Here is a 123,898-nt window from a genome sequence, read left to right on the forward strand (position 1 = left end):
CGTGTCTCGCGCGCTTCCACAACAATGGTTGGCGGTACTTGTAAAAACGCTTCTATCAAGGGGCTTTAGTGCCCACGGGTCGACGAGTCATCTGCCGGCGCCGCTTGAAACCATAGTGAGAGAGAGAAAGAGAGAGAGTGAAAGGCGAACCTTATCTGCACTGCGCGAGGAGCGCGCTGTCCTTACCTGAAGAGTATTATCTTACACCGTGGTCCAGACTCCACAGTTTCTTTCGTATCACTTGCATAAAAGATGTGTTAATCACTTCTCGTATAGGGCACTGCTAAGTGTAGGGTTTGGAAAAGGACCCTACTTTGGGTACTTATGTCTTCTTTCTCAATCGAATAATGCAACATGTTTAAAGGGGTATTCACACGAGGGAGAAATCCCGGGGATTTCTCCCCGACACGCGCGCATCACGAGATGAAAACGCGAGGCTTTTGCACATCGCAAAGCCTGACGCTTTCGTCGTGGGATGCGCGTGCCGGGGAGAAATCCCGGGGATTTCTCCCTCGTGTGAATACCGGGGCTAGCCATGTCCGTATGTCCGTCCGCCGTCCTGCGTGCCCCTGCTCGTGAGCTCACGAGCAGGAGCTCACGAGCTCCTGCTTGTGAGTTCAGCAGCGAAAGCAAAAAACAAAATGAAAAAAAGATGGAAAAAAAAGAAAAAAAAGAAAAAAAAATAGGTGGCTCTGAGATGCCATCCCATCTGTCTTCTAAAAAAAAAGAAAAAGAAGAAAACCACAGATTCTTCTACTGACATGAATGAAAACGGCACCATCAGCACTACCTATGACCAAAATCAGTATCAATAAAAAGAACAAAAAAAAAAAGAGTAGCGGGTTTTGAGTTGCCACCCCATCTGTCTTCTTACAAAAAGAGAAAGAAGAAAACCACACATTCTTCTACTGACATGAATGAAAACGGCACCATCAGCACTACCTATGACCAAAATCAGTATCGTCAGCACCACCCGAGCTTCGCCCCAATCAACATCATTCACCCCGTGGAGATCCGGTAATTTGTTAACAGAAATGAACGCCGAAATAATGTATGACAGGGCACCAATATTTAAAAAAAAAAAATCGAAGGTGATGTTTTCTTTTTTTTTTTTATTTGCATTGGAAATTTTTGTTGTTTGATTTTTTCCCATGTTTCCCTAAACATATCACGACTACCGTATCACTGAGATATCTAATATATACATATATATTCAATATTATCCATATATAGGTAGAATACTATCTGAAAAGGATATGATGATTTAACTTTTCATGAGATACAGGCCTCCAAATTTTGCCATTTGTCGTTCGAGAAGGCGTTTGGCAATTTTTACAAAAATAAATAGAATATAAATAAATATTATTTCTATATATTACAAGAAAACTGTACCAATTGTTTGTTTTTATTTTTAAAGGTATTAGAATTCTCCTAATTTCATGGCTTTAGTTATTCCCTTTCAAACGAGCCCCTCCATCAGTGCGCGTTAATGCAACTGTTTACCTCTTCATGCCTTACGACTTTTCATGTCCCCAATTTTTTTTCTGGTCAAAACTAAGTGCTGATTTATTTATACCAGACACTAGACAATGGCATATAAAAACATCAGTTGATTTGAAAATGTCGACCACCCACCCTTTGGTCGATCGTTTATGAAATCACCCAGATGAGCTTTTTATGTAATTTATCAGTGCTTAAGGTTTGTTTTTCGGGCGACACCGGTGCAACACAAAGGGGCTTTTACCTTAATTTATAAAGGCAGTGACAGTTAAGCGGATGCCGCCTTCACTTTATGTTTCTTAATATCTGCAAGCCCAATCGACTTGCACTTATTAAGTTTTTAGATAGGTGAATAACCGTCACAAATTTATAAAAAGCTAACAAAACTCTGCAAACTAACTTTTAAATCAATGGTTTTGTGGGCTACGTTGCAATTTCAGGTTCAAGGGGAGCTCTTATTAAGGGCTAACCCACTTTATAGGTGCTATTCACATGACGTCACATCGCAAGGGGCGCTAGCATCGGCCGCCGCGGGAACTATGTTTGCAGACTCGTTTCCACCCGCGTAGCGTGTTGCCTGCCGTCTGCCCGCGTTCCTAAGCTTGGTTTGTCAGGGTTTTTCTCATCTATAGGGTTTCTTTAGCAGTATGCAGTGCTATTTTTCTACTTCCGCACAGCGAGGTCATCTTTTGTTTTGTCAATAGAGAGTTTTAGAATAGGGGGCCCCAACGCTTTGGGGAACCCAACGCTTTGGGGTACCCAATGCAACGACACCTCACGCAGCGTGCTTATAGAATAGGGTTTGTGACGACGCAACGCGGCACGCTCGCCTTTTTCGCGTGCAGCGCCATTGTGGACAACGAACGAACTTCTTAACAGTGAAAAATTATTAAAACGCAAAACATTTGCGCTGAAACGACACTTTATCCTGGCTTGCGGTTCAAACAATAGGGAGGGTAACACCAGTTGGAACGGCACAGCAAGACCTATCTGCCGACCGTCTCTGAATCAGAAGATTTACTTCTCTGGTCACAAGAGAGTGCGCGTCCCCAAATACCAGGCTATCATGTGCGCCAATAGAATTATCTGCGAACTCGACGGGCCATTCCCCGGTCACAGGCACGACGCTGTTGGTGTAGCTTGCTGTTAGCTCATCCTGTAGCTGAAGCAGCACGACAGTTACAGAGAGTTTTATAATAGGGGGTCCCAAAGCTTTGGGGCCCCAAAGAAAAAGGGGCCCAGCACTGCGCATGCGCAGAACCCAAACTGCGTTTGGGGTTTTGGGTTGGCGCGTGCCCCCAACGTGAAATTCAAGAAATAGCGTGGGACCCCCAATTGCTTGGGGCCGGGTTCTGTCGGCAAACATGGCGGCGCCCTTTCCGCTCGCTTCGGAGCAAATTCGTCATGGTCGCTGCTGTATTAGCCAATTTCATTGCCAATGAATAGTGCAACCGGCTTTCGCTTTGGTTTATCTCGCTCAAGTCACAAAGAATGAGGGCTGGGCTCACCCCGTTTTAAAGATCGTACCTGATTCTGGCCGTTCCTAAGCCTAAACATACGTCGTAACTGTTGACATGGTAACGTATTGCTACTGCGTGGCTAAAAACTCGTTCACACAGACCCATTTTTTTTCCATCTCTTGGAATCCTCGAATGGGTTAGTGGCGTACACCTCGCGTAGCACATAAATGTCATCGTCGATCGAGAAGCGAACACGCGCGGGAGCCTTCTCTTCCGCCATTTTCTTCTGGCCTTGGATCGGCCTCGACTCGTTCGGCCATCCCGCTTCGGGTGTAGCCGAAGCAATCCAATACGTAGCGCTCTAATTTGACGCTTGTTCTCGTAGTAGCATAGAGAGTTGAGCTAGCTGGTACTTAATTTAAGACATACCTAAAACAGCGCACAAGCACAGGAGGAAGATAACAAAACACAGGAAGGGGCGTTGACTACCAACTTATGTATTGTGAAAGAAAGAAAAAGAGGAACCTTCAGATATGAAGCCCACGTTGTTGTTCTGTCTTCTTCTTCTTGTTTTTTTTTTTTTTTTTTGTCGTGACCTTACAATGTTAGTTTTCTCATTTTCTACTGTAACTTAGTAATGTATATGTTTTTATTCTTTCTTTCTTTTTTTTACATTGTGGGTGCGCGTGGGGCTTCATGTCTGAAGCTTCCTTTTTCTCTTTCTTTCACAATGCATAAGTTCAGATTCAGCGTTCTTTCCTGTGTTCTATTTTCTTCCTCCTGTGCTCGTTCTCGAATTTTTTTGGGGTATGTTTTGTTATCAAATTTTTTGGGCGTTCGTGTGCGCTTTGACCATCTGCAGCCGAAGATTTAGGCCTTCAACTATGCCGAGACTGAGACGAACGCGAGCGCGCATACTCTGCGAGCAGCTGTACTATTTAGATCTGAGCTGGAGCGACTTTGAAGCCTTGAAATACTTGTTTTCAAGATGCAGGTATCGTGCTACGAACAAAATCTACTCGGAGCCACGGAGTAGCAATAGGTTGCCATGTCAACGGTTACCGCGTATGTTTAAGGCTTAGAAACGGCCAGAATCGGGGACGATCTTTAAAATGGGGCGAGCCCACCGCTCATTCTTTGTGATTCAAGCGAGATAAAGCGAAGCGAAAGGCGGTTGTACTATTCATTGGCAATGAAATTGGCTAATACTGTAGCGACCATGAAGAATTTGCTCTGAAGCGAGCGGAAAGGCCGCCGCCATGTTGGCCGACGCAACCCGGCCCCAAGCGCCAACCCAAAACCCCAAACGGAGTTTGGGTTCTGCGCATGCGCAGTGGTGAGCCCCTATTTCTTTGGGGCCCCCAAGCTTTGGGGCCCCCTATTCTAAAACTCTCTAATAGCGCGCGTATTTCGTTACGGTTGTTCGGCTAGCTGTGCGCTCCGTGTCGCGCAGCTTGCCCTGCTTCAAAATGCGACTAGAATGTTCATGTGGCTAAGTAAATATGCGGCTCAACTTTTTGGGCGCGAGAGTGATCGCTATTTAATAGAGAGTTTTAGAATAGGGGGCCCCAACGCTTTGGGGAACCCAACGCTTTGGGGTACCCAACGCAACGACACCTCACGCAGCGTGCTTATAGAATAGGGTTTCTCACGACGCAACGCGGCACGCTCGCCTTTTTCGCATGCAGCGCCGTTGTGGACAACGAACGAACTTCTTAAAAGTAAAAAAAAATATGAAAACGCAAAACACTTGCGCTGAAACGACACTTTATTGTGGCTTGCGGTTCAAATAATAGGGAGGGTAACACCAGTTGGAACGGCACAGCAAGACCCTTCTGCCGACCGTCTCTGAATCAGAAGATTTACTTCTCTGGTCACAAGTAGGGTGCCTCAATGACCTTCTGTTTAAAGTGATGCCACCCTTTGTAGTACCCAATGCCGACAGCACGCGCTCACGGGGAAAACACAAAGAAATCGACGAAAACAAAATGTCGCCATAGCACAGTCAGCGCCGCAGACGCGTGCAGGGACACGCTCTTTCACGCGCTTTTGAACAAAAAATAAGTGTAAAAGTGGGAACAAAATGGCCAGATGTCTCCACCCTAAGCAAAGCGCACATGAAGGCACCCTAGTCACAAGAGAGTGCGCGCCCTCAAATACCAGGCTATCATATGCCCCAATGGAATTTTCTGCGAACTTGACGGGGCCATTCCCCGGTCACAGGCACGACGGTGGTAGGTGTAGCTTGCTTTTAGCCCATCCTAGTTGAAGCAGCACGACAGTTATAGAGAGTATTATAATAGGGTGTCCCAAAGCTTTAAACCCCAAAGAAATAGGGGCTCAGCACTGCGCATGCGTAGAACCCAAACTCCTTTTGGGGTTTGGGGTTTGCTCGCGCCCCCAACGTGAAATTCGAAAAATAGCGTGGGGCCCCCCAAGTGCTTGGGGCCGGGTTGTGTCGGCAAACATGGCGGCGCCCTTTCCGCTCGCTTCGGTGCAAATTCGTCATGGTCGCTGCAGTATTAGCCAATTTCATTGCCAATGAATAGTGCAACCGGCTTTCGCTTTGCTTAATCTCGCTCAAGTCACAAAGAATGAGCGGTGGGCTCACCCCATTTTAAAGATCGTACCCGATTCTGGCCGTTCCTAAGCCTAAACATACGTCGTAATTGTTGACAAGGTGACGTATTGCTACGCCGTGGAAAAAGGCTCGTTCACACAAACCCGTTTTTTTTTTTTGTTTTTTTTTTTTTTGTTTTTTTACGTTACGAAAGTCACCGGAAAATCTGTGCTTCGTATTAAACTGTGCCAGCAGCAGGTCGACCCGGTCGCGGATGGCCCGCGTGGAGAAATTTCTTCCGATTGCTTCGGAGACCCTTTCGGCAATTGAAGTCCATCTCCTGGAATCCTGAAATGGGTTAGTGGCGTACACTTCGCGTAGCACGTAAATGCCATCGTCGATCAAGAAGCGAATGCGCGCGGAAACCTTCTCTTCCGCCATTTTCTTCTTGCCTTGGATCGGCCTCGACTCGTTCGGCCATCCCGCTTCGGGTGTAGCCGAAACAATCCAATCCGCAGCGCTCTAATCTGGCGCTTGTTCTCGCAGTAACATAGAGAGTTGAGCTAGCTGGTACTTAGAAGACATACCTAAAACAGCGCACAAGCACAGGAGGAAGATAACAAAACACAGGAAGGGGCGCTGACTCCCAACTTATGTATTGTGAAAGAAAGAGAAAGAGGAAGCTTTAGATATGAAGCCCACGTTGTTGTTTTTCTTTCTTCTTTTTTCGCATCTTTTTTTTCGTCGTGACCTTATAATGTCAGTTTTCTCCTTTTCTACTGCAACTTAGTAATTTATATGTTTTTATTCTTTCTTCTTTATACTTTGTGGGTGCGCGCGGGCTTCATGTCTGAAGCTTCCTCTTTCTCTTTCTTTCACAATACATAAGTTGGGAGTCAGCGCTCTTTCCTGTGTTCTATTTTCCTTCTCCTTTGCTTGCGCGCTGTTTTAGGTATGGCTCGTACTCAAATTTTTTGGGCGTTCGTGTGCGCTTTGAACATATGCAGCCGAAGATTTTGTTCTTCAACTATGCCGAGACTGAGACGAACGCGAGCGCGCATACTCTGCGAGCAGCTGCACTATTTAAATCTGAGCTGGAGCAACTTTGAAGCCTTCAAATACTTGTTTTCAAGATGCAGGTATCGTGCCACGAACAAAATCTACTCGGAGCCACGGAGTAGCAATACGTTGCCATGTCAACGGTTACCGCGTATGTTTAGGCTTAGAAACGGCCAGAATCGGGGACGGTCTTTTTAACATGGGGTTAGCCCACCGCTCATTCTTTGTGAATTGAGCCAGATAAAGCGAAGCGAAAGCGGTTGCATAATTCATTGGCATTGAAATGGGCTAATACTGCAGCGACCATGACGAATTTTCTCCGAAACGAGCAGAAAGGGCGCCGCCATGTTTGCCGACGCAACCCAGCCCCAAGCGCCAACCCAAAGCCCCAAACAGATTTTGGCTTCTGCGCATGCGCAGTCGTGAGCCCCTATTTCTTTGGGGCCCCCAAGCTTTGGGGACCCCTACTCTAGTAAAGCGGTGCTGTGGCACGACCCAGCACGTTCACAACGTGCTTGGTAAAAAGTGGGGGATCGCTCTCGCGGGCTGAGCAAGGGTTACGTCTAACGCAACGCTAGGCTCTTCGTAAATATTTTCTCATTGTTAGTTCGTGACAGCAAGCGATTTCCGAACAAGTTTATCAACATTAAGGAGTACCTTGGTTGCTCAGCAAGCTACCTGACACGGGATGAACTGAAAGCGTACAAGCAAAGCGCACAACTTCTTGACAACTCCACCCCTCCCGAGTTCGTGCGGCACTAGTGCAGAGAGGTCCTCGGTCCTCTTCAGACTTGTACCATACGGATTACAAGTAATCAAATCACTCGTAATCGATTACTTTTCGTAGTAATTTTGTAATCATTCGAATACCTTTTTAAGGAAGTAATCGCAGAAGCGATCTGATTACTTCTTCAAGCAATAAAAAATACTTCTAGCCATTGCTATTTTTCCACAAGTCTCCCCCCCCCCCCCCCCCTCGGGCACTTTTTTTTTTAGAGCGCAGCTCTTAGGCGTTCATTCCGGCTTAAGCGGCGTCGGCGTCGCCGTCATCGTAACCGCGCGGTGCATTATGGGACGCGTGACGTCACTGATGACGTCGTTGTCACGTGACTTCTAGGGGTCACGTGACCCCCGCGAGGTCACGTGACTCTGGTGACGCCACATGACCCCCGTGGGGTCACGTGACCCTCGTGAGGCGATGGTGACGCCGCTCGGAGGGAGGAGTAACAAACAGGATGAGGACGTGAGGACGAGGGGTATACCTTCCCCTCAGTACCCTTCCCTCCTCCTCCTCAAGAGCTGCGCTCTAATTCGGCGTTACAGGGAGTTGTAAACGGCTTTCATTTTTTTTCTAAAATGACAAAGATAAAATTTTATTCTTAAAAAAAAAATGCGGAGCTGTTGGAAATGAGAGTAACCCCTTTGTATGGACAGGAGCTGGTGAATGTCCATTCTCGAGCTGGCACTGGGATTGGGAAGCCCCAGGAAAGCCCCAGAGCGTAGCAAAGGCCATTCAGGGCGAAGTTTGAGGGAGGAGAATGTAGGTGTGTATAAATTACTGAGTTTGTTTCTAGTATTCCGATTACACTTTTCTAATATTCCGATTACACGTTTCTCTAGAGCGCACTTTTTCCAAATGTTTTTTTTTTTTTTTTTTTTTGCTGCAGGTACAGTGTCTCGAATTTCTGGGAACGTTGGCATCCAGTGAACGAGGAGCATTCCAGCGTCTAGACGATCTCGTCGTTGCACAGTCTTCCGGACCCCATAGACGATTCCCCGCTGATTGCAACGTCACTGAAGGTGGCAAGACCTCTGCAACTAGCCAAGACGCATCGTCAACATCTCGGGTTCGAATTCAGCTTCCAGATGTACCTTCTCATCCAGATGTTCAACTCATCCGTCCTCGAATAGTCGCACACCCTGGGCCCGTTTTCTCGAACGCGAACCGTGGTTTAAAGTTAACTATTGTCCCTAGAAGGGGGAATTCCAGGTCACGTGACTGGGAGAGCAGGGGCGCCGAGGGAGGAGCAGTACCTAGAAGCAAAATGGCCGCGGCGTCGCTTAATGAGGGCTAATAGTTCTGCTCGGTTCTGCTGAACATTCATTTCGATCTGGCTGTTATATTAATGACTCTCCATCAACCTATTAGCACGTCAAGCAAAGCGATAGTTCAGAGAGACTACCAAACTAACCGACGGCAGCATTCCGCAAACGCATCACTCTTCAGCAGTCCGGGATCCAAGACATATGACGGTACGTAAGCCTTGCAAGTGTTTTTATGGTGGGTAAAAAAAAATGTTTTGCGAACGAGTGTTGGTACATATTTATACTAAGACGTTTAATTTGTTACACTATGCACGCCAACTCGTGAGCAGCGATTTCTTTGCGGAGAAATGGGGTTATCCTCAATAAAGTCTTCGTTCGGGGTGAACAGCTGAGACATTGTACTGTATTTTTGTTCACAGTGCGCCGACAGTATGCCGACATCATTGAGGTTTCTAGATATCCCCGGTGGCCAACAATAGACCCTTTTCAAAAGTCAGAGTCCTCTTGTGGCAGTCCAAAAAGCTCCAATATTGCCGCTCTAATGGCGGTGATAGGAGATCAAGCGCGACTAAATCAAGCACCCTCGATTTCGTGTATCGAAGATGACGTGAAACGGCCAACATCTTTTCCTTTTGCTGCTCTATGCTTTCGAAGACGTTCGATTTTTCTGGTGTGGAGAAACGGTGTAGTTCCGCCATTAGAGCGTCGGGTCTGGCTCTGCACAAGGTGGGTAGACTGACTTTTAGAAAGGGTCTATTCAACGGTGACGAGAAGCTTAGCTTCTCGTCACCGGTGGATCGGTTGGGCAAACGGAAGAGAGCGCAAACTGTTGAGATCAGCAGGAATCGTAGAAACGTGCGTCGCAAGTAACGAAAACGAGATTACAGCACCGGCGTTGCCAGACTGGAAGAAACGCGGGAAAGTTATGCGTTGTTTATGGCGAAACATATTGAAGGAAATGTTTCTTACATTTTCGAATATTCGTCGACAAACTCTAGCATAGTAGCTAAAATTTCTTCGTACCATCAGAAGCAAATAAATTGGTCTTCAAGCACAACATTACTATATTTTGACTTAAAATACCACACTAGATCGATGACAACCAGCGGAAAAAGAGGATAAACAAAATGACTGGCTTGTTTCACCGATAGATGGCGCATCTTATTGCCCAATCAAAAATAATTATTGTTCTATATCCAGCCGTTTATTACAGTACCTAGGTACTTTTCCCTTCCTAGGCACCGTGGTTTACCAAAATGGGTTTACCAAAATCGGTGGTTTACCAAAATGTGAGGCACAAAATGCCTCACATTTCAAAGTAGCTGGTTTTTCACATGTTCGTGGTTCCACTACGCTACCGAAGTTTCAGGGGTCGTCTGCTACTACAGTGCAGCAACTAAGCTTCGTTTCAGCTTCGGTCCAGACGCAGCCGATGCTACAAGCGCGAGCATGTGGCCCAGAACAGTGCTTGCACTGCACGAGCGTGCGCGCTTGGCAGGGATGCCGAAAGCCCGGAGCTCGCGCTTGTAGCTTTGATTGCGTCTGGACCGAAGCTGAAACGAAGTATAGTCAATAGGAATTATTGAAGCCGCCAAGGCAGCCAGTTCCAGACATATTCACTGTTGCTGGGTTCCCAAACTGGAAAAAGGCACAAGACAAATTTGCAAAAATGTTCCAAAAGCCGGGATTCATGATTAAAAACAAATACCTCCGACTTGCATAACAATACCAACATTTATCAGACGTTTCGTCTGATAAATAAACTTACCATCCAGGACGGACGTAAAAAGAAGTTGAAGTGAGGGCAGACGATGATAATGTCTCCCGTATGCCATGGACGAAGAAGTCGGCGGAACCAGCGCTACGGATGAAGAGAAGGAAGAAGAAGCGTTGGATTTCTGGTAGCTAGTCGGGTGTTCCTAGAGCCACTAAATGAGCTGCGCTTAGAGTATCGGCACTCCGTTCCCCGGCATTGTTGTGGGCGCCGCCATTTTGGCTCGTATGCAGAGCAGACGCAACTGCCGATCGTCATGATTCAAAAGTGAAACTTCTTCAGCATTAGATTCGGTTGTGGAAAGGTCAGGCAATATTGCTTTGCTCTGTCACGAACTATTTAAACATTTGTGGACGGCGGAAAGGCGTTTCCTGTCATTTCAGATGAAGCTTCAGATAACTGGCAACCATGATTTTACGACACAATATGGCCAAGTGTCGTTACTCTGAAGCGTAGCTTATTTAGTGGCACTAGGTGTTCCCAGGCCGCACTGATGATGTCTCCCGTATAGGAGACGAAACGTCTGATAAATGTTGGTATTGTTATGCAAGTCGGAGGTATTTGTTTTTAATCAAGACAGATTTGCCAAACATGAAAATTCAGAAGGGCATAAGAACGCCGTTTACCAGCACAGCAGCCTTCTGTCGACGTCGGTCCGTCACCAAATCAGCACCCAGACTGGAAAGCAGCAGGAAGTGGCGAAGCGCTGTCTGAAGATTATTTTTCAGGCGTCTAAGAATTCTGCGCCAGGGTTTGCCATTTCGAGGTCATTCAGACAAAGAAGGAAACTTCTACCAGTATTTCATGTCACGCGAAGAAGACAATGAAGAGTTCACCACCAGGATGAAGCGAAATACAAAGTACACGTCTCCACTGCTTCAAAACGAAATAATTGGTCGCTTTGGGAAGGCAGTCCAAAAAACACTCAGCAGCGTCATTCTAACAACAAACTACGCCATCATCGTAGATGGCACACGGGATGTGGCTGGTGTTGAGCAGGAGTGCATATGCGTGCGCTATGTGGACGAGAACCCCAGACCAGTTGAAGTTTTTCTATGGCTTTGTACCCTGCCGAATACAAAGGGAGCCTAGATTGCAGAAGCCGTGGTGGATTTCTTGACTATTGTTGAACTTCCACACTCTGGTTGCCTGGCGCAGACTTACGACGGGGCTGCCAACATGAGGCGGGGAGTTTAATGAATGCCAAGCGATTATAAAATCGCAAAACCCACTTGCTATTCTCTTTCACTGCGGGGCCCACAGTTCAATCAATCAATCAATCAAATCTTTATTCAACATCGCACAGATGTTGAATAAAGACGTCTCAAACTGTCGTCCAGAACTTCGAGATGCGCTCATGACCGTTCTGGGATGTTCAAGCAGATTTTTTGCGAAAGAAAGCTGGGTAAAAACATCAAACCTCTATGCCCAACGCGCTTCTTATGCAGAAGATCAGCGATATATGCCGCGCTGGACGAGCAAGAGGCCATAATTGCTTCCCTAGAAGAAATGATGAAAGAAGCACCGACCGAGCAATCTGCTAAGATTGGTACCCTACGCGCCATGGAATCGGGAAACACGCGCCTTCTGTTGGAAATTGCTCTGAGGGTGTTCTCAGTACTTGAGGACCTAAACACATGCCTACAAGGACGTTCGTCGATAGTTCAGGGAATGCATCAAGTGGTGGAGTCTGCCAAGCGCGAGTTGCGCCATCTGCGGTTTGAAGAAATCTTCGATGAACTGCTTGAACAGGTTGCCAAAGCTGCTGAGGATGGCAGCTACATGCAGTGGAACCACCGAGATCCAGACGGTGCCCCGCTAGGTACGAGAAAGCGGGTACCAGTGACCTTCCAGTTGAGGCGAAAGCCCATTTTTTCGGCGTTTCTTTTTACAGCGGAGCTGTTAAGGGCTACGTTCCCCAGGATCGTGTCCGTGTATGTCGACACAAACCTACCTGGACAGCTACCGCCATCTATAAGCGACGGCGGCAAGCACACAACCAGTATGGTTTCCGTCGTCGCTCGTGGATGGCGGCAACCTTTTCAGCTATAATAGAATGATGAATAGTTGGGCGCGTTTGTGGGAATTCATCGTAGGAAACAGCGCGAAAAACAGACGACGACGAAGAAGAAGCACACAGTGTATCGAGTGCAGCTCCGCTGGTCTTCCTTCTTCACGAGAGCGGAAAGGCAGTTTGAAGTAGACTTCTCTCATTGACATACACACAAGAAAACTTACCCGAAAATTAAAGCGTTTCTTTTCAATCTAAAACAAAATTAAAAAGAAACTTTTTTTGAGTGTTTCACTGATGAGATAGGGCGTCGCGGACCCCTAGAATGCCTTCGCTGACCTCAAAGGGTTCACGGACCCCAATTTGAGAACCAGTTTTCTAGGAGACTAACATTTCGCTGTCTAAACTAGGTTGCCGTCATGTGCGCTTTGCTAAGGGGGATGATATTTGAACATTTCGTTCCGGACGCTTTTTTCAATAGTTGATGCAGCCCTGTCGGGCATTGAGAGACGCTTTAATCCCGACTCGGAAGGAATCGCGACCTATAAGGCGCTGGAAAGTGTTCTTTTGAACACGCAATCGGAAGCAGGTGTGGACGTAATCTGACGATACTAAGACATTGATCCAATAAAGTCATGCCTCGCGTGCGCCTGTTGCACGAAGAGCACTCCGATCTAAGATCTATCAACGATGCGGCAACGGCAATTCGGAATATGCATGAGTCCACACGCCAGTACTTCAAAGATATCCTCAGGGCCATGCTGGCAGTGGCGTACCAACTTGTTTTTGAGTCGGGGGTGGGGGCACACCAGACCATTCGGCGCACCTCTTGCCGAACTTTTCTAAAGATTCGGTAATGATTCAGCAAAAAATGCACTGTTACCAGACTTAACATTGATATCTAGTTTTTTCTGACGAAAAAAAGGTTGTTTTTTTTCTTAGTTTTATACAACATGTAGTGCCTATTGACACAGTTATGACTAAATAAGGTGATATCTTACAAGATAGTATCGATGTCGCTTTTGTGTGTTTACTGGCAATTTTAGTGTTTTCTCGCAGAAAGTGGAGTGACAACGAGGTTGGGTAGTAGCCGGCGCAGTCACGAATCACCCTACGAGAGTTTTGATTTTGAGGCTTCATCACCGCACGCCTGTAAGTTTGATTACATTGTAATCAAACTCGCAGTTTGATTACTCAAGTGTATACACAGAGGATCTACCGACGATCATGGATCAGATTCTGCATTTGTTATACCATCTTTAGACATACATCGTTCATTCCGGCTATCACATCGATCATCCTCTACTGCGGCTGAGTTACATGCTATAGTGTCAGCATTACAATATATTCTGCAGGCAAGCATGATAAAGAAATGGGTCATATGCAGTGACTTTCCGGTGACTCTCCCATCCATACAATCAATGAACTATAAAAGTAACAACTGCGGATACATTTACAAAATTCTCACTGAAATAACGGCGGCAATGAGGGCAGGCCACGACATTGCACTTCAGTGGATCCCAGGACACTGTGGTCTCACGGGCAATGAAGCGGTAGACTGCCTCGCCAAAAAGGCACACTGGGACGGGCAATATCAACGAGTCCCCCTTTCCCGTGGAGACACTCGGGAAATATTAAGGACAATAATACACACAAAGTGTAGTTGTACGTGGTTTGACGAACACTAAACGCTACATTCTTCACGAAATCGACCCTCAGATAAACTTCCGCCTGCCCGTTTCTCTCACACGCAGCATAGAAACACTACTACATAGACTTCGGCTCAGTGTCGCTTATACCGCTAGTTTTTTATACCGTACCCGTCGCGCAGAATCTCCAGAATGATCATGTGGAGAGTCGGTCGAAGATGAAACTCATCTCCTACTAGAATGCTAGAGATACGTAACGTGTCAAAAAGAGCTAAATTTACGGCTCATGGTACTTGGCGACCACCCCTTGTCGCTAGAGAAGACGCTAGGACCTTGGCCAACCTAATTCTACAAAAGGGGGTTCTGTTTGCCTTACGCGATTTCATCTTGGAAAATAAAATAGCGGACAGTTATTGAGAGTTACATATCTTCATCAAAAACAACGGAAACGAGGCACCAATGTAGAAACATCATTATGTGACCAATTTACATTACATGCATCCTTCAACTGTGAAATTATGTATATTATACTCATATACCTTGGTTTTTATATTATCGCGCTAAAATTAGCTTTTAATGTAAAAACTGTTTGAATACTTTAATGTGCATACCGGCCCCTTTAGTGTATATTGTACAGCACACCACGTACGTTTGAGTGTAGGAATTATATACAAATAGCATGACAAATCATTGCACCCTCATGTGAATAGTGTGCTTTTACAACTTGTAGTGTATTTCAGGGTGTTCTGTGCAGTGTTTAATTTATGTGACAACTGCGAACTCTCAAGGAAATGGACACTAATCACTCAAGTTCAAAGGAGTAGCCGGCGCTGCTATAGTAGCAGACAATGTCTCCTTTTTAGTTATTTTTGTATCAGTTATTAAAGAAAAGGTATAGATGCCAATTTCATCACAGCCGATCGTGTTCAGAACAAGTTACCACCAGCGCGCTTCTCATTTTATGAGAGGCTATGTACGTTCTTAGACACCAACACTATTAAACGCACACACGCAATGCGATGGTAAAGGTTAGGAGCTTTAATTTCGCGTCTTTTTAACCATGATTCTCATATACACAACTTGACACAGTGACAACCATTGCAGAACGCTTAACGCTTTTCAACGTGTACACCAAACAGCTAGGATTCAACTACTGCGGTTTTGTTTTGTTTTTATTACGACACCTTGGTAATCTTTTGCAAATTCTCAGTACTTCAGCGTCCTAAAAATGGCATCGCAAGAATTCCTTCAAGTTTCAAGGAGTCTATATCCCATCCACGCGGTTGCTGTCAACGCCGGCACTACTGTAGCTGGGGTAAAATAAAGATGTTCAAGCAAAAGCGCACTGACGAACGTTCGCAAAAGCCAGATGGGGTATGCTTGCACTCTATCCAGCTTCTCGGACTACCTAATGAGCTTCCCGCCAGAGAACGCACTTATTGAGAGGATTCATGTTGGAACCAACAGGACAACGAAAAGTCTCCTGAAACAGTCGGTTATTCCAGAGTGGCACGTTGGTCAGATAACTAGCCACCTCGGTGGCGTTGTCCGATTTTGACTCCTGACAGAAAGAAAGGGCGTAGTAGACAAAAAACAGGTGCACGGCAGTGTAAGCTGGAAGCTTCTCGAAGCGAATATCGGTGCGCTTGTCCTGCTGGTACAAATCCATGGCGGGCTTGATGGCGGCCGTGTACTGGAGCAACTCTAGGGAGCTGACATGTGGCAGGCCGTACTGTTGGAAGCAGAGCTGGGAGACGGCTAGGAACGAGCTCGCCATATCGGGCCACCAGAGGCGTCCACCGGCGGCAGTCGCACCCTGAGACATGTTCGCCAGGAGCAGCTGCAGCAAGCAACGAGTAAGGCGCACGCCGGCGTGTGGCAACTCTAGGTTCTGGTTAGCGCCACGGTGGAACGAAGAAAAGTTAAAAAGGAGGACAGGCACAAACACCACCTTTCCGTCATAGCTGCAGTCGTGGTCAAAAGCTGAACCCTGCCACCGGTCAGACTCATCGCGACGAAGCCTCTGGGCGAAACTGTGACTGTGAAGCGCGTGAAAGGACCGCAGGTTCTCACCTCGCACGACTCGAGGCAATGCGCTCACGTAGCTTTCCAATTTTTCCTTGTCAGTCAGCCATGATGGCCAAAACAGTCGAAACTGCGTAACATTTAGCAGTGACAGAGCCTGGGCGCGCGATTCTCGATCAAGCACGGCCAGTTTGGCCAAGTCACCGGCAAGCGACTGCCTGATGGAATCCAGCAGCCTCTGCACAGAGTCCATGGTGAACTGGGTCTTGTAGGCGAGCCGCACTGCGTGCAAAAACAACTCGGGAATCGCCCTTTCTACTGCACGGATGCACAGTTTCCAACGGGGCAGTAAGGGTCGTGCTTTGCCATAATGGTGTTTCACCATAGTCTGTACGAGAAGACGGCCTGAGGAAGGCGCGAAAGGAGCCACCGCTATCATTAACCTAACTCCGATATAGTTCAAGGAGATGTACGGTTCAGTAGAGTGTACCAGGCTAATCAGGGTGTCGAGGAAGGCCGGTGAGCGGACCATGACTTCTGTGAGGCTACCAGTGTATAGCGCCGAGCCGCTGCTAGGAAAAATCTCGCCAAGAAAACTAGAAACTTCGGGTTGCGTCTTGAGAGGCTCGATACGGCACTTCGGCAGTCCAGACATTACAATGTGCGTATCGACGAGCTGCTCGAGACGCCATGCAAGAGAGGCCACTTCGAGAGAATAGATAGACGGGGTGCGCTGTTTTTTGAGCGCCGTCATGCAGACGAAGGCTGTATTGTTGTAGAACACCGTTGCCTGCTGCTGAGAGCTGCCTTTAGGCGCCAACATATCGGGCGGACCAACGCTGATGATGCTCGTGTTCGCCTTCGACGGATGTGCCAAGGTGGACACGCTCAATAGCGGTTCGGCTCCTGTCATTTTCAGCACTTTGGCGGCCACCGTCCAGATTGAGGTACTGTTTCGGGGTATGGAAGAGCTAAATGGAAAACCTTCCAGGCCGACTAGCCATAGTAGTTCGACCATCGGTGCCCAGTCATCAGTGTCCAATTGGCGCGTATTCATGCACTGATAGAAGAGTCGTTTGAGTGGTGTTAGGCCATCCACAGTGCTGCTTCTTTGCAAAAGTGTATGCACGCTGTATTCCATGTGATAGCTACGATCGTCCCAAACTGTGGCTGAGACATCAAGTTTCAGGTCAGTGTTGGTGGCCCTAGCGACGCTTTTCCAGCGACTGCAGACGAACCGATAAAAGTTGTCACAAGGGTCTAGATGCCAGGACAGCAGGCCATACAGATAGGCTCCATTCCGCTTACAAGGAATCGTGGAGCACGTATCATAGTCATCTTTGGAAGCGTTGTGATATCCCGTGGACAATATTCTGGATGTATGCTCAGAATGATTGCGTAGAGGCTCAGTAAGTTTTGAGTTCTGAAAGAACGTGGATGTGCCTGCATATATTAATGCCAAACCCAGTAGCGCAATGAATGGGTACATCAGCAACTTTCGCTTGAACAGTATGATGCGTTTGAACGGCTGCTGTGACCCTACAGTCGGAGGTTCTTCAAGTGTCCTAGTGCTGTCGCTTTTCTTAAAAATGACGCTAGGAGGATCCATAGCCCCTACCTGAGGAGCTGATTGCGGGCGTTTTGCATTATCTGCCTTGTACAGTGGAAGGGAGCCGCTGATTCCTGTTGGTCTGAGCACCTTAATCAGAAGCTTTCCGTCTTGATTTATGTTGACCATCGTGCAAGAGGAAGATCGTTCAAGTAGGGGAGACTGCGAATCATTCGGCCCTTTCGAAGATCTACAGACTGTGTCAAAGCTGAAAGAGGTCTTAGTTTCTTGGCGCACATCGGCCGGCACCTCACACCGGGTGGCGTGTGCTTGCCCAGCTTTTTGGGGGAAGCCACCCTTTCGCACACTGTGGCTGTGGAATGTGTAGGCCTGGACAGGAGGAAGTTCTATACCACACTCTCCGTGTCCAGGAGATGTTCGTTCGTGCATCGGTTGCAATGATTTGCCCGATTGGGAAAGAACGTGCGAGTAGTCACCGACACCTTGATATGTTTCCTTGCTAATGTCGGGAGCATGAGCGCAGTCTTGTAGAGTTGAAACTGTTTCAGCTTTATCACTTTTACGCGGTAAACTCGCGGGGGTATCTAAAACAGTTTCAGGGTTGATAGATTTTGTTTTGGCGCCTTCTGTTGTTGTGGCACCACTAACTGAAGATAGCGTAATAAGAGCAATGTCCTCATCAATATTCCTAGGAGGATAGAACCCCGAACCCGAGAGTTGCGACATACCATCAGCTGAAGACGCGGAAAGACTCGTGTCGCTGTCTAATTCAAGCCACGATGGTAAAGTTTGTCCCGGACCGCTGTTCGATTTAATGAAAGCCTTGATCGCTTTCTCCATCCTGAATTCCAAGCTATCCGACCATACTGGTGAAACACATCTCGAGGTGCCAGTGCAATCATTTGGCGTGCTTGTCCATATTATATCTGAAGTCAGCTGTCGATGGTCGATGTCGAAGAGATCTGACACTGACAGCTGACTTCTCGTTTCTTTTCGATCATTAGGAAGTTCATGATAGTAGTGTCTTGATTCCACACACTTTCGAGGTTGAGACGTGGACGCTGCTTGACTGTTGCTTTGAACGGAATCCACCTGGACTAGTTGAATTCCTTGAACGCTTAAAGTTGAATATTGGACATTGTCCTTTCTGGAGTGGGAGGTACTGACGTTGCCACATTGGATTGCTCGGGGCAACAAAGACGGCTCCGCCAGGGTCTGTCTTCGGCGAATGCCTGTTAAGCGTAATCTTGCGTCGCTCCTCTCTTCATGCTCAGTGGCTGCGGACAGAGTAGTCATGTCTGAAAACGCAGTGGCCTCCAGGCTTCGACAACGTCTACGCTTTCTCAGGCTATGCTCGACGGTGTCCAGGCTTTGCGACTTATCACATCTAGCTCTTTGGTGCTTTGGATCGGTACGCTCACGCCGTGACCACGTACTCTCGTTGCTGGCTGATCTGGCACGATGGAGCGTGTTGGGTGATCGAGAACGAAGCAGCTGCGCCTCTTCCTCGGGAGCTTGGTCGGATTGACAGTGCAGTCGACCACAAGATTTGCGGCGACTGGACGGAGGTCGCGTTTTCGCCTTCTGCAGCTTCTTGCTGGGCAGCGGCTCCACGAAGTCCTCGTCGACTGCTGCCCCGTTGTCCACCTCTCTGCCACTAGCTTCCGAGCTGGTCAGCAGCCTCGAAGAGTTGTGAAGGCGGCTGCGGTGTCCGCCTGAGGCCCCACGTTGTCCACGCCTCCGGAACGGTGATAGCGATCGGAACCGCCTCAAATCTTCCCTCGGACTCCTGTCGGTCACGACCCTAGCGAGACTCATTATACCAGCCTCCAGACACACGGATGCGTCCTACTGATTCCAAGGGCCCTTTTCTTCCTCTTTTTTGGGGATTAGGCACACACTGTAGTAAACCTTGTCGTTTTATTGCAGCAGGTTTCATTCTGTCAGGTTTCATTGCCTTTCCCCTAAATATACTTGTAATTTTTAGTGTTCAGTAATACGAAATAAAATAGTATCTTGGCTCCTGATTTTTGTTAGACATCGACCGATCTTTGTCTTCCTCTGTAAATTTGCGCTTGTGTCCGGTGGAGTAAAACTATATGTCTTTTAACGCGATAGCGTTAAGAAAAGCCGGCGTGACGCGAAAACGCGATAGCAGCAGGTGTCGCGTCAGCCTCGGTGCCGTGCCAGAAAAGCCCGTGCGACGCGAAAATCTTGATTGGTCGATAGGGTCATGACGTCACAGCCACATCACCTAGGCTCGTCAATCTGGAGCACGGTGTAAGAAAGAAGGTTAGGTGAAGACACTCCTCGGCGAGGGCGACCAAAGAATGTTCACTCCTTCTCTCGCCTCCAGTACTCTTCAATGTAGGTCGCGCTTTACCGAGGAAGGGGGGGGGGGGGGGGGAGGGGAGAGATTCGTATTTTTGAAAATTGCGCCAGGAATGCTGCTGGAAGCTGCCGTATGTGCGATTCGGTCGGAAAGAATAGCAGGTTTTCAACTCTTTTGAAGTACCCCCGTTCTGCAACGAGAAGAAAACATCGTCGGCGGAGATTCGAGTGCAAATTCAGTGTTGAAGGTGCCTCTGTCCACTATCAAGTGCTCTGTTACCGACAGGGGAGGGCCTTCAGCTTCCGAGAGGGTCTTGCAACGCTCGCTTTCCGTGCACACCGTGCTCGCGAAGATGTTCTCTTCCTCCGCGGCAGTGGGTCACTGGTGGTTCTGCTTCCTTATTTTTCCCCACACCTTCCTTCGCGCTACTTGTTTTATTGCCGGGAAAGGAAACTGGAGGCACGCCTGCTTGGGTGGTGTCGACGTGTCGACTACCGCCGCCACGCTAGACTCAATTTGCGAAAAACGTCACTTTGCAGTTTCACGAAAAACGAGCGTCCGCCTCTTCGGCGCCTTGGCGGCTTAAAAGACGCCCACAGGACAAGTACTTTGGACAGTTAAAAAAAATCGATGGCACCGCCTGCCGAGAGTACTGACCTTTTCGGTGAGTTCAGCAGTACATTTCCTTCGTGTTCCACGTAATAGGTCTTGGAAATCAGGAATGGACTAGAATGGTTTTCGCAAACGCAATCGCCGGGCTGGAGCTCGCGGTCGAAGCGGGGGTTTGCACGATCCCATATCACGAGGCGATTGGGGTCCGCAAGCGCTTTAAATAAGGAGACTTGCTCCTTGCTCGAACGGTACCCAGAGCTACAGTTTGGTACAAACATTTCTTGCTCATTTCGAGGCACTCGACAAATGGAGATCAAGATATCCTGGCATGCAAGCATGCGAGTTCCGAGAAAGTCGAAACTGGCGGTTTACGGGTTTATCCTTGGTTTATCGCGAAACTTTCTCCATTTCCCGCCAATTTCTCATTGGCGAGAAAGCGGTCACACGCGCAAAATTTGTCCAAAAGTACTTCGTGGAGGGGCCTTGCGCAACACCGTGTTTTGGGCGGTCCCATAGTGGGAGGCATGCACTTTTCGATAAGCATCCGTGAAATATCAATATTACACCCAACTCTGACAAGCTACAAGCTTGTTCAACCTCCGAACGTTGTATGACAGCAAGGTGGTGAGTGATTGCGTTCTTTGTATAACGTGAGCGATGTTTAGAAGCATCGTACAACGTTCCATCAAGTAGACGACGTGGACGTCGTCCGCTCACCGTGCCTGCCCCCCCCCCCCCCCCCCCTTTTTTTTTTTTTTTTTCTTTTTTTTTTTGGCAACAGCGCCACTGCGGCCGTTCGAGGAGAACAACACAATCTGGTCGCGCGCCTGCTGGTGCGCGTAGGAGAGGTGTCTTCACCTGACCTCCTTTCTTACACCGTGGTCTGGAGGAGTGTATATAGAGTCTTTGTATGGGTTCCCAGAGTAACGCATTCCTTTTCTTTTTGCGTTTTGCCGACAACATACTCACTCTAGCCGATCATGTTTTGACTTGGTGAGTACCATTGGACGGTAGCGATCACGTGACACAAGCACCGCTCAACTCACCTCCATCAGCGCTTCAAGCGGCTCTAATCGGCACCATCTTGGGTCCAGCAAACAACTGTTCATCGAACGCGCGTTTACGCGCCGTCTTTTCCGAGGAAATTGTGTACTTAGTGGCACAATGCCTGCTTGTTACGCTTTTGGGTGCAGGAGCAAGTCGGAGGATGGAAAGAGACTCTTCCGGATCCCGTTTGGAAAGAACGCAACTGCAAGACGGAGGAAGAAGGCTTGGCTGGCCATAGTAAAACGGAAAGATTTCAAGCCCACTGCAACAAGCAAGGTTTGTGAGGTGAGTACCAATTACAGCTGGTTCATTCCGCGTATCGCAGAATGAACCAGCTCCTTCAACACACTCCAGTGCATGTCACTATTGCCTTCATACCTCCGTCGACGCGTGGACCCAAGATGGCGGCGCCATGGTTTCGGTTTCAGCGCCGCGCCGCGGTTCTAAAACGAACCTTCGGAGTTTCGTTACTCTGGGAACCCATACAGTGACTCTAAGCGTACAGTTTCCATCCAGTTTCCGTCCGTCGCAGAGTCCGCCCAGTAGCGCTGCGATCCTGCCGTCATCAGCCCGTCATCGTTCGTCTGTGGAGAATGCATACCCCGCCGCGGGGCCGGCACTAGGACGCCAGGAGAGAACACGTGTGTGATGGATACGCTGCCTTCTACCAGTGCGGGCCGCTCTACTGAGTCGTCGTCTTCTGCAAGTGCGGAGGCAGCGTCTACGTCTGCTCCTGCTCGGCGACGGGATCGGCCACGTAAGACTGAAGCCGCGAAGACGGAGACGAAGGCTAGGCGTGCAGAAGCGATGCGCCACAAGCGGGCCGAGGATTCGATCTATTGCGTTCCACTCTTAAAGGCGAAGCTTAAGCGTCCTCAGACTTTTAATAAAAAATCATTAACTGTCCCATGGAGCGAACCGGCGTTCTCAATTATTTTTGCACTTAAACTCCCCTGCCCTAATGGAGCGAAGCCTATCGTCTATAGCAACAATTTAATGGATAGGCTCCCATTGGCTGGCGCGCGTCATAGCTTCGAGGAACGAGACTCCCATTGGCTGCAGCGCGGCCTAATACCAAGGAACGCCGCCCCACAGAGAAGGCCTCTCCATGGCGGCGCAGCGCTGCGCTAATTCGCGAGAAAATTTCCCTGCTCATTTTAGCGGAAACGTCCCCCTAAATTTAGTGGAAAAACTTCACCGCTAAGCTCCCCGCTAAATTTAGTGGGAAAATTTCCCCGCTACCCTCTCCGTACCTTCCCCCCTCCCCCTCAAGAGTTGCGCTCTAGGCGTTACAGGGGATTGTAAATGTCTTTCAATTTTTTTAACACGATCATAGTTTTTATTGCTTTCGAGAAAACACACAGTTCGGTGAAACTTTTACGCTGATAGTATTCATAGTATAACATGGTAAGGGGTTCTTCCACACGTTCTGTATGCTTACTTAGTAAACTACAGAAATTGAAGCTGTTTTGAATGTTTAAGCATTGTCATATCAAATTAACAATCAGTGATGGAAGTGGCAATTAACCTTTTGTAGCAGGTTCTGTAGCAGGCAAAATATTGGTTTGGAGCAGCCACTCACACTTTTGGAGCATCTGCCAACATATATTAGCACATCACTTGAGCCCTTGAGAATGAAAAAGTGATTGCATCTCTAAATGAGTTCATTTGTGATAGTGATCAAGGGTTCCTTTTTGATACTCGAGCATATTACGTATTACCGTTTGTGATAAGGATAGATAGGGCATAAAAGGAACACAGTCTTCTTACATAAGGCTCTAGTCAGAGTAGGTTCTAATTTACAATGGGTATTAAAAATGGTTGAAAGGTGAATCATAGCGGAACACTTCATTGAAAGGAGTCCTCTCTCCCCTCCCTATTTTACATTCGGTAGTTTGTTTAGCTTGTAAATACATATTCTGTAAAATGCAAGCAAGAACCAGTATATTTGCTAACCTATTTAAAAATAAAAGGGCGTCCCGTAAGTTTAATGAACCTACCAAAATCAAGACTCTTAGATATCATAAACTAGAAAAACAATCACCCAAAAATATTATAAATGCCTACACTGAGAAATCCGGGGGATTTCTCCCCGGCCCGCGCGCATCACGAGACGAAAACTCGAGACTTTTGCACATCGCAAAGCCTGACGTTTTCGTCGCGGGATGCGCGTGCCGTGCAGAAATCCCCGGCATTTATCCCTCGTGTGAATGACAGCGAAGGAACCAGAATTACGTTGAAGTTCGCTGCTCTTTCGATCGACAGCTGCACGGGAACTACCGCGACTACCGTATTTATTCAATAAACATAGACCCGTGTTGTTGTTCTTTCTCTCTTTCTCTGCTCCTTTTTTTTTAACTTAGAGATTAACTTGCAATTTGGACAAAGAAGGTCGACCTGTAATAATCCTGAGCATAATTTGCGCTGAGCCAGGCGCACCCCAGGTCAGTCGCTGCCCCTAACACTCCGGTGCAAAGCAGTGAAACTCGACGCGCGCACGCTGATGAGAGGCGGTGAAGGATGACGCGAGAGGCGCAAGTGCCTCAAACTCCGCGATACTCGCCAAGAGTTTGATCAGATGTTAAACCTTGGCATCATCCGGCCCTCGTCTAGCAGCTGGGCGTCTCCATTACGCATGGTGTCGAAGAAAAATAGACTGGCGGCCATGTGGCGATTATCGTGCCCTAAATAAAAACACTGTATCGGACTGGTACCCTCTAACCAACATTCAGGAATTCACTGTGAACCTACAAGGCGCGAATATCTTCTCAGAGATTGATTTAATACGGCCTATTACCAATTTCTCGTGGCAAAAGAACACATTCCGAAAACGGGGATCACAACACCGTTTGGACTTAATTTCTCCGCATGCCCTTTGGCCTCAGAAATGCGGCTCAGCTAGCCATTCCAACGGTTCATCAACGCTGTCACGCGAGGGTTACCTTTCGTCTTCGCATGCGTAGACGATTTTCTCATAACCAGCAAGTCACCTAGACCTCCTCTTCGAACGACTGCGCAGCCACGGCATTGTCATCAACGCCGCGAAAAGTGTGTTCGGAGTTCCGGAATGAAAATCCCTTGGTCATTGGCTTGACTTCTCGGGCATTCGTCCATTGTACTCAAAGGTAGAAGCCATCGAAGATTTTCCGAGGCTGACTTCGACCACCAAGCTTCGCCAGTTTTTTGGTTTGTTAAATTTTTACCGACGCTTCGTTCCGAACTGCGCAAAAACTGCTCGAGCATCTTGAGATCCTCCTAACAAAACAAGAGCGACAAACGTCGTCCCTTCCCTGAAACGAAGATGCAGAACGCGCTTTCAGCTAGGTGAATAACTCACTTGCAGAAGCAGCAATGCAAGTACATCCAAATCATGACTCCCCAACATAACTGATGACTGACACATTTGCCACAGCCGTTGGAGCGGTGCTATAACAAAAAAGTCGACGGTGAGTGGCGGCCGACTGGTTTCTTTTCTAAGAAGCTCAAGCCCGCGCAAACGCACTACAGCGTTTTCGGATGTGAGCTATTGGCTGCCTACTTTGCTGTACGACACTTTGGGCATTTCGTCGAAGGTCGGCCATTTAGCATATGGACTGACCACAAGCCTCTAACTTACGCCATCTGCAATTCGGGGTCTTGTTACACACCACGTGAGATTCGCCAGCTAGCCTTCCTGGCTGAATTCGCAACGGACATTCGTCACGTTAAAGGAGTTGACAACGTCCCCGCTGATGTCCTCAGCCAGATTGACGCCGTCAACACCCCACCTTCATCTGCTCTAAACTTGGAATCGCTAGCCCGTCTAGATTGCATGCCCTACATAATTCATTCACGTCACTGCAACTGCGAGATGTAAGCTTTCCAGAAGGCACCACCGTGGTTTGCGACCTGTCAATGGGAACGCCTTGGCCTTTTGTACCACGTGAGCTGTGACGGCAATTTTTCGAAGCGGCTCATCGCTTGTCGCACCCGGGTGTACGAGCATCCCAGAAGATGACCGCTAAGGATGAAGCCTGGGCGAGTTTGTGTGACATACTTAAAAGGTTAAAACAGCGCAAACGACAACGGACAGGGTAAAGGACACAGACAGAGCGCTGTCTGTGTCCTTCTTTACCCTGTCCGTTGTCTTTTGCGCTGTTTTAACCTTTTAAGTATGACCGCCACGCTTGGCCCCGATAAAATCCGACGTTCCCGACTGGGTGCGTTCGTGCATCGTATGCCAGTGCACGAAAGTCCAGCGGCATCCGGTACCACCAAGTCGACAATTTCTCCAATCAGACAGCCGTTTCAACAAGATACATCTGGACCTGGTGGGACCCCTACCAATTTCTCAGGGACAGTGCTACATTATAACGTGCGTCGACAGATTTACACGATGGCCAGAGGCAACCCCACTGCCCGATATGACCGCCGCCACCGTCGCGCAGGCGTTTGTTGTTTACATGGGCATCCCGTTGTGGCTCCCCCTAAAAGTTTTTTACCGACAGGGGTCGACAATTTGAATCGACACTCTTTGCCGAGCTCACTTGATTGCTGGGAATCAACCACTTGAGAACGACTGTCTGCAACCCACAGTCGAACGGGATGGTCGAACCATTTCATCGACATTTGAAATCGGCCCTTGCAGCTCACGGTGGTCCCTCAAATTGGGTTCGTCATCTTCCCCTTGCGCTTCTTCGAATCCGAACAGTCTTGAAGGTGGACATCGGATGCCCCACCGCCGAACTTGTGTACCGCACTGCACTTCGCTTGCCATCGGATTTTTTTTTTTCAATGCCACTGCTTCTACAATAAAGGCAGTTGGACTATGTAGAAGAACTCAAGCAAATTTTTTTATCAATTTGCGACCGGTGCCCACACGGTAAGTAACTTTGAGGTCTCCCTACGTGACTCAAGACCTCCAAGATGCCACTTATGTTTTCGTGCAACAGGCACAAAAGAAGCCACTGTGCCTAGATTACATTGATCCTTTTTTAGTGATTAAAAAGAGAAGCGACACGTTTTTTTTTTTTTTTTTTTTTTGCGTGTCAACGGCGAGAACTGCCCCTTGGCATTGGAAAGACTAAACCCGGCACATACTGAGCAAGCACATGTGCAAGAAATACCGTTGCCTGACATCGATCAGACGACACAGAAAAGCCACTTTCGTTGGCACCCCGGATGCTTATATGCTTTGATCGTTCGTCCTACCTCCTCTCTAAAAAAAAATAAAGGGGGGGGGGGGGCATATCTGTATGGAGAAGCATCGCTAAACGCGTCCAGCCTCGAAACAAGAAAGAAAAAAAACACACACACACACACGTGAGCTATACGTTTACGAGGATCAGTTCCTTTATAGACGCCACCGAAATACAACGCCTTGGATAGCCCGTCTCCTACCTGCTCCTTTCACCACAACAGGTTTCAACTCTACGAGATGGCGAAGAGATAAGAGGTGAGCAAATTGATTTTTTGAGCTACTGCGCACGGCAAAAGTGCGTGTTAGGCGTGGGGGCAGTCCTCGAGCACCAAGCCTCCTTGCACAACCTCAGGTCGTCAGAACTGGAAACCATTGGAAGCGCTGATGATTTTGCTCGTGCAGTGGCCCTAAAAGTGCCTGGAATTGTCTTCTCAAAAGTGAAGCAGCATGCCTCGCCCAATGCGGTGACACAAATAAAAGGGAATGGAATCGTAAATATATCAGTTTGAACTTTAGAATTAAACTAGAACACAAAGAAAGAAAGGATAGGATAGGACATCCAGATGACTACCAACGATGTTTTAGTGTAAACTTCTTCCTTGTGCGTTTGATCCTTCATTTATAGTCCCAAGTACAGCACGATGACCCATTATATAAATTAGCCTATTCCACTAATAAAGATCACTCCCGATATTTACACTTATACAAAAATATACAAAGCATTTACACAGAATTCCTAGAAAATTATTGTTTTTTAAACTAACCCGCCACAAGCTCGTGCTGTTGTTGCTTGGGGAGTGACATTACGTAGCTATTGTCTTTCTTTTTTGTGTACGGTGATTGACGGGGTGCTGACGCAATCCTTCGCGTGCTCCTCAATGGCGAGCGCCTCGAGCATTTCGCGTGCATGAAGATTGTTGTTTCTGGCAAGAATGGTATTGCCGGTTAAAAGCTACACTGCACTGGCATGTCCTCCAATGAGCTGCCAGATGTCCTGCCGCTGTTCCCCTTAGAGACGCTGCATGCTCGCGGGCTCTGTCGTTGATACATCCGCCCGTTTGGCCGATGTAGCATTTCCCACAAGAAAGTGGAATGTGGTCCACCACTCCTCTTGTGCATGGGAGATACTGCGTGGCCGTGTTGCAGGATTTTGTCTTTCTTCTTCGGTTCACTTCACTGCACATAGAGTAGGCTTTGTTGGGCGCGGAGCATACTACTTCAACGTCATTTCTTGCTGCAATCTTTTTCAATTTGTGCGTAATTCCATGGATGTAAGGTACCACCACGATCTTCCCTCGAGTTTTGTCTGCGTTTCCGTTCTCCTGCCTTGTATGCTTCAAGTTTTTAAAGATGTTTTCACACACAGGTACCATGAGACAAGTTGGATATCCTGAATCTCGTGGCCGGCACATCTGTTTTTCAGAACTTTGCCCTATTTGATGATCACACGATTTGTGCAGGGCAGAGGTTAGAGCCGTGCTTGCGACACTTCTCTTGATGGTTCTTGAGTGTCCAGATGTGAACGGCAGACATCCTTTTGCTGACCGGGGTTCGTACCTCCAGCACACGTGTCCTTGATTGAAAGTCAGATTGAGATCTAGAAATAGTATATTTTTGTCGACAGGTGATTCGTAAGTGAAAACCAAGTCGGGGCAACTTTCTTGGAAGCATCTAAGTACTGTATTTCTGGATCCGTTTATCCGGTCGTCTACCTCCGTGGCACTTAGTATTAAGAAGTCGTCCACGTAACGGAAAATCGCCTTGACGCTTGAATGTTTCAGGTTGTTTTTGATGATCTTGCCGCATGCCGCCAGGTACAAATCACATAGCTGCGGCGCCACCCGAGATCCAATGCATACTCCGCTTTTTTGCATTATTTGTTGGTCTCCGTATACTAGCACAGTCGCGTTTAGATATACGCCTAATAGTTCTAAAAAGGTGTCTACATTTATTCCTGCGGCGTTCTGAAATGCTGTGGTGCCTTGCTTCTTAATGGTAGAGCGGAGAATTGCGATAAGGTTTGTGTGCGGAATCGAATAGTACATATCTTGAATACCTATTGAAAATCCAGATGTGACACCGGCTCCATTTTCTTGAAGATATGTAATTAATCGTTCCGAATTCTTGATTTTGTAAGGATCATCCGATTTTATCAAGGATAGGCGATTGGATAGGAACGCCGACAGATGGATTTGCCAGGTTTCTTTTTCCGACACAATGGCCCTAAACGGCATGCCCTCATTGTGGGTTTTCGCAGAGAAAAAAACTTGCAGTTGTCCTTTCTTTGTCTTATTTTTCTGCAGAGAATCAAGAATTCAGGACAATTGATTACATATCTTCAAGAAAATGGAGCCGGTGTCACATCTGGATTTTTAATAGATATTCAAGATATGTACTATTCGATTCCGCACACAAACCTTATGGCAATTCTCCGCTCTACCATTGAGAAGCAAGGCACCACAGCATTTCAGAACGCCGCAGGAATAAATGTAGACACCTTTTTAGAACTATTAGGCCTATATCTAAACGCGACTGTGCTAGTATACGGAGACCAACAAATGGTGCAAAAAAGCGGAGTATGTATTGGATCTCGGGTGGCGCCGCAGCTATGTGATTTGTACCTGGCGGCATGCGGCAAGATCATCAAAAACAACCTGAAACATAGAAGCGTCAAGGCGATTTTTCGTTACGTGGACGACTTCTTAATACTAAGTAGCACGGAGGTAGACTACCAGATACACGGATCCAGAAATACAGTACTTAGATGCTTCGAAGAAAGTTGCAACGACTTGGTTTTCACTTATGAATCACCTGTCGACAAAAACATAAAATTTCTAGATCTCAATCTGACTTTCAATCAAGGACACGTGTGCTGGAGGTACGAACCCCGGTCAGCAAAAGGATTTCTGCCGTTCACATCTGGACACTCAAGAACCATCAAGAGTAGTGTCGCAAGCACGGCTCTAATCTCTGATCTACACAAATCGTGTGGTCATCAAATAGGTCAAAGTTTTGAAAAACAGACGTGCCGCCTACGAGATTCGGGATATCCAACGAGTCTCATGGTACCAGTGTGTGAAAACATCCGCAAAAACTTGAAGCATAGAAGGCAGGAGAGCGGAAACGCAGACAAAACTCGAAGGAAGATCGTGGTGCTACCTTACATTCATGGAATTACGCACAAATTGAAAAAGATTGCAGCAAGAAATGACGTTTAAGTAGTATGCTCCGCGCCCAACAAAGCCTACTCTATGTGCAGTGAAGCGAACCGAAGCCCCACCCCTGCCCGTTTCGATCTGGATGAGCATCGTACCGGCGTGCGGTCGTGTATCACTACTGCGTGACGCACGTTAAAGACCCCAGGCTAGCGGTTTGTACCGCACTGGCTAAATTTCTCATCTACAGCTGGGAGACTCGTCGCCCCTGTGAGGCAGACCAAGTTCTAGGCTGTATAAACACACACACAACCCAATTTTTTTTTTTTGAAGCGAACCGAAGAAGAAAGACAAACTCCTGCAACACGGCCCTTAGAACGCAGTATCTCCCATGCACAACAGGAGTGGTGTACCACATTCCACTTTCTTGTGGGAAATGCTACATCGGCCAAACGGGTCGATGTATCAACGACAGAACCCGCGGGCATGTAGCGTCTCTAAAGGGAACAGCGGCCGGACATCTGGCAGCTCATTTGGGGACATGCCAGTGCAGTGTAGCTTTTAACAGCACCACCATTCTTGCCAGAAACAACAATCCTCACGCGCGCGAAATGCTCGAGGCGCTCGCCATCGAGGAGCACGCGAAGGATTGCGTCAGCACGCCATCAATCACCGTGCACAAAAAAGAAAGACAATGCCTACGAAATGTCACGCCCCAAGCAACAACAGCACGAGCTTGTGGCGGGTTAGTTTAAAAAACAATAATTTTCTAGGAATTATGAGTAAATCTTTGTATATTTTTGTATAAGTGTAAATTTCGGGAGTGATCTTTATTAGTGTAATAGGGTAATTTATATAATAGGTTTATCGTGCTCTACTTGGGACTATAAATGAAGGAGCAAACGCGTAAAGAAGAAGTTTACACTAAAACATCGTTGGTAGTCAGCTGTGTGTCCTTTCCTGTCCTTTCTTTGTGTTCTAGTTTAATTCTAAAGTTCAAGCTGATATATTTACAAGTATGTACCAACAAGCTAAACTCTTAACCGGAATGGAAATCTTTGAGTCTTGTGAAAAAAAATATTCAATCCTGCCACTTGTGGATGAAGGCTGAATATAAAGGCGGTTTTTTGAGGATTAAAATGTACATATATGATAAAAAAAAGGCAAATCCTCAAGAGTAATATTAACGTCACTTAAAATCACTTTTTTTTTTATCACAATAAACATTACTGTGAGCTTATAATACTAAAGGTGCTGTGTAATATTATACATTTCCCCCGTTTATCTGTATTTTTGTTATTGTCTCAAATAAAAAGAAAGTAAAGATGTTTTGAACGAGCCTCGCCAGTGTGAGTGAAAATGCGGCCGAATGAAAGCAAAATTTCGCACTGGGCCCGCTGGGTTTCTGAAAATAATTTATCCAGCCCCTTCACTGCCTAACATCAAGCATTGTGAAACTTCATTTTACAGCGAAGCTGTTTATGGCTAGGGTTCCGTGGATTTTTCATCATGTGCGTCAACGAACACTCGCACCGCGCCCTCTCTTTGCCATCGTTCCAAGCCGCGCATGCGTGCCTAGTTTCCTTTCCTTCCGCTCTCCCGGGGTGGTGGTCCTGTCGCGCGTGTGTACTTTCCGCCGAGTGGCGATCCCGTCGCGCGTGTCTAGTTTCCTCCGGCTCCTCGGGGCGGCGACAGTCGTCCACGTGAATGCATATAAAAAACCAGAAAGACAAGTTGCCGTTCTCCGTTTTCAATTTTACTTCTCTTCTCTCGTCGTAATGGGGAGGCCGCATATAGTCCCGACTCCCGAAGAGCAACGCGCCTACGAAGAGCAACAGCGGGAACGGCAACAAGAATGTCAGCGGCGGCGGCGGGCGGCAAACACCACCGATGAAGATCGTGCACAAAACGCCAAGCACATGCGGCAAACCAGACAAGACGATGAACGTCGCGGGGCAGAGAACGCATCACAAAGACGCAGGTCCCATGCTGCTAAATTGGACATCTTTAATGGAGCATATTCTAAATTCAAAAGGGACTTTCTGGAAAGACAGTTTGGGTGTAGTTGTAGGGTGTGTGATCGGCTATGGTTCGACAACGACTTGACCAACATCGGCAACGTGCGGGATCCCGCAAAGCGGACTCGTGCGCTGCAAGTGTTGTCGATGACCACTTGCACTTGACCGATGACCACCGATCAAGACAATAAATGTGTTCGTACCTTTGTTCAAAATTCTGTGTCACGTCTGTGTCGTGTGCTAAATAGCTTCGCTGGTAATCCACCTTCACAGTGTAGAATGGCTCATGATGTTTTATTGAAAAAAACGTTTAGTAACTTTATTTAAATTAGAGTTAATTGTTTTTAGATTTTATAAGTAAACTGGACATGTGCATGAACTTTTTTTATCATAACATACCAGTCACGCCTAATTTTTTAAGAAATGGTACACGACCTTAAATATCATAAATACTGTTCTTCTTCGTCAAGCAGATAGATAAGGTTCTAAATTTAACGCTATTTGCCAGTTATCACACCAGTCGGCTACCTTCATTAAAGAATCATTTAGTAAATGTTGATCAGGTTGGCCTCTAATCTCGCGATAAATAAAACAATCATCAGCAAATAGTTTTAAATTTGCTTCGATGCCACCTGCGATATCATTTATAAACAGCAGGAATAGAAGTGGCGCCAAACCAGAGCCTTGCGGGACACCAGAAAGTACTTCAACTGGTCGCGAGATGTGCCCTTCGTAATAAACAAACTTAAAGCGTTTTTCTAAATAATTTTCGATCCAGGATACTATCTGACCTTCTCCTAATATGCATGTCAGTTTTTTTTTTTTTTTTTGGGGGGGGGGGGGGGGGGGCGGGGGAAGGGAGGAGTTTGGTATGAGAAACGTGATCAAACGCTTTTGAAAAGTCTAAAATGAGTACATCTACCTTACTTCTGTTATTTATGCCCGGCGCGAAGTCACGGCGAGTTTCAGCTAGCTGCGTAACTATGATCCGCGCCTAAATACATGCTGATCTGTACATAATATTTTTTTTTCAATAAATGCTCCCATAAATTAAAGAACAATGTGCTCCCATGCAACCAATTGAAGAAGCCACAACAGCGGCTTGTCTCGAGTCTTTCCCAACACTTTCCATGGTTGTTCCACTTGTTCAATGTGTGAAGATGTTGCTTTTTGAGGGCGCAAGTGGAACAAGGTGATGTGTTTTCCCAGAATTTTCTCAGATCAGTGAAAACAATGTTCCTGGACGTAATCACACAGGCACATCACGCCCTTGCCACCTTCCTTGATACTTGATTTAAGGACATCTGCTACAAGGGATAAAAGGAGAATGTAGAGTTTTTACTCAGTACAATGCTTCACGATGTGCCAGGCTCAAGCGAACTGTGATTTTACGTTCATCCGCGTGGACCGTGATATTATGTTCAGCAGTCTAATATTTTAGTAGCTTTTGTCTCTATTTAATTATATATCGTTGAACTCTAGTCATTATCGTCTAGTCGCTTTTTTACAATAATTTAAAAAAACATTTTTGAACAATAAAAATAATTTTATAATTTCTTTGCTCTTCTTGAGTAGCTCTATACTTACTATTCGAAAATTATTCGATTCGTATTCGATTCGGTTTCAAAAATCACTATTCGCACACCCCTAATTTTAAAAGCAGTGCAATCACAAAGCTCGCACAAATTTCAGAACTTATTAGCAAGGTAAGTTTGTACAGAGACGTCATCAGCATAATTGAAATCAAGCACGAAAGTGACGTATAGCCGTAGAGGGCACAGAGGTGCGTATAGCTATTGTTGCAACGACTGTTTTATGATCGGAGACGCCCTCTAGCACTTCTACATACTTGGGGGAAATGATCACTAAGAAATATTAAGTCTAGCAAACTAGAAAAAGAGCCTTGCACCAGTGTTAGCTCCCTGTTGATTTGTGTAAGGTTAAATGTAAATAAAATGTATATAAGAACGTCAGCGGTAACTGATGTTCTTATACCAGTTTATGTCCGGTTGCAGCAAATTCCAGTTTATCGCCATAACATTAAAATCACACATCATAATATTTCTCTCGCCCTGAATATGTTGGTGCATATAATAATACAAGTTGTTTAGATATTTAACATCTGAGAGGAGGCCAGTAAGCCATGCCCACAAGGACTGAACAGTTTTCGAAAGACACTTTGCACCAAAGAGATTCAACATCTCTTACATCAGGCAAATGTCAATAGGGGGTGCCTCGTTTTAAAGGATTGCTACAACACTGCCCCTTGATATTCTGTCTTTTCTAAGGATAACGTAATTTGAGGACACATATTCGCTGTCAAGTATGAGAGGATGTAACCACGTCTTTGCAATTGCAACTATATGCGGTTCAAATTCTAAGATAATTGATTCTAGTGCCTCTGTTTTATTATAAAGACTCCTTGCACTGTTGATAATCGTAATTTTACTTGGTGGCGGATGGCAAATTGCCTTACTCTGTAACCACATTTTCTTCGACAACCGCGTTTCTTTTTAACCAGTACTTTATCACTTTTTTTCCTCGTCCACGCATACAAACGCCCGTTTATTCTGACCTTATCGTAAGTATATAAGAAAAACGTTTTCTTCCTTATCTCGGTTAACATTTGTGTTGGTCCAGACTCCACAGTTTCTTTCGTATCTCTTGCATAAAAGATGTGTTAGTCACTTCTCGAATAGGGCACTGCTAAGTGTAGGGTTTGAAAAAGCACCCTACTTTGGGGACTTATGTCCTCTTTCTCAATCGAATAATGCAACATGTTTTAATAGAAATGAATGCCGAAATAATGTCTGAGAGGGTACCCAAATTTAAAAAAAAAAATCGAAGGTGGTGTTTTTTTTTTATTTGCATCGGAAATTTTTGTTGTGATTTTTCCCATGTTTCCCTAAACATATCACGACTACCGTATCACTGAGATATCTAATATATACATATATATATTAAATAATATCCATATATAAGTAGAATACTATCTGAAAAGTATATGATGATTTAAGTTTTCATGAGATAGAGGCCTCCAAATTTTGCCATTTGTCGTTCGAGAAGGCATGTTTGGGAATTTTTAGAAAACGAAATAGAATGTAAATAAATATTATTTCTATATATTAGAAGAAAACTGTACCCATTGTTTGTTTTTATTTCCAAAAAGGTATTAGAATTCTCCTAATTTCATCGCTTTAGTTATTCCCTTTCAAACGAGCCCCACCATCAGTGCGCGTTAATGCAACTGTCCACCTCTTCATGCCTTACGACTTTTCATGTCCCCAATTGTTTTTTTCTGGTCAAAACTAAGTGCTGATTTATTTATACCAGACACTAGACAATGGCATATAAAAACATCAGTTGATTTAAAAATGTCGACCAGCCACCTTTTGGTCGATCTTTTATGAAATCACCCAGGTGAGCTTTTTATGTAATTTATCAGTGGTTAAGGTTTGTTTTTTGGGCGACAACCTTGCAGCACACAGGGGCTTTTAACTTAATTTATAAAGGCAGTGACAGTTAAGCGGATGCCGCCTTCACTTTATGTTTCTTAATATCTGCAAGCCCAATCGACTTGCACTTATTAAGTTTTTAGATAGGTGAATAACCGCCACAAAATTATGAAAAGCTAACAAAAATCTGCAAACTAACTTTTAAATCAATGGTTTTGTGGGCTACGTTGCAATTTCAGGTTCAATGGGAGCCCTTATTGACGTCACATCGCAAGGGGCGCTAGCATCGGCCGCCGCGGGAACTATTAGCGAGTTCGTTTCACGGCACTCGTGCCCACGCGTGCCCACTCGCAGCGTGGAACCGGTTCGTTTCGGCCGGCACTCCACTAGTGGTTGCACTCTCCGAGTTCGTTTCAGCGCTGACACCCCACGCGTGCATGCACTCACTGCACCGGGAAAATCGGGAGTGCGCCAAAATGCAATCCCATCATGCCTCGCTACGGTGGGGCCGGCGAGGAGCGGGAGCAGACGACGAGCGTTCGTCTGCTACGATTTGTCGCGGAACCGAACGGAAAAAAAAGATTTTCTGATAGAAATCGCGTCCCGCAAGCAAAGAAATCAAACGCGAGCTTGAATTGTGAGCGTCTGCTATTTCACGAAGGAAGCAATTGACAACCCGTGATTTATTTGCAGGTTTTAAATCGCTCTGTTGCCGTACAAACGCTGAAATATACCAGTGTGTAAAGAAACGCTCAGAACAAACGCAACAGCGGCCCCCGAGGTGTCTATCAACATCCGTGTGCGGGTTAAAAATTTAACATTTGTCGACAAAACTCCCCCAGCAGAAACCTCTGACTGCCGAATAAGCATAAGAGAAAGCTAAAGATGGAGACTTTACCGGAGGATTGGGCAACATGATCATGTTTAACATTTACCTACGTCAGCTAACTTGCGCCGTCGTATTTTGTTCGAGAAAGCTCTCGTTCTCGACGCCCTCACCAAGGCTAATATCTAATCCACGTATAATGACGATCCGAATCGAAAGTCCCAGTTTTGCTGGATATTCCAACAGGCTAGTTTTAAGCCGTACCCTTTAAGTGGTTCACGCATAATACCCTGCTCAAACGGACCAAGCTTCTGCTCGGACAGCATCATCAGTTTTCTTCAGTGTAAACGGTTATTCACGATTGCAAGCTGGGCGACTGGCCGCCGCCATGTCTCTGCTCGAGCAGGCACGCCCGTGCGATTACAAACTTGCCAAAGCTACGTTCACCCGCGCGTTGCACGCGCTTGCACGCTTGGGGCACCACTTGTGGCGCCATGCTTGCAATTGTCTATAAGAATTGAAAGATCGCAACCAGCTGCTCTGTAGACAGCTGGTTGCGGAAATTTACGACGTCTGTAATTATCTCTACGGCAGCCTAGAAGTCATCGCAACTATAAACTACAGGTTGCAGCGACCAACGTTTGTAGATAAACGTTGGTAGCGACAGCATTCTCGCATTCCCACGCATCACTCCGAACAGAAAGGCGCTAGTTTCGGTTTGAAGTCGGTACCTTTTCTACAACATAGATGACAGCAGCATCAGTCTTCTGCACCCGGTGCATTTGGCGGGTTCGTTTGGGTCTAGTTTTCCGTGCAACACTCTGTGAGTGCGATACATTCTGGGAGAGAACTCGAACGGTGCCAGTGCGTGTGAAACGAACTCGCTATGTTTGCAGACTCGTTTCCACCCGCGTAGCGTGTTGCCTGCCGTCTGCCCGCGTTCCTAAGCTTGGTTTGTCAAGGTTTTTCTCATTTATTGGGTTTCTTTAGCAGTATGCAGTGCTATTTTTCTACTTCCGCACAGCGATGTCATCTTCTGTTATGTGTTTTGTCGTTAGCGCGCGTATTTCGTTACGGTTGTTCGGCTAGCTGTGCGCTCCGTGTCGCGCAGCTTGCCCTGCTTCAAAATGCGACTACAATGTTCATGTGGCTAAGTAAATATGCGACTCAACTTTTTGGGCGCGAGAGTGATCGCTATTTAAGTAAAGCGGTGCCGTGGCAAGACCCAGCACGTTCACAACGTGCTTGGTAAAAAGTGGGGGATTGTTCTCGCGCGCTGAGCAAGGGTTACGTCTAACGCAACGCTAGGCTCTTCGTAAATATTTTCTCATTGTTAGTTCATGATAGCAAGCAGTTTCCGAACAAGTTTATAAACATTAAGGAGTACCTTGTTCGCTCAGCAAGCTACCTGACGCGGGATGAACTGAAAGCGTACAAGCAAAGCGCACAACTTCTTGACAACTCCACCCCTCCCGTGTTCGTGCGGCACTGGTGCAGAGAGGTCCTCGGTCCTCTTCAGACTTGTACCATACGCATCACAAGTAATCAAATCACTTGTAATCGATTACTTTTCGTAGGAATTTTGTAATCATTCGAATACCTTTATAAGGAAGTAATCGCAGAAGTAATCTGATTACTTCTTGAAGTAATAAAAAATACTTCTAGCCATTACTATTCTTCCACCAGTCTCCTTCCTTCCCCCCCACTCCCCCCCCCCCCCCCCCGGCCACTTTTTTTTCTAGCATGACAAATACAAAAATGTAATATTACAAAAAATTGCGGAGCTGTTGGAAATGGGGGTATAACCCCTTTGTATGGAGGACAGTGTCTGGTGAATGTCCATTCTCGAGCTGGGACTGGGATTGGGAAGCCCCAGTGCGTAACAAAGGCCATTCAGGGCGAAGTTTGAGGTTGGAGAATGTAGGTGTGCATAAATTACTGAGTTTGTTCCTAGTATTCCAATTACACTTTTCTAGCATTCCGATTACACGTACCTCTAGAGTGCACTTTTTTAAAATAGGTTTTTTTGCTGCAGGTGGAGCATTCCAGCGTTTAGACGATCTCGTCGTTGCACAGTCTTCCGGACCCATAGACGATTCCCCGCTGATTGCAACGTCACTGAAGATGGCAAGACTTCTGCAACTAGTCAAGACGTACCGCCAACATCTCGGGTTCGAATTCAGCCTCCAGATGTACCTTCTCATCCAGATGTTCAACTCATCCCTCCTCAAATAGTCACACATCCTGGAGGCGGACAGAACACAAACAAAACGAAATGCCTCACATTTCAAAAGAGCTGGTTCGGCACATGTTCGTGGTTCCACTACGCTACCGAAGTTTCAGAGGTTGTCTGCTACTACAGTGCAGCTGCTAGACAACAGGAATTATTGAAGCCATCAAGACAGCCAGTTCCAGACATATTCACTGTTGCTGGGTTCACAAACTGGAAAAAGACACAAGACAAATTTGCCAAACATGAAAATTCAGAAGGGCATAAGAACGCCATTTACATGCACCAAATCAGTACCCAGACTGGAAAGCAGCAGGAAGTGGCGAAGCGCTGTCTGAAGATTATTTTTCAGGCGTCTAAGAATTCTGCGCCAGGGTTTGCCATTTCGAGGTCATTCAGACAAAGAAGGAAACTTCTACCAGTACCTCATGTCACGCGAAGAAGACAATAAAGAGTTCACCACCTGGATGAAGCGAAATACAAATTACACGTCTCCACTGCTTCAAAACGAAATAATTGGTAGCTTTAGGAAGGCAGTCCAAAAAACACTCAGCAGCGCCATTCCAACAACAAACAACGCCATCATCGTAGATGGCACGCGGGATATGGCAGGTGTTGAGCAGGAGAGCATATGCGTGCGCTATGTGGACGAGAACCTCAGACCAGTTGAAGTTTTTCTAAGGCTTTGTACCCCGCCGAATACAAAGGGAACCACGATTGCAGAAGCCGTGGTGGATTTCTTGACTATTGTTGGACTTCCACTCTCTGGTTGCCTGGCGCAGACTTACGACGGGGCTGCCAACATGAGGCGGGGAGTTTAATGAATGCCAAGCGATTATAAAATCGCAAAACCCACTTGCTATTTTCTTTCACTGCGGGGCCCAGAGTTCAATCAATCAATCAATCAATCAAATCTTTATTCAACATCGCACAGATGTTGAATAAAGACGTCTCAAACTGCCGTCCAGAACTTCGAGATGCGCTCATGACCGTTCTGGGATGTACAAGCAGATTTTTTGCGAAAGAAAGCTGGGTAAAAACATCAAACCTCTATGCCCAACGCGCTTCTTATGCAGAAGATCAGCGATATATGGAGCGCTGGACGAGCAAGAGGCCATAACTGCTTCCCTAGAAGAAATGATGAAAGAAGCACCGACCGAGCAATCCTACGCGCCATGGAATCGGGAAACACGCGCCTTCTGTTGGAAATTGCTCTGAGGGTGTTCTCAGTGCTTGAGGACCTAAACACATGCCTACAAGGACGTTCGTCGATAGTTCAGGGAATGCATCAGGTGGTGGAGTCTGCCAAGCGCGAGTTGCGCCATCTGCGGTTTGAAGAAATCTTCGATGAACTGTTTGAACAGGTCGCCAAAGCTGCTGAGGATGGCAGCTACATGCAGTGGAACCACCGAGATCCAGACGGTGCCCCGCTAGGTACGAGAAAGCGGGTACCAGTGACCTTCCAGTTGAGGCGAGAGCCTATTTTTTCGGCGTATCTTTTTTTCAATAGTTAATGCGGCGCTGTCAGGCATAAGAGACGCTTTAATCCCGACTCGGAAGGAATCGTGACATATAAGGCGCTGGAAAATGTTCTTTTGAACATGCAATCGGTAGCAGATGTGGACGTAATCCGACGATACTAAGACATTGATCCAATAAAGTCATGCCTCGCGTGCGCCTGTTGTGCGAAGAGCACTCCGATCTAAGATCTATCAACGATGCGGCAGCGGCAATTCGGAATATGCGCGAGTCCACACGGCCAGTACTTCAAAGATGCCCTCACGGTCGTGCTGGTAATGCCAGTCTCCTCCTGTGAGGCGGAACGATTGTTCTGTGCCCCGAGAAGGTTAAAGACATGGCTGTCGAGTACCATGGGGGAGACACGCCTAAGCTGCATGGCACTGCCTATGTTCATCAAGACGTTCTAGACCGCATGGAGTTGTCGCAACTGATGGGCTGCAGTTTTGTCACAGCATGCAAGAACCGCGCTCTCCTTTTAGGGGCGATAGCCATGTCCGTATGTCCGTCCGCCGTCCGGGTGCCCCTGCTCGCAAGCTCACGAGCAGGAGCTCACGAGCTCCTGCTCGTGAGTTCAGCAGCGAGAGCAAGAAAAAAAAAAAAGAAGAAAAAAAAAATTAGGGGGCTCTGAGAAAGCGGGTACCAGTGACCTTATCTGTCTTCTTAAAAAAGAAAAAGAAAACCACACGTTCTTCTACTGACATGAATGAAAACGGCACCATCAGCGCTACCTATGACCAAAATCAGTATCAAGAAAAAGAAGGAAAAAAAAAGAGTAGGGGGTTCTGAGTTGCCATCCCATCTGTCTTCTTAAAAAAAGAAAACCACACATTCTCCTACTGACATGAATGAAAACGGCACCATCAGCGCTACCTATGACCAAAATCAGTATCAAGAAAAAGAAGGAAAAAAAAAAAAAGAGTAGGGGGTTCTGAGTTGCCATCCCATCTGTCTTCTTAAAAAAAGAAAACCACACATTCTCCTACTGACATGAATGAAAACGGCACCATCAGCGCTACCTATGACCAAAATCAGTATCATCAGCACCACCCGAGCTTCGCCCCAATCAACATCATTCACCACGTGGAGATGCGGCAATTTTTTTGGACCCTCTCTAAGGTTCTAAACCGGGAAGCTTAAGGACCTATTACGATTCAATATTTCAGAGTCCTGGGTTGCCATTACGCGTGTTACTCGCAAGCAATAATAAATAGAAACTTTCTGTTCACGCATTGCTGTTTTGTGATGGTGTTTTGTTTTGTATATATTTTTATTTCGGAGTGAAATTGTGTCACTCTTGTGTCTTTTTACACTGCTTTTTCTAGTTTGTCTTGTTTCTGGTGTGTACAGGGTGTCACAAAAGAAAATTTACACGGTCTTTTTTACCGTAAAAATAAACTAGGCATCGCCGAACGCTCATTCTCCGCCCAAAGGTAGAGCTAGAGGTCACAACCCGATGCCAAGGTTTCAGCCCGATCTGATAACTTAATCAAAAGTTATAAATGATTTTCTGAAAATTTCAATGGGAAAATGGCGGCCGACGGAGTTTTTAAATACACGGGGCTCTATGGCACCAGAAACCGAAAACGGGCGAAAATGGGCTCCGTTTTCCCATTGAGATTTTCAGAAAATCACGAATAACTTTTGATTAACTTATCGGATGGGGCTGAAACTTTGGCATCTGGTTGGACCTCTAGCTCTACCTTTGGGCAGAGAATGAGCGTCCGGCGATGCCTAGTTTATTTTTGCCGTAAAAAGACTGTGTAAATTTTCTTTTGTGACACCCTGTAGATCTCATGTTTTTTTTTTTTTTTTTCACATAATTTGAGTTCGAAAAGTTGTTCGAGCAAATCAATTCGTTGTGCACTGTAAATCGTTAAAAATATTATAATAACGCTGGATGTGAACATGTGTGCATTTTTGTTTTTTTTTTGTTTTAGTGTACAGTTTTGATTTGTGTGTAAAATAAAATTCATATTTTCAATAATTAAGATGGGTGCCATGGCAAAGTTTGTGACCCCCCTGATATTTTCCTGGATTTACGCCACGGACAGACACCAAGAGCACCTTCGAACTCGGAGCACTTCCAAGAAGCGGCCTCAGGTGGGCTACATCTTGACCCCCTGGGTGCAGTCGCACGTGCTTCATCTCGTAGTTTGTAGCCGGCAATAAGGCCAAAAGGGCGGCGGGGCTGCAAGTATAAACAGGCAGAGAGGCCTGGTTATACTTACCGACGAGACGTAGGAATAAACAAAAACAGAATTTAATACCAGTGATACACGCGTGACGAAATGTTCCTGGTGTCGATGAAACGTTTGTGTCGACGAAACGTGTGTCAATGAAAAGTTATCCACGAAACGAGTTTCGACGAAACGATAGGGACCCGTTGTCCCTATCGTTTCGTCGAAACTCATTTCGTGGACAACTTTTCATAGACACATGTTTCGTCGACACGAACATTTAATCGACACTCGTTATGCGAATTACACGCTGTAGGGACATTTCGTCACGCATGTATCACTGGGGTGTGCGTTAACCCACCGCTTCGCCGGCGACAGACTGCGGCGGCTCGTTACACAAATGTTAAACGACCTGACCGATCCGAAGACGCTGCTACGCGGTGACAGTCTCATGCAGCTTATTACAGAAAAAGACTAATCTGAGCTGTCGATAAAATGATTTTTCAATGAAAAAATGTCGAAGAAACATCACGTCTTGATGAAACGATCTGTCGATGGAATGTCGTTCGATGAACTGATTGCCACTGTCTGGGCACCATGAGCCGGAAGCCGACGTGGCAAATGACGGCTGGAAGCTTTAAAGGTAACTGCCACAAGGTTTCTGTTAGAATCGCTGAATGTTCTCTAGCTTCTATGTAGTCTTAATACAAAAGTAGCCCTTATGATTTCATATATTATTACAAAAAAAATAAAGTTTGTTCACGAATTATTGAAATAAAGCAGCCTTTGATCTAGCAAAAAGTATGACATGGCTTGTATAAAATTAAAAAGTTCTTAAATTTATTTTTCTTCCCCCAGATTTTTATCTATTGCTTTCATTGAAACGCAAATCTTGGGAAACGCTAATGTTGACCCCTTCACTTTGCTGTTTTTGCTTTCTCTATTTTTTTTTTTTTTTTGCTGCATCGTTATGGGGTCAGTGTTAGCGTTTCCAAAATGGGGACGTGTGTAGCATTTCCCAGGGGTCAAGCTACAGCACTTCCTAAGGATCCACCAATGAATCTTCCTTTATTTTTTTTTTTTTTTTTTTTGCCGGCTACTTGGACCAGCACTAGTACTTGGTTCACAATACATTTTATAGCATAAACCAAGGCATTCGTGCTCCGCACACCGGCAAGTTTAGACTTGTCCCAGCATCCGCGCGCGCATTGGCTTCTTTCTGCCCTGCGACGTCGCCTACCTCTCGCCTCGCCGGGCCGAGCTGGCTTCTGCCCCATGACGTCGCCTCCCTCTCGCCTTTGCCCTTCACCACTCTCCTCCTCTCTACCGGCGCGCTTCCCTTTCCACTGTTTTGTCCACAAACGGATGCCATCAGCTTTTCCTTGTCACGTGGGTACTAATGCTAACACATTAATAATCCTGATTTAACCCTGAGCAGTTCAGCTGCAAAACTAAGCCCACATAGAAATCTTCCCGGTTCATGAGAAAATGTGAAATCTCGAATTTTAAAAGGAAGCCACTACCAATTAAGCACGTAACTCGTCGGGATATCACAATCATTTGTATACAACAGACACAGCTTTACTTTGGAAAGTTTGTATAGTGATGCAAAGTTGTTGCATTCACTTTTTTTTTTTAAGTTTTCTAAGCATGCACTGCCTGTACCATTCGAGATCCCGCATTCGAGGAGTGCTTCGCTGTACTGTAGCAAAGCAAGATACACAATACGCACTGCCTACCTAGCAGATCTGTGGCTGTTGCTTCTCTGCAGTGCACCTGTGTGCAATGAGAAGTGCCCTCAAAGGACCTAGATAACCCACCTGAACTCGCCACAAATGAGAAATGTTGCGGCACTTCTGAGTGCTGCTAGTGTTTGATATGAAGATAAAATTTAATAGTGAGTAATTCAACGCAATAATCAAGTTTTAGAAATCCGTACGATCCTACCACAACGATCAGCAATTACATCACTAACATACTTCATAAAAACAAATCAGAAAGACAAGGGACAAGAAGAGGATGCACTCTTGCATCTGCTATTCATTCTTTGCCTTTACTGTGGAGCTATAACTGAGTCTTTTTTGCAATTTTAACTATGAATCTTTCCATGAAAGTAAAATTTATGAGCTTCTGCACAAAAATATAACTATTTCTCTTATGCAGAGTACAGAGACATTTTGAAATTCTGGGCACATGTGTCAAACTACTGAAGGGTATCTGGGAGACTTAGCGAAAGACAGATTAATTCAGACTGCCTAGGGGGATGCTTAGCATGCAACCAAAATTTTAGTTACATGGCCCCTTTAAGAGGGAGCGCACCTCAGAGCCCCATAGAGAATACATGAGGTTTTTCACCAAATTAAAAAAATTCTCACATAATAACGGCTGCGCGGATCTTCTTGAAAATTTCGGCTTTAAAGACATTGAGTCATTATCGAGACACTAAACGCAACAGATGTTTCGTCATAAATTTAATTATATTCTTTAAAAAAATCATGAAAATGGTCCAAATCGGCTAATTCGGCACTCTTGCGTTCGGAGCGAATTTACAAAATTATCTAAATTCAAACATAAGAAGAATTGCGTTTAATGTCTTCTAAATTTATTACGGAATCGAATAATATTCAAATTATTCATGTAAGTCGATTTGTTCCGTAACTACAGCAAATATAAAGAACCAAGGTGTCGGTGCTTGTTTTCGTCGTTTTTAAGGTACCTCTCTCTCCCGTGCGGTGGCGCTCGCTGTCCACGAAATGCGAAATCGTCCGTTCGGAGATCGGCCGGATCGGCACTGTGCGAGGTGTTCTTCCGCGGCCGTGTTCCGCGCCCGTATCCTGTTTCATTCTGCACGCCGAGGCGTCAGTGTGCGTGTCTTGCTTTCCTGGTTCTCGCTGGGTAGGTCTCCGTGTTTTCGCAAGTGGCAAATTCACCTCGGAGCTATGGGTCGAAGACAACCGTCCTGTGGCAAGCGGACCGCGAGGTGTTCCACAACCTCGCGGTCCGTCAACGCGTTGTGCTTGTTTCTACTTTTTTTTTTCTTTTAAAAACGGGCTTTTTTTTTTTTTTTTTTTTTTTGACGCAAAGTTTTATTTTATCGTTATCCTTCACACAAACGTCCTTCGGCCTTGGGGTCGTGGAAATTGGGGATGAAGCGTGCACAGAGTAGATCGTTGTTTGCCTCCTTTTTATTTTTCACGGACGTCCTGTGACCTCCGTACGGTTCGTGGTCACCACAATCTAACGCGGGGAAAAACGGGTCGCCTGCTCTGTAGTCAGGGTATTCCTAGGGGAGGGTGATAACTCGCTGTTCTTCTGGAAATTCACATATCACCCAAAAAGGTGACATGGGTAATGATTACGGTATGTTTTTTTCCGGTGTTTATTTTTGAGCGAAAATCGGTGCATGTTTTTCGGTGCTTATTTTTTAATCACGAGTGTATTATGGGTTGAACGTCTTGTGATGACGCTAAAAAGCGTTGATAACCAGAGAAAAATGCGATTGGACAAGAACATTTCAAATTTCCAATTCTATTCACATATCCATTACGCTCTTCTCGTGGGAGCATCTATCCTGACGAAAAATGCCAAAGTCATTGAGCTGTGAACGCATACTCAGTGTGCAATCTTTCGGCCTAGAGAGGTATTGCGCACGCTCGAACGCGCTTCACAGCCCAGTAGACGAAGTTGGTGGCACCCAGAAGGCGAGTTCTTGAATGGTCTGTAGTAGGCAAAAGAAACAAATAACAATCAACGCATATCAGCTCTTCAAGCGAAGAAGCGCGTTTCTAAGGTCAATGGTTCCGGACGGCACTAATGTTGTTGGCGTTGTCGTAAGATGACGTCAGTTCATACGAACTGACGTCATCTTACGTGATGACGTGACACAAACACGTCATCTTACATGATCTCGTTACACGAAATGACGTCATCTTACGTGATCACGCTGCACGAAATGACGCCATCTTACGTGACCACGTAACACGTCATCTTGTAAGTCAACCTCTCCACACAGCAGCGCTTTCCGGGCCCGTGCAGTGCTGTAGTCGAAAGCAAGCTCCCTATGGCAAGCGAAAGCTTCTGAAGTCTCACATTGAGAATACTCGCTAGCGACCGTCTGTGGAAGCTTCGCACGTTGAGGTTTTTGTCGAGATCGAGCCATCGTGTTCCATTAACTATAGTTGAAGTTATCGTTCAATAAAGCCCTAAAAAATATGAATGTAGTTGGTGTAGACATCAAGATCTAATCAAAAATGCGGTTTGACGTCAATTAACGTGCATATACAAGTGTAGAAAAAAATGAGTTATTTGTGCATAGATGTTTAAAAAAGTGTTTATTATTCGACATAGGACTTTGGGAGAAGGATGTGTTCAGATTTTTCTTCATGAGCGCAAATATACCTGACGCAATAAATAGTGACGATTTCATCGTCCCAGTGGTGAGCAGGTGATTTCTTGCTCGAAACAATGATGCCATTTCATAAACCAAGTTCTGTGACATATGCTTTTCCAATGTCTGGTCACTATTTTGTAAACCTTTCAGTCCAAACGAGTATACTTCTGTTTGTTTTTGTTAGCTTAGGAGGGGGTCACAGAGCCTATCTCTTTGTCTTCCTCTAGGACAGACGTACAGAGTTATACCGCAACACGCATCTGTGGAACACACAGAGCTATCGCTCTCCTGTTGGCGGTACAGTAGCAGACGACACAACGCAGCTCCGTATAGTCTATCGAGGGCACGGCTAGCCGCGGCCCGTAGCGCGACCGTTCAGACTTGGGAAATGGTTTTGAAGAACCGAGAAATGGTATCTTGTGTACAATAATCACATGTCGTTAGTATACTAGTATTCTACTTGCTAAGCCAAATAAATATTTGCAGCTTGTGAGAATATGTTTGCGTGACGATTTACCGTTCACACTCCTGACGGATGTTAGCGAGTCCTTCATGTTCGTGGCTCGCAGTTATCGCTACCCCCTCGGAGTGACTTCACCATATATATTTTTTTCTTGCTTGCAGGACATCATAAAAATCACAAACACGCGAGAAAAAAAAATCTTATGAGTACGCGTGATTTTGAGCTTCGCAGCTCTAAAGATGCCCGGTAAATGTCGTCCAGTCTGTTTTGTCTATACTCCGTTTCACCGTAATTTGGCAACCCTCAGTCGCGGAGCAAAGCACGTGACAGCTACTTTTACGAGCAGTACTATGGCACCTGCAGCGCGTCTCCGACTGGTGTGGTTAGCGTCTTATGCTGGCCATACATCAAAAGTTGTCCCGAAGTGCAACAAATGACGTCACAGAAGACGGAGTGTCACGCTGTTGCATCTCGCGATCCTGGCAATTCATCTTAGAAATGCTGGCGAAAACCACGAGGGAACACGAGTGTCGCTGTCGTCATGGCGTCCCAACGAAAAGCAATTATACAATTTCGACGTTTTTGTAATTCGGTAATTTAAATTACTGTATATAATTTTTAAGAAAGTAAAGACATCATAACCAAATAGGAACTTCCGTGCCAAAACATGCAGTGCGAAGTGAAGACAACTACTATCTTTTTTTTTTTTCTTGATGTCCACAAAAAAAAAAAAAAGGCTATGCAGCATCGATCCTACCGTTTTTTTTTTTTGTTGTTTTTTTCGCACATTATGTGATGTCCTCTAACACGAAAGTACCGACGTAAAAGCGCTGTAGAGACGATATAAAAACAAAAATTTAAGGGAATCGAGCTTTGTAGTAAACGGAAAAAAATAAATAATTAACGACTTTTTACGGTAAACACTTCACCTCTAAGTAGAACTTCAAAAAAGTGAGGGTTACGCGCTTTCATGCCCATTTCAACAAAGTTGGGAGAACGATGTATTGCATCTTGTGAATAGACATGTGGAGCAGCATGTTTATGTTAGAGGCATTGTGTGTAATCGCTGCGCAGTACCTGCCAAAAGAAGATACTATTTGGGCAGTCTCAACCGTTTCCGTCTGTGTGTGCTACGAATACAGCAACTCTTTTCGTAGAAGAAGTGATGAGGAAATGGCGTGCCCTTGATGATACGATTGTGATTATGAAATAAAATTTTTAATCAGCCAATAATTGCGACCTGTCCGGTCGCCTGGAACCCCGACAACAACTCTCGTTCTCTGGAAAGTTCATTCTAATATTTACACGTTTTGTGGAGTTCATCGAGCGAATAAGAATGTTCCAACGATGAGCTAAACCTACACGAGTTCCCCAATCCAACTCGGCGCTTTTGAATTTTAGCGCCGTAGATAGTTCTGCGAACAGAGTATACTTCTGTGCAAATATTCGTCTAACACTTTTGCAACGTTGGAAAGCATCGGAATGATTCAGAATCACTGCGGAGTTGATACTCGGGAAGATAAGACGGGCACTTGGGAGAAACGGACCGTGGCATTTGAGACAGGGGCACAACCGGGGGACAAACGTGCTACTATCGCAAACCCTTCCAAGGTCATCGCTTGGGCGACCGCGCGCGCGCCCAAGAAACCTTTCTTTTCTTCTTTTTAGGGGTGGGGGGGGGGGGGGGGGGGGGGCGAGTGGAGGGGAGTGGTGTAGGCGCTGATTGTCTTCCTCCTTTGTGGCTTTTGACAGACGCACAACGAGACTGGCAGAACAAGCGCATGATTCATTTCTTTCGATGGAGGCGTTCTGTCTGTGTATGCGAACATGATTTTTTTTCCCCTTTTAGTAGTTAGTTGTTCTTGCCGTGACTCGGGTCCCAGTGGATGCGTTGTCGTTGTATGCCCACTATTTTTTTTTTTTTTAGTTTATGGTAGTTTTTGCGCTGATGGGGTATCAAGGTAGACAAAAAGTAAAAAAAATAAAATAGCGCCTCGACAAAAAAAAAAAAAAAAAGTTGTTGCGATCAGGAACGTTTTCAAAGCCATTTTAGGAGCCTGCGGTGTTACCACAGGTGCAGGATTGAGAGCGTAACCCACGCACTTGAAGAGAAGGGGAAGCTCTCGTCTTATTGGAACTCTCTTTTATGGGTTTCCACGTCGCGATTGTCCTTCAAAATCAACTGTCATTTATTTCTCGCTCGTGGCTTTCAAGTACTGGAAGCCACGACTCGAGCCACAATAGTTTTGCGAAATCAAGGTTTCGCTGAAATGGATAACTCTCACGTACAGTTCGACGCGCAATACCTTTGCCGTATTGACTCGCGAGAGATGCCCCCAACACGGCTGAGTATGGCGGTGCCACAGACCTAACATCTAAATTTTGTTGCCTTACCTGTTACTCTTTCGCGCCCATTTTGAGCCATATCAAAATGAAAGCGCATGATGAAATAAAAGTCACACTCGTTTTCCGCTCGATGGAAATTTCACGCCAGCTCGCTGTCTTTGCTGGTACCTTGAGCGTTTCCCAGCAATGCGGAGAGTTAAAAAAACAAAAAAAGAAAAAAAAAAACGTACGATGGCATCCTTTGCGGGATGAGGACGATTCGTCACATGCGCATTCGTCACAGGACGATTGGTCACAGGAGGATTCGTCACATAGGAACATTTGTCACAGGATGACTCGTCATGCGGGCAACTGGTCTCATTGATCGAGCAGGGGACGATAGTAAATTGTAAATTTCAACATCTGCCTACATACCCTGATGAGGAGTTTCACAATTTTCCACTGTCACGTAAACCAATGGTTATATAAACTAATATTACAATACTCATCCGCTTTTCCTTTCATTATATTACGGGTCTTCAGCAGGTTGATCTCAGTTGCAGGCTTGAACGAGCAATAATCCGACTGGCAGCCAAATTAGTTTTTAGTTTTGCCTTGCATACACCTATTCGACAAAACCAACAAGTATCGGAATTCCTTCTGCCGAATGTGTACGAGTACCCCTCGTGCAGCATCATGGCTCTCTCTGTTGCGATCACCTCCATCCTTTTGAATGTAGTTCAAAAATAGTCGCTCTTCTATGGCCTCCGCATTCACCGTTCAGGACGGACCCAGATAGCTAGAACGTCTGTTACAAATTCTTTGACCTCGAGAAGCGAAAGACATGCTAAGATAAGAGGTGACCGACTTTCTGAGGCCCAACCAACATTCAATGTTCGGGACCGAATCAGAAGCTAAAACGTTCCTTACAAATTCTTCGCCTTTGTCCGCCCGAACCAAATTGAACAATACATTTTTGGGGGGACGAACTATTGTGAGACCGGTTGGCCGCGTGACGAGTCATCCTATGACGAATGTTCCTGTGTGACGAATCGTCCTGTGACCAATCGTCCTGTGACGAGTGTGCATGTGACGAATGGACCGTATCCCATCCTTTGCACACTCATTACTTCTATAACACTGAGCCACCTCGTATCCTTTTGTTTTTCTTTCATGGTACTAATTTCTTTCTGCGCATTACGGCTGTTACGACGCTAAGTCTGTCTGCCCTTCGAATTTAAACTTAGGCTCAGATCAGGGACGAACCAGTTTAAATCAGGAAAATATAATTAACACTGTAGCAAAGTAAATCTATCATATCGATCGGAAATACGATTTGGCACATTCCATCTGAACACATATTGTGCACAGCGAATGCAATAGCGAGTCAGCGTGCAAAACGCCGCCACACTGAGCTACCATAACATCTCAGCGATTTTTGCATAGCACCGAGCACGGAAAAGAGAAAACAGTTCTTCATTCACATAAACGAAGCAAATTTATTTAAAGCCCGGACACTCCGTACGTCCAATCTAGCTAAGGTTATCAATAGACTCGACCATGTCATTTGTCGAAACAGATAAAAGACGTTGGCAAAAATGATTAGACTGAATAAGTCAGTCTAACGCACGTATTTTACCAACCGACGGTCGCGCGCCTTCAATACCCTTTCCAATTGTCATTGCGCACCTTGGACACACTTTGGGAAGCAATGCATATTTACATCGCCGCCCGAGGTCTCCATTAAACGTGTAGTGCTGACCCAAATAAAATGCTAACCTGACTCTCAATCGCTCACCGCAAAGGACGATTTCGAACAGGCGGTACTGTAGGTCACTTGAGATAAAAAAAAAAAGAAAAACAAGCTATAGAAACGAGCGTCGTAAAAAAGGGGACCGGCATTTTTATTCCTACCTCCGAACAGAAACGAGCGCCACCCACTGCATCACACAGCGCAGAGGCCGGACTCGGTCACCGCGCGTACATACCAAGCGCCCGCGAGGGATGCAGAAACTTCCTCCGCCGGGAGAACACGGCAGATTTCGGGATCTATTTCACGCAGCGGATAACGCGGGCCTTTTCACACCTCGATACTGGCGCCATCTAGAAGTTGCGCGTTCAACCACGTTTCGAGCCGCGCGCCATCTGGTGGCTGAAACGGACGAATAAATAGAGGTACCGCGCCCTCTTAACGCAACTACTCTCAGTCAGATTACACGCATCTCAACCAGGATTGGAGCCCACCACATGGACATTTGTAAGGCGACACTTTACCTCGGGCAACCGAGCCACCAAGGCAGCTAATGCATAGATTAAACTCAATGTAAAGCTATAAGCAACCCTCTTGGAACAATACATGTGGGTATGCATGGATAAAACAGTAATAGTATTACTCACTCCAGGAAAGAGTAATCTCCAGACCAGGTGTGTAGCCAGGGAAAGATAGGTCCTCCTCGAAATTCCCGTTTTGCTGGATCATCCTCATCCTCCTCCTCCTACTCCTCCCCCCCTCCCCCGCCCATATAAAATCCTGGCTACAGCTTGCTCAGGACAGAGTGTGTATGCACATGCAACCATTCACAATAAAATCAAAACAATGGCTTTAAAGAATGTCGGTGTCCCTTAGCAGTTTCATGCGAGATGCCGAGGAAACGTCGCTCAAGCTTTTCTGTAGATGCATGCAGCACAATTACCATTGAGACAGTTTGAAACGGTCATTTGTGCTACATCACCTGTGACAGCCAGAGTGGCCATGTTGCAACAGACTCTAGGCCATACAATAACTTTGACACAACAAAAACCAAAAAATTGCAGCAACGCAAAAATGATGGCAGTGCATACAAAAAAAAGTAATGCTTCTATAATTGCTTACAAGCATACATTACTTTATTCTGTAGATCAAACCCTGAAGAGATTTATACTCATGTACACTTTACGAAGTGAAGAATGCTGTTTCTGATGAGCAAGCTGTAACTTGAAAAACAGTAGATATAGCTGGTTCAGGTCATATTGATCAGCTGCTGAACATATACAGGACATTTTAAAACAGTTGCCTGAAAGAAAAAAACAAAAGGAAACAGTCAAGTTAGTCTCTGGGGCATTAGCAAACTAAAGAGAAATAAAACAGAAAAGAATAGTGCTGTTGTTTCTGACTCTTCACCCCTATTACGTACCTTAGGAACAAGCCTCAGTGTATTTTGAGGCAATTCTTTTAAAACTGGTAGTAGTCGAGCTGACGCAGAGATGACTGTACTGGTGCCTTCAACCTGAAAGATGACAAAATGCATGAAAGCAAAACAAGTACTCAAGAAATTGCTCCAGGCAACATAAAGCTCAATGTGACCAAACAAACGATCCAAAGGGGTAGAATTATAAGCAAGAAACACCTGACGAGAGCAAATAAGGGTGTGATTACCTGAAGGCACTTGCTAATATGTCATCCTACTGACATGGGTGAATTATTAAAACTGTAGTGAAGTCAACAGGCCAGTCAAAGAATATGGTTATAGTTCTGCCTGATAGCAGTGCCTTGCACTGTTAAAATTATAATGTAATTAGGGGATGGAAGCAACACAGCTGGACTGAATTTGAGAACCTTGGTAGCATATATGTAATCCTCATTGGAACTCATTCAAACTACATATCCACACACCCATCGCTGCTATTTCTTTTTTATGTGAAATGTCAGAAAACCTAATTTCTGTAGTCTTTTCCTACAGTAGAGTTCATAATGAATGTCACTGCACCCTACCTGCAACATTGCTGGAACATGTGGAGAGCAGAGGAGGTCTTCATTTGTCTTGTAGATCTTTGCCATGATCGAAAGTGTGGTATTGATGCAACAGCTGTTCCTGGCTTCATGGTGCTCAAGCACATCAACTAAAAGTCTGGATGCAAGAAAACTGGTTTTAGGTCACCTGCTAGTTCACACTTCCATCTTGCACAAATTTCATGATTTCGTTGTATGTCCTACTAAGAAGCTCCACAATATACAACCTACAAATGACAATGCTCCATGCCTTTGTCACACTCAATTCATTACCCACCTGAAAGAAGCCAGCACGCATAAAAAGGCTTCCAATGGGGCCAAGAGCTTGTTAAGCAGTGTTCCTTCAAAGTTGGCAGGGTCCAGAGATGAGCAAAGTCTGGGGTTTGCTTGGAGAAGCTGAATGAGGAGCTTTTGCAAGTCATTGTCTAAACTCTAAAATTAGAAAACAAAAAAAAATTGTTTAGAAGCACAAGAGCTTTCTATACACTCCGTGCGACGAGGCTGGCGTGCCGCCGCGCGGCCGGCACCGAAGGTAGGCAGTGAGAACCCCAGAGAAAACGAAACCGAAACCACACCGCGTACGTTGGTACGCATTGAAGTCGGAGCGGTGCGGTTGCCTGTGCTGCATCATTAAGTGCTTCAATAGTTATACGTCGTATCTCGTGGGGACAAAGTTTCACATTTTTTCACCTCGCCAATGTTTTGCGGGACAGCGACAACGATGGACCCGTGTGCCGTACGACGCGAGAAATTTGGTTTCCCGATCATGTCTGCCACTGTGTCGGCACGGCTGACATATTCTACACTGCCGCTTTGCGCTCTGCGTTAGTTTTCGTACCAGTAACACCTACATGTGTTAGCGCCGATGGGACGAACTGAAATGCCATCCCACACTCGCGGGTATGCAGTGCCAATTTCGTTGGAGGAATGCCCTCCAAAGAAGTTTTGTCCCCATCGTAGGTGTCGATGATATTTCCGGACAAGTGTGGCATGCAATCTGTACTTCATAAAGAAAGATTCAAACTGTAAAAAAAGTGACAAATATGAATCTAAAGAAAACAACAACGAAACTCGGAATCACTGGAGAATCGACGTTTGAGTATGGAAGTTTATGTTGTGTGCTTTCTTTCTTGACCAGCCTCCTTTAGGATGTGGAAACACTGACACCCCGATTTCTGTAGACAACAATGTTTTTTTCTCAGCTTTAGAGCCACCTATCACAAAGTGGTTCGAACTGGAAATACCGTCCACTGGTCCCTTCCTACCTGTAAAATGTGCACCTCCCACAATGAGTAGTATTATCTTAACAGCCCTTGATGGTCAAAACCAGTTCCCATTTAGTTACGCCACCCAAACTAAATTTCCACCTGGTTTCGCTATGCCAACTCTTTTTGGTATAATAAGTGTTGTGTCTAGTTATGGTCATGTCAAAGTACAATCAGCACCTCACACAACAGGTTATTACACAACCGCTGACCGCGAAAGCCCTCGACGGCCAAACCGTGCGTTGGCTGACAACTTTGTTTTCTCGGCTTTGGAACCACCTTTCGTAAAGTTGTTTCAATTCGAAGTACAGTCTACTAGTCTCTTCCTACCTGTAAAGTCTCCACCTCCCACGACCAGTGGTATTCTCTTGACAGCCCTTTCATGGTCAAAACCAGTTCCCATTTAGTTACGCCACCCAAACTAAATTTCCACCTGGTTTCGCTATGCCAACTCTTTTTGGTATAATAAGTGTTGTGTCAAGTTATGGTCATGTCAAAGTACAATCAGCACCTCGCACAACAGGTTATTACACAACCGCTGACCGCGAAAGCCCTTGACGGCCAAACCGTGCGTTGGCTGACAACTTTGTTTTCTCGGCTTTGGAACCACCTTTCGTAAAGTTGTTTCAATTGGAAGTACAGTCTACCAGTCTCTTCCTACCTGTAAAGTCTCCACCTCCCACGACCAGTGGTATTCTCTTGACAGCCCTTTCATGGTCAAAACCGGTTCCCATTGAGTTATGCCGCCCAAACCAAATTTCCACCTGGTTTTCCTATGCCACCTACTTTTGGTATGATAAGTGCTGTGTCACGTTACTGTCAAGTCCAAGCACCTGTGAGCCCAAATCTACACTTTGCACAGCCCGCTATAACAGAAACATTTTAGATCCAATATTGGATATCTTGTACAGCTTTATTTCTTTATTCGTTAGAAACATAACTTTCACACCTGCTGTTTTAATGAAACTCGGCACACTTTGTGCACAAACTTAGTGAACACCTCACTCACCTCGAAATATCATTGTTCCAGCAGTCCTACGTTTACAGCGACGAGCGAAATAAATTTCCCACTCGGAGCAATTATGGTGGCAGCCGTCTTGCTTTTCGAAAAATTGCTCCAACACCTTTTTCGGCCGCAACTAGAGAAATTACCCCTAATACAGTGAAACCTGTTTAGAACGAACCCACTTACAACGAATTATTGTCGATATCGAACTCGTGGAAAATTTAAATAAAAATGGATGTAAAAAGTATGTTTTATAACGAACAACATATTGGTTATATCGAACTTTTTCCCCCCGGAAGGCTTCCAAAAACGCGCAAACAATCGTCTTCTAGCCTGTCCCTTTTCTACAAAAAAAAAGTAAGAAAGAAAGAAAATTCCTAAAGCTCAAGTCGCGAACAAAATTGAGCGAAGAGAGGCGATTCAGAAGGAGAGAAAGCTAAGAAATACACTCCGCACGCACGCATAAAAAAAAAAAAACTTTTCATTCCAAAACCATTGCCCACGAAGAGAAGCGATTCAGAATGGGAGATAAGCTAAAGGCAAAAAAAAAAAGAAAATTTTTCGGCACATTGTTACAAGGCGGAGGCGAAGAGATGAGAAAGAAAGAGAAGCTCTTGCCTACAACGAACGCATCGTGGAAGTTCGTTATAAATAGTTTTTGCTATATCGAATTACTTGCTATATCGAACTCATCGTAGCGTTTCCTGCGGTTCGTTATAAACGGGTTTGACTGTAACGACTCAAACTCAATAGATAAGAAGTGGAGAACAGCTAAATGCCCTTCTGCCCCAGCACTCATGCAACGTCACCCTCAACGTACCTGCTCAAAAAGCAAAAGTTCCGACCGTGCACGCTTCCGCCGCCACAGCTTGGCATGCAAAAAGGCGCCGCAGGCTGCTGAACGCGCCTCACTGTCGAACGCCAGCTCCTCCACTAGCGGCACTGCGCGCATTTTTCAAAACGCCCCCTACATTTCCCGCACGGAGCATATATATCAGTGCACACATGCTTACAAAAAGAAAACAGCATTAAGGGTGTCTGAGCATTCACTGCTAGCTTCGGTTCTGCTGAATCTAGATGCAGCATGGCTAAAGAAAATTACTGCCCCACAGGTTTTCACTTACAGAAGAACACAGATACTCAACTACTCTTACTAGGGTATATATAGATTCAAACAATTGCACCTGACCAAAAAAAAAAAAGCTTACCGTAGAATATTGTGCATCCGCCCATTCCACACTAAGCGCCTACCCCTAAAATTTGAAATATCTGAAAAAATATGCACAGTACAAAGCTAGATCGAAAAGTTTTCGGAATGAAAATGAAACTAATATATATCTGATTTAAGTTATACTTTAGTTTTCAACATAATTCCCCCGAAGCTTGAGACATTTGGTCTAGCGTTTCTCTAGCTTTCCAATTCCCTTCTGGAAGTGACTTTCTTCAAGATCCCCAAAACAACTGTTCACAAGCTCCATCACCTCTTCATTTCACAGAAATTTCTTTCCAGCCAGGAAGGTCTTGAGCTTCGGGGATAGGTGAAAGTCCGAGGAAGCCAAATCAGGTGAATATGGTGGATGAGGAAGGATTTGGAACTTCAGTTCTGTCAGTTTTTCCTGAGCGACTGCACCTGAATGGGCGGGTGCTTTGTCGCGGTGAAACAAGATCTGTTTCTTGACCATTCCTAGGAGTTTTTTTTTTTTTTAATTACTTGTTTTAGCTTGTCCTGAAGTGTTATGTAGTATTGGCCAGTAAGAGATTTTCCTTTTTCAAAATAATTAATGAGCAAGATTCCTTTGTCGTCCCAAAAACTGATGCCATCACCTTGCCTGTCGACTGAAGGGTCTTTGCCTTCTTCGGAGCAGATTCACCGGGCCCAGTGCTTGTTTCGATTTAATTTTTGTTTCTGGCATGTAATAGTGGACCCAGTTCTCGTCCATAGTTACTAATCGTTGCTTTAAATCCGTTGGATTTGCCTGTAACACTTGCAAACTGTCGACTGCCGTTCGGGCTCGAATTGCTTTATGCTCCAGATTGAAAGAGTATGGCACCCATTTAGCAGAAAGTTTATTTCTTTAATCCCAATTTATTGTGTAAAGTATGAACAAACTCATTCAGAAGAGATTCCTGCTGCTTCCTGAATTCTTCTTCCAAAACCAATTGATGGATTTTATTCCCAATTTCTGATGTGGCAGCTGTTTCTGGACAACTTGAATGCGGTTCATCACTTGTGTCCGTACGACCACGCTTGAATTCGGAAACCCAAAAACTCCCAGTGAAAAACGAAGGTGATAATTCCCCAGAACAGCATTCAACCTGTATTTGACATCGGTTGCAGTTTAAATTTTTTCCTCCAAATAAAAATATTTGATAACCGCTCGTATTTCGTTTTGATTTATCATTAAAAATGTTCATGGTTGTTCGACTAGAATGCTTGTCAGAGCTAGACGTTTTGAGATATCAATCTGACATTTGTGGTAATTTTGTATGAAAGGGTTGCCAACACAATGACATAAAATATTTTGGAACAAAAAGCCTCCTAGCAGCAATTTTCGAAACTTTTCAATGTAACCTCGTACATATATATAGGTATGTAAAATGGATTACCACATGCGCCCATCCCCTATTTTTTTCGAGATTATTTTTATCAAACGTTTAGTGCACGCTTGCTCGGTATTTTACGGTAGGTCAAACTTAAAACATTGCCCACCCTGAAATTGTACACAGTAAGCCAGTTCCTTGTTATTTGTTATTACATCAATCAAACATAGCACTGATTTGTACACTACAAAATCAACTTTTTGCGACATAAAAATTCACAAAAAAAGCTTTATGGCACAATTTCCGCTGGTATTGCTCCTGTTAAAGTATGATTCAAACTTACCATATTTTTTCGAAACTAGGTCGACACCTTTATGAACAATGCCTGCGCGTCTATTTCTCTGCAACGCTCAAGATGAGCCAATCAGTGTGATTTACGGTAGATGCCCGGCGAATGACAAGGCACTGATAATGCTGGAATGCAGAAATGAGATCTTTGTGGATCACCCTTTTTAGTCTAAAAGTTATCTCTACTTCGCCATTCGTTGGCTCCTTTCGCAAGTCTTAATGATTGGTCAGTGGGTTCTGCAGGAAAGTAGACACACAGGTCTGCTCATAAAAAGGTCAACCTATTTTCGAACAAATATGGTATGTCCTGTCTCAAATACCGTCATAGATAGCAAAGATAATACTACATTCTAAGCTCATTACAACAGACCTGATTACAACAGACATGTGAATATAACATACCGATTTGTGAAGTTGGGTTGGTTTTCCTCTACATACCATTGACTCAGCTCCATATCTGCATACAACATACTCCTTTTACAAGAGACCAAAATCTTGGTCAAAATCAAGGTCTGTTATAACGAGCTTAGACTGTATTTAGTACAACTTGCATTCATATTTACCGCTGCTTGCTTCTGGCAGAGGACCAGGAGAAACTGCACTGTTGCCTCCTGGGTCTGGCGAGAAATCGTTGATTTAGTTGTCAGTAACATTGCATCACCACGGCGAGATAAATGCAAAAAAGAGAAAAAGGTTTTCACCGCTGGTTTCAAGGACGAATAGTGTAACGGCACACTTTTAAGCGAGTTGATGGATTGAGCCAGAACAGAGCCTTGGAGCCAGGATTTGCTGGTGGCACAGAGCTTCTTTCCAGCTTCCACTGATCCCTTCAAGAACCTAAATTAAAGACATATTCAATGATGACACGCATAAAGTAATTTGAGCACACCCAGTGCGTCCACCCGATTACATTAAAAACTCTTGGCCTTTTCCAGGCTTGCCAATACTATTTAACCCAAAGCCCCCGATTAACTTTAAAAAAGTATAAAACCACCAAATGACAACAGTTGTGTATCACTATATCAGGGGTGGCCCCGTGGACCCATTCAGAGAGCTATAAAACATAACAATTTTAATTGAAAAGCTGCAATAAAAATATGGCATGGCAGTTTTTTAAACTTCATTTTTTTTTGGCACACCAAATTACACTCATGAAGCACTCGCTCATTATGTTTCTTTGTTGTACGTCTCTATTTGTAAAATAAGCCATTCAAAATTCGGCTCAAATGACATTGTTGCAGTCCTGAGCAGCTGAGCAAACTGTTTGTTCGTGAGGGTTTTGATGTTATCACCTTTATTCTTGAGACAAATACCTTGCACTACTAGTACGTATGGTGGCACGGCTGCCGAAATGCAAGCCATCTTTAATTTTATCACTTTTTCCTTCTGATCTTACAGGGGGGAAGGGGGTGCAGCTTACCAGGGGACCATGAGCTGCACGTGAACCCGCAAAGAGCTGTATACAGCTCACGAGCTGCAGTTTTGCCACCCCTAAACTATATAAACAACAATGTCTTGTGAGCTCAAAATAAATTTTGTTACATTGGTTGGGTAATTAAGTAATATTTCATAGAAAATGTTGCCAAAACATTTTGCCCAAGCTCCCCAATAGCTAACTAAATTAATTGAGAATTCCACGTTTTCCCAATTGGAAAACATCCAAACACTAGGCGAATCAGAGAGTGGTCATTATTTTCCCCTTAGCAAGTAAACAACCCAAGCAGAGAAAACTGCAAATATAGTTATTTCCAAAATACACCCGGAGACCCCATACTACTTCAGACCCCACAGCAAACACCCAGAGGTGAGCCAGTCCTGAATTTGGTGCAGAGAACTATAATTAAAAACATACACATTGCTTCACCTGCCTCCATTGCAATGACTGCCTTTACTAGTACTTTACAAAAGAATGGCATTATTTTTACAGTAATATGGATAGAATCATAAAGACAGTGCGCCAACTGGAAAAGTCGGAGCTGATGAAGGAGTTTTATTGAGCGACCAAAATCAGTGCATTAATAAGATAGCTTCAATAAGTCGAATGTCAATCAATATTATAAAGGCAAGTTCTACATCTAGGTAATACTCCCAATGTTGCATATGTTAAAGTAAATTTTTCAAGAATGGTCTACAGGTAGACCGGAATTGCGTCATTGGTTGTTAACTTCTATAATTTGCGACAAGTCACAAAATGCATACTATCTTTTGGTGTGAAAAGCAGCAAAAACTTCTCTAGGCACTGGAAATCAACTCGATCAGCTGCAGACACACCACACTCACTTTCTGCATAGTAAGCTTGATGTGTATGCACCATTTAGTATACTACAAGTCATTGTACTAAATAGAGCATTGAACAACTTTCTATGCATCTCGAATAGGCAGACTTACGAAAAAGCAAAAATGGAATTTTGGGAACCCGCTCATGGCAACTTTTGTTTTTCTCTCCAGAAATGTTTATCATAATGCTACAATCACGAGTACAGCAATACCCCAGCACATCCCTCCACTTCTTTCCTCAAGATATTTGGGAATAAAAACAGGGTAAGTAATCTTTCAGAGCTTGGCATTAGTTCAGGATTTCAGATAGTAACAAAAAGAGGTGGAATACAGAATATAACTATTCGATATGTAAATAAAATCCTTACTTTTCTGCCTCAGAGAAGACCTTTCCCATGAGTGCAAGCCACCTGAAAACCTCTTCACACTTTTTTGACTCAAGAGCCAACACCGACGAAAGACTTTTCCAATGAGGAATGAGACGTTGGGTAAGCAATGGACACTCTTCCAGTATGCTAATTGCATGGGCTCGGGAAAGGTTGCTCTGTAGCAGGCACTGAAACAAGACATACATGTGTGATGTCGACCTGAAGTCTTTAAAGGCTTTTCTAAATTCCTTTATAAACAGCTATGATGTTTCTTGGGTTATGAGACCTATCACTGAGTCATGCAAATACTACTAGGGGCACTGAAGTCCTACAAGGGGAATGTACGGCACACAGTAAAAGTAACAGGGTTGAAGGATCTGGCAGCATGGTACAGCACACTTAAAAAGTGGTTAACAAGTACACAACCCTTTCAGGTTTTTAATACGGCACAAAAGCAAAATGGAACATGCTAGCAGCCATTGTTCCCCAAGCCTGCTTGCGTGATATCGTTTTGGTAATATACAGGGTATTTCATCAACTGAGAATACTTTTTTTTAAAGAAGGGCACTTAAAGGAATAATTTCTTTGGGAAATGTTATCCACTGTGGTGGACATTAGGTAGAAAGTGTAGTGATTATTAGTAAATTAATTACCTAAAATTCACTAATTACCTTTTGAAATATTTGCCTTAGCTGGTACATTCCAGTTAGAAAATGTGTTAGATCTAGTCAAGTATGTTGCTGGGCTAGTTGGTGCATTTCAATACAAATAAAATAGCACCTGTCCTGTCTTGCTTGTATTTCTCTTATACAGTATAAACTCGTTACAACAGACCTGGTTAAAACAGATATTTGGATATATCATACTACTTTCTGAAGTTTGTTTAGTTTTCCTCTGCTTTCTGAAGTTCGGTCAGTTTTCTATCTGTACCATTGGTTCAACTTCGTACCTGCATACAGCATACATACTCCTTTTACAACAGACTGAAATCTCTGTCGTAACAGACACAAAAGTCTGTTATAACGAATTTAGACTGTATATACAGAAATTTGTTGTCCATCATCAAATAACAACTAAATTACTAAATTCTGGTCCGTGCTACTTTCTGGCGAAGTTAAGCTGTCTAGAGTTTGCCATACCAAAAATAATGGCAGAAAAGTGCCAAAAGCTGCATGCCCGCCCAAGACAGCACAGTGTGGCTAGCTTTTTCTATAGCCACATAAGCTGATCAACCTCGTGATGACGCAGCCCCCACTGTTGCAGAGGCTGATGCCACTTCCATGTGGGACTTCCATCACTCTTTTTGCATCTCGATTCAATATCTCAGTTTACTCACAGCTTAAATTTGCCAGAGACTACCGTAAAGCAGAATTCACAAACTTGTAGTGTTGTGCGACTATTTGAAGAAATAGTAGTTTTGAATAATATGCTATTCAATATTCACTTCGAGATGAACTCTGATATTCGTTTTTTCAAAGTTTTGACTGCAACAGGTTAGCCCCATTGAGCACGCTTCTTACCGAGCACCGGAGCACTGAAAAGAAACAACATCCGCAGAGCTCGCTTCCGCGGGTGTCGCTTCTCCTCAGTGCACCAGTGCTCGATAAAAGGTGCGCTCAACGGGGCTAACGCGCCGCAACCAACACTTTGAAAAGTACAAACACTGCAATTGCGTGTTCAGGAGTAAAGCCCACTTTCAAAGCAGGATGGTGCATGCACACGCCTGGCGTACTGTAAAATACAGGGGGAGTGCACACTCCACTTTCACTGAAAACTGAGTTAATGTAGACATGGGGGCTTGTCCGGCCAAATTGGGCGCTTAGCATATAATTTGCAAAGGTTTGAAGTTTTGGAAATGTGAAAAATGGGCGCTTGAACGAAGCGCGCGCTTCCGCGTATCTTATGGAATGTAAAAAGAAACGAAAACTGTGAATTTTGATATATAGACTATAGCAAAAGTTCCAAACTTAAACTGTGGCTATTACGCAAGGGTATATGCTAGGCAGGGATGTCCCGACAACCTATGTTCATAATTCATGATTGCCTTCTTTTTCATTTTCTCAAATTCTAGATTAAAGGAAGGATATTTGTACATAGCAAGATTTATAAATCCCTTCAATTAGGTATAGCTGGGCATCTTTATAGGCTTAATTTCTTGTTAAATGCTTTGTTTACTTGCCATTCCAATGTAGGCAATGGACTCTCTAAGGTCACACGCCATAAATATAGCTAGATTATAATTAACTTCGCTTAGAAACAAACAAGTGGAACCTTGGGAACAACCTTTGCGAGTTTAGATGGGTTTTCGTTTAATTAAGCGTAGTGCAGCAGCGAAAGGCTTGGAAAAATTATCCGATATTCAATTAAAAAATATTTGGCCAAAACCACTATTTGCTTCGAATCCACTTCAAACTCAATATTCGCACACGCCTAGAATTTGGTTGTCTGAATTCTCAAATTTGGGGATTTTATATGCCAAACCAACGAAGGGCATCTGGCACGCCCCAGCGGAAGAGTGAGGATTAATTTGAACAACCTGGGAATTTTTATACGTGCGACCTAAGGCTCGTTACACGGTTCCTTCTCTGCAATAATGTGCGTTTCACGTGCTGCGATTTTTACTCTTAGAGTGGCGCGATTCCCGCCGCCGCGTTGCTCTGGCCAGCCGCAGCGGCAGAGCGGCGCGGTTCCAGAAGATTGGAAATTTTTCGTGGCGGCAGAGCGGCAGCATCTGCACTGGCAACTCACAGCATGGTAAAGAACCACGTGACAGAAGAAGCTTGGCGGGAAAGCTTGCACATGGGATGGCGTTTTAACATTTTGCAAGCAGACGATATGGAGAGAAAGTATGCAAGCGACTGGTTTGTGGTTTTCTTTTTCAATTTCCATTGGCGGGTTCAGCTTTTTTTGGTTCAGTGGTCGCGTCGGAACTGTTCGGGAAATCGGGGAGGGGATTGTTTTCCCCTTCCTCCCAATATTTTGCAAGGAATGTCTGAAATGTTTGGGCATATCCTAGTTTTAGGCCAATTGCCTCCCCTGTTCCAACACTGCTTGCCATGGAACTGTGCTTGCAACGTAAAGTTCCCTTTTCCTCTTTCCCTTTGTGTCCGAACCTGTCCATATTGCCATTCTTGGAATTTTGGTGTTAAGTGTTTGAGAGTTTCTTGTGTCGTCGTGTTTCGCCTCCTCGTGAACACATATCTCCATATATATTTTGACTTCGAAAGCGGCCACATCTGTTGGTGTCTTTCCAACCGAGGTTTCACTCTCCGCGACAGCAAACTTTGAAAAGTAGATGAACAAATAAAACTAAATTCGTTTTGTGCTTTGAATGGATATTTAGTTTTAATAAAGTAAAAAGAAAAAGAAAACTGAAATCTAAGGCATTCAGGTTGTTATTCACATCCGCTTGCTGCAAGCAGCGTTGGGCATTGCAGCGGCAGAAAACGCTCATGGATGACACATGTGACATGAAACCTTGTGATTTGTGCCGCACCACTGCTAGCAGGAGTGATTTTGGCCGCAGAACCGTTACACGTGAAACACACATAAGCCTCCATCAGGTCGCAGGCACCTCAGCCGGAATTGTTGTTAGAATTCTAACAGATATGAAATATTCTCACAACTAACACAGCTCTATGTGAAACGTGCCAACTGAGGTGAATATTTCAAAAGATAATTAGTGGATTTTAGGTAATTACTAATTTGATAATTATCACACTGCACTGGCAGCATGACATCTGCCGCTGTCGATAATGTTATCCCGAAGGAATAATTTCTTTATTTCAAGTGCCTTTTTTTTTTATTACTCTCATTTGTTGGTAAAGCACCCTGCATACTTCTCGTATAAAAATTTTGCAACACAATTAATAACATTACAAAATTCCCAGAGTCAAGTTCTGTCTCAACCAATAGAGAAAGAAAAAGAATGTTAAAACAAATATGCCCGAGGAACTTTAATATAAAAGAGACTGTATTCTAATTTACAGTCGTCATCAACAGTACTTAATGCTCAAAACAAACATTACTCCTCATGCTTGAAGAGGAACCTCTTAAAAGCTTCTCTAACAGTAGTTGATACTATTTTGCAAACAAGCTTATTAGCTTGCTACGGCTATAGTCACTGACAGAACGACAAGGAGGAACCTTCGGTTGTCCAGCATGAGCTTCCTACCTTCTACAATGCTTCGGCACCTCGTGCCATCTCGAGCGCATGCGCGGACAAAGCAGAGGCGGATTTGGGCGGCGGGGACGTGACCGTTCCCTTCTTCTAAGGACCCAGAGGTCAACTTTTTTTTATGAAAAAATTTATATACACCAGCCAAAAGTTTACATGTTGGTGACATAGGAAATATTATTGAGTCAACAAAATAGATCTGGGCAAAGTTTCGGTCGTAATGTCATAGATCTGGGCAACGTTTCGGCCGTAACGTCAGATCTCAGCAGACCCATAAATCTGCCCCTGGCACAAAGCACGCCGGAAGGCATGGAGCGCGCACTGGAGGCCGGGCGTCCCAAAGACGCACACTGCCGTTCTCACTCTGTCAGTGACTACAAGTCCAACAATGGGTCAGCTGGGAGAGATGAGAGAGGATGCCCTGCAGTGGCAAACAATAGGAACAGTATCTCATTGATGAACCATGATGAGCCAAGAAACTTGCACACCTTTTTCCAATAACTCAGACTATTATATACTATGTGTCATGTCTATAGTTATGTGATAGTTTCATTCAGCAAGCCAAATGCATGATACTCAAAGTGTACACTTTGCAATCAGTGTTTTGAGACAGGAACCTACTATGTTATACCTCTCAGTGGCATGAGTGCTTTTGTGTAACCCTCTGAGCATATTGTTCTTCTTCTTACAGCTGTCCTCCATTTTCATTTCTTCGTCATTATTACTGGTCGATAGAAACTGCGCTCGTGCTGCGCCCCTCGAGGTCGGACATCACACTGAGGTAGTGCGATTGTGCAATAAATGGCGAGCAGTCGATTAATTAAGGGCTCAACAAAACCATGACATAGACAGTACCTCTTTAGTGGGATGTTACAAACTACACGCAGGAAAGCATGCTGGCAACAAGCTCCACCAGCCACTAGGTGGCTACTTGGCCAGTCAATGCCTGGATGAACCACATCTCCTAATTGACAATTTTAAAATCACAGATAAATTAATACTAATGGAACGTAGCTCTCTTTTCTTTTTTTTTATACTTTGCAGCTGCAAAGTGGCCCCTAAAAGGTATAATGTGTGCAAGCAGTAAAGGATAAGGTTACCCTGAACAGATGAAGTATAAGGCCCGGACTTTCCTCCTCAGTGCACAGGACCTGTAATACAATTTTGAGAAATCAACAACTGAAAAATGGACTACTATGAGATATACCCAATATGTGACAATTCAAAGATAGACATTTAGAACTACCATCTTATAGATTATCTATGCATGGCAGAACCTATAAGCAGGATACGCAGAAGAAAGCTGATATTACAGCCATGCATCAGGTTAAATCTCCAAGATGGCATCACAGCATGATATGCCTGGCTCCAGCATCAGCCTGACACATGCCACACCAGATGGCATCCTATTGCTAAATTTAAGCACTCTGAGCCAAGGCTACTCTATGATTTCTTTGGTTCAAAATGAGAACAAACTTGAAGTGGACTTGGAAGAGAACGACGAGAAAAGAGAAAAAGTAAGATCAGAAAAAGAGGCACCACCAAATAGCGAGACATACTAAACAGATGTTTAAAAGTAACCAGTGAGTTCGTAGAGAAATTTTAGAGAACATTACAAAACTAATGGCAAAAAAATTCAAACATACCATCTGAAAAATATATGAATTTGTTTGTTGACAGCTTTGGCGTTATCTAGCAAGCTGAAAGCAAAACACTCTGTGTACTACCATCCACTTTTTTTTTTTCAAAGAATGAAGTCTAAGGGCAGAAAGAATTGCTATTCCTGCTCGTCTTTTCACTGAGGTAGCAGCAAGCTATACAACCTGCGTAAGCTCATTTTCACAATGAATGGCAGCAGCCTTAAATGAAGCATTCTAATTCAAGATGACAACATCAATCTTCATTGTGGTACTACTACAATATGAAACTACAAAGTGCATCAATAAAAACAATCAACAATAAGCCCGAATGAAAACTTGAACAATGTGAAACCTTATGGGTTTCTACAGATTAGTGACTTAATAGCTTTTTGAAAGATTTCTATAGTTCTTAGTAGAACATTTGAGTTATATCGCAAATTGAAATTAGAGATGAAACTTACAAGAAACTTGTTTATAAGAGACGTAAAGAGTGCCACCGATTCGGATGATGGACAATGATCAGCCCTGTTCACGAGCAGACAGTATGGAGGCAAGTGGCAGTAAATCCTGTAAAGAATTGAGCATACTACCATTATGACTAATTCCAACCAATCGCAGGCAAACTGAGGGACACACAACAGACAGCCCGACAAATTTAAATATGATTTATACTCTATATCATGGTTGCTATAAAGGGTCCACTACTCTGCATAGCATGGTGGTAAGAAGGAAGTGTTAAGATTGGCTGGTTAAACAAGCAGTTCACTTTCTAATTATTCAACCTAATTGTAACGGATTTATGAACTAATTGATTGATCGGAGTTTTATAATGTTCTCTAAAGCAGAGGAAAGGCTACATGAAGCTTTCTTTTCCTTTCATTCGCTCTTCTACTGCCAAGGTTCTTATGTTGTTTGCAGTAATTCACTTCACTTTCACAAGGTCCTAATAAAAACAAATACCTGTCCTTACTGCCCACAAGAATGAGGTAGGTTAAGCTTGTTAGGACTAAAGAAATTGCCTCAATTAAGGTTTCTCTGTGTATGCTACCAAATGCTACTCTTTGTAGTACAGTGAACTCTCATTAATTCAAACTTGCGGATAATTCAAACTAAAATACAGGTCCCATCCTATGCGTATCTATAGGAGGAAACTCCCCATCATTCAAACTCTGCTTTATTCAAACAAATTTTCGGCCCCCTTCGAGTTTGAATTAACAAGATTCGACTGTACATATTTTTTACTATGACATAAGGGCTGAACCTTTGACTCTTCCCTGATGCACAAAGCAGACAATATAAAAGATGCTTTCAAGATAATGCATGTGCCAGCTACATTAGCTCTTTGCAAGCGCTTGTTTAGTTTGGCAAGAATGATTACCAAAAGACAGAAACTACCATCTTGCAGAGAACACCAGGACGCTTTTGTGTGCGCAACTAGATCAAAAGGTTGCAAGCTCGCTGCATTGGAAACAGGCACTATCTGGGTTTAAGTTAATTCTATGCCCCTATGCTTGTGTATCGCTAAATTGTAACGAGTGAAAATCGTTTGTACACCTCACCGTTATGCTGTAAATAAATGATGTCAGAAACAGTCATTTTGAGATATACTTGCAAAGCGATAATATAATTGACTAATCAGATAAAAATAAAAATAACTTGTTTGATATTTTTAATAGTTAATATTTCTTGATAAAATCTAGCAAGGGATGAACAATTTGGTTCACACTGTAGATTAATAATATAGCCAGTGCAGTATCACTAGGGTCTTTAGTGTGCATCATGTGGTAGTAATAACAAAACAGTACACTAATACATTGCTCATCCAGATCGAAATAGGCAGGTGCTGGGATTGAACTTAGGGAATGACTCCTGGGTTCTGCAGCGGGAATTTTCCTGCTACTGACCTGAAAAACCTCAGTGACTCTTCTGCCTGGTCCGCTGAACCTTTGGATAATTCAAACCCTTGGGTCAGTGTCCTGGTTGCAATGGGCACAGTTTCATCTTCTAAGGCTGAAGCTGAACTCAAGAAAAGGTTCTGCAAAACGTTCGATGACAAATTTAAAGGTAATGCAAAAAAAACATTGCATAGTTACATAAATCATATGCAATATTATGCAACACGTAGTAGAAGGAAAGAGAAGCATTCTCCAGAGTGCTTCACTTTCCTTTCGTGTACAAGGTGCCCTTTACACATTGTTGCAAAAACCAGGGGTTCTCAAATTGGGTTCCGCGAGTTGGTCTCATGGGTTCTGCAAATACCCAAACCTACAACCCCCCCCCCAACCCCCTAGTTTAACCTTCTACGGACACAGCCCTGGATTGAGTTGGTGTTGCGGGCCAAGCAACCTCACCCTCCACACTAATATGTATATATATTTTACATGCGAAAATTTCTAACTGGGACCAGTTGGCACCTCAACTGGTTTCAACTGGGACTAACTGGTACCAACTGGGAATCAACTGGGACCAATAGGAGTCCAACTGGGACCAGCTGAGGGCTCAACTGGTTTGAAACATTTTCAGTTGGGAGTCAACTGGTTTGAACCATTCCCAGTTGGGAGTCAACTGGTTTGAACCATTCCCAGTTGGGAGTCAGCTGGTTTGACTCCCAGTTGGGAATGGAGTGAACTGGGACCAGTTAGGAAAGTAACTGGTTGGAGCGATTCCCAGTTGGACTTCAAATGCCTTTCCCGTTCCCAGTTCACACGGGGCAACAATTTTGACAAGTTGGGGTTGAATTGACCTTTGCTAATAAAGAAAACTAAAAACACATACATTTTTAGATTTATATAAACAGGGAATTTTTTAATTACTGGGTACATTTATATATTTATAAAAATAATATAAAAATTTTAATTAACAAAATATTTTTTAATTGGAAAATATAATTAGTGACAAAATGTGTTCACCTAAATGTACATTTAGTGCATCATTAAAATATATTAAAACATTTATTTAAACACCTACAGTATTTTTTTTCTTTTTTCTTTTAATAAATAAATTTATCTTTTGGCCAATCAGAGCTAGCCGGCCGCCGTGGCACGCGGGTGCGGATTAGTGGTAAGCGCTGTCGACAGATGGCGCTGCCTATGCTGACGCCGGAGTTGCCGGAGTCGGACGGACGCGGTAGAGAAGGGTCGCCATCGCCCAAGTTGGCATCGTTATGAAAATGTCAAAACTACAGCTGCGCTTCTTTGGACCTAACAGTACCACACACCATGGTGGCGGCGGTGAACTTCGAGGATGGAAATAGATGCAGTTCAGCGATCGGAGGGCACCCAGGAAAGACCGGACGGAAGAAAACGCCGCGGACAGCACAATGGCGAAAATGGCGGGAGGTCTACCTCGAAAATGTTCGACTGTTGTGACAGAGATTGCAAGGTGGGAGCGCGCTACCGCATCTTATCAGGACTTCACCTGCGCAACGCGGGATCACGGGTGAGCACCTTTCTTCACGCGATGGGGAGAGAAGCTGAGGACGTCTTCACTAACAGACGCCAGCGGCCGATCTTCCTTCATCTCGCGAATACTAGCTACCTCTGAAAAAGCGATTCAACCGTCGCAAGCAAGTGGCTAAACCCGGAGCGTGTACGTCACCGAACCTATTATTTAGTTTCATTCTTCAAGTTTTTGACAATAAAGTCTTGTCATCCTTCCATTTTGTGCCGTGTTTCATTGCTGCTGGAGTTGGTACCAGCGGTAACTGGGACCAACCTCAACTGGGACCAGTTGTCACTGGGACCAATTCCAACTGGGACCAGTTGGACAACTCCAACTGGGACCAGTTGCAACTGGGAATTGTTCCATAAACCAGTTGCAACTGGGACCAATTGGTCCCAGTTGAAAATTTTTGCCTGGGAGGTTAATCCCTCTGCCTTCTTATTTTCTTATTCTGTCTGTAGTCCTCCATTTTGTCTTGTTCTGTCAGTGCAATAAACTTTTGTTCACTATCTAAATGCCTTTATTGCCCTGTATGATCGATTGGCAACAAGGGAGGGGGGGGTGTTCTTTGGGACTTTTTGAGGCTTGCTGGGGATCCCTGGGACGAACAAGTTTGAAAACCTCTGACATGAACTATGCTCAAGATAAGCTCAGCATCTCTAATAAAATCAAGGTCAATGAATGTTTTATACTAGGTACTACAACTACTCAAAACCTTCCCAAATTTATGTGGAAAACTTATAAAACTTTTATAAGAAACTATTTAATCTTCTACTAGATTATTCCCCGTATGCTTGAAATGGACTCCACGACATCGCTGTCGGCAACTAAACAAAGTACTACGGGAAAAGCTTGCAGTTCTAGTGGTATCACTGGCGAGTTTTTGTTTGCTGCCAAAGGGCCATACCTGCAACAAGATTTGCAGCTGAGCGCTGTTAGGAACCACTGGGTGCCGGTGAACCAACACCTGTAGAATGCTGAAGCACATGTCTCTCACACCAGCACTGTCGCTCACAAGCTCGAGGTAGTCCCTTCTGAAATTAAATTTATCGCAGCCAATCCAGAAGAGATACAATACAGTTGCCATAGATACAAGAGATAAAAACACTTGCCATAGATGTAAAGCCAAACAGCTGGCTGGAATTGTCTTTTTACCAAAATATTTAGCATACTCACTACAGTCCAATAAAAAAAAACAAAAAAAAACACTGACACATGCTAGTTAGCACACGAGTAAGACATTTTTTATAACATTGAAAAAAGAGAAACGAAGGTATGTATTGTTGGACTTAGTATGTATGCACTGAATCCTAGACAAAGGAGTGTTACAATGTATATTAAAAGGATAAAAAAGGGCCCTAAACCTGGTTTGACATTGAGGAACATTGAACAAAATCTTACTAAGTGGAAAAGGAGTCAATTGCAGTGTTAATCAATTTGTAAAGAAACACCATGTCACAAACTAATTGCCTTAAGGAAAGTGGCAAGAGTCTAAAAGTTTCCAACAAACGTGAATAATCATAATACATTGTTGTCTGATATGGCGATCATACACATGAATGCACATAAAATTCATGCAACAAAAACAAATCTTGTATTGAAATCAAATAGGATTGAACTATAGGCCATTCACACGATCATACAATATCAGATAGAGAACATCAAGAGAAGGCTATTGAAGATTAAGGGGACATGCACCAAGAGAAAACATTTTCTTCATTATCTACGATAACTGAATGAAAGTTTCAAAGTTTGTAGTGTTTGATCTACTAATTATATATTTGATGTTCATTTTGATATACCGTATTTACTCGCACAATGAACGCACTCGCGTAATGAACGCACCTCCCAAGTCGGCTGTCGAAATTTCGACTTTTTTTTTCACTCGCGTAATAAACGCACCCCCAACTCGGAGGTCAAAATTTTGACCCTCTCCTCCCACGCGCGCGAAATGAACGCACTTTTCTATCCTGGTGCAGCGAGGTCAGCGAGGTCGCGAATGCATGGGCAGCGTGGTCGAACAAAACGCCTTGCAAAAGACGTTAAAAAAATTCGCAAAGATCCAACGGAAGCAAGAAAAAAAACATGCGAGATGAGCTTTCTTTTTTTTTTTTTTTTTTTTTGAACAGCGCAGTCTGGACTTTGGGTTCGCGCGCGGCCCCACGCAAGGAGGTAAGAAAGAGAAGCGGAGAAGCGCTCTAAGCGAACGAAACAGCTTGCGAAAGGCGGAAAAAGAAAGAAAAGAAATCCACGGAACTAAAAGAAAACAAAAATAAACGAGCTTTTCTTTTTCTTTTTTTGCACACCGCAGTTTGCTTATGGGGGGGGGGGGGGGGGTCGTGCGCCGCGCGCAAGGAGGTAACAAAGAGGAGCGGAGAAGCCCTCTAAGCAAACGAAACAGCTTGCGAAAGGCGGCAAAAAGAAACAAAAAAAACAACCCACGGAACTGAGAAAAAAAACAAGAAAAAGATGAGCTTATTTTTTTTCTTCTTTTCTTTGCATGGCCCAGTTTGGTTACTGGGGGGTCCTGCGTCGCGCGCCGCGCGCATGGAGATAAGAAAGATAAGCCGAGAGCCCTCGCCTAAGCAACACCTAAGCAAACAAAACAGCTTGCAAAGGCGGCAAAAAAAAAAAACCCAAGGAACTGAGAAAAAAATAAAAAGAGGATTTTTTTTTTGCACGGCTTAGTTTGGTTATGGGGTAGGGCGCCGCGCGCAGAGAGATAAGAAGTTACTTCGATTTTTCAGGATAAAAGGTCCGTTCATTATGCGAGTAAATAACCGATGCAAAAATTTTACTTCGCGTAATGAACGCCCCCCCCTAACTTTGCATCGATTTTTCGGAAAAAAAAGTGCGTTCATTCTGCGAGTAAATACGGTAGCTTGTTTTTTATGTTCTGGATGCAATGCACACGCAGAAAAAAAACATGTTTCTGGAGACATGTGGGGCATGACAACACACTTAAAAGAGTCCAGTAATATAAGCTAATTTGCTCCTTTTAAACTATCAAGTGCAATTAACAAAAACAATGTATGCAACACCTATTTTATTTTAAAATTGAAAATCGCAAAAACACTCTTTTCAAAAAGCTAACAAAGGTTTCCCTACATTTTTCATAAATATAAAAATATACATTCTAACCAAACCTTGATAGTTGCATTCTACATATTCTAAAGTTTAGGCATGACAACTTTGGTTGTGATAGAACAATATTAAGAACAAAAATCATTGTGCACAAACTGTGAAGATGCCCCAAGATTACATAGAGAAAATATGTTTGAATAGATGTGTAGCGATGCTCTTTCGCAACGGGAAAAATAATATTTTGTTAATCATTTTCGGTGAGAAATTGAAGCTACAGAAGACTGCAAATGGATAGGAGACAGGTAGGCCTACTTCTCAATGATGGCGAGCGACGTCACATTTTGAAAAACTGCACTCAGAAAAATGGCTTAAATTTATGCCATTCTGGGTTGCCGGGAGGTCTTCAAATGTGTATTTGACTAATTGTGTGATCATAAACTACTTATTACTTTTATACATAAAATATAGATTCAGAGATAATCCCCAAAATCATATTTTTTTTTATATTTGTCGACCCACATCTCTCCTTGAATGCATTTTATTCTCATAGGTATGTTTATTCTCCCTGATGTCTCACTCATTTGACAATGTTTTTATAGCACAATCATAGCACATATCCAGACGTAGAATCAGTGCCTTACCGGAGAGCAATTGGTGAAAGACTGTTCTGGTTGTCAGAGATCCCAGATTCCAGCTCTACCCACTCCAGGGTGGTAGGCTGGAACAATGTAATCATGTGGATTGCTCAAAGACAAGCAATTTACCATGCCTTGAATACGAAGGAAGAGCATATACCTTTGCAGATTGTAGCCAGTCTTTTATGGGAGAGAGCTTGCACTGCTGGAAGGTGGCACAACATTCTTGATATTCGAAAAGCCCACTCTCGCTTCTTCGTAGAAGAAATTGAAGCTGAAAAAAGTTATGTATGCACTACAGTTAAACATACGTAGACAGTACCAGAACATTGTTGTTCCAGCCAAGAAAACAAGATTTTAAAAACAAATGCCCAAAATAGAAGCTTCAAAAGTTCTGACTACATGTGTCAAACCATGGTTCTGAGAGTGGCTGCTGAATAGAGGACTTTTGAAAACTCCCATTTCCTTGTATTGAATAAAGACGCACACTAAAGGATCTGTCTTACGCATTAGGCATCTATCAACCCAATACCTTTTTCAGCAAAGTCAAAGGTATGTAAGCTGGAGCCAATGTCACTCCTGCAAGCTTGCCAGCCAGGTTCAGGTACATGACTGCAATCCTATAAGAAACAAGACACAATTTATAAAATAAAAAACCTCATGTGAAAATGCTACACACCTACCACCAAAGACTGATACTTGCACTAACCAAGTAATACTGACGAGGACAAAACTTTCACCTTGTCTGATGTATTTTGTCTCTGGTACAGATGTCTCACATACCATATTTTTATGACTCTCAAGTAAAGCAGAGAGGAATATATTATGCTTTCTAGGCCCATTTGCTATTTTGTACATGCAAATGGCTGATCTGGACAAGTGAGCCCTTAATTTATTCACATTAGCTATACAAATACGTCCTTCATTCAACCAGTTACCACGAAAAAATTGTTCTTCGAGTTCAGATAAATGAAATTGAATATCCATTGAGTCACAATTTGTAATAGATCTTAAATATAACTAGGGTTCCCTGTTTTCGGAGTTTATTCATCGTCGAATTTGGAGGGTGTTTTTCGGAGTTTATTTTTTGCCGAAGGTTCGGAGTTTATCGGAGTTTATATTTGTTTGATTCACAATTCTCAGAAATTTGGAGTTTAATTTCACAGTGTTTCCTATTAAAAATAAATAAATAAATAATAACCGGATGTAAACGTATCCCAGATAAAAAATATAATGCGCTTTTATCAATTAAAATTTCTTCAGTTGAATTTGGCGTTGGTGCCATTGCCATTGGCAATACTGATTTGACCCCCGACGAAAGTTGCGCAGAAGAGTTGCTTCGATAAACGTCGATACCTTAAAATCAATAAATTCCCGGAGGTAGTCACTAAGAAGCTCGTAGTCATCCATCCTATTCCATCAATCTAGCCTGCGACCGCGCGAAGTGGAGTGGTTAAGGATGTAATAGAGAAGTTTCAACTGCCCCTCTCCCCTATTTTATACAATCTGTAGGTCCATAGCTTTCATCGTTCCCTCCCTCCCTCTCCCTGCCCCTCTCCTCTCCTCTCCTCTCCTCTCCCCTCCCCTCCCCCCAAAAAACATACCCTCTCCTTTCTCTAAGACAAAAATTGCATGACCGAAACTGAAAACCAAAGGAGTGGCTTTTGTCGTGACCCGAATGTACAATGACCTGTTACCCTCAATCAACCTTGAAGAGACAAGTGGTAAGACCCCTTTTGACAACGGTCCGAGATTTGGAAGAGAATTATGATTGCATTTTCCCAGGACCATTAACCCTGCGCTTATCAAATTGCAAAAAAAAAAAAGAAAAAAAAAAAAAAAAAGATCTTTTTTTTTTTTGGGGGGGGGGGGGGGGGTGGCATTGGTACATAAAAATTTGGAGTTTATTGGATAAATCGAAATAGACAAAAATTTTACCGGCGGGTGTTTTTCTGAGTTTTTCGGATTTATCCTAAAACACGGAACTGTAAAGAACCGTTCACACTATTGCGACCGAGTAAGACCGAGAGAGACCAGACCGGTTTTTAAGCCTTTTGCGACTCCTTAGGACCGGATGCGCTGCAGCGGAGCTGGTCCTAAAGATCGCAAGAGGCTTAAAAACCAGTCTGGTCTCTTTCGGTCTAACTCAGTCGCAAGAGTGTGAACGGGTCTTAAATATAACTAGGGTTTCGTGTTTATTTTTTAAGTTTATTTTTCGTCCAAATTGGTGGGTGTTTTTCAGTTTATTTTTTGCCGAAAGTTTGGAGTTTATCAAAGTATATTTTTGTCAGATTCCCAATTTTCAAGAAATACAGATTTAATTTGTCACTGCATCCTATGATTCAAGAAATACAAATAAATAATATCCAGGTGTAAACGTCTGCTAGACTAAAAAATTGCACTTGTACTAAATATTATTTTTTCAGATCGATTTGGCGTCGGCACCCTTGCCATCGGCAATTCTAATCTGTTTCACAACAAAACTTGCAAATAAGTGTTGCTTCGATAAAAATCAACACCTTAAAATCACTGAACTCCAGAAGGTAATTGTTGGGAAGCTCGTTTTCATCCCACCCTATTCCATCACATGACCTAGCGGCTCCACGGGATAGAGTGGTAAAGGGTGTAATATAGAAGCTTCTCCCCTCTATGAAATCTCTATGGTTCATAGCTCCCACAAAAACAGAACCCCTCCTTCCCCTAAGAAGTTCAAATAGTATGGTCCAAACGGAAAACCAGAACAGTGCCTTTTGTTGTGATCCAGAAGTACAATGACCTCTTGTCATGAATGAACCTTGACGAGATAAAAGGTAAGACACCTTTTGTCAATAATCAGAGATTTTAAGGAAAACTGGGGTGGCACTTCCTCAAGACCATCGACCCTTTGTGCTGACCGAACTTAAATTGTGGAATACTGTTTTATCGACCTTTGGGGTTAATTCATATAAATCCGAATAGACGAAAATTTCACCGGCGGGTGTTTTCCCAAATTTTTCGGATTTCTCCGAAAACTCAAAACCCTAAATATAACATATTTTGTTTTGTCTTCCCTAAGTTTAGGTTGATTTCTTCCTAGCTTATTGTGAAATTGCCGGGTTTAACAACCTGCAAGTTCTCGCATACAAGATCTGGAGGGTGCAAGGATAAATCTAGAACACCACATTATTCATTCAGTAACAGACTGGAGCTCAGCTTAATAAATGAGAGCCAGACAAAGGGTAGCAACCTGAATGATTGCATTCTGAATAGGGCTGGGCAAATGATCGATTAACCCACCGATTAATCGATTAATGCTTTAATCGCGATTAATTTGTTTAACCGGTTAATCGGTAAAATTTTGACAAACCAAAATTTAAAAAAAAATGAAACGCTTTCACTATACAGACATGGAGGAGCACACCTATATGAAGTGAAAAATTTAGGTGAAATATTGACTTAAGGTAAACTGTAAGGGGGAGATTTGTAGCTTCAGACAAGTGCAGAAGGTTTTCACATGTCCCAGCGACTTCAACGCCGTGCGAGTGTCCATTTAGCGCAGCAAAGACTACCGGGAGAAATCAAAGGAGGCCGTCCTTTTTGGAGAATATCAACAAACATTTTTGCCTCATGGAGCTGAAGTAATAATATTTGAGTGTGAGTGTTTCTTAACTGTTCTGAACTGTATATTGAAGCTGACTCATAATTGAAATTATTGCGTCGTTTAACACATATTCAGCGAAAAATAAATGAATAAAATAGATGCAATTTTTACTTTTGAACAATATCATTATGCATGGAAATGAACGAGACCGATTAATTGATTAATTAATCGATTAAATGCTAACGATTAATCGTGTTAAAAGTTTTAATCGACGCCCAGTCCTAATTCTGAAGTATCTTAACTCTTTCCGTACCATACCCATTGGCATAGTACGGCTTTCACGCACCGCCAAAATTCGAATTTGGCGCACAGGAACATGTGCCAACTCGTGGAAGAACTACAGCATCGGTTTTAACTTCATTTTGAGATTTCTCCCGCGCTGGTGAGCTATCGGAAATAAATCCGCGCAACGGTGGCACATGGCGTCCTGCTGACATTAGGGACCGCTACCAAGGTAGCCTCAATCGCACAATTTAACTGTTTTGCTGCTTGATTTTTGGATGACAGCAGCAGCGAGGACTGTGGGTGATGTTGGATCATTTGATATGAGCGCCTACAGCGATGCTTCATCTCCGAGGCGCAGAATATCGACAGGTGCTCACTGGAGAGTGTCGTTCTAGCTTTCTAGGCTGCCGAGGCACGAAAGAAACACCAGCAGAGTAGAAATTAGAGCAGTGACATAACAAACCAAAATATCTGCAAAAAAAAATGTTTTTTCTGGAGGATATGCATTTAGAGGCAGACGTAGCATTTTGCCGCCCTAAGCAGCCTTCAACAGTGCAGCCGCCGCACCCCCCACCAACCCCAACCCCCCTCCCCATGGTGGGGGTTGGGGGGGGGGGGGGGGGGGGGAGAAGTAGCTGAATTGGAGTTAAAATTTACAGAAGTAGCTAGATATAGAGCCAGAATTCCCAATGTAGCTAAATTCAAAACTAGACTAAAAAATTAAAAAAAAGATTTAATTAATTTGGGGGCAGCCACAAAATGGGCTGCCCCCAAAATTCTGCCGCCCCAGGCAGCTGCCTACTCTACCTATTCGTAAGTCCGCCCCTGCATGCATCTTGACATATGCAACAGCGTCTCTGAATGACATGATGCCACAGAAGGACACTTAACGACAAACCAAAAAAAAGACAGTATCAGCTACAGCTCTCTAACTTACAGAAACATAGGGGCACACTTTGTATATTTGGGATTTTTAAAAACCATAGTAAGATTTATTATAGCCACAAATGTTTAGACTTTTTTGTTCCAATTTTTGCACAAATTACAAGTTCAGCATTTAAATGTGACAAACTTTTTTCAGACATTAGTGTAAACCTTTTTTGACAGGAAACGCCTTTCATTTTTGTCGGTAAGGGGGTCACTTGCTAAAACTGCATGTAATGAGAACATGTAACACAAATATTTATTAAATCTTTGCAGCTGCACTTTACCCCCTGCACTTTACTTTGGTATCACTGTGTAGAGGAAAGAAACCATTACTCGATCACACATGTGTTGAGTGCGCAGACAATGCCGTTGTCGCACCATGCACGACGCAATCGAAGCTATATATAGCTTGTGCGCAGCGTTTGCAGAGGCAAAGCTTGGCAGTATGTTTATCGATCCGAGCGGGAGTGGTCGTGTTTCAGAGAGCTCACTCTGCCATATTAGGTATAATCCATCAAACTCAGACCGGTGCTTATCAGGGGTTATAAGGCTAACAAGTGTAATTTGTTGCAGAAATTTGCCAGTTGCTCGGTCATGACACCCCCGCGTTGGACACATAGGGTCCAGAAATGGTATGAAGGGACTCGGGCAGCAAGACAGAAGGATGCCAATCCTCGCTCATCCCCTTTGACCAAGGCGGAACATGTCCGTCTCCATAGGGAGCGCACAATTAGTCCGTAAGACCCCCACTATCTGAAACATAAGTTTAGCATGGAAACTTTGTAATGCTTGAATAAATTAAGTTGCCTATTTGGTTACAGAATTTCTGTACCCTAGTGGCCGTACACTTTCTGCAGGATGCACAAGACGTTTCATGTACCCCACTGGCCACTGCAGCTGCTTCCCCGATGCAGCCTACCCTATCTTTTTATTCTAAATAGCAGCTTATTAGCCACATTTTGATGTGTCCTAATTAGCAATATACTCAATGCAATTTAAAAAAAAAAAAAAAAAAATGTTTTGTCCATTTCTTGAAAATTACCACTTTTGCCCGCAGAACGGAGAGTTAAGTTGTTGAAATATGTCACATATACCTTGAAAAGGAGACCCTTTCTTTGTGGCTTGAAAGTGGCAGCTCCGAGAACACAGCTTCCTGAATTGAACTGTATGTTTTCCCATGGACAGCAACCTCAAATGACTCTCCCTCGGTAGCAAGTGAAATTTGGAGCAAGCACTGGCTAAGAAATGGGGCTGCTGGTGCACTCATTTCCTAGAACGTGAAAAAAATTAAATTGAGGAAAGGTGGGCCTGCAAGAACCATCAGTCATAACTACTACAAACATTAATGCTAAAAGAATATGCCGTGGCATACACTCTGCTTCTCCCTTTCAAATAGCAATGCACAATGATTACCTCAGAGATTAGCAGCTTCCACAGGAATGTTCCCAGTGCACGAAGTGTGACCGTTTTACTTGTCAGTGAAAGCAAGACCATCTCAGCCCATGAAGGTAGCTCTTCGGAACAAAGATTCATGACAAAATGCAGAAACTTGGAAAAGAAAAAGAAAAAGGAGTCACTCCAATGCTTACACTTCTCCAAGTGAAAAGCACACAGTATCCTTCCCATCAAAAGAACTTGATGAGGAATCCAACAGATTAACTGATATGTACATAAGACGATATTGTGCACTACAGATTCTAAAATTCCATTTGACAATTATACTACTGGCTGGCATGTTTTCTTGTCCTTACCAAACTACATGATTACAATCCTATTCATAAACAAGAAATGTTTCAATTCAAACTACTAACCTGGAACTGGAACACCCTTTAATAGCAAACGTAGTTAGGTATAAGGGTTAAAACGCATGCCTAGAGCCTTGCAAGTCGTTCAGGCAAGCAAGCTCAAATCCCAGCAGCCAAGCGGTCGCAATCAACCACCTGATGTACCATGTGGCCCCCCCATAGCACGTAATGTGAAGGTCAACATCGCACTCACATCAGAGATCTCTTTGAATGGAGCTTCCTCTCGTTCCAAACAATATGTGTCCGAAGTCTGCTCATCCTTGCACTGACACAGCTTTTGTATTTCAGCCACAACCTTCAAGACAGCATCCTCACAATCTATAAAGAATTAAATAAAATATCTTGTGTACCTGGCTTCTTGTTAAAGGCTGACGTACACTTCGCGCTTTCCACTTTTGCCCGCCACCTCCTTTCCTATATCCTCTCCACATGTTACCTTGCCCCAACCTGGCTCCCCCTCGCAGCTTAGGAGGGGGGAGCGCTAAAAGGATTATCTTCCCTGCAGAAAACCGAGGTTGTACGTCGGCCTTTAAGAAACTTCACTATGCGTGACAGTAACAGGAGTTGGTAGGAGGAATACACACAAAAACAAAAAGGGGGGGGGAGAGCCTCCTGGGGAAAAAGAGGTACCCCAGGAGGTTCCTACTGCAGCAGCTTTCCTATCCCTTTAACTTTTGCCAGCTGTATTTATACTGAATAATGGGCAAGACATAGAACAGGAACAGCAAAAAGACCTAACCTTTCACATCTTTAGGAAGCTTCATCAAAGAACCATACCTTTCTTTTTCTCTACAGCAGCCTTTGCCTGCACTAAAAGACTCTCAAATGGAGTTAAGGCAAGATCCATGTCACCCTCACTGGTGCTGCCTGGAGGTATAAATTAGTAGAGGTTAAATTCTTTACACGATAAATCAGGTTATAAAGAACTACTTAAAGTGATATTAAACACGTTACCTTCTTCTGATTTTTTGCTTGCCGAGACGAAGTTGTCATACTGTGCACTTGAAATTTTGCCATGTCTGAAATTAGGGACATCTAGAAAAACATGCTCCACACTGGAGGAGGTCGCCTCTTCCAAAATCTGCACTTACTGAAACAGGGCGTGTACCATTTTAGAGACCATTTCCTTGCGTTCTGGAAACTTCAGGAAAAAATAGCAATTTGAGCTTCAAATACACATGGCTTTCTCCAAGGGCAGAACTTGGTTAAACTTAATCAAAATTGTCCAATTTATTGGAAAGATTATATATGTCAGTGTTAATAGATAAAGCAGACAAAACTATCTGTATGCATTGTCAATGGACACTCAATGAAGTGACATGATGCTATGGACACCCCATGTGGATAATTCAAGTACACAAATAGCATAAAAAAATGTTTCCTTAAATCTTGACAAACATTTTCAAATTTTCTTCAAAAACTTGTAGTTCTCCAAGTGCTTGTGCTAACAGTAACAGTGGATATTTGCTGCCACACATCTCTACTCCCTTTTGTTGTGCAATTCTGCAGACACCGACAAATTCTTCACATACTAGCTCAGAAGCCTCATCAAAAGTATGTGGAGGTTGGCTATTCTAACCCCCAAGCTGAAAGCTATGTGCCTTCGACGAAAAGACACTGCATATTTACTACTGCCGGCCCTCTCCGCAGTCAGCCACCAACATGGCAAGGGGATCCCGCTTTTGGCTAGCGTAATGTCCTACTTAACTCATGCAGTCACCGTGTTCGGTGCAAGTTGATAGCACAAGAGTGCCACAGTAGTTTCTGCCCCTGCAGACATCTGGTAGCACCTTTATTCATTCTTCCACAATGCAAAAGGATCAGAAAAAAAAGATCTTACTGCAAGGAGCTAATAATTATAATGTTAATGAAAATGTCTGCACATTTGGAAGAAAATAACCAGCTAAAACATGTAAAAAAAAAAAAAAGATGTATAAAGGGATTTATTGAAAGGAGGCAGTAGCGAGTTTGTTTACAAAATAAACCACCAGTGAATAGACTTACATGCTGGTGCTCAAAAAGGACTGGAATGAACTGTCCAGTAAAATAGGGCTTCCTGAAAATGCTGCAAAATAAAGATATGTGCTATATATAATTATTCTGTGGACTTATAATAACTTTTATTTTGATTAACTTGCCTAGCTTCTATGACATTTCTTGGTACTTTCCCAGTAGCCTCGAAACTATCCAGGGCTTTTCCAACTTCACTGCGTAGTTTGATCTAGAAGCAAAACTTTGATAGCTTTATTTCTTACTTTGAAAACTTAGTTTAATCACTCACACTCTCTTCTTCATCATCAGATACAGTGGAGCCTTTGTGTCCAGATACCTAACAGAAGTAAGAAATTATCTCACATTTCAGTTGTTAGGACATAAACTCTTTAGAAAGCCTACCTCGAGATCTTGCAAGCGAGTTTTTGCCAATGCAGTGTAGTCTTGAAACAACAGTCTGCATTTCACTGTAGCATATGCTGGCTTTTGAAGGTGTGCCTAAACATGTTTATCAAAAACAGAACACATACATGAGATAAAACAGATAAGACCAATAATGCACATGTACCTAGTTATTGATTCGTCATACTTGATACCTTCAGGTACTTGGCTTGCTCAAATGGTACCATGTCAACGAGAAACTTCATCAAGAATGAGAAAGTCTTGGAACTGCCAGCATAAGTAGTGTCCGAGAACCCAAAGTACTTCTGAAACAGCATTGAAAGAAAAGGCATTTTAACTTTTTTTTTAGATTTGTATCACAAGTCTTTTCAAATGCATTATACATGCTAACCAAAATGCAGTTTCCTTTAGCAAATGAAACCTTAACAACTGCCTGACCAACTATGTATATCTGTATGCTTTACACTATTTTCAGTTGTATTTATGTCACAAATTACAAATTAATGTCAATAGCTATGAACACTTTCAATCCTATCTCTAAACAAATTTTAGAACCGGTTTTCAAAAATGCGTAACATCAACCGGCTCGCCTGCCTACTTACTTTATCTTCAAATTTTAGAAGTTTACTCATTCAAACATGTTTTGTCACTTCGTCTAGAAAGCACCATGACAAACAGCCTCATAAAAAAGGAAGCACACCTCGAACCATGAAGCGTAAGGAGGAAAGAAATGTGGCGCTTCTTGAGCTGTGTGTCTGGCCAAGAGGAATGCACCAACAAGGCTCTCCATTTCCAGTGATTCAAATGCATCCTTCAGAAGTTTTTCAATCAGACCTGCACGAACAAGACTTTTTTTTATTTTCTTCCGAACTTTGAGTTACTCAAGAGTGTCCCATTATACAGGAAATTTGCTTTTTAGTCAATACAGATTTCTCTTTAAAAAGGGGAGGTCATGGTAATTATGCTGCACGGGCCGATATTTAGGGGCCTGGCCCAGCCCGGCCCACTGTCTCTTGGGCCCGGGTCCGCCCATGGCCGGCTATCTATTTTCGACAGCCAGCCCGGCCCGGCCTGATGCTAATTTTCACCACATCACTGAGGCCCGCTATAATTTCGCCCAGTATGAATAGCTCACAAATTGTGCGGCACGGCAGCTCGCTTGCCACTGCTACACATGTTGGCTACGGTACCCAATAATCAATGCAGTGAGCATCCTTTTTTTTTTTTTTGCTGCTATTATTAGTTGGATTAATCTGTGGGCCTATGCAGCTCGTTAAAGGGGCAATGCAACGATTTTTGTACTGTGCAAATACCGCTAATGAATCCCTGACGTGAATGACCCTTGAAACATGTGTTAGTTTTTCACCACACACAACAGAAGTCACAGAAAAATTTAACAAAAGGGTGCAGCGTTCACTCCCTCAACTCGCAGCCAGAAGAAGCGGTCATGTGATCTGGAGCCGATTATATGCCGCCAATGTTGATCATAGCCACGCGCTGGGGTTGGCAAAGCGCAGGACATGCGCTGAGTTCCAGACATTTCTATGATTTGGTTATTGTCATCACTGCAGTGATTGGACATGGGCCACAACCGGAATGCTTGTTGAGCTATTGATTATCACGAGCCCAAATCGAGTGCTCACGCAATGCTCGGGTTCAATCTATGAGCCGCATTCAAAAGTTGTCAATGGGGGGTACTGCGACCCTCCATCTCCGTCGTCAAGTTTTGCGAAGGAGAGTTTGAAAGAAAATGCTTGATTATGTCCTTAAAATTACATCGCAGCAAAGGAGTTTCTTTGTAAGTGCTTTTGTGTGCGAGTATACTTGGGTCCTACTAGTGCCGGTAAGCTAATGTAAAGTAAAGAAAATATTCCAAGCAATTATTGTCGCACAGCCCTTTTAAGAAAAATCACCTCCTCCTCCTTTTTTGCGAACAAACCCGCATATCGGAAAGGACGAAAAAATTAAAAAGGCAAGCAACAGTAAACAAAACCATGTGTCAAAGGTGAAAAGGAAGGGAAACATTGCAACGGGTTCGGACAAAGTTCTAAATTGCCCCCTCCCGCTGCATACAAAAAAAAAAAAAAATATATGGCTGTCTTGCGGTGGTCTGCAAGAAATTGTTTAGGAAAAGTACCCCTGGGGGGAACCTCTTCACCTATAATATGGATGCACGCACTGATAGGTACACATGGTGTACGCCTGCGAAGGTGCGCATTGTGTGGGCAGGTATGTCTGCATGTTGATGGGGAGAAGCAACTATACTACGGCGCCGCCGCCGGTGACGAAAATGAACGCCGCGCCGCTAGTGCTCTGGAAGAGCATTCGCTGCACAAACGCCAAACCGTACAAAAACATATACAAATACACCCACATGCTTTCAGCATTTGGGTCTCGCCCACTATGGTCCCTCCGCGAACCCCCCAAAGAAACTAAAAAAAAAACGTTCAGCCTTTCCACTCTCGTGAAGAAGGAGGACCAGTGGAGCTGTACTCGATGCACTGCCGCAACGCGCACGCACCCGTTTCCCGTTTCTCCTTGTCCGACACGTCGCTGATCATGAATACGTCTCCAGCGAACCAGAGTCCCATGAAGCGCACGTGACGCCAAACGGGCAATCCACGAACTCCCTCCGGAACCTCGTCGTCGCGCCCGGGAACTGTTCAGCCGGTGTAGAGTGCAATCGTAGCCGGGCCTTGCGCTTGCGCTTGGCCTCCGTGGCACAATCGTCGTCCGTGACATTGGCCTGCCGGCGCCATTTACATTGCTGGTTCTGTTCTTGGCGGAGGCTTTCCAGGCGAGCGATGTGCTCTTCTTTGGCAAGGAAATCTGAAGCGCTCAATGCAGTGGAAGTCGAGGCGACAGCGGCTTTGCGGCAGTTGCGGCCCCATTCATGCTGCTGCGCAAGTTGCCGCTCCTTCCGCAGCCAGTCTTCTTTCCCCAAAAAGGCGTGCGGCCGACCCATCCTAAGTCCAAACCGAAACTGATAAGAGCGTAGGAAACAGCGCGCGAAACAGACGAGGACAAAGAAACACATGTGACGAGCGCTGCGCTCGTTACGTGTGCTTCTTCTTTGTCGTCGTCTGTATTTCGCGCTGTTTCCTAAAATGAATTCCCACCAACGCCGCCCAACTATCCATTTTTCTGCGATAGCTGGAAAGGTTGCTGCCATCTACGAGCGACGGCGGCAAGCAGACTGGTTGTGTGCTTGCCGCCGTCGCTTATAGATGGCGATAGCTGTCCAGGTAGGTTTGCGTCGACAGGCGTTTGATACCGGACACGATCCTGGGGAACCTAGCCCTTAACAGCTCCGCTGTAAAAAAAAAATGCACAAAGTGGGCTGAAGGTTTGGCTTGCCTTGGCCCACCTTGTATACTTGAATGCAAGGCCCGTGCCCCACCCGGGCCCTTCATGAATGTAGCAGTGAAGCCCGAGCCCGGCTCGTGGGCTGGCCCGTGCCCGTGCAAACCTCTAAATTATGCTGGCTTCACTTCAAATTTGTTACGTGCAGTCGACATTCAATGACATGATAAATGTCACAATAAGGTCGCTAATTACTAGGGGTGGGCGAATATTCGAAAGTTTGAATACGAATAGAATATTATACATTTAATATTCATATTCGATTCGTAAAACAAGTCTGGTATTTTTCGAATATTCGTCGAAACACAAATATTCGAAATTAATCAAATATTTGAGAACGTATTTGCAAGCGTAAGCTTTGCTTTCGGTTTCGGTAAGCAAGGCCCATTGACAGCGACATAGCTGCATGGCAGCTTCAACCTAAACTGGTGGCGTCAGTGTCGGTAGTGGTAGTCTGCGAGTTTCTGTTCCCTTGTGACTCCTGACTTTTCAAACTGTGCTCACTTTCTCATTTGCTCACCCGTGTTATGGCGGAGGGAGGTGATTGTGGGGAACCGTTTGCGAAGCGGAGGAACGAGAAACGGCACCAAAACGAAGAGAGAGGGGTGCCATTTAGAAATTTTTTTGTGAGGATGACGGCATCGATGGCGCAATGTACGGCATGCGAGTCAACGCCAATAGCGTAGCGAGGAATGTTTTTCGGGAAGGGGGGGGGGCTTGTTAGGCTGGGATGTCCATGACTTGGGGTGTGGAGATCCGGCTACGCTTCTGGTCAATGCCCTTTGTCAACCATCTCAAAGTACATCCTGCGTTGTTGAAAGAGTATCGTGAGATTACCGCTGGTACGGCAGGAAAAGATCAACCGACACTGATGGACTTCGTGCGCCGCACGTAGCCCCTGCACAAAGAGAGGGTGCGAGTGCTAAATAACAGGGTGTCTACCATGGCGCTTGATTTACAGCCTTACAGCATTGTAAAAGACCGCGGCTTCAAAGAACTTCCGACAGAAGCCGGTCCCAACTATCACCTACCATCCCGCTCTACACCCTCGCGCGTGCTTGTGCCACGGATGTATCACGTCAACCGAAAGAAGGTGAAAGCAGAGCTCAACAGTGCCTTCAAAGGCGGCACTACCGGTGTTGCCTTCACAAGCGACATGTGGACATCGCGCGCTAACGAAAGTTACGTGAGCTTATCCTGCCATCTTCTCACTCCAAAATGCATGATGAAGCGGTTCACATTGAACACTCGACACATGGCTGCCAGTCACAATGCTGTGAACATCACAACTATGTTGGAGAAAATGTGCCATGACTGGGAGATACCCGATGAATCTGTGAGGTTTATCAAAAAGGATAACGGGCGCAACATCCGTGCTGTGGTGAGGAGACTTTCGTGGACTGAAAGAGCGTGCTTCGCGCATATGCTTGTACTGGCAATCAATGACGCGAGACCCCGTTCGCCGGCCAGTGATCGCCTGTGCGAGAAAGTGAGGCATATTTTTGGGACATTACAAGCCCAGTTCATAAGCTCAGAAAGGGTTTGAGGAATGCCAGAAGAAGATGAGAAAGGACACACTACGTCTGGTGCAAGACGTAGAGACGAGATGAAAGAGCCAGTATCTAATGTTGTCTCGCCTTCTGGAACTTAAAGAAGCAGCCGCTGTGGAGCTTGCTACCTTGGACTGTGACATCGATGGACTTGGTTTATCAAAGTGGGAAGATGCTTCTGAATACGTACAACCATTGAAGCTATTTTTTGATGCCACTGTTATTTCCAGTGCTGAGAAGTATCCGTCTTTGTCCTCCCAAGTTCCTATGATTTTTGGTATGCTTCACTGGCTAGGTAACGGTGCTGGGGCATCAGAATTTCCCGCAGAACTGATAAGATCCATCAATGCAAGGTTCACTCTGTATGAGGAAGACAAGGAAGCATGCCCTGCTATGTTCTTGGACCCACGGTTATAGTCCACAATTTTTAAAGCCAAAAAGGAAAAATTATTATGGCTAAAAGCTTTGGTGCTGCAAGAACTAGCCTCATGTGATGCTACTGAAGAAACCCAGCCGGAAGCCGCAAGAGCAATGTGTCACAAGAGCAATGCTCAACGCCGTCAGCAGATGTTTGGCAAGCATTTGACCACTTAGCCAAAAGTGCAATGGAAAGCAAAGTGGTTTCAGCTTCAGAATGGGAAGTTGTAGCGTATGTGGAGGAGGCACTGCTAAAAAGAGGAAGTGATCCGTGTGAGTGATGGCAAACTGTCGGGTGCTTAAGATATCCAAGTCTGGCGAAGCTATGCATCAAATACCTGGCAATACCTGCCACTTCAGTGCCGAGCAAGAGAGTTTTTTTCTGTGGCTGGGGGTGTAGTTTTCACTTGAAGGGAGCGCCTCCTACCTGACCATGCGCAGCAGTTGATGTTTCCGCAGGGCAACTTGTAATCTTCCCTACAACTAGAATTTTAATTTTTTTTGTTTTATTCTCGTTAAGATTACAAGTTGGCATGCAGAAAAATCAACAGCAATTCTGCAGTTCAAAAAGAAAAAAAAAAGAAAAAGAAAAATCAAGTGCAGTTTCGACACGTGAAAATAAAAAAAATGCTTTGAATAAATGCACCTGCCTTCGACTATTCGATATTCGAAGCTAACTATTCGTATTCTAAAATATTAATATTTGCACAGCCCTACTAATTACCTAAGACTTTTTAATTACTATCACTGGGGGTCACATCGCATCTGCCATTTTGAGGGTAGTTGTAAGTAGAGGCAACACCAAACAAAATTCACAAAAAGGCAACCTGCTTTGAGATTATACAGATCACTTTTTTTCCTTTCATGCTGCCTTATTTTGAAAGAGGATGCATAAAGAGCACTTTCAGTTCCATTAATAACGAAGCTTAGATGGTGACATTTTCATAAAAAGCATGCCACAACCAAGCGACAGGCGCACAAGAGAACAATCAATGCCCTGACGTTGCAGAGATGGCACTACTTGATTTGCCACATTACCATAGGCGAGACTCGAAGCGCTCCTGAATCCGGTTTCAAAATAGGTGGCATAAAAGCAAAAACATGGTTTATTAATATTTCCAATCACATCGCCTTTCTGAAAATTGTGCAAATTAGTTTGAGCACTAGTAATAACTACCTTCAAAACTACAATGGCTCCATGACCCTATAAGCCAGATTTGAAAAATGTGAAAATTTTATCCAATTAGCCAACTGATTGTGCAATTATCCTATCATGGGATATCTGCTGGGCCTGATAAGTTTGCAGTAAAGAGGGTATCCAGGTAATGTTCACCATTTTTTTTTCTTTAATAATTATGTACTAACTACAAACAAACAGCCTGATATGTTTAAGCATGCTCATGTTTCTACGGTTTGTTCCATCAACGAAGTACTACTTCTAAAAAGAGAGGCTTTGCCCTGAAGAAAAAACATTTCGCTCAATGCCCAAATAATGGGCCAAAGCACACAGTTAGGCAGAACTTTGTTCATACAATTTTGCAATGCCAATGCTAAAAAAAAAAGGGCTGTTGCTGGATGCTTTTTTCTTTCAGTGGCATGAGGAAAATGGTGAATTATACCGAGTATCGTAGCAGCACCATTTCTTACTTGGAGTTAAGAGGCAGAGCCACACATGCAGTTCTTTTGCTACAACAGACTACCTATAGCACAAACCAATATAAAAAGCTTACTGCAGGCACAGCCGATACCATTTGGCATGAAATACTGCCCTTTAAAGTCATACTAGATAAGTGTGCTCTTTAATAAATTTGAAATTAAATGTAATTTTGCTAGTGAACATGTCTAATGAGGGACACCAGCACAGCGAAGGATAAGGATTAATTTAGACCAGGAGTTCTCTTCTCAAACTGGGTTCCACGAAATACGGGGTTCTGCGAGCTGGTCTCAAGGGTTCCATGAGCACCCAAATTGCAGTGCACCCCCCCCCCCCCCCCCCCCCCCCCAGTTTAACTTCCACTGACTGAGCCATGGATCGAGTTGGATTTGCGGACAAAGCAACCGCACCCTTCGCATTATTGTGTGTATATATAGTTTACATAGTGCCCCAGGTTAACCCCTCTGCCTTCTTATTCTGTCTGTAGTCCTCCATTTTGTCTTATTCTGTCAGTGCAATAAACTCTTGTTCACTATCTAAACACCTTTATTGCCCAGTATGATCAGTTGGCCAGAAGGGGGGGGGGGGGGGGGGGGGTCCTTTGGACTTTTTGAGGCTTGCTTGGGTACCCTGGGACGAAAAAGTTTGAGAACCTCCGATTTAGATCATCTGGAATTCTTTAATGAGCAACCGAAACCGCAGTTACAAGATACCACCTTGCGATAAGCTTCCACCAAACTGTGTTCACCTTAGTCGGCATTCGAGCCCACCAACTGGGAATCTATAGGCTGGCATTTTGCTTCTGAACCACAGAGGCAGCTTCGTCAAATTGACTAACTCAATGATGGAAGTGACATTTGACTTTTTGCAGCAGGTTTGGAGCAGCCACTGAACCTTTTGGAGCAGATCACAACATGTTTTAGCACATCACTTCAAAATAAAACAGTGATTGCATCACTAAGTGAGTCAATGTTAATAATACTTGAGGGTTCATCTTTGATATTGAATTATATTATTTATTATCTTTTGTAATCCTAATGCATATGGATAATAAAAAGTATAACATGACACAAAACTGTCTTCATAGAAGCAAGGCTCAGGTCCAAGTAAATTCCGTTTACGATGGGGATTAAAAACAAATTGTAGAAAAATGAACCATAGCAAGATACTTCAGTTGAGATAAAGTGTCTCTCCAAGTCCCTCTTTTACACTCATAGTTAATATAGCGAAAACTAGGATATTCCCTAAAATGTCATCAGTGTAAATATGTTCCACCAAGATTTATGAACCTACAAAACTCAAATATCTCATAATACCATAAACTGCAACACCCCCCCCCCCCCCTCCCCCCTCAAATATTACTAAAAATTTTAGTTGAACTTTAGAAGTGACACTCCTACTTCTGTAAAAGTGGCATTGGAGCCGGAGTTAAGTCGGTGTTCGGTGCCCTTTCAATCAACTGCTGTGTGGTAGTTAAATGAAAGTCAAGGTAGTCTTTGCACAGCTGTGTGGCGACTACCTTGACTACTTATACATATGTCGGTGATTTTTTGGTTTGTTTTCCTTTCTTGGCAGCGCTCCTTTAAACTTAAAGGTCAACCTACAATCAAGACGAAAAAGCTCGACCTGAACACAACTTCCGAGCCCATAGCGCTAACCCATAGGTGTCCCCCTGCGCAAGCAGTTTCTCCCAGCACATCGATGCGACGCAGTGAAGCTTGACGCACACGTGCCTGTGCGAGGTGGTGAAGTTGTACGTGAGCGGTGACAGTGCCACAGAGTAGAGGAGTCCAAGTGAGATGAAAATTGAGTGATCTCATAAGTAGAATGAGACTCTGGTTCTCTCTTATCCCAGCAGCCGCCATACCACCATTTTACGAATTTTCCTTGTGATCTTTAGCTCCAAGTCATCGACATTGTTGTTTGAAAGCTCAGATGATGTGTCGACATGGCGAGTAGAGACACCGTGAAACACTTGTCTGTACCATTTTCCTTCTCATACTTCTTTCAATGTTAAATTTTATTTTGCTTTCTTTAAGCTTGTCCTGGCATGTGTGAGGCACAGATCTGAGCAAAAATGGCATTTTTGACGCGACAGATAGAAGACGTGCGTTCATGGCACAATTTGGTGCAAATGGCACAGCACTTCCATTGCCATTGTACCCATGGCTGCCAAGGGCAGAGTTTTTCATTCCAGCAAGATCTTTAATCTTTGCAAATCTCGCCAAATATTATTTCTGAAATTGAGAACTGCAAAATTCACAACTTTAAGAAAATTTATAAACTAGCTAAATCTGAAAAAAAAAAGAAAATAATAATAATAATAATTAGGAGCTGCAGTTTTACAATGTGGAATCTTTACTGGAAGAAATGAACTGGCCTTAAGATCACCAAACTGCAATACCTGTTAGGCAACCAGTTGTATCGTGATGGAACTTGAGGTAGACTGAAACTGCCATGAGCAGCATGTACCAGTTGACCTCCTGGCTGTGCAAGGCCTTGGACAACTGGTCGGTCACTTCTTGAGCAGTGAGAAGCGACATAACCTGAAAGAGCACCACTAAACATCCATCCCAATTCACAGCCACGAGCCACCAAAAACCCAACATACCACTATTATACGCTCAATTTTCTCAAAACTATCGTAAACCAGGTTCAATAAACTAGCGATTTCAGCTAAAATTTAACTGGAAACTGCCTTCCCCACCTTTTGGTACATCTCAAGAAGCCAGAGAGAACAACTCTTGTAGTTCCACTTATGGTGATCAGACATGGCTTGAGTAACTGTAAGAAGGTGCAGATCAATGAAATTATATCAAACAGTAATGAGGGCCTAGGAACAAAATACCCATTGTCACTGACAGGACAACAGAAGTGCAGGGGCACCTCTTTCAGAGGTCCTGTCCCCAGCATGTGCTCATTGCCTTCCACTGTGCTTTGGCTATGTGTGCATGCCCAAAGCTCACGGGACACCGAAGTGATATCGAAGGCAGGAGAGTCGCGCTGAAGGTAGGGTAACTCAAAGACCTCCCTGCTGTTCTTATCTTGTCAGAGACCCCAATATACTATGTGTCTTGTTCAACCTACCCTTATGCACAGGGTTGTAGCTCAGCATGGAGGAGAAAAGCTCCAAGGCGAAATTCCGAACACTAAGGCGATTCACAACTGGATTCCTCAGTAGAGGGCTCAGCACATTGCAACTGTAAACAAACCATTTCATTAGTGAGCAAAAGCTATGCTATGGAGGACAGTCCTCAAGCTTACCAAGTTAAATTCTGGCCATCTTCATTTGCTTTCAGTAGACCTAAAAAAATAATATTCATAATAAATTATAACAAGTTTGCTGCTCAATGTAAAGGGACAAGTTTCATACTAGACACAAATGTACAGTGAGCAAAACATCAGAACAGTATTTTACAAAAGTGGATCATCTCTTTTGATCTTTTCTTAAATCTGACATCGTGACAAGGAGTTATGGTACACACTTCATCTTAGGGTATACGTTAATTCACTCCAGTTACAAGAAAAGCATCCATTCTGTGCATCAGCCTAGTGCCATACCATTCAACTTGGTGGCAACTGAGTGACATAAAGAGCAGAGAACCTAGTATTAGATCATGCAAGAAATCTCCGAATGCTTACGCTGCACAAGTGTTTCCAGTATAGCATGGCAAACCTGGAATGTAAAAGTGAATTTTTTTTTTTTCTTTTTAACTCTATTTACAGCCGTCCCCAAACCTAGCACCTTTCCCGCCTAAGCCACTCCATCATATTTTATTTACTTTACCTTTGAGACCTGAGGAAATCAAAGAGGAAAAGTTTTGATAGAAACGCCTAAATGAAAATAAAATATGTAGCCTTACCTAAAGCAGAATTGAGGGCAGTCTTCTATCTAAACCTATTATCACTGCACAAGATTTTCTTTATGAAAAAAAAATATGATGTTATTTGAAATGGTTTTATTGTCCACAGCAATCACAAAAGGTTTATGACCAACACTGTATAGGTCTCTAAAACGGACACCAGGTAGGTTTTGAAAATAACCTGCCAGATATCAAAACGCCATTTTATATGCCCCAACCATTTGTACCTCTATCTAGTATGTAGTAATTATAGAAAATCTGAACATCATAGATCTTGAGTTGTTTAAAGGGACACTGACAGGGTATTTATGCTCGCCGAGGTTTTTAGTTGTGCGTGACATATGAGAGCTCAACTACCCAGAACAGAATTTGCGGCTCGAAATTCGGTTTCTTTCCGCCCGAAAACCGCCGATCAAGAACTGGCCGGTTCGAGTCTCGCTCACTCTCTTTTTCGCGGTCACGGGCCGTTTTCTAAGGTATCGATGCGACCACCAAATTTAATCAAAGTCGTTGGTCACTGAAGGCACACACTCAGTATTAAAAATAGAAAAAAACATAAAACCCATTTTTTGTGGCTTCTAAAAAGCTGTAAATACGATGAGTGAAAAAAAAAGTTCCACAGACAACCGGAAGCATTCTGTGCGTTCGTCGTTTCGCGTATCGTGGGACTCGCGGGGACGGCGATGGCAGCGGACGACGGGCGTGGGACCTCTATTTCAGAACTGTCGTTCGCGGTACCGGCGAATTCTGTCTACCGTTAAAAGGAAAATTTGGGACTGATCAAAAGAATTGGTATTCATCCCGTACGACACGCCCGGCCACTAAGCCGATTTGCACGAAGACGTCGCCGAGCCGTCGCTGCCTTCTCGTGGCTGAAGACAACGCTTGCGCAAACGTCAAGCACGACGTGTCTACTTTGAGTTGAATATGCACGCGTACGATTTCTTTACTAGGTGCAAATGTCCCCAAAGCGTGGTGCTTCCCGACTCCGACCCGGGAGTGCTTTTGCTAGAGAAAAATCGACAGCAAACTTTCCAACTCACAGTTTACCGGCTGAATTATTACTAAGGAAAGAGCTCCGGAAGAACAGAGATGCCTGAGTAGCTCAGTGGGGAAGACATCCACTTCACACGCGGTAGGACCGGGTTCGATCCCCCGTGAATTTTTTTTTTTTTTTTTCAAACATTTTCCGATGTTTACATATCTTTTTCTTTTTTTTTACAATCATCACTGAAGAAACAAACAAAAATAACAAACAAATGTTGTGGACGATACTTCGCTGAATTAAATGGTATCGGATTTCCGTTTTGACACCTGCGAACTCAACCTAATCACTTTCTACAAAATGCAAGGAGCATATAAATCAGGTAGCGTCCGCTTTCCGAGGTGCCCGTAAATGTTCTACAGGAATTGCAGCCAGCCATTGGTCCCGATCCCGCTGATCTTTCGGAAACTCTGTCGCACAATGCCACTTTTTTTTTCGGATGCAGGACATGTGAGCCAGCTCTTCACGCAACATCTTGGGTGTATTCTTTTCGGAGCCGATCATGGAAATTCACCACGGGCACTCACTACTCATCTCCAACTCCTCAATGTACAAAACAACTCATCTTGGAGTACAGAACAACGAGCGGAACAAACATAACTGCTAAAGAATCGCACGCCGCATGTCGTGTCGTCTGCTACGGAGAGGAGAAAAAAAAAAAAAACGCACGGTCGGGTGTAGCCACGTGACTTCCGCCACTCACTCTCTTCTCTCCACTTCTCCGACCTCCGTCGGGTTTCGGTTTCGGTTTCGAGCAGTTGCGTCTTTTGGCTTTATTAAAAAAATACGCTACTCTGTTGCAAAATATTAATTGGGTAGTCCTCCGACACTATAATGAAGCACCTGGCAAAAAATAAAAAAATTTTTTGGGGGGTGTCAGTGTCCCTTTAATGCCAACTGGACAAACACCGTGGGATTCATACCAGAGGCATAGCCAGGGTGGGAGGGGGAGCCTTAGTCCCTCCCCCCCCCCCCCCCCCCCCTTGAAATGTAACCAACCCTATATGAATCACGTCATTCTTCATGCCTAGCCTCATAGCCTCAACAACCTCCCCCACCCCAACTGCTCCCCAAGTCACAGAGGCCCCAGCCCTCCCCTCCACAACCCTCCCCTCAAGAAAACATTACTGGGTATGCCACTGGCCCCTACAGGGTGCCATGGTGCCACTGTGTTGCACTTTTCCCTTATACTCTGTCCGGCCCTAAAGTAGACCTTAAGCTACAAGCCATCTGAGTTAGTTTAGTTACGCCTGTGTTCCACAGGACTTTGGACTCGGCACACAGCAGCACCTGAACACGAGGTCATACACTGTACTTGTATCTCTCAAAATGCTTGAGCTTGCTCATAGCAGCTGCTGTGCTTCACTTCAGGATGAAGCAAAACAAAAAAACTGTTTCCATCAGCAAGGTCACTGAAACTTTTACCCAAAATGCCAACTAGACTCATTCCTATGACCCTCCCTTAAATCAGCCGTAAACCATCATATCCACAACAGAGAAAAATGATTACCTTATTTACCCCTTTGCTGGCACCAATGGAATGCAGTTCAGGATAACATATGCCAACTAGTGCATTTATGAACACTGAAAAGGTGCGACGGTTCAATTAGCAAAGCAGGCAAAAAAGTTCTGTAAATGAGAATGAATTTGAACACTTCAGCTGTCACATGACAAAAAGTATGAAACTTGGCAACAGCAGAAAGGACTTAACAGCCTCTTTACTAGACTTGATATGAGATGCTGCAAATGAAAGAACGGCTCAGCCTCATTACCGACCAGGGGTCTCAAATATGTGGCCCACGAGCCACATGCGGCCAGCGAATCGCTGGGACGCAGTTAGAAAAACCTGCAAGCACCCATTCCAGTGTCTCCAGCACTAGAAATGGCATGCTGTGCCATTTCTAGTGCTGGAGACACCGGAATGGGTGCTTGCAGGTAGTTGTGCCCTTATGATAGCTGTTCCCTTATGACATATTCACATTGTTCATATTACCGTAAAATACCAGGGAAGCGCCCACCCCACTTTCACTGAAAAATTGGTTAGTCTAGACATGGGCACTTGTCTGGTTGAAGAAGTAAAAACCAAGACGGCGGCAGCTTGCACGAGAAGTTAAGAAACCGCGGCAGCATGCACACTTTATCAAGATTGTCTCAAAAGCCCTGGGACCACTGGTTTTGTTTCCAAGAACTGTTCATTGTCACACCGCATAATCTTCACCCCCATCGGTCCTGGCATGGCTACAAGTGGGTTGCTGACCTCCAGCATTGTAAAGACCTCTCACTGTACCCAAGGGACCTAAATACAGTTCATGGTTTAACCTGTCCAAGAAGTCTTTCCCTTCCCATCGCAAGGAAGCGGATATCCTCGTCATCTCCGCTGGTGTTCTCGTAGCTGCCACAGTATGGTGAACATTTGCAGTGCTTTGGAGGGGGTGGGTGCTTGACACATAATCAGAATTCCGAAATTTTGGAAATGTTAATAGTGGGCGCTTGTCCGGAAGTGGGCGCTTCCCTGGTACTTTACGGTAATGTTCTTATTTGCCCTGTGCTTCATTTTAATTTTTACTTCCCAGCTTTTTTTCATGTTAATCACCTGTACGCCGATTCTGCTACCAGGATGCAAGCACTACCTCTTCGCTCAAGGACACAGCTCGGCTGCATGAACTCTCGCTCAGCAGGAGCAACTGCCAATGATAAAGCTATGAACTCGAGATCGTTGCCTTCACAAAACATCACCATTAAAATACAAGTATTTCCTCAGACTGCTGCTATAAAGATCGTCAGGAAAATAAAAACTGTCGTATTAAGTTTTTGTCTTCCATCGTAAACCAGAGACACGGAAAAATAAAAAAACGGACAAAACAACAACAAGTCTCAAACACAGCTTCTAGTTTATTTGAACACCTCCGCTCTTATATATACACAACAACCCTCCTCTCCAAAGGTCGACACACCTCCTCTCCACTCCATCAACGACATCTCAAACTGAACCAATGACACATGCTACCTCCCTTCCTTTCATACCAACCAAAAACTGACCCCTTTCCAATCCAAGAAACAGGCACTCAAACCCTGCTAACAATGAAAACACCCCCCCCCCCCCCAAAAAAAAAAAAAAAAAAAAAAAAAGATAAGTTTTACGGAACCGACCAGCCACAACTGATAACAGGCCTATCGAACAGACACGGTGTTAGCATTCAACCACCCCTCAAAAAAAAAAAATTAAAGACATAGAAAGCGTTTCAGTTCACTTCCGAAACCCAAGGACGGTGTGCTGACACAATTGCCACGCTCCAAAATACATAAAGTCTCCCTCACAACTCTCCTACCATTTTCTTTCTCTTTATGCAATACCTGGGTATCCCCCCACTCAGGCTGACAGTGATTGCAGTCTACAACATGTTTAGCTATTTCTGAATTCTGCGCATTGTCTTTTACCGCCCTTTTATGTTCCAGCAACCTATCATTCAAACAGCGACCAGTTTGGCCTACATAAGACAATCCACACCGCAACGGAATGTCGTATACAACTCCTACTTGACAAGTTAAATCAGGGTTTTGGTGTTTCTTTAGGCAACCCTGACGACCACCCGAAAAGGGGGTTAAGCTTTCCAATTTATGTTGTGCCTTGAAAACTAAATTTACTCCGATTGTCTTATGTAGGCCAAACTGGTCGCTGTTTGAATGATAGGTTGCTGGAACATAAAAGGGCGGTAAAAGACAATGCGCAGAATTCAGAAATAGCTAAACATGTTGTAGACTGCAATCACTGTCAGCCTGAGTGGGGGGATACCCAGGTATTGCATAAAGAGAAAGAAAATGGTAGGAGAGTTGTGAGGGAGACTTTATGTATTTTGGAGCGTGGCAATTGTGTCAGCACACCGTCCTTGGGTTTCGGAAGTGAACTGAAACGCTTTCTATGTCTTTAATTTTTTTTTTTTTTTTTTTTTTTTTTTTTGAGGGGTGGTTGAATGCTAACACCGTGTCTGTTCGATAGGCCTGTTATCAGTTGTGGCTGGTCGGTTCCGTAAAACTTATCTTTTTTTTTTTTTTTTTTTTTTGGGGGGGGGGGGTGTTTTCATTGTTAGCAGGGTTTGAGTGCCTGTTTCTTGGATTGGAAAGGGGTCAGTTTTTGGTTGGTATGAAAGGAAGGGAGGTAGCATGTGTCATTGGTTCAGTTTGAGATGTCGTTGATGGAGTGGAGAGGAGGTGTGTCGACCTTTGGAGAGGAGGGTTGTTGTGTATATATAAGAGCGGAGGTGTTCAAATAAACTAGAAGCTGTGTTTGAGACTTGTTGTTGTTTTGTCCGTTTTTTATTTTTCCGTGTCTCCGGTTTACGATGGAAGTTCTTCACCAGCTCGCCTGTGCTTTTACCCTTTCTTCGTAAGTTTTTGTTTCTTTTTTGTTTTTTTCTAGACATGTTGAGTTTGCTTGATTTCTGAGTAAATTGAGCAATGAAAAAAACAGTGTGCTTTCTCTTCTGTTCTATTAAAAATGCCAGCACGTTGAAGGGGTGGTGCCATTTTATTATTTTACACATCAGGTAAGGGCCCAAAGTAGTCCTATAAACAAACCAGGGCTAAAGATGCCACTAGCACAATTCTGAGTTTACAAAAAGCAGAGAGCACGAAGTCCCTTCTCTATAAAATATTTTTAAACATCTCCTCCCCTTGCCTGATGTTGGCCCTCAACCTTTCGGAGGTGGACTACCTGGCACCCACACTCAAATGAATGAATGAATGAATGAATGAATGCTTATTTCCGGAATCAACTGAAACGGAGACAGGGACTAAAGGCTCGAAGCCTGACAAAGGTCTCTGTCCCCAAAGCAGCGCTTTCCAGCAGCACACATTTTACAAAGTTAACGCTTAGTAATAAACATTATATTCATTTTTTGAATATACCAGAAAACAACTAGTTATTACATAAAAATTCAAATAATAAGGGGTTATCACTGCCCACCATGAGTGTCCTGAGATCCCTTTTAAATTTACTAAAATTGTTATTAAAATTTAAGTGGTCTTTAATGTTATTCAGAGCTTTACTGACTTGATATTCCATTGTTTGTGTTCCATAATTTGTATGGGTCTGAGGGGGCAGCCTATATGCGTGTCGAAGAGGGTATGCATGCGTTACGTCACTTAAATCCGTCACATATAGTTTTTGTCTGTAAATCAGATGTAATAATTTAAAATAATATATCTGATTGACCTTAAGAATGCCATATTTTTTAAAAAGTGGTGCAGTGTGCAGGTCTTGTATTTTACCCTCATAATTTTCAAGTAAGCGCAACATTTTTTTCTGCAGTGTGAGCAACGAATTATAGTTTGTGGTCGATGTCGTGCCCCACACTAGAAGACGATAACAGAGCCTACGGTAAAAGAGCGAATAATATAAGTTTTTCTTTAGCCATGTTGGTATAAGGTTCCCTATTTTATATAGACATCCAACCGACCGTGAAAGCTCAGAACTTAATTTATTCATGTGTGTTCCAATTTAGCTCTTGATTAAACCAAACTCCCAGAAATTTTTGTTCGTGGATTTGTTCTATAATTTCATCTTTAAAATGTATAACTAAGCTGGTACTGTCGCATTTGTTTTTAGGTGCAAATAGTATATACTGTGTTTTTATCGCATTCAAATTTGGCTTGTTTGCTTGAAGCTAGGTCGGCAAGATAGCTATTTGTCAATAGTTCAAACTGGACTTTGGATGAGTCTGCAAAAAATATGCTGGTGTCATCCGCATACATAATAAGCTCATGAGATCCCGTGATTGCTGTAATATCGTTTATATATAGAAGAAACAGAAGGGGACCTAAGATCGAACCTTGTGTGGCATTTGATTTTCATTGTACTTGAGACAATGTTATTCATTTTAACAAATTGAAAATGATTTTCAAGATAATTCTTTATGAGAGCCAAAGCTATTCCACGTATTCCATATGTATGTAGTTTTCTGAACAGTATGTCGTGCTGTATAGTGTCAAACATTTTACTTAGGTCTAAAAAAATTCCCAGCGTATATAGTTTATTCTCAATATTGTATATTATTTTGTCCTTTGCCTCTACGAGTGCTTGCTCCGTGGATTTACCTTTCTGAAATCCATATTGTGATTTGTTAATCACATGATACTTAGATAGAAATTGGTCTATTCTGCTTTGTATAACGCCCTCAAATAATTTAGAGAATATAGGCAAGACCGAAATTGGTCGAAAATGTTTTAAGTATTCTCCACCCCCTTTGTAGACAGGTGTAACTTTAGCAATTTTAAGTTGCTCAGGAAATGTACCCGTTTCTAACATGCAATTTATGATGTGCAATAAGACGTTGCTAATATCTTGGGAAACATATTTAATAGGAACTGGTTTAATGTCGTCGATGCCAGCAGCTACATTATTTTTTATTTTTGTTATTAGTAGTTCTATTTCCTGTGGGGTGACTGGTGATAACATTATCAAGTTTGTTAAGGAAGTCGCGGTAGGTGTGTCGTAATATGCTTGCGTATCTGCAGTACACTCGCCTACTTTTACAAAATGCTCGTTCATTGCGTTAGATAAGTCCAACCCGCTCACACGCTTGCCATCGACAATCACATGAGTTCAAGACCTATTTTATAGACCAGGGGTGGCCAAGCTATGGCTCGCGCGCTGCATGCAGCTCTTTGCGCGTTAAAGTTTGGCTCGCGGCTCCCTCCCCTCATACCCCCCCCCCCCCCCCCCCCCCAATTCCCCCACTCCCCCGCCTCCCTCCGGGTCACACAAGTACTTCCGCAAAAAGAGGAATGGAATGCATTTTAAATTGAAAGACAGGTTGCGATTTGGTAGTCTTGTACTACTGCTACCAATTACGTACAGTTGGACAGCTTTTGACTCGAATAGGTTGAAAGCAGTTCAAGTTTCGTTTATTGCTCTAGACAAAAATTGCCCCCCCCCCCTCCCCCCCCGGCTCTTGGAAGTTTCGTGGTTTTGTTTGCGGCTCTTAGGCCTCGTCAACCTGGCCACCCCTGTTATAGACTATAAAAAAGGTGGAAGGCACCATAATGGAGACATGCTGGGTTACTAAAAGAAAAAAAGGGGACAGGAAAACAATGTCTCAACTTTGAGACATTGTTGTACTGTCCCCTTCTTTTGTGTGCCCTGTACATGTCTCCGTTTTTTTTTTTTTTTTTTTTACTAACTACGGTAATATCTCAAGAGATAACCCAACCCCTAAGATAACCCACCCTATTTTTGGCATGCTTGGCAATTTTTGCAAAAACACCAAAAAATAGCTTATTTCTAGTAAATGCAGTGACCAAGCCAATGGGAACATAGGAGGAAATGGAGTTAGTTAGCTACGGCGGGATATACGTGAACACTGCTGACTGGGAAGGACAGTAATTTTGTCTTCATCGTCCCTCGCTGAGATAACAAGTTTAGCATGTCACATGATCTAGAAATAGCACTTTTTCAACTCATGTTGATTGCAGGGCGAAAGTTAGCTCACTCCTTATTTTCATTCGATTTTAGGTGGGCTGTCTCTTGGGGTATCCCGTTATGCATTATCAGCTTGCCTGCACGACAATTCTTATTTCATATGCTAGTTTTTTGGGTTGTTTTCTCCTTTCTCTTTGTCTTCCAATATCCTTGTTCTTGGGTGATTTCAGATAAGATCGACCAAAGGGTGGCTGGTCGACATTTTTAAATCAACTGATGTTTTTATATGACATTGTCTAGTGTCTGGTATAAACGAATCCACACTTAGTTTTGACCAGAAAAAAAATTTGGAGACAAGAAAAATCGTAAGGCAGGGAGAGGTGGACAGTTGCAATAACGCGCACTGATGGAGGGGGCAAGTTTGAAAGTGAATAATTAAAACAATAAAATTAGGACAATTTTAAAACTTTTTACAAACAAACTATGGGTACAACTTGCTTGTAATATAAAGTAATAATATTTATTAAAAATTTATCTAGTTTTCTAAAAATTGCCAAACATGCCTGCTCGAACGACAAATGGCAAACTTTGGAAATCTGTATCTCATGAAATAATTTAATCATTATTACATAACTTGCAGATATTATTTTACTAATATATGGCTATTATTGAAAAAGTAAATAAGGTATCTGAGTGACACAATAGTTACAATATATTTAGGCAAACATGGGAAAAAAATCAAGCAAAGAAAAATTCCAATGCGAATAAAAAAAAAAACACCACCTTCGATTTTTTTTAAATTTGGGTACCCTGTTATACTCTATTTCGGCATTCATTTCTATTAAAAACATGTTGCATCATTGCACTGTGAAAGAAGAAACAACTCCCCAAAGTAGGGTCCTTTTCCAAAGCCTACACTTAGCAGTGTCCTATACAAGAAGTGACTCTGAGTTCCAGTTTCATGAAACTTGCACAAATCTTTTATATACATTTATTCAGATGAGGTCATTGATAAAAAGAGCGATCGGTCACACAGTAAAAGGGAGGAGAAACTATATACAGCATTTTACATAAGCGTACAAAGTGGTATCATATTAGAGACTAATGATTTGAGAAAAGATGGTGCAGTGTGAAGTTGTACCTTCCGGTATATTTTACATCTAGAGTAAAATAAATAACTTTACTTCCACACACAAAAACAAAGATATAATAGTAAGATATTTAGGTTGGCTGTGTATTTACAATTACAAACAATTTCAGGTGACGGATGCCATAGTGCCTAACTGGAGCAGCTTCGATGCTCTCGGTGTATGAATGAATCGTGGCAAGCCGATATATTTTATCCTGCTCGAGGATAACATTTTGGGATTTTTTTTATAGTGATCAGATAAAAATTATTAGTAACCACCAACAAAAACAGTAGGTTAAATACCCCGTGAAGAAAAATGTGATAAATAAGATGTCCCTGCATTCAAAATGAGCAGTCCTTGGGAAATCAAATTCGGCACTTTACGCTAAGGTTTTCCTCGCTGTACCCATTTAATAAAGTTGCTTCCAAGCAGATCCGACTGTCCGTGCTACATATACGTCACAGGTCCCTTCTGTTGATGACTTGCTGAGCCGCCACGCGTGCCAAGACTGAATGCCAGGGAAGGCGCGCACCGTCAGCCACTCTTCTTTTTTTTGTTCACGATACCGAACAACCTCATTTTCGTCCAGATATACAAGATGCACGCCTTTCAGTTTCTTTGATAGAACGCTCACCATTGTCCTGGCCGTCTGAATTGCGCTTACTGAACGTTCTCTCAGGTTGTTCAGCGTGGCCTGGTGCTTCACGAGTCCGCCAACTCCGTCACATGCATTTTTCCCATGTCCAGATGCAGAAAATAACCACTGGGCTTGTGGGCAATCGTCCTTTGCAAATTGGTGAAGCTGGTAGCGATTCTTGAAATGACTGGCGGCGCCGTCACTTACGTACGTCACGTACGAGTATACCGCAACGTTGTCTTCAACCCACTCCTTCACTTTGTCTAGAGCCAAGCAAGCGTGAGCGGCGTCGTGACACAGGTCCTCACTGATGATGGCGAAGCTGTTGTAGATTTTCTTGTCGTCACTACACATGTAAATATCGAAACTTGTTTTTGTTTTTTTTCCAGTGATATGCTTGCACTTCGTCAGGAAGCACGATGGTCCAGTTTTCAGCAAAGTCAAAATGAAAGACAATGCTCCCGCGTTGCATGCACTGTTTTTCATCGTAGATCGCTTTACCTTGCGTTTGCCGGATATGGTTGTGAAGTACCCAACTTCCAACCGTCACTTGGATGACTTTTAGGAAGGTCTCAGGTTCCAAAGTTTTCACAAGGTCGCCGGACTCCCATGTTGCAAGCACAATCTCTTCATCCTCCGGGATATCAAGTTCCTGGAGTGTAAGAAACTGGCCTTTTGGGCAGTGATCACAGTCTCCTTGAAGGCACAGTTCTGTTGCTGGGTCGCACAGAAATGCCGAGTTCATTTCACCAGTGTTGAATGTTGAGCCTGTAACGTTCTCTAGAGCGGCAATACAAAGATAATAATTGGCGCAGCGCACACAAACGCACACTTCCTGGTGTGGAATACATTGGACCCATCTAGGGCCCAACGAATAAAAGTTCGTTAGCCCAACGCCGGAATCGGGACGCTTGTCTTTGTATATACGGAAGGCCTCTCGTATTGAGCGTGTCATGAAGCGCTTTGGCACGAACGTTTTCTCTCCGTTGAGCATGACAGAGATGACGTCCTTCTGGTTGGGACTTTGGCGCGAACATTGTAGCTCGTCTTTCGTGAAGTACTCTAGGGCAGCAGACAGGTTCTCAGGGCTCACCTTGCACCTCGTGTAAGGATCCGGCTCATACCACACGCCATGCTTTTCCTTGAGTTTTCGGGATTTACTGATGAGGTACATTGAGGCCTGTGGAATCATCTTTTGAACCTCATTCTTCGTCAGTGTTGACGGCAGGAGTGTAAGCAGTTGACAACGTTCCCGGAGAGAGGTGGCGGTTTCAAAGGCCTGCCGAAAGTTGTCCACCCACTCAGTGCATGTGGAGCATGTTGGTTCGGACGACCCCGATGGTGCGTCCCTGTCGTACGCAATACGTAGCCTTGAGCGTATATTCTTGACAGCAACCTGCTCCAGTTCTGTCTGCTTTCTCTTGACATAGGCAGGCCTGTCCCGACTTCTTACGACGCTTGGTTGTCTCAGCGGCGACACATCTGTAGGTAGTATGCTGCGATTTAGATCTTCAATTGCTTCTTCAGCTGGCACAAATATGTCAGGGCACTGCTCTGAGCTCCGCATCGAGATCTCCTTAGTGATGTGCATGAAGCAATGGTAGCACAGGTAGTCCGTCGCACTCACTTTGGTGGAACAGTCAGGCGGAAGAATTTGCTTCAACGAGTTTAGGTCCAACTCGCCAACACTTCGAAAATTCCGCTGCTTTGGTATAGTCTTTTTGTGTTTGCAAAAGTAATCTGCACAAAACACTCGTTCGGAGCTCCAGGACGTCTTCATAATGTATACATAAATAATAGAAATTAAACCCCAACTGATGGCATATAATTGCCAAGTGAAAGAACTACTGGGTGCACAAGTGACAAGTCCGAGGCTGAGGAGCTCACTCACTGCAAACATACATTTGAAAAGAGAGGTCACAACTGAGGCTGTCGGCAAAGCTTGATCCACGTCAAAGGAAGAAAGAGGGAAAGTCTCCAGACAAAAAATTGTGGTCAGCGGCCTTCGAAAAAGACTTTCCGGAATCGCACTGTCGTCCCTCCACGCGCTGATATGAAAGCACCCGAGCTTCTACCACGTGGTTCATGACACAGCCTGAGCCATGTCGGCGACCGGTTCGCGAGGGGTTGGCGGTGGGGTTACGTTGATGGTCACTCGGATTAGCCCTTGCTGTACTGAGCTACCGCCTGCAGTGCCTTATCGCCGGCTGGTGTCAACAACGAGAACACACACACCCTGTCTACACCAAAACTACAAGCGTTCACCGCACACGCGTCGCCGCCGCTTTTAAGCTTTTGTGAAATTGCTTTCTTTTGCCGCGGAGAACCGCCTTATCTTAACTACGCGCCTGAAATCCTTCCAGGCGGGCGTACACAATATCAAGCGTTTCGAGAAATGCCCGTGGAGTAGAACTATGGGAAAATTTTGAGCCCGCGATGTCGATATCGTCGCCGTTGTGTTAGTACGCCGTCGCGTACTGCAGTCCCCCATTGGGGGAGGGGGGGGGGCGGTCTTACTACGATAACATGGCGACAGCGTTTACACTCTATGTATTTACGCGAGGCTCGAGTATTTGGGGATAATGCTGCCGGTTGGTGTGCCGCTTTGTGCCTGATATTATCGCCCGTGACGCCAGCGAGTGAGATGGCGACAGGCATGACTGCTCAGTAAACAGGCGTCGGCGGCCATGTTTTGCTGGTTGAAGCGAACCCCCTTGTCCTTGACAGCGGGCGGGGAAATGCGAAAAAAAGATTGTATCGGCCGTTTTGCCAGAACTAGCGACGAGTGTCGTCTGCGGTTTCCGGCAACTATTTTGCCATAATCGTGAGCTTAGCGAGGAAATGATTTTTGCTAGCCACAGAACACTACCACGCAGAAAGGGAATGCTTGAACATGTTTTTGTTCTGGATATATATCAGGGATATATATGAGAGAGAGAGAGAGAGAGAGATGAAGGTAGAGCGGAAGAGGGAATAGCATATAGTGTCGCAGGAGAATAAAGTAAACAAAGTTCCTAGTGGCCGATGGCTGCATGATCTTTTCTCGGATCACTAGTCCGTAATATGATACCTCTTTGTACACAGTAGTTTCTCCTTAATTTAAGTGTGTGAACGATTTCTTTAGTTATCATTGGCCTCATCTGAATAAAAATATATAAAAGATGTGTGTTGGTTTCATGAAACTGGAACTCAGAGTCAGTTCTTGTATAAAACACTGCTAAGTGTAGGCTTTGAAAAAGGACCCTACTTTGGGGAGTTGTATCTTCTTTCTCAATAAAATGATGCAACATGTTTTTAATGGAAATGAATGCCGAAATAGAGTATAACAGGTTACCTAAATTTTAAAAAAATCGAGGGTGGTGTTTTTTTTTTTATTCGCATCGGAATTTTTCTTTGTTTGATTTTTTTTCCATGTTTGACTAAATATATCCTAACTATTGTATCACACAGATACCTTAGTTATTTTTTAAATATTAGCTATATATTAGTAGAATAATATCTGCAAATTATATCATAATGATTAAATTATTTCATGAGATACAGACCTCCAAAGTTTGCCATTTGTCGTTCGAGCAGGCATGTTTGTCAATTTTTAGAAAAATAAATAAATTTTAAATAAATATGATTACTTTATATTACAAGCAAGCTATACCCATAGTTTGCGCCTAAAACGTATTAGAGTTCTCCTAATGTTATCGCTTTAGTTATTCACTCTCAAACGGGCCCCCTCCATCAGTGCGCGTTAATGCAACTGTCCACCACCTCATGCCTTACGATTTTTCCTGTCCCCAAGTATTTTTTCTAGTCAAAACTAAGTTTGGATTCGTTCATACCAGACACTAGACAATAACATATAAAAACATCAGTTGATTTAAAAATGTCGACTAGCCATCCTTTGGTCGATCTTATCTGAAATCACCCTCTTACTTTTAGCAGGAGCAAACCAATGCTGCTTTTGATTTGGCAGGCCAGAGGTTCTTGCAACACAAATAGGCAGACCAGAATTTGAAAAAAATAACAAATCAAGCTCCTTTATAAACGAAGTAATTAATAATTTGTGTATTTCCATCTACATTGATGGTGGAGCTCAAGGAAACAAGCTGTGAAATACAGCTTGACAAGGCCCTCGACCCTCTACATAGGCACAATGGCTCGAGTTCCACATATTGTAGCCTTTTATTGAGTTATTTACTCCTTTGTTGGTGCTTAGCTCACATGTATTTTGGGCTAAAGTTAAGACAACAGCAAAGGCTTTATTGGACAAACGTTTCAGGAAGAGATTTCCTTTCTTCAAGGGTGCTCACACTATGTTTATGTTTATTGCGCTAAGCACTAATAAAAACCTAGACATTTGCTGCATTGACCCAATTTGCTAAACAACTATTCAAAGTTAGCCAGAATGATGAGACCACTTCTAAACAATATTCAAGTGACATGTAAGTTTTTGGTAGTAACTGTGAGCTGTTTCCAGCGGTGATCAAAACTGCCAATTGAACTTTTGAAAAGGGGCCTGGATTTCTGGTATGACAGCACCAAAAAGTACCAGTAGGCATAGGTGCCCACAGAACTTTCTTCAAGAGGGGTGCAACCCTGATATTGTGGGGCCTAAGGCTGGGCCCTACCTATACAACGGTGCCAAGATTGTGCCTAGGACTGGTGTGATTAGTGCCATATACTGCCCTGGTATTGTGGCAACGAATAACGTCATTCCAGTCACTATATTATACCTTCAGATTCCTGAGGGGGGGTTCAACTGCAACTCTGGACACCCATGCTGGGAGGCAAGCGAAGGCTAAGCAAAACATCAGACTTCCATTGTTTTCCAACCTGGTAGCAGAGAAGCCTCCAACTCAAACACACAGTGCCATGGGCTGTTTGACTTAGGTGTTCAAATTAGAGGTGTTTGTCACGGTATGCACTATGTTGGTTTTTAGTAACACTCTCCTCCTTCGAGGGGTGTCAGTGTTACAGAGGTGTCTGAACCGGTATTTACACATCAACAAAGTGTTGCGGCACAATACCTGAGAATGTGAACTCGGCATGCTGACTTCTCTCACGAAGCTGACAAGCCGCAAACAGACTACGGCTGAGATGAGCAATGGCCTGGGGATTCTGAACATTCCTGAAATTTTCAGAAATAATCAAACATTGGCAAGGCCCATGAATGAGCTTCAAAAGTATTCTCAAACTGTAAATTCAGAGCCTCAACTCACAGTGCAATGTAGTCTTCAACCTGCAGAAGTCCAGCAGCATGTAGTCGACTAAGTAATTCCAATGGACAGTGAGACTAAAAAAAAAAAGAAAAGCAGAAGCTATCACAAACTGCTCCCCTGTATGTGTCCAATAGGTAAGTAGTATTCTTGTCATCAATTTACAAATAATAATAAAGATCATATTTTATTTGACATGCAAATACATATAGAAATGAGCTATGGGGCCAAACAGCCAACAAACGTGATACATCATTATACAATATTGTAATTTTTAACACCAAGACATGTAAAAATAAAGGATTATGTACTTACACAGCCGTTGAGAACTTTTGCAAAGTTTATTGCACTTCTCCGAGATGCACTTGCAGGATTGCCAAGCTCAATTAGCTTTAGCACAGTGTTCTGTCAATATGAGAGGGAAAAAAAAAAAACATTATTGACACTTGAAGATTGTGTGCCTAAAGCAGGGGCAGGCTACTTTGGCATCTCAAAGGACGCACCAGCAGAGACTTCATAACTAGGGTTCCGTGTTTTCGGAGTTTATTTTTCGTGAAATTCTGAGGGGGTTTTTCCGAGTTTATTTTTTGCCGAAGATTTGGAGTTTATATTTGTTTGATTCCCGATTCTCAGAAATTCTGAGTTTAATTTTGCAGTGTTTCCTATTAAAAATAAATAAATAAATAAATAATGATCGGATGCAAATGTATGCCAGATAAAAATAAAACGCGCTTGTCAATTAAAATTTCTTCAGTTGAATTTGGCATTGGTGCTATTGCCATTTGCAATACTTATTTGTCCCACGACAAAAGTCACACAGAAGTGTTGCTTTGATAAACGTCGACACCTTAAAATCAATAGACTCCCTGAAGTAGTCGTTAGGAAGCTCGTAGTCATCCCATCCTATTCCATCAACCTAGCCCGCGGCCACGCGAGGTGGAGTGGTTAAAATAGAGAAGTTCCAATTGCCCCTTTTCTTTATTTTATATAATCTCTATGGTCCATAGCTTTCACTGCTACAAATTCATACCCTCTCCTTTCTCTAAATCACAAATCGTATGGGGAAACCAAAAAAGTGGCTTTTGTGGTGACCCAAATGTACAATATTGCCCTGAATCAACCTTGATGAGACAAGCGATAAGACCCCTTTTGAGAACGGTCCGAGATTTGAAAGATAATTATGGTGGCATTTTCCCAGGACTATTGACCCTGCACTAATCAAAATGTTAAAAAAAAGTGTTTTACTTTTTCTTTTTTTTTGCGGGGTGGGGCTTTGGCACATTCAAATTTGGAGTTTATCGGATAAATCCGAATTGACCGAAATTTTACCGGCAGGTGTTTTTCGGCTTTATCCGAAAACACGGAACACGATTCATAACATATCATCAGAAAGCACTTGCCCTAGCTTGGTCGCTCAGCAAACAGTGCTGATCTGAAGGGCTATCAGAGGCTTGCGTGCAGTGGACCAAAATTTGAGCATAAGCGACATCAGAAAAACCATCCGTGCTTGACAGGAAACCGAGCCCCTTGTCAGAGCAAGAGTGCAGGGCAGCTTCAACCACAAAACAGTCGTCTGCTGAAGCTGTAAAATAAATCAAATGTGCCTATTATCAGCACAAATTATATTCGGCTTCTGCAATACCCAAAAGCTAACTTGTAGGTGAAGTGAACAATAAGGACAAAGACTCGGTGACACAAATCTTTCTTTGCAGTGTCTAGCGTTACGTCTGACGGAACCCAGAATAAAAATTAGGTTACGTCAGACGTAACTTTACCCCAAGGTTTCGAGTTACGTCCGACGTAACCCAATGTGAAAATTAAAGTTACGTTCAACGGAAATAAGAGTTAAAGTTACGTCCTGTGTAACCTACGCAACCTTATTGAATGTTACGCTTCACGGCCAATACATGGCATAAACACAAATATATCGTGAATTATTACTATGTTACATCCGATGCAGCATTTGTTAATTGGTTAGAATCACGACTCCATCTGGACCTCCAGGTACAGATGCCTGTCACATTATTTTTTTTTTTTCTTTCTCGTATTTTCCCTTTCTTTAAGACAATTATGATTTCTCGCGACACTATCTAAGAATCGCGAACGTTCGAAGCAATTATTAAGAGAGATAGAATGGTAATGCGATACAAACATGCTGTTTGCAGCAGCAGGGTTTCCGGCAGGCTTGTTGAAAACTGGCACAATCTTCACGTACCACTCAAGTCACCACGCGCACTAGCTTTGGCAGCGTTTTCTTTCAGTGTCTTAAATGAAGGGCTGTTTCGAGGGGGCCGTACGGTGTGAAAATGACAATAGACCCTCGGCCTTCAGCCAAATCAACTTTGCTCTCAGCCCGAGCCAGTAAGGGCTGCAAGCAGGTGTAGCAAATGCGGCAAGGATAGCAAGAAGTGTTTTCATATCGAAAACAAAAAAAAGTCAAATTTGGGGGTTTTACATGCCAGACCTACGACGGGCATCTGGCACGCCCCAGCGGAGGACTGAGGATTAATTTGGACCACCTGGAGATCTTTTGACGTGCAACCGAAAGCTCGGTTACCACGGCGCTTTTTCCGCAATAATTCATATCGAAAACAAAAATGCAACAAATTGTCTTAAAGGAAGGGAAAGAGAGAAAAGAAAGAAAAACAAAATGTAGGTGACAGGCATCGAACCCACCCAGCTTCAGCAGTCTCGATGTGCGAGGAACATACTTCAGCCCTCCCAACAAAGCTGAAGGTACGGAGAGTGTCGAGATTTTAACTGATTCACGAATGCTGCATCGGACGTAGCGCAGTAATAATTCACGGTTTTTTTTTTTTTTATTTCCGTCATGTACAGGCCGTAAAGCGAAACATACGCGAAAGTTACACAGGACGTAACTAACTTTTATTAGGTTATGTCGGACGTAACTTTAATGTTCATATTGGACGTAACTCGAAACCTTGGGGTACAGTTACGTCGGAGGACGTAACTTTAATTTTGATTTCGGGTTCTGTCCGACGTAACGGTAGACACTGCGTTCTTTCTTACGCGCGTACAAACGCAAAAAGAACTCAGTGAAGCCTCCACAAGTAGGAGCTAATTGACCAGCTAGATCTAAAGAGAGCAAAGAGCATGGCAATATACCTTCGCTGGATGCGGTAACGCCGTTGGCACAGTCAGGTTCTATCGGCTTATCTAACTGAAAGTAGAAAACGAAAATTGAAATTATTCGTTCTTCCAGAATTCTTTCCATAGACCTCCACACACCTCATTGAGGATATTCACCAACCCTCCCGTGCTTGCAACCAACTTGGCCACTGCACCTACGAGAGTGCTATGAGCCATGTTATGGGACAAGTCAAGTTAATGTGCACGAACTTAGCACGACCTGCAGAATTTCAGGCGATCTACAGATGAGCAGCATGGACAGTACCACGTTTCACTGCCACGCGAAGAGTATTTTTGAGCTACGCGCGAAACAGGTGAAACAGCAAAATGCCCCACTGATAGCCCTTAGCACATAAAATATCACGCCTAAAATACCCCTCTAAATTTCCGGGAATACCTGGAGGGACTAAACTAACCGACGTTAACAAGGTCTTGACTATTTTGTCGCCCGAGTTCCGCGGGTAAAGTTTCAAGCACGACAAACGACGCCATTAGCAAGCATAGTTATCACCATCATCACCATCGCGAGTTGCTCGCTTCGTTTAATTCGCAAAAAGGCCGCAGCTGCATTAATTAAATGTTTATTTCTGCGGTTTTCTGTACAAAGCAATTTCTAATAATAATAATATTAATTTTTATGAGGGCTGGGCGTCGATTAACAATTTAAACCCGATTAATCGATTAATTAATCGATTAAACGGCGCATTATGCAATTTCGACTACGAATCAATTTCTACAAGTATTTCAGAAGTCAAGATACAATGCGGAGGGCAAGTTCGTCTGCTTCTTGAGCAGGGGGTAGCGGTGACGTCAGAACGCCGAGCCCTGATTGGCTGATCGCGACCCCCCTATCTGAGCGCCATCTGCTCCTTTGCATCGTCGTCTGCTCGCAACGTCGTCTGCGTCTGTCTTACCTTTTCTGCGACTTTCGGAAAAGCAAAGGCCAGATTTACGAAACAATCTTACGCCAAAAATGTGCGTAAGACAAAACTTAAGAACAAATTCGTATTCACGAAACGAAATTTTCGTAAGTATTGTGCAGGTTACGACGAAATCCTACGACAGCTCCGAAGCTGTCTTACGCACTTCTAACGATCAAATCAGCATGGCCGACAGCGTCGAGGTCGCGACGATCCACGAACGTTTATATTTCTACGCACGCTTCTCACGCGTCCAGACTTCAAGCAGCAAGAAAAAAGTAAAAAGCACTTGAAACAGATTACGACGAACAAGAACGCAGGATCCACAAACACCCGGGAAAAGCTCCAACGGCCACGATTACACCGAACACGACCAAGCGAGTACGGCAGTTAGGCCTAGCAGGCACTCCGCGACTCGGCAACCGTCTGCCCACAACCGGCTGGCGTGCTGAATGGAATATGCCCGCGCGACCTTTGTGAACCCTTCCCGTATTATACTTTGATCGCTGACCACAATTTTAGATTAAGAGGTCATTTTCTTCCTTTTGTTATCTCCTTGTTTCCCGAGGCAACGGTGACTCTCGCCGGTGAATCTCCGACAGACGCAGGAAAGGTAAAGCAGCCATCACTTTAACTAGCAGACGTAAAGCAGACGATGTTAACTGCGCCAACCCGCCGACGCCGTTAAAGAATGAGGGGTCTCGCCGCACACGAAAGGAGGGAAAAAGTATTTGGGAGGGAACTTGCGGGGCACAAACACGCTTACTCTTGGTTCTTAGCAAACAAACCTCAGCGCCTCGGGAGAGCTCGCCAGTGAGTCGTTTGACTTCCCTCCTTGATGCGCGTCTGCTAGTTGTTAGACAAAAACAACGTACCGCTAGAGTTATTTCGTCTGCACCCTCTGAAAGGCGAAGTCGAGCTCGCTGGTAAAGACTGCACTTCCGAAAGTCGCAGGAAGGGTAAGATAGACGCAGACGACGTTGCAAAGGAGCAGACGACGCTGAGATAGGGGGTTGCGATCAGCCAATCAGGGCTCGGCGTTCTGACGTCACCGCTACTTCCTTTCTCATGCGCAGAAGACGAAAATGAACCCACTTGCGAGGCGTATTAGACTCAGAACTACCTGCAAATATAAAGAGGTTCTTTGATATCGTCGGGCAAGAGCGAGCTCCTTTGGAGGTTCACAATAGTCCCTGCTGCGCTAAACGGACACGCCCACGACGCTAAAGTAGCAGAGACAGCAGAGACACGTACCACAGACACGTACAACCTTCTGCACCCCCCCCCCCCCCCCCTTCCCATCCCCTGCTTGGAGTTACAGATCTCGCCCTACCAGTTTACTTTACCTAAAGTTTGCCCTTGATACTGGTGAACTCGTCCGGGCCTGCGTGGAGAAACCGTTTATTTTTAGTTTCTCTTGGTCAGTCAAAATTTAACCGGGGTTAAAAAAATTTAACCGCAATTAAAGCATTAATCGGTACGTTAATCAATCAATTGCCCAGCCTTAATTTTTATCTTTACCAGGTTATGTGGGACCTGTGGGACATCGCATTTTAGAGTGTTCATTTTCTCTCCGCGCCTACGGCTAGCACAGGCTAGCGTGACCTAGCCAACGATACGATGTTCCGATGGGAGGCAATTTGCAGGTAGCAGTGACCACAGCTGCAGCGACCTACCTGTTCTCCGCAGAGGATCGATGGAAGCTGTGCACGAGCACTCAACTTCTGAAACGCAACAAAAGGTTGCTGCGCTCATGCACTATCAGCCATCATGATTTCTAGGAAGCAGTAACAAATAAAAGTTTTCTTTTATTCATCAGAATATGCTCATAACTTATTTTCAACAATCTATTTTTACAAATGTCAATTTAAAAAAAAAAAAAAAAAAAAAAAAAAAAGAAAACTTGCATTGAGGATTTTGATGTTGAAAGCGCAAATTCCTTTCCTGCCAGTTACAATGTGGACTGGGGTGGTACCAGCGACCATTTGTGTAATCACCATCGCACAATGCACGTTGTAGCTTTATCAACCAACGTGCCCACTTCACCAGATCCGCTCGGTAAAACATCCAACTTAGTCCTGCGAAGATCAATGAGGTACTCATGCAAGTCCAAATTTAATTTCTTCTAATGTTTCACATCCACTACCCCAATGATGACAGAAACATGTGCAAGCCTCCACTGCTTCTCCTCTTTGCATCATCCTGTTCGGTAAGCACTTGTTTAAGCAGGTTTCGCGCACGCTTCACTGAGGCAGGTTCCTTGAGAGGTGTTCCTGCTGTACTGCTCCTCTTGCGTTCCTTGTTTCCTAAGCTTATGTGCGCTGCAGTTGACACCACACTTTTTCTGCAATCAATGTGAAAACATGGCTATAAGCAAGATTTTGTCTGTCTTACATAGTGCATGACACTTAATCCATTCTTAAATGTTTCCCAAACAACTGCTCTGCTGCAGAAATTTAGTCACGAGTAAAAAGGGCTTGTAACAAAAAGTTTAAAGCTCATTGTGTATGCCTCTAAAAGTCTAGTAGTATTAGAAGTCTCGTTACGCACCAGCTTAGAAGACCGAAAATAAAAGGTAACAAGTATGAATGTGTGCAATAGGCTCTATAATAGTTTTAGAGTGACCATCCGTCCTGCGACTCGCGAGACTGTCCCGCATTGAGGTCTTGTGTCCCGCAAGAAATTCCAAAATCTTGAAAATGTTCCGCACTTCACACAGTCGTAAAATTCACTCTGCAACTATGGCACAGCTGAAAAACGGGGCACGGGGAAGTGCAGAGGTCGCTGGTAATCATGTGAATTGCAATGGTACACCATTTTTTATACAAGCATTGCGGGAAGTGACCGTCGTTCTTACAGGAGAACCGATGCGCATGCGCCGTTGTGACTCTCCCCTTGGTGGCAAAATATTGTGCGAAAAAATTGCTAGCCAAAAGTAAATACAAATTATTGTAATTATTCTCAAATCATGCTCCGGGAATGTGAAAGGGTTACTGTGGAAAGCTTTTTTTAGTGAAGACAGCCACAGAAGGCAAAAAGCTTGCAACTCACAATGGTCGAAAAAGAACATAAGCTCCGAAATTCATGTAGGAGCATGTTGGAAAAAGTAAGAATCGACAGGAAACAATAACCCGAAAAAGATTTACTGCTTCTTATTTCCGTTTGATGCATTGAGTTTTGGTGCAGTCGATTTTTATGTTTTTAAGTTAGACAAATTTAATTAGCATATTTGGTATAAAAAAATAAAGATATGTATATACAGGGTGTTTCAAAGAACGCAGGCCGAATCGCTCCTGCGAAAACTACTCATTGCAACGAAAAAAGGCTTGTGGCGTTTTGGTCCTGGGCCAGGGCCCATTTAGGAAAATGAATAAAGTCCGGGATAACAATGTTGTTAATAATTTTTGCGTAATTAACTTTTTTAATATCGTGTTTAAGGGCATGGTTTAAATTAGAAAATTGCACAGCATCATCGAAAAACACTAAATCAACAAATTGCAGAACGATAGAAGGCACGCGAAGCATTTTACGGCTTTCTGAAAAACCGCACAAGATCAACGGGTTTTTTAACTTTCGGTTTGCTATCGAAGCGCAACTCAGCCACGTTGGCACTGCGCCCCGTGGAGAGATAGTGCAACCAGCCTCTGCTGCGTCGCACGATGACAGTGCAGAAGAGGTTCGTTGCACTATCTCTCCACGGGGCGCGGTGCCGCCGGGGCTGAGATGCACTTCGATAGCAAACCGAAACTTAAAAACCCGTCGATTTTGTGCGGTTTTTCAGAAAGCCGTAAAATGCTTCGCGTGCCTTCTATCGTTCTGCAATTTGTTGATTTAGTGTTTTTCGATGATGCTGAGCAATTTTCTAATTTAAACCATGCCCTTAAACAGAATATCAAAAAAGTTAATTACGCAAAATTAACAACTTAATTATCCCGGACTTTAATAATTTTCCTAAATGGGCCCCTGGCCCAGGACCAAAACGCCACAAGCCTTTTTTCATTGCGATGAGTAGTTTTCGCAGGAGCGATTTGGCCTGCGTTCTCATAAACACCCTGTATATATGTATCACTGAGAGTTAAAATTATTTGAGCTTAATTTCTGGAATACAATTTGCAGGTGCATAATATGCTTTCATGCAGCACAATATAATTAATGTGAGCAGAGCCACAGTTCATGGCATCCATGTTAATGAATTTCCTCTATGGTTTTTATTTTTCTGTTCCAGTTGCAGTTGTCCACCCTCCACGCTCCTCCACCCTCCACCTCCACCACCCTCTACCGCCCCCAGTACCCTGGTCCGCGTGTTCCGCAATAATTTACTAGCAGGAAGGTGGTCACCCTAAATTACATGCTATTATACACAGTGTGTGTAATAGCATGGCCATCATTGCTGTTGCACCGTTGAATCCTCTATCATCACCACCATGCATGTAAGCCACACATGAGCACAACAACGTGCAAGTAACCAGTCGCACCTTTTGGGCTCACAATGTGTTGCTCCAGCCCCAGGCTGTTTTGCTGGTGTCGTTTTTGAATTGAAAGACCCTGTGGTGCCATCTGCATCCGATGCTTTGGCAGTCTTAGGTTTCGGACAAGGATACTTTCTGCTGTGTCCACAAACCTGGCACGTGTAGACCTGGAAAATGCCAACAGTACTGGGACAGTTTACAAAATCGTGATATGGGCTGCTCATGCCATCAAACATCTTACGCCTCGTGTGTGACAAAGTGAAAATTATGAGGCGTTTACGAGCAGGGTGAAGAAACCTCTCCAATTCAGACACTCGTGGTATGTACTTCTACTGTCCAAACCTAGAAGGTGTCGCTGTATTCTCGGAAGTGGCTGAGGTGATAGAAAACAGAAATTAAATATTTAGTACTTGTTCCCCCAGCCCAAGCATGTGTGGTATTCCAGATTAGTATGTGCAACAGGTGTCACTTCAAAACGAGAACACGGTTGATTGCATGATAGAGGTCCAGGGATACTCTGCTAGTATCTCAAAATGTGCAATCTTACCAGCATCGTTGTGAGTTGTTTGAAGCGCCGTAGTCGCTTCCTCTTAGCCGAATCTAATGTCCATGGCTTGTGTTCTTCTCTGCGTAATAATTTCTTCATGCTTCCTCGCACGACTGGACGTGGTTTCGTTCTAAACTTAATTTCCGATGGCTGCCAATGCACGCCACAACGCTGGCATGATTGTATGGAGTTCCTCAGGGAATCACCTGCACAACAGATGCAAGGTTTAAAGAACGCTAGTCAGGCGCAAATTTATACACAACTGCAACTACTAGGTCCGGAAAGAGTGATTAAATTTTCTCTAAATCTACGGTTCTTGAACGTGGGAGAACGGTTTTCAACTCACGAATTCAAGGCTCCCCTCCCAAACGCAAGCACGCCAACAAAGGATGATAATAAACACAAGTAGGGACAGAACGAGCGGGTTGGTATGGATAGTTAAACTTGAGGAATAAAACGAGAAAGGACGGACAAACACAAACTTCCGTCCTTTGTCCGTCCTTTCTCGTTTTCTTCCTCAAGTTTAAATAAACACAAATTTGCGGAGAAAAGTCTCGTGTGTTGTTCTTCCGTGTTTCCCCTCTCCAGATAATTTTTTTCGAGTGCCTAAAAATGGTTGAAATCGCTGAAGCGTTAAGTCATAACTTGACACTTGCCGGGAGATCCGAACAGCTCCAGCGAACGGTGCCTGCAGAAAACAAGAGGCAAGAGCTTCACCAGTCGTCCCTCAATAGTGACGAGTTAAATACGTATATAATTATAAGGTCAGTATAAGAGCACGTGCACCCTTCAGATAGTCGGAAGGCCGCAACTTACATGAGCCACCTGGACATGCCTGTAGACATGCTCGCAGATATTTTTATGACTTTTTGTAAGTACTCGAAAGTCGCGAGAGACGCACTGCTGGAATACTGGCTGGTACTTTCAGCGGAAGCATCATGAACTGCCTCCACAAGTTCACCGGTCATGCTGAATCACGCTGCTCTGAAACTGCTAAAGAGGTTTAAACCACTGCGTTTACTACTGGAACCTGCTACAACTACCGACATGCGACCGACACCACCGACAACGCGACGCTTCCGACGCCGCCGACGCAAACTCAGAGACAACAACACAGGATAGAACAGGTATACATTCGAAATTATTCTATAAAATTTTTAAATTATTGTTTTGTTATTAAATGTTGGGTATCTTTAATCTCAGCGTTTTAAAAAGCAAATGAAGATATTATAAACTTATGTACGACACTACGCCTTTGTATGTTCAGCACGCCTAGTGGCGCCAGTGGTGCCGGTTGCGGAGGTTTGTTTCAAAGATCTTGCAAGTCACTAGCTTGCGGTGTCTTTATCCTGCTCGTCACTGTGTCAGAGAGAGATAGTAGCCCAGTATCGCCATGGCTCGTCGCTACGACTCCCGGACCACTATATTCAGCCCCGAAGGTAGACTGTATCAAGTCGAGTACGCCATGGAAGCGATCGGGCACGCCGGCACCTGCCTCGGCATCCTGGCATCGGACGGGATTGTTCTCGCTGCGGAGCGAAGAAACACCAACAAGCTTCTCGACGAAGTGTTCACTGCCGAGAAGATCTACAAGCTGCACGACGACATGGCGTGCAGCGTGGCTGGCATCACCTCGGACGCCAACGTGCTGACCAACGAGCTGCGTCAGATCGCCCAGCGGTACCTGCTGCAGTACGGCGAGTCGATCCCCTGCGAGCGCCTGGTAAGCTGGCTGTGCGACCTCAAGCAGGCGTACACTCAGTACGGCGGGAAAAGGCCTTTCGGCGTCTCCATCCTGTACATGGGATGGGACAAGCACTACGGCTACCAGCTGTACCAGTCGGACCCGAGCGGCAACTACGGCGGCTGGAAGGCGACGTGCATCGGGAACAACAGCGCGGCCGCAGTCTCCATCCTCAAGCAAGAGTACAAGGAGAACGAGACGACGCTCAAGGACGCCCTCGCCCTGGCCATCAAGGTACTCAGCAAGACGCTGGACATGACCAAGCTGACGGCCGACAAACTGGAGATGGCCACGCTGACGCGCGACACGGTGCGCAACAAGACCACCGTGGCCATCCTGAGCCTGGCCCAGGTCGAGAAGCTCATCAAGAAGCACGAGCAGGAAGAGGCCAAGCTCGAGGCCTCCAAGAAGGAGAAGGAGCGCGAAAAGAGGAGCTAGGCCCTTCCGCGGAACCTGGCGCTGTCATTAAACGGGACGAGTTGGTCGAGACAAGCGTCTGGTGTGCTCGGGACAGCCACGCACTGGCAGGAACTGCACAGCCTAGGCGGTGCAGTCCCTGCCAGGGTTGCAGAGCCTATGCGTGCTCATATAACAGGGTGGGTGCTGGCAGATGCAGCTCTGCTGTGGCGTTAATCATGATGTGCTAGTGTCTACTAGCAGGTAGGCAGGTATGCTTTTTTCCTTAAAAAGGTCAAGAGAAAGCCCGAATTGGAGCATTCTGTTGGTTTTGCATTCTTTCTCATCAATCGTTTTGTCCTTTGGGCCTGCTGAGAAGGTTGTTTGGGATCTGTTGAGAGAAGCCAATGAACAAAGATCACAAAATGGATAATTGCCTACTGACATTGGACCATACCAAAAGTTTGAGTAAATTGCTTTTTCGTCACTACCAGGTAGAAGTTTGAGTCTCGGCTTCTATACTCTGACAACTTTCTGTGGCTATGGACACAGGCTCTTGCACACCTTGAACACCAAATCAAAGCTGTGTATGTGCACTCTTCACTTCAGAAATGCCACAGAAAGTTGTAGAGTACAGGAAGTCCCCCCCCCCCCCCCCCCCCCCCATTTCTATTTTACGAAACAAATTACTACACCTTCAGCGTCAGTAAAATCAGTTCTCAAATTTCATAACCCCAAAGGAAAAGTGGATCAGGGGATGACAAGTTGCATCAAAACAAAAACACCTTTGAAACCAGAGTTTCAAAGATGTTTTTAACAATAGGAAGATGGGTCATTGTATCGGCTTACAAGGGGCTATGTTACAAAGGATTGACGACAATTGCGACCGAAGAATAAGCCTACACATTTTTATTTCTATAGTAGTAATTTTGGATTGGACCAAAGCATGAGCAACAAGCAAGTGCTTGAGCACAGCCTCGGACAGTCGAAAACTTTTAACATGGAATACATTTTTGGTGAGGACAACTTGGTAAAATGTTTGACGGAAAAGTGTTGCAATCAAGAGAACCGCCGCTGCTATAGGACTTCCTCGTGACGGGAACCTCACTCCCATTGGCTGACGGCCATAGCAACAACGAATGGAGTTCCAAATTGGATTTGCTTCGGGTGTTGTTTTAAGTGTAGAGGAAGAGGTGAAAGGGAATGTATTGTAGTTCGACACCAATGTAATATACACATAGTCTACATAAACGATCGCACCGAGATTTACTGTCCCAAAATATGTGTTCTATGTGTGACTATTTTGACAGGTATGACTAAAATACTGCCACTATATATATATATTTTTTTAAGATACACTACTTGCATGACACTGTTAGTGCAAACATGACATCGGCACTTTTCCAGATTCAACTAATTCGAGGTATTGATGAGCGCTAACGTTTACCGCTCAGTTTGGTGTCCCAAAAACACATTCTTCACCATAATAGGTAGTTTTGATGATTGTGAATCAATGCAGCAAAAACCATCGAGCACTTCTTCGTGCTAACAGTGTCTGTCATACTCTGCACACCAATATAGAGAGTATACTGCTTTTAAGTCGTCAACCTTCAAGGAGATTAAAATATCACAGCCTTTCTAACAGGTGCACTTGATCATGACATTGCAAGCTAAAACACACCTTGATTGTTTTTTGAAGTTCATAAATGCCAGATTCTCTTCACACAACAGACAGGCTTGTCCAGGGGTGGGCAGTTCAGGGACCAGATGCCACCATAATCTTGGCTGGCCTGCTCCAATGTACTATCTGGTTCGAGTAAAATGCAAACGGTGACGGAACTTCCAGCGCATTACCGGCACAGCGTTGAAGCTTGAGTTGTGCTGACCGAGATTTAAACACATCAGAGTAGGACGCACCCTCGCAGCGCCCTACTCTCCACCCCACAGTTTTATCAGTTTCCAGAGGCCTCCAGGAGGCGTAGCATGTGTTGACGGCCACGCCCCAGTGTTAGCATTTCATTTGAACCCAATAGTACGGGCAAGGCCGTATGTTGGGGCAGAAATTTACTAAGAGCTACTCTGGTGTTATGCTTGGACGAATTTTAGAAACTCGAAGTTGACTTGTCTCTGTTATCTCGATTATCTAGAAATGAAATCAACATAGCAGCTTCCACCTCAAATCGATTGGCAAACAATGATGCGGCCTGAAGCACTCGAGTTTCCTAAAAAAATGTCTAGTACTGCTCTGAGGCTTCCAGGGAGTTCTATTTGAAGCATTATATATATTGCAATATTCCAAATCAAACGTATCTGACTTATTTCCGAACGATTCAGAAAACCTCGCTGCAATATTTTATGCTAATGTCGAACATAAATTTATTTTAGAAGAACTATGTGAGGGAAATATACTTCTTTCAAGATGAGTGTTTACAGGGGAGCCTATAAAATGTACCTACTAATCGAAACGGACCTCCGTTACTGACAAGTGTCCTATAGTGATACTTCACATTGCAGCTGCTGAGATACCATTGAATTATACTTTCCTTGCAAACCCACACAATCAGTCTCATTTGCTTCATCCCTTCCTGTCAACAGCAAGGAAACCCTGTTACTACTGTTCCCTTGCAGCCCTCGTGAAGAATAAATCCATATTGGTGCAACCTGATCTCAGCATTTGCAATAACAAATCAATGTTTCAAATTACTAAATCAAATTAAAGAGTAATTTTGAGAGACTACTAGGTATTCCTAACAATTGCCAAGTTTAGTTTACACGACTTGCCCGTGACAAGTTCTTAATCCGGGGAAGAGGTCCCTCAACTCTAAAGACTGCCCACCTCCGCACTTGTTCCTAAAAGCACACACATTTCGGCAGCTAGGGCCTCCACATAGAATGCAAAGCACTCTCGTCGCTTGTGCACTACACTCCTAATGCAAATGTTTCCAGGGGCACTTTCCGAGTCGCTTGCCGGAGCTTGGGGCCAAGTGCACGCAAATCGAGCCCGTTTTGCGCTTGTCCTGAGAGCTCCGAGCACAGCCCACGACTGCCACCTCGGTTGCTCTAAAGTGGCCACCAGTTCTTTCTTTAGGCTCCATTATACTCTAACGTTGAGCGTAGCAAACGCGGCATTGCGCAGCGCACACAAATGCTGATTGGTCGCAGACATGGAGGTAGGAAGCTTTTGGAGACGACGTGATGCCACCAGAGGTGAAGCCAGAAGTGTGGAGGGACACGCCCCCAACGATGACCAAAACCAAAAGACGCCATTGGACGAAAAGGAGAGCCGACTCAATAGCTGCTTTGGTCACCCTCGGGGCGTCTCCTTAAAGGGGCGGTGCAACGATTTTATGATTAAAAGAATTTGCATCTCGTCATTTTCACGTTGTTTATCGTGTCCCAGAGGACAGAGAAAACACTTCTTTCATTAAAAATGTTGCGATTCCGCTGCATAATCGCAAAG

At 44.1% G+C, this 123,898-nt stretch overlaps 4 protein-coding genes across 6 annotated transcripts; 1 reads left to right on the forward strand and 3 right to left on the reverse strand.

Moving 5' to 3' along the window:
* Positions 1-15,467: 15,467 nt before the first annotated feature.
* LOC120848455 (endothelin-converting enzyme 1-like) lies at positions 15,468-16,997 on the reverse strand. The gene has a single exon (XM_040220434.1). The coding sequence runs from the start codon at positions 16,995-16,997 to the stop codon at positions 15,468-15,470; it is 1,530 nt and encodes a 509-aa protein (XP_040076368.1).
* A 35,216-nt stretch (positions 16,998-52,213) lies between these two features.
* Positions 52,214-114,421, reverse strand: LOC115309465. Of its 3 annotated transcripts, none has more exons than XM_029967707.4 (38): positions 112,462-112,986; positions 112,339-112,393; positions 110,613-110,794; positions 109,528-109,617; positions 109,216-109,289; positions 109,024-109,124; positions 96,329-96,402; positions 93,553-93,586; positions 93,175-93,214; positions 92,998-93,110; positions 92,618-92,694; positions 92,315-92,456; positions 83,627-83,760; positions 83,121-83,231; positions 82,927-83,022; positions 82,814-82,861; positions 82,671-82,753; positions 82,537-82,597; positions 81,624-81,673; positions 81,487-81,551; positions 81,310-81,399; positions 80,726-80,850; positions 80,141-80,275; positions 79,822-79,997; positions 74,468-74,555; positions 74,096-74,209; positions 73,942-74,018; positions 71,124-71,250; positions 68,680-68,810; positions 67,237-67,342; positions 66,236-66,286; positions 60,959-61,146; positions 59,015-59,150; positions 58,877-58,930; positions 53,431-53,585; positions 53,136-53,271; positions 52,558-52,650; positions 52,214-52,437 (listed from the first exon to the last, which is right to left on the reverse strand). In XM_029967707.4, exons 1-38 carry the CDS (start codon positions 112,537-112,539, stop codon positions 52,384-52,386), a joined length of 3,744 nt encoding a protein of 1,247 aa, XP_029823567.3. In that variant the 5' UTR covers positions 112,540-112,986; the 3' UTR covers positions 52,214-52,383. The 3 variants fall into 3 exon arrangements, with proteins under 3 accessions (XP_029823567.3, XP_040076361.1, XP_042143307.1); XM_040220427.3 differs by lacking the exon at positions 112,462-112,986 and adding an exon at positions 114,406-114,421 and having other exon boundaries at positions 52,249-52,437; XM_042287373.1 differs by having other exon boundaries at positions 52,249-52,437; positions 112,779-112,796.
* A 943-nt stretch (positions 114,422-115,364) lies between these two features.
* On the reverse strand, positions 115,365-119,418 carry LOC115309469. The gene is made up of 5 exons (XM_029967721.4): positions 119,115-119,418; positions 118,955-118,986; positions 118,299-118,504; positions 117,758-117,918; positions 115,365-115,626 (listed from the first exon to the last, which is right to left on the reverse strand). Exons 1-5 carry the CDS (start codon positions 119,264-119,266, stop codon positions 115,425-115,427), a joined length of 753 nt encoding a protein of 250 aa, XP_029823581.1. The 5' UTR covers positions 119,267-119,418; the 3' UTR covers positions 115,365-115,424.
* Positions 119,337-120,529, forward strand: LOC115309468 (proteasome subunit alpha type-4). The gene has a single exon (XM_029967720.4). The coding sequence runs from the start codon at positions 119,692-119,694 to the stop codon at positions 120,478-120,480; it is 789 nt and encodes a 262-aa protein (XP_029823580.1). The 5' UTR covers positions 119,337-119,691; the 3' UTR covers positions 120,481-120,529.
* The last annotated feature ends 3,369 nt before the right edge of the window (positions 120,530-123,898 follow it).

Source organism: Ixodes scapularis, unplaced genomic scaffold (genome assembly GCF_016920785.2).
Source record: "Ixodes scapularis isolate PalLabHiFi unplaced genomic scaffold, ASM1692078v2 PGA_scaffold9__187_contigs__length_104089568, whole genome shotgun sequence".
Taxonomy (NCBI): domain Eukaryota; kingdom Metazoa; phylum Arthropoda; class Arachnida; order Ixodida; family Ixodidae; genus Ixodes; species Ixodes scapularis.

Bases quoted from the DNA above. Each gene is read 5' to 3' on its own strand.
- LOC120848455 (XM_040220434.1), bottom strand. From the start codon at position 16,997: ATGACAGGAGCCGAACCGCTATTGAGCGTGTCCACCTTGGCACATCCG.
- LOC115309468 (XM_029967720.4), top strand. From the start codon at position 119,692: ATGGCTCGTCGCTACGACTCCCGGACCACTATATTCAGCCCCGAAGGT.
- LOC115309465 (XM_029967707.4), bottom strand. From the start codon at position 112,539: ATGGCTCATAGCACTCTCGTAGGTGCAGTGGCCAAGTTGGTTGCAAGC. The intron at 112,394-112,461 runs GTGTGTGGAGGT...TTCTACTTTCAG, and splicing joins TGGTGAATATCCTCAATGAG to TTAGATAAGCCGATAGAACC. The intron at 68,811-71,123 runs GTATGGCCCTTT...AACGTTTTGCAG, and splicing joins AGCTGCAAATCTTGTTGCAG to AACCTTTTCTTGAGTTCAGC.
- LOC115309469 (XM_029967721.4), bottom strand. From the start codon at position 119,266: ATGACCGGTGAACTTGTGGAGGCAGTTCATGATGCTTCCGCTGAAAGT. The intron at 118,505-118,954 runs GCAAGTGTCAAG...TCTGTTGTGCAG, and splicing joins GGAGCTGTTCGGATCTCCCG to GTGATTCCCTGAGGAACTCC. The intron at 115,627-117,757 runs GTGCGACTGGTT...CATTGATTGCAG, and splicing joins ACACATTGTGAGCCCAAAAG to AAAAAGTGTGGTGTCAACTG.